The following is a 143178-nucleotide window of genomic DNA, read 5'->3' on the forward strand; positions in this document are numbered from 1 at the left end:
CCCCCCCGCCTTCCACCGGCGGCGTCACGGGCCCGGCGGCGGGAGGCGGGGCCTTGGCTCGGCAGCGGCGGCGGCCGCCGGCGCCTGACGCCCGCCGGGACCCCCCCCCCCCCTCCCTCCCTGCCTCCCTCCCTGCCTCAGCGCCCCCCCCCTCAGCCGTTATTATCCCCCCCCTCCCCTCCCCTCATCGCTCGTCGCCGCCTCCCGCCCCGCTCCTCGCCGTGCCCTCGCTCGGGCAGGCCCCGGGGCCGCTTCTCTCCCCCCCCCCCTCTCCGCCGCGGCCCCGGGGGGGGGCGGGCTCCCGTCAGGGCTCCCCTCAGGGCCGCCCTGACCTCGTTGGGGCCTCCGCCGTCACACAGGTTGGGCCCGGTCGGGGAAAGAAGAAGAAGGAGGGGGGGGGGGGTTGGGAAAGCGCTGAGGCGGCCCCGGTGGCGCTGAGGGGGGGTTGGGGGGGTTAAATGTGTGTGTGGGGGGTGTGAGGTGGATGTGGGGGTGGTTTTTTGTTTGTTTTTTTTTCCCCTTTTTGGGTTTTTTTGGGCGCGCTGAGGTCGCCTTGGGGGGGGTTCTGCTGAGGGTGTGGGGTTGGGCTCGGGGCTGTGAGGTGGCTCAGGGCCCTGTGAGGGGGTGGGGATGGGGATGGGGATGGGGAGGGGGTGGCAGCAGCAGCAGCAGCAGCACCTGCTTGGCTCCCCGCGGTAAACGGGGCTGGGTTGTGACGGGTTTGGCCTCCGTTAAACAATGCAGCGCGCTGCGGTGGGGCCAGGAGGCCCTGGAAACGTGCTGCCGGGGCTGTGGCGAGGAGAGGGCATCGCCAGGCTGGCCCGTGGCGTAGCGCTTATTAGCAGAATGCCCGAGGAAGCGTGCTTCCAGCTGGCATCCCCCCACGGGTGGCTTTAAGGGAGCGGGCAGTGGTGTTTACGTGGTGTTCTACCTTAGAAGAATCCCCTTGTGTTTATTTTTCTCTTATCTTATGGCTAAACCCTTCCTTGTCGTTTTATAATAGCAGCGATACTGCACGAGGATTCTTCCTTTCACGCCTACAGTGGCTTTCTTAATATCTCCTTTCCTCCAAAAATATTCAAAGGTGAAAACTTATTGTAATTCTGGTTCTCTTCACACTTCGTGTTCATTCGCGATTGCCACCGAGCGTGGTTATTGATTCGGATAACGAGGCTGTATGTAATTAGCTTGATGTTTTTCAAGGTTTTGCTGCATTTGATAAACGAGAATAGCAAAGTGTTATTTGTCAAACTGACTCATTGCTGGAGAAAAATCTGTGCACGGCTCATCTTGATGAGCAGGCAGGCAGCCTTGATGAACTGTCAGTGGTTTACCTGACGTTAAGGGAAGGCTATGGTGAAGAAAACAGATGTTTCCAAACTGCTTGTCTTGGCTTGCTGGGATTTGTAAGCTGTCAGAGGAAACTTTTTCTAAGGTAGCCTTGGCGTCTGGGAATCCTGAGAGCTGTCCTAGGGTGTGTGAATAGGCAGATATCTGTGACAGGTAGATTTTTTAATTATTTTTTAGCGTAGTGTAACAAGAGCGCCGTTTTGTTGTATAATGTTTAGTATCGTGGTAGGGAAGATCTTACATAATATTTATTTATTTGCTTTGTGCTGATTAAACTCTAGATACTTCATAGCAAAAACCACCTTTCAAATGTGGTCACAGATCCATCAGTGGTTCTGTGCTGTGGTTCCTGGGAAAGCTGGTCAGTGCACAGACTCGTAGAAATTACAGCTGCCTGAGGCTAGATGGGGAAGGCTTTGGGTTTATTACAACCATAAAGATACAGTTTTATTCTGGAGAAAGCAAGAAAATTAGTCATGCTCTAGATTTAATTCACAGATGTTGTTTTGACTTTGTTTTTTGTTTGTTTGTTTGTTTGTTTTCTTACAGTTTCCTAAAGTCCAGTGTTAACATTTAGCTACAAATTGGGTTTAAAAAAAAGTCACTAATAAGTATTTATGGAGCACTTAAAAAAAAAAAAAAAAAAAAGCTTTGTATATTAGCAACCTGGATTTCAGCCTTTGTCCTTCATCTGTATTATCTTTACTGCAGGCTCAATTTTTATATTAGCAAGCTAAGTCAAAAGTAGCAAATATCATGTTTATCATGTTCATGTTCAACAAATATCAATAATTTTCGCTACACGTTTTTTATTGGCTTCTGAGCAGTCTCTGGACTGACAATAATGTTTCCTTATAAACTGCTACATCGGAAGGATCACAGGGTGATTTCCCCCACTGTCTCCAAACACACACTCAAAGGTGTTCTGATCTATGAAGATACATGTGTTTGGTGTAGAGTTAAGAATGTTTTTTTGTTCTGTTTTTAATAATTTCTTTAGATTTTTGCTCTTATCATTATCCTAGGTACAGATGAGGGTTTGGAGAAAAATGAATGAAGAATAAAAATGTGACCAATGCAATTAATTACATTTTGTTACTTTTGAATAACTTTGTTTCATATATGTGATGAACCTCGGAAGGGTAGCAAGTTAATAACAATATTTTTATTATTTGACATGTAAACAATTAAGTTTGCTGTCCTGAAAGTTAAGCTTTTGAGATTCAGAAGTAGAGCTGACACAGTATTGCATTAAAAATATCTCAGTGACGTTCTGTTAACCCCACTAATTTCTCCTTGGGAAAGAAGAAAAATGCATTTTATTTTTTTTCCACAACTGCAAATAGTCCATTTGCTATTTCAACGTTCTGGTATTTTGTAGTGTTTAGGAATAGGTCAAAATAGGTCACGCATGTTATAGTTGCACTTGTGTTGCAAAATAACATTGTAAACATGTAATTGGGTTCTGGGAACAGCATTCAGCCTCCAGTGTGTGTTAGCTGTGATTCTTACTTCTGGATCTCAGCGTGAGATTTTGATGTAGTAATTCATGAATACAGACAGATGTAGCGTGTGGATGTGTGTTAGCCTCATTTCTTACTCTGGATGTATATGTTTGCATTTTTTTTTCTGGGATGTTAGAATTATATTCACCTTAACTGTATTTTCGGAGCAGCTGCAGCAGTTCTGGTACCAGTGAGGAGAGGAGAGGTGGAGTTCTGTGTTAGAATAGCGCACCGGCTTCCCATCAGTGGGAGCCACTGCTCCAGAGACACTTGACCCACAAATGCACGTACGGCATAGCTTGGAGCCCAGCTTAATGAGGTCATTTGAAGTTGGTCTTCCTTGAGCAAGGCCCAAGCAGGGTTGTCTGCAGTGTGCTTTAAGAACTGCCAGTCAAGAATTGCTAAAGGAGGCAGGCTGGTGGAGCTCTTTTTCCTGTATGTTGGCAAAGTCTCTCACTTGTATTTACATAATCATAGGAGACATGGAAGTATTCTTGAATTTATCCTGGCCATCTGTAACTTAATCTTTCATTTGAGAGCAAAATCATTTCTTTAGGCTGAAGCTTTTTCTTTGCTGTAGCTTTGTTTTCATCCCGTTTCCTCACCTCCCTCACTTCCTGGTCTTTCCTCACTCACTTCTCTTTCTGTATGTCCATTCAGTCATTTATTTGTCTGCTTATGTGGCTCACCTGCCGTAGTAAAAGATGCTGCTTCTGTGTTCCCGAAATATTTTCTGCTAAGCATAGTAACGGTTCAAAACAGCAGTGCTTGCAGTTACAGAATTCAAATGCTTCAGATGCTGAAGTTGCAGAGACTGTAATTCTGAAGCTCAGGTACAATAACGCTGATAAATGGTTTGCATTTCAATAATAACAGGACAGATGTGTAAGAAAGGAAGGGATTTCATGGGGTTGCTCCCTGCTCTGAGGCAGAAGCAAATACATTGAAGTGGTATCTGACATATGCTTGTCTAATCTGTTCTTAAAAAGCTGCAACGAGGGGAACACCACACCTTTGCTCGTCTATTTATAGCTAGTGCATAGCTGTCGTTATAGTTCGGAGGGTTTTCTTAATATTTAACTTGGGTCTCTGTCTTGACACTCGTTAAGCCAGTTAGTTCTTGTCTCACTATTATTACTCATGCCGGATAATGATTTCTGTAGTTTGTCCCAACCATTTGTAGATGTGAAGACTGTTCCTCTGTCTCTTACTTCTGACTTCTCTTTACTAAACTATGCAAAGAGGCCTTCGCTTCACAGGCCATGTTTTCTCAGGTTTTGTTGTGTTTTTCTTGTCATCAACTCCTGCTGGACTCCGTCTGATTTGTCTGCAGATTTTTCAAAGTTCCCCAGCCAAAGTCTGACCACAACAGAATAATTAACTTACTTTTGCTGTAATTTACGGAGTAACATATGACAGCCCTATTAAAATGTAATTCCTGTGTGTGTGCGCCCATATAATTTTGTTGTTTTTTCTTGTATTTTTTTTCTCAACAACATCAGGTTCTTGGCTCCAGCGTTTGTTAACACAGGAGCTTGTGTTAGTATTTGTTGAATCAGGTACCTTGAACAGGTACCTTAGTTTTCTGTTACGAACTATTACCAGACTCCCCAGAGCAGGGATCAGTTCTGCAGGAAAGTGGGCATTTTCAGCTCTTCCTCCTCTATTTCCCAGCACACACAGTCCCTGTGTTTTTTGAGTGTACGTCTTGTCTGCAGTGGGAAGCCTGACTGAGGATGTTCTTCTGGGGTTTGAAGTAGCTTCCATTGGCAAAAATGTGTCTTAACCAGTCTATTTTCATATGTTTTGAAGTGGTCCTGTTGGTGAGATGACTTGTGTCAGTGCAGCCATACCTGAGCAAGCCTCCTTCCTCTTGGAGATGTTGTTGCCCTCTCACAGTCCAGTGAGAAAGCAGAAGAAATGTAGGTGGGCTTTTCTGGAAGACTTGCAGAGGCAGCTACCAAACAGCTGTGTTCAACATGCTTCCTGGCTTTACTCCAGTTTATCCCACTTGTTATGGAAATAATTTTATCCATAACTTTTCAGGGTAGATCATAGGCGGGACAAACTGCAGGATTCTTCTAGCAGTGCTGCTTTTGAAAAAAGAATGAAATAGCCACCAATTGTCATCATTAGAGAAGGCCTTTGATTTATTGCAGGAAGGCATGTTCCAGTAGTCAGTGGTGATTGACTCTTACCTGATCTTAAAAGGATTTTAAAATAGTTCACACAAGAGAGTCCTGTACATGCCAACAACTTTGAATGCCACATTGCCAAAACTGTCACAGTGGGAACTGTAGTGTCACCTTTAAACAAAGATTTGCAAATTGAAACATCTGTGCAAGTCCCTTGTTTGGATTTTAAAAAAAAAAAAAAAAAGAGTGAGAGGTAGAAAGCTGATAAGCAGTAATTAAACCCCTAAAGAAAATCTTTAGAACAGAAGGCGTTCTATTGCAGAACGTGAGGACTGTCACCATCAATATTTTTGGCAAATACCATCTAACTGCTGAAAAATGCTCGGTAAAGCTCCGCCTGTGTTTAGCTGCTGGTTTGCCATGCTGACTACGTGCGCTTTTAGAAGTGCCATGATTATTGTAACTCCAGCCTGAAGCTTTTGATTTAAAACAACAAAACAAACAAAGCCCAAATAATTGGAACGGCAAAACCCCGAAGCACTACTCTGTTTTTTCCAGGATGGTTTAAATGGTAACAGAACAGGCATAAAGTAGTAGTTTGAAAACAGCTTCTGCTGCTGGTACAGTAAGTGCAGTACGTTGGGGCAGGTAGTGTAGTGAGTGACTTTTGAAGCTGCTGCAGTAAGTTTCTTTATTGAATATCTATTAAAGTCTCTGTGATGTTAACACTATCATGAATACCAAATGAGATTTTCAATGGAGAATTTATATGTCACTGGCATAGTGACTGACAAGTCTGTGGTAAAATCTTAATCCATAATTAAATTGGAAAAAAGATCCTTCAGCGTTCTTCCTGCAGCAGTAAGCATGAACGGATGCTTAGGGAAGAGTAAGAACATGGCAAGCATATATCAGATTTACCTTGAGGATCCGTTCAATCCCTAGTATTTTCAGTGAAGGGCTGTTCTAAATCTAGGCTTATTTGTTTTTTTCATGCAGCCAGTCCTTTCTCTTCATGCATCCAAATTTCTAGCCCCCAAATACCCATGGGTAAGAAGTTCTGTGGGTACTCCGCTACTCGTTATGTTAAAATCCACCTTCTTTTTGTTTTCAGTTTGGTTTGTGCTATTCTCCTTTGCTGCTGCATTTGTTGTGGAAGAGCATCAAGCCATCTGCTCTGAGGAACCTGCTTTGGCAGGGGGGTTGGACCTGATGATCTTTTCAGGTCCCTTCCAACCCCTACAGTTCTGTGATTCTGTGATCTCTAATATAATGATCAGTTTCTGTTTCTCGAGTGATTTTGGAGATATTTATCACTTCCTCCTCTCACCTGAGTCTCTCTGAAGCTGAAGAGTCCTAACTTGCCTCTCTGTACCCCGCTGCAGAACCCATTCTGTGCCTTTGGTTGTGCTTTTTGCTCTTCTCTGAACCTGCTCTATTTTGCTTTGTCCTTTTGAGAAGCTGAATGCCCCAGAGCTGCTAGTGTGACATTCAGGGTGGACAGACACTGATTTGCTTTTGTACTCATTTCTTTCATTTTCATTCCTAACGATTTTTATTTCTGAGTGCAGGTAGAGTTTGCTGCCGAGCCCGCTGGTTGTTTTGTTCTGTGTAAATTCAACTGGTTCTCCCCCACCACACGCGCTTACACACACACATTTCCATTCACCTGCACTGGCCATGAGCTGCTTGATGTGACAAGGACCACCTCTGGTACTTCACGGGGCACTGACAGCAGGCACAGTGCTGCTGGCAGGCTTTTCACCTTGCTCCCATTTTTCAGCTAATTCAGGATGCCTTCAGCAGCTCAGCCTCTTGGGGGACCCTGCTGGTACCCTCGTTCCACTGTGAAGCACAAATTTTGCCTGTCCTAGATTTTCTGTACTTTAACTGATTTATTCATGCTGTGGTCTTCCCTCTTTTCTTACACTGACTGCAAAATGCCTTTTGAGATTTTTTTTTTCTGCCCATTCGGGGTGCACCAACAGATTAGAAAGTGAGGAAATCCTCTTGTCACACCTGCTCATCCCCACCCTACTTCTCCATATGCCCATTCATCTGAGTTCATTGTGTGCCAGGGAGGCTGAGGTGTTAGTCATTTCCTGGAATCCCTGCATCACACGTGCCATCCTCTAAAAGATCTTTTAAAACCCAGAGCTGTGCAATGGCTGCCAAAAGGGGTGCTTCGAGCAGGAATTGTTGCTTCTGTCTTTGTGCCGGTGTTACTGCTGTTGATGTGTGAGATCAGTCAGGTGAGCTGGCAGTAAGTTAAAGAATGTGAAATAAATCTTTTCGGCTGGCATCCAGTGTAAAAGCAGTGCCTACTGCATATGGATAAAAACTTCAAAGTTTGTCTGCTTAGAGCTGCTCAGTTAGACAAGGCAGACTACAAAAATGATGCACAGTCCTATTATGCGTGTGTTTTAAAAAAAGTCTGTGAATTTTGTGTATGTATACACGTGTTAGAAATGCCTCTCTCCATTTCCATTAATGGATGTATGTTAAGTATAGACTTGTCCATCTTTCCAGTGGTATTATTGGGCCCCATGTTGGTACAGCTCCAAGCTTGAGAGGTCTGAGTCTACCTGGACCTGTGGCTCCCTTGATAACTTTACTCCTTCTGTTTGTTGTTTTTGTTGAATTTTTTAATCTCGAATACGAGGTGGGTTCATCAGTGTTCTTTCTGTGCTGTGGTGGAAATGTGTATGGCTCAGGAATGTTTCACCTCACTCAAATATTCCGTGTCAGTGTGTTAAGGGATTCTCTTGCATTTTTGTGTTCCCGTTATTAGGGATAGCAATAAGGGAAGGAAGGGCCGGCTGAGCCTGTGGTTGGTTTTCTTGGTACTGGGTTTGCAGTGATAGTGGTGTGATTTGCATCATGGTTAAATCTCACAGCTGGAATGAGTGAGTGCTGCTTGAATGGAAGGTGCTGTCAAAGCGATGATTATATTGTAGAAAACTAAAGCTTCTCCTTTTTGCCACCTAAAAATAGAAACTACAACTAGCTTTAGAAATTGAGAGCGAGTTTGTTTCCCCAGTTTATTTCCCCAGGTAGTTGTCTTTCAGCCCATCAGGGTTACAGAATTAGCAGGTGATCTGACGAGGATGGAACTGGTTACTGGAGTTTCAGGATGTGTTTTTCTGTGTGCTCTCATAAGTGAAGTCTGACTGATGAGCTGTAGGTAGCTGCTGTCATGTTAATTGACATGCTTCAGTTGTTTACAATACTGTTTCTGCTGGAAGTCAGCTTTTTATTCTTGGGTGCTTTATTTTTGCTTGAAGAATAATGTTCATAGATTCAAACTGCTGTTTGATAGGCTTACTTCTCTACTTAATGAGTACTCTTCAACTTCATTTATTTAATACTGGTTGTAGCACAGTCTTCTGATCTTAGAGATGTGGAGATTGCAGGAACAGCTAGTACCAGTAGTGCTGGTAAGTGTACCTGGCGTGCAAGCTTACAGTGTCAGTGTTACTGTGTCCTTTGGCTTATCTGGCAGTCTTGAATTCTGTCATAAGGAAGAGAGATGCCCTGTGCTCTTTTAGGGTATTTGCTGTGATTTCTCTGTGATGTTAAAAAAAAAAAAAAAAAAAAAAAAAAGTTTAGCCTGCTGTCAGATCTTGGGTAGGGGCCATGCAGTTACGATTGCAGCTGGTAACGTTTCTGATTGTAATATCCTTAGCCCTTGTTGGCAAATATTTTGACTTGCCAGTTCAGAGATTGAACTAAGCCTAACGTTGGTGCCATTGGTGCCAAGGGCACCACTGACAGTTTTCAGAGAGGGAACAGAAGTGCCTAAATCCAATTATAACACTCATTGTAATACGTACCACATGGGATTGTAAGGGTTAAAACTATTTTATTTGAGAAGCTTTTTATGGGGCAATTCCATTAATTTTACACAGTTAATTATGAAAAAGTTACATCTCAGAAGTATTTTACTCTGCAACTTTGTGGTCTTTGTGTTATCTTAATGTACTGGTTAGGACTTAAACCTTTTTATGGCATGAATAGCATTAATCAGTATGTGTGACATCCAGCTTCATTAGCGGTGAGAAATGTATTCTTCACGTTGTGATGCTCTGAGACTCTTTATCACCGCGGTGGTGATAGATTTCCAGGTGCTGGAGTGATTTGGTGGCAGTGATGCAGTTCACGGGGCTATTCCTCCTTATCATACTTCTGTGAGAAAATCTAGGCTCAGATAAAGTAGAGCCAAGCGATGAATAGGAGCGTGAGCAGAGTCAATTAATTCCAGCTGGTGTGTTCTGCTGCAAAACTGGCAACACTGAAATATTTTGCATGGTGTCACTGTGGTACCTGTCCACAAGTTTCAGCTGTTGTGACCCTTTATATTAGAAAACAAACGTATGCATTTTAATAGTTTTTTCTTGAAATTGCAAACAGCTGTTAAGAAAGCATCATGACATTCGAAGCAGGTTTGCTTGATGTATCAGCACAGTCATTCTGCAGTTAGAGCGAGAAATTAGCTGTCAAAGAGAGTGCTTGGGCTGCTACTGAGTACCTGCAGGAGCAGACACAGGAACTGGAGAAGTTCCGTAAATCTTGAATTAGGCGAAGAAAGAGATCTTGTTGAGGAAAGTAGGTGCTTTTCTGTTCGAGGCCAATTACAGCCTTATCTTTTTTGTGTACTTGAAGTGGAGTGGGTTTATGAAGGGGTATCCAATAGAGGCTCTTGATTGGAAAGAAGAGGTTCATTCAAAGCAGGGAAACTTGCATCTGAGTGCCTTGAAATTCTCTAAATATTCTTATCTCCCCCTATCAACTGTAAAGGAACTGCGGGGAGATTAGCTTTCCTAGACTACAGTTGCTCTTTGTGAATCTTGCTGTAACTGTTGAGATATTGATCTCAAAAGCATAATTTTTCTATAAACTCATCTTCAGCTAAATTATCTACTACTTTGCATTTTTATGAGAACAGTCATTAAGAACCGTGCCCTTGCATTCTCAAAGCCTTCTTGAGCTTTTAAAACTTTTTAAGTCAGTGTCATTGTTCATGAAGCTGATAAATGTTATAAGAATGTGTCAAATTGCAGCCTATAGAGCCGCAGGCACCAGGCATTTAATCGGGCGAGGAGGTGGTGGTTGTACTTCTGTCACTGGGCTTGTTGGATCTTTCAGCTCCTTCTGAAGTCCGCTTCTCCAAGCGCATTGAGAGAGGAGCTGCATTTAGGGTGCTAAAACTGACAGCACTGCAACTGGGAGGGCACCATCTGTAATTAGAAGCAGTATTTTATGCCAGTCTGGTTTTCCCTCTTTTTGAAAATTGAACTCCAGAAGAGTGGAGCTGGTAACCATTCTCTTCAGGAAATAAATACCAAATCCTGCTTATAGCTATACAGATGAACTTAGTCTGTGTTGTCATGTGTGTTAAATTTGACATAAATTAACTTTTCCTTTGGCTTGCCAAAGTCTTCTGTCAGAGAAATTGCAAGTCTGCATGCTGCAGAGATACCTGATACATCTGTAATGGCTACAAAGGTACTGATGCTTCAGCCATCCCACGCTTACTGGCTGCAGTTTTCCTGATACTCCACACTGAATGCTGAATCTGTAGGTTGCATACAGAAGCAAGATGGCTTCTGCATGCATTGCATTTTTATACAAGCAGGGATTTTTATTATCCCTCTTTAACTTCGTGTTACTCTTGTGTTAGATAATTATGCAGCATAATTTAATAATTCTTCTGAATTCTCTTGTGGACTGGCCTTTCTTGCAGCTGCAGCTTCGTTTCTGATTTCCTCAATGATTGTCTTTGTCAGAGTGTATTTGATGCAAAAACGTTATTGAATAATGTTATTTTAAACACAATAAATACTAATACTGAATTTAAAACCAGCAGATTATTTTATATATATATATATAATATATATATAAATATAACATTTAACTGTATTTAAATACATTTTGTTGGGCTGACTGTTTTTAAACATTTGATTCAGATCATTTTCCTAGGCCACAACTTGCGTATCCCAATGTTTGTGGCCACCTGAGCATTGCCAGGCTGCAGGGGGTTGCACTGGGAATCATCGCTTAATGATATCTTCTGCTACGTGGAAAAATGTATCTCAAAATATTTTATTGTAATCCATCAGCTGAGTTTCCTGCTAGTTAATTTGGACTTCTAAGCAGATAATTCAAACATCGTGCGATGTTTAGCCAAATGTTTTTGGAAAAACCTAAGTGGGCTAATTGCTGTATTTAGTTCTGTTAACTAATCTATAATCATTTCAAGAAGCTGTATTTTGGTTGGCAGTAATAACAATCCTTAAAATCAAAGCATTTACTGCATTATTACTTTTTATTCAGTGTAGATGCCGAGCTAATTATTACATTATTTTACTCTGAATTGATGTGGAGCTAAATACCTACAACTCTTTGGCCTTTTCCTTGACTATTATCAGTTATTTATATGACATTTACAATTTTCCAGATATTTCCAAATATTTGCAGGAGTGCTTCTGAATGCTGATCCAGTAATCTTGTAAAGGGTCTTGCTTAGACTCTTGTAAGTGCCTGAATCTTTAATTTAAAGTGTTTTATCTGAAATATACTACAAATAGTTCATCATGTCCCTTAGCTGCTGTAGATGGTGAAATTTCTATTCCAGTAATACTGTGCTGTGGTTTGGATACATCCTCTTGCTTTTTTTTAAAAACCAGAACAAAAATGGACGCTGCCTATTTCTTCCTATTTTGTATCACTACTTGCAATCTCACCACCTAAATTCAGTAAAACACATGTATCTTGTGTTTTTTTATTTTATTTATTTTTTTATTTTCCATCTTGTATGATTTTATTGTGAGGAAGACGTTAACTTTGCCTGAGTTAAGTATTGCTGTTTCAGGAAGCTGGTTGTGCTATACTGGTAGTTGGCTCAGGGTATTATATATGTTTAAAATTGGTCTGTTTCTGTACAATAGGTTAAAATAACTTGGGGTTCTGAATAAGCTTGTTTAACTACAAGAGAGTGGGAAATTCAGGGCAAAGTTTAGAAGTGCACTGACTAAGCTACATAGATTCAGAACAAGTCTTAAAATATTGTGAAAGACAAAATCAAGTAGATTTGCAGGAAATAAACCAGAAGTCTAATCTGTTTTCTGTTCTCTGAGTCGAGGACAGCTAAGTCAGTCCTAAATGCTGTCTTGGCCTTGGAGTTGGTTGTGGGGTTGCTGGCTTAGATTGTCAGGATGGTCTAGATTGTCTCTTAAGTCAACAGCTATGTAGCTTTTTTTTGGTCAGTCTTTTATCCGTGCATTTGCCTCTAATACCTTTTAGATTTAAAAGATCCTGTAGTAGAATATTTGTTACTGTTATTTAGGCTTGTTTCTGATGATCCAAACTCGATCTGTTGAGTTCAATGCTTTTTTTTTTTGCCTTTGTTTGTAACCTTAATTTACTAATGTGTCATTGACTTTTTTTTTTTTTTTGGGGGGGGGGTTGGGGTTCTCCCCTTTCTGCTTTCCTGGTGGACCCCTTTTCATATAGATTATCACAATATGTTAAAGGACTGAGTTTTTCTAAAGCTGAATTCCAGGATAGTGACTTTTCTTGACTGCTGATGTGCTACCTTTCCTGTTCTCACAGGATTGGGTTATGGCTCTCATAGTAGCTATAGCAAATTTCCCTCTTCAAAAATCATCCTTCTGTTCTGCAGTTGGATGCTGCACAAACCATTTCATTTCTGCACATTTTATGTCTCCATATCTCCCAGAACTCAACCGCCCTTCCTAGCTCACCGAATAGTCATCTCTTAGAGCATCTTCTTTCTTCCACCACTGTGTGAGGTTAAACTTTTTTTTTTTAAACTACAAGTTTTCGAATGTGAACAATAAATAGTGAAAGATCCTATAGTATATCTGCCACCGTTTGTGCGCTTTCATCTCTCTGTAGAGGAGAGGTGGCTTAACCTGGTTCAGTTATTGTAGGAAAAGTGTGTGCACGTGGACAGTTGGCACAGAGTATTTTGGCAGCTGGATTATCATCCACACGAGGTACTTGCCCTCAGGCTTTGTGTCATTTATCATGAGGAAGCTACAAACAATTTCTGAGAATCACCTGGCTATATTCCTCCTTCAGCAGCTTTCCCAGAGCCTGAAAGACTTCCTGGCTCTGTGGAAGGTGGCTGATGGGAAGTGAATCATGAATATGAATCGGCATCTCTCCACCCTCAGATCCAAAATGCTGTTGCTAGGATATTCTTCTTTGTTTGCCTCTCTTATCACATCATCACCTTCTTGAAATTCACTCTCTGCCATCCTTTCGTTAATTACATTCAAATTCAAGCTGCTGCTGTTTTTCTACAAGACCTTGACAAAATCTTATTCTGCCTTTGCATCTGCTCTCTTGTTTTGCTGTTTTTGCTTCTCTGGGATCTTTCTGAGTTCCAGTTTTCCCTGTTCCTGCTTCCTTTTTGTTCTGGTCTCTCATCTGCTCCACGTGTGTTTCTCTCCATCTGTCTAATGCTGCTCTGTACCCATGGATTAGGATTTGGTGTCTTTTTCCTGACTAAGATCTGGGCCACCTGTTTAATTCAGATTTTAATATTATTAGCTTATTTTTGAAGTGACAGTTGCTAACAAAAATGTTAATACATTCAGTTGGTGATTAATTATACATTATGTTGGAACAGGATGCTGGTTAAGAGCAATAAAGTGAGAATTTCATAAGTTATTATAGAAATCTGTGTTTTTCTAGTGTTTTTTTTTTTTTTTTTTCTCCTATGGGAAAAGAAGTGGATGCTCACTCACTGGCTTATGTGCATCTAAGATGAGGCCTCAGAGTAATAGCAAAGAATGAGTTCTTACAGCTGGAGGAACTCGAAGATGTTTCATAAAATCTCTTTTCATTTTCAGTTTGCTTGCTGTGTGTAAGCCCTACAACTCAAATACCTTGAGCCTCCAAGTTTGGTTATTTATATAGCTAGATTGAGGAAGAAAGTCTTAAGTATTTTTCCTTGGAGGTAGAGCCAATTCTTTTTTTTCTTAGTGTGGCAGAAGATTTAAAATGCTCAGAGAACTTCTTTGAAATGCTTGCAAGGAAATATTACAAAAATACTTCAACCGAAGTCATGAACCACAGTTTTATGCTTAAAATATTAGATGAGTAATAAAAATCAGGTGTTCATGAAAATGACACTAGTTCTTATTTTAAGATAATTGGATCAAATACAGAATTAAAAATTGTTTTATGAACGCTCTCATAACTAGTGAATAAATATTTGGCAGATCCCCAAAGATGACTATTGGTACAAAAACCATAGTGAAGGAAATCATACGTGTAGAATCCACATTCTCTTTTGCTGTTTTTACTCGTAGGGATGTAAAAGACGTGAAAATCAGACGTGGGGGAAAAGTTAGTTGTATTGTTTCAGGCTGTGTAAATACAACCCATTCACTAAGCAAAGCAGATCTCCTGGTACCTTGTGAGAGCAAGGCCCAAAGATTCTGTCCTTATACTAAGTCATCATAGCTAATAAATGCAAATCCATCCTGCTTTGCTCTCTGAAGATAAGTACAAGTCCGTTTCTTCTGCATCTTTGCAATTTTTCAGCTCTGTTGTGGAGCAACAGAAGTCTTTTGTTTGCTTTTAAATTTCTGTTTCCTGCTGGTGGTGGCATCAGGAGGCAATAGTCAATGCTATCAGTAAAAGTTGGGCTTTCTGCCTTGAGACTGAGGGCAGGCCAGGTCAGATGGACTTCTCTTTCAGGCTTTAGCGCTTTCCAAAGCATCGGGGGGAGTTCCTTTCCATAGCACTTGCAAGCTCTTTCAGCTACTGCTTTGAGGCTGGCTGTAGACCTGGGAGTACTTGAGAGCCTGGTCTCTTCTTGGTTATTACAGAGCTATTTCAACAGGCAGTAGTGCATGAGTCATCTGTTATGTAGGTAAAAGGCAGTATGCAGGGGAGAACTTTACATGGCTCCCAAGTGCAAATTTCTTTCTGAAAAATACAACCGTTGCAGGTCCTGCCATACGTACGTGAAGTTTTCTATATTTCCTGGTGAAATGAATGATGCTTTAAAAGGCTGTTTTTGTGAGATGAGTATGTAAGAGATACAATGCCAAAAACTCAAAATGAAATAACCTGTCTAGCTAACCCAAATTACCCTGAGATCCAGAAATACATTTTTTCTGTACTGTATATACACATTTAGTTTATGTATCGTCTATATGCATGTTTCATATGTAGAATATTATGAAAAAATATGGAAAGTGAAGATTTTACAGCTTTATATTGCTTTCACAACTTCAGTAATTTTTTATTTTGTGGTTTTCATTTTAGGAAAAAAAAATAATGCTAACAAGACAGCCATTTCCCTGAAGTTCAGGTTTTCAGGCTCTCTGCCATTATGGGTAAGTTTTGCATGAAGCATATATAAAAATGGACTTTTCATTTCTTTTTAAGAGCAAATACATTCACATAATGGCTTTTTTATACATTCTTAGGAAATGTGCACTTTAGCTGTGTAACCTAACGGAATGTCTGCATGAAAGGCAAAGCTCAGCTGCTTTGCTAGTGTTCAAAATACTTCTGTGGTTGTTTTCTTTTGTTTGTTTGTTTTTCCTCCCCATTGGAGTATAGCATTTTTCTCTCACTATGTGCTAACTTAAACATCCAGCAATGGGAAATTGGGATTCATGGCATTAGGGTACTGAGTGATACCTACTGTGCTCTGAATGGTAATGGCTAGGGGAGGGCATCACTTACTGGTGCTTGTTCTCAAAATAAAAGAAAAAAAAATTGGGGTCAGAAGCTTTTGTCTATCTTTTATTCTAATGCTGCTTGAGCTAACCTCATGCTTAAGAATAAAGTAGTATTTAGATTTATGATATTCTTAGACATTTTTTGTGAGGTGACTATTGAATCACACTGCATATTCAGTGAGCTTTAGATGCTTTGCCACGCTACTTTAATTTCCCTTGTATGAAATGTGCTGCCTTATGAACACTGGGAATTTTACCTCCTCCAACCCACTGCTAAAAACATACTTTCTTATCGAGGATTAGAATTGGCTATAACACAGTGAACTAATTGAATTGTGGCAAGTTATGAAATGTGTGTTAGTTTAAGAAAGGAATAACTGTCAGCTGCAAGAATGCCATCAGTTCTGCTATGAAATATTTCTAGTAAAACCTGCTTTTTTTTATAGATTTGCATATCCTAGTAGAGTTAATGAATAATGGCAGCTTGACTGGTGATCAAAGTTACTAATTTTCAGACCAGTTTTCTCATTTCTTAGGCGTCTATTAAGTTAGAACTCCAAAATCCCTCAGTTTCTTGATTTGACAAGTTTATTTACTGATTTGACAAGTAATTTGGTTGTATTTGAATGGAGTGTGAATAAATTATCTCATCACTGCTGGATACCTGGAATGCATGCTGGCTGGTTTTAGTGCTGAGTTCTTCTCAGGTCCATGTTTGAGAAAATTCCCTTCTTTAAAAATAGCAGCATCTAGCTAGTAGTTCTTCAGCAAACCTTTTTAATTGTGAAGTAGCATGAGTGCATATGGGTAGCACTTTTGCAGGTGAATTCTGGTATCGAGTATTCTAGATACATGCTGAGTGTAGTATTTGTGCCAAGGAATTAATACAAAATAATAGCATCAAATAAATTTCCCATAGTGATGCATGGACAAGCTTTTAGTTCCTAAGTGCTTTCCTGTCTTAAGAAGTCCAGTGCAAACTTTCTCTAGAATAGATCCTAATCTGTGGCCTCAGGCCATCACGGTTCTAGCAGAAGATGCTCAGGATTTAGTAATCTAAACTGCGTAGCGTTCTTGCCCCTAAATTGTCCCGTGGTTCAGTGCTTCTGTTTCTTGTTGTGACTGTCTTGCTTTAGATTGGACCCACTCTACACGCAGCCAGGAGTACATGGGACTGGAGATTTGAAAATCAGTGTAAATTAGCAGTATTAAGAGTAAGTTTACAGTTGGTAAATTAAGATATAGACCTCTTTTATTCAATGTTTTTAGGTGGAACTTAAGTTTGTTCAGCCTCAATTAATTTGTCCTTAGACCAAAATAATAGTAAACCAGGCATTCCTTAAGTATGAAATGAGGTGAAAAGCGGTGTTTTCCTTTCTCCTTTGTTTTAAGAGAACGTGTTCATATGCTTTTGATTTTTTTTAACCCTTTGTAAACTAGGTAGGTATGCAAATAGCACTCCTATTAATAAAGAGTGGCATTCTCAAATTCTAGAACTGAATTACCATTTATTAGTCTTGAAATTTCTTCAACTTTGAAGTTCTAGTAAATTGTTTTTCATAAGACACATTGTCAAGGGTAACATTGTCTTACTTGAAGCTTTACGTGCTTACATGGAACCACTGGAACCATTTAAATATGAACTTTGATAATTTGTCATGGGCCTGACATAGGACTGATAACTTGATCAATGCTGTCCATTGCAGAGGGACTCTGATACTACTGTTATTAAGCAGTTGATGTGATCATTTGGACTGAACAGCCTAAAAAGAGTCTTCCTCATGCCTTTAAAGTGTGAAATTCCAAGAGCGATGAAATTTTAACATTTACAGGTCACGTGGCTAAATTAATTTTGAAAGTGGTGAAAAAAATGCCCAGAAACATGGGGGCGTATACGTATGTGGGGAAAAGAGGGGAGAAAGCAAGACAGAAGTTGTGTACTCTAGAGCGCTTCCCTGGACTGCAGTGGTAGTCCTCTGCTACCTATGAATTCAGGTTTCTTAAGAAGGAACTGAAAAAAAAATAGAGAGAAGCTCTGGTATGTCAGTGTTCAGTCAGAGGTGAAAAGAGAAAAAAGACTGGCTTGCAAAAGAATAACTGCAGGTATTAATTTTTTTTTTTTGAAGATGTTTCTCGCCTTCTATTGTTTCTCGTATTTGCCCTTCAAAATATCACTGCAAGACTAATGAAGTGTGACTTGTGTTCAATTTTTAAACTTTGTTACCATGTTGCTAGGCAGATTTCTTCATGCATAACTGTAGGTTTTTGTGGTAAGATCTTGGTCTTTGCTGTGCTTCTGTAAGCCCCCAAAACACTATCCTTGCAGACCTGCAAAAAGTGGAAAAAAATTACCCTATGGGCCATCAGCAGATGTTCAAACAATGGAGGTGTTGAGGCATTGGTGATATGATGCTTCCTGAGTGCGTGACCCTACTTCTTAAACCTGCCACTTAAGTATAGCTAATGATTAAGCTGTTTATTTCCTTAAGCACTGCTAATAATAAGATAAAAATATTTGATTGCAGCGTGGCAGCAATGTTTTTAAATTTGGCAATTATGTGTTGCAGATGACTTTAAGGTTTTAGAATGATGCTTGCCTAACTGGGAAATAAGACAGTAACGTACTTCATGTTGAACAGTCATTTACACTTTCCTTTTCTTTTTCTTCTGAGCAGATGAGCAGCAAGCTTTGAACTCAATCATGCAGGATTTGGCTGTGCTTCACAAGGCCAGTCGTCCTGTATTGCCTCAGCAAGAAACAGGAAAACCAAAGTCATCTTCACCTAAAAAACAGGTAATTTTTAATATCCTTACTAACGTAATGAAAACTGGAGGGCCTGCTGCGACTTCTGTAATTATTCTTCTTGCCAGGCCAGTGAACATACCAGAATGAGCTATTAGTTTCTCGCATGTGCTGCCATTTCCTTTGTTCATGTTCTTAAATTAGCAGCAAAATGAAGCAGTAGGATTTCAGACCAGATCGTAGTGTATGCTTACGTGACTCTGATCCTGGTAAACTGAAGATCACAGAGATGTTTTGACACTGTATAAAGATTGACATAACATTTATTTAGAGTATTTTAAAATGTCAAGCTGTGCATCTTCTATTTAAAATGCTTCTTTAGAATGAATTTTATACCTATATTAGATTGCACGTGTGTCAACTACGCAGATATCAGCACAGCAGCACAAACCATACTTAAGCTCCTTTACTCCATCTTTGGCCTGATTTTTTTGTTAGTTTGTTCATATGCTGAAGATGTGAGTTATTCACAGCTTTAATTTTTTCTGCAGATGCCCAACACAGCTGGAGTAGAATCACTGTATGGAGAGATTAGGAGAAGAGGGGATATGGATATTTAGCCAAATTGTTGTAATAGGCCTATTGGATTAACTGTATGTGATTGGACCCTTAATTGGCAATCCAATATCACAAGGACCATTAGCTTGTACAGTCTTCTTTTAACCCGTTAAAGATCCAAGTATTTAAGTATATTTGACTCTTAAACTATCCAAAAATTTGCTATGTTATATCCTTCTCATTCTGTAAGTTTAGTATACAACGCAGTTTTTTTTGCTAGTATCGTGTGAGGCACTTCTGAATTGTGACTTTAGGCATTGAAGTAATGTACAGATATGATCCTAAATGATTCGAATATAATCTTTAAAAATAAAAAAATAGTTGAGCCATTTCTGAGTTTAAGCATTAAGTTAGTGGTAAGGCAGAAATGTATCTTTGTTCTATTTAAATCCGTGAGTCTTCTGCATATATCAATCTTCTGAAGATTGAATGTTTTGTTTTTTTTTGTTTTTTTTTTCAAAAATCTCTAGTTGAATGTCATATTTCGCTGTAATAGTTGCTAATATAATTTGACTTTTAAATTTTTTAATTTGCAAAAGAATTTTACTTCTTTGACTGCAGGTATTAGAAAACTATAGTAATCCTAACTTAATGTGATTTTAAATGGTAATGCTGATGAAACAAGGTGTCCCTTAAACAGACAAGGAAGCTTTTTTCCCTCTATGTTCACCAATTTCACAATCAAAGTTTGAAAGAACAGTTGTATTCTGTCCCAGTGCAGCAAGGTGTTTTTTATTATTCCCATGCATTGCAGGGCATAGAAGATTGTCAGTAACCAGGTCATTTTAAAAACATTAGATTTAATTATTTTTTTTATTTCTTATAGCAGTCGAGCCAGTGCCTGTTCACAATAGAGAACTGTTTGATAATCAGTTTCATACTGAACTTCAAATTACAAAAGTGTTATAATATTAAAATATATTGATTTAAAATGATGTGTTTACTTACAGAATCATTCATTGTACTTGAGGATCTTTTTTTGTATGTATGTTTCTTACACATTTTAATCTTCTACTGATACCTCAGCAGAAGTAGCTTGTTAAAAATGCTTGGTAAATCAGAAAGGACAGAAAAATAATATGGATTTTCTAAAAAAATTTACTTAAGGTCTAGGATTATTGAGTGAAATTTCACGGCCTTTGTTAGAGGCAGTAGCAACAAACTAATAGTTCTTGTATTCAAGTTTAACAGTCGTTTACACTTTCCTTCTCTTTTTCTTCTGAGCAGATGAGCAGCAAGCTTTGAACTCAATCATGCAGGATTTGGCTGTAGGATTTGGCTGCATATATTGTAATGTTTTTGTATTCCTTTTGTTACAGAATGATGTTAGAGTCAAATTTGAACATCGAGGTGAAAAAAGGTAAGCTGGGAACACAGGAAACAGTCTTTTAATTATTTGTAGATTTTGTTGCACTCCTGTCACAAAGTTTCAAATAACTGTTCAGAGCGTTTCAGATATCTGACTATGTTTGGCCTGATCTTAAATTCAATTTTTATGTAAGCACATTTTATGCAGAATTAATCTCTAAATATTAGGTTATACACAAATGCAGAAGTGTCTTACTGTAGCTAAGTCCCACGTAATATCCTTCGTGGTTTTACCCTTCAGGTAGATGTTTGTAGCCTAAAGCAATTTCTTGGCTTAGACCTTAAATATGAGTAGACCAGCAAATATTTTTAATATGATTAAAAATAATTCATAAATGCATGGTAATATTCTGAAACCCGGAGTAAGAAGCCGAGGTCTTTAATCTTAATAGTGGCTTGTGCTTTAGAGGAACCAGTCTTGAGAACTGTAATAGGAAAATTTACTAGAATTTATAATTAGATTGTCTTCACTGGTATTTTTTGAACAATCAGTTAAAATGAGTTTAATTCTTTGTATGAGAGGTAGGTGAATGATGTGCATGCTTAAAGCATAGAAACATCTCTATATAACACTGCTCTGATGGCTGCTCAAAAGATTTCACAGAAGTCTACCTCCAATTCTGTGCAGAAGTGGTTTGCAGGCAACTGTATTTTGTCTTGTCTCTTTCTGAAAGGGTTGTACCTACACAGAAATAGTTAGAAATTAATATTTTTGAAAATATGTAATGAAAAGGGAGATAAAATCCTTGTTATACTATTTGTCAATAGAATTGGTAAACTTCTTAAGCAAAGATTTCATCAGAACAAAATCTCTGCTGCTACTTGGCAGTCCTTAGTGATGTGCAACAGATGAGTGTGTATCCATGCCGATGACAATTTGTGATCTCCCTTTATACAAGTTAGGGGAAGGAATGGTAAATTTGCTAGGTGTTAACATTCTTCAATATCTTTTTCTGTTCATTTTTCCAAACATCACAGATAACAGTGGCTTGGTAATGTGCTAGAAGGAGGAAATAAGTTTTGGAGGAAATAAGTTTTTAAAAGCCTTTTAAAACTGGGGACTCTTCCACCTTGGGATTTCTTGTGAAATAAAGGGAAGTGTGTATTTAAAACAAAGAGCTGCTTACTCACTGCCAGCCTGTGTGGCCGTGCATTTTGTAGTTTATCTTAATTCATTTTGCAGTGGACCAAGTTAAACAGTTCACTATGAAAACAAGAAAGAAGTAAGTGCATGGACAGATACCTTCCCAACCTTTTATGCTGATAAGCCTAGCTCTCTTCTGGATTGTCCAAAGCAACTTGAATCTGCTTGTCCAAGGGTACTGGGTAGGCCAAGCTTATTGCTCAGCAGGAGTTCTAATACTTTTGTTGCCTGAACATGAAGATCTAAAGGAAAAAATAATGAAACGATGCAAGAAAAATAAGTTGTGCAATGGCTTTCTTGCTAGTTTTTAAAAAGGGAAGTGGGAAAGAGAAGTGATTCCGGAGTCCTTTCAGCAGTGAATGTGGTGCTCTGTACCAAGGAGCATGCGCTGTGGTAGGCAGAGTTCCAGACCTTCTAAACAAATTGTGAACTAGAGTGAGAGTTGATATGTTTATTTGATTTTATTGTTGGTGGTTGTTTTTTTATAATAATTTTAAATTGGAAGTGATCTTGCTTGTAGCCTCATTTCAGTATGTAATATTGTTCCCTACCCAGAATACTGCTTAGAACATGGATAAGAGACAGTTATCCTTTGCCAAATTTTCTGCTAAACAAAATTTGTGTGGTTTCTTTTTAAATTTTAATTGTACCTGACTAGCTTAGTCACTTCTAAAAAAATTCCTTTTGTTTAATAGAGTTCTGTCCTGTTAATGATGGACTCATCAGTTTTAATGTGTTATTTGTTATTCTGAGGATGGTTGTGTTTAGTAACCTTCCTCAGATGAGAAACTTTTGGATTTCCAAAAAATGGGACTGCAGGGCTAATTTCTTTCTGATGCTTATGCTCATCAGCCCGTGGTAGTCCATTGTTTTACTCTACTTTTTCTAAAGAAGAAAGTGAAATGGTAGATGTTTCTAAGAAATTCTCTTTGAATTGGAAGCAAAGGATTAAGTTAAGAAGGAAGCTGTATATAAGCAAGTTAAACACTCATAATGGAGTCTGGAGTCTGATTTTATGCTTGATTATCCCTTTTTTTCTTTTTTTTCTTTTTTTTCTTTTTTTTTTTTTTTTTACTGCTTCTCTTCTTTTGATGATTCCTAAACATAGGGAACAGGAAATACAGCAGAGCCTCTTTTGGTGTTTTTAGTAATAACTTTGATTCGAAGAGTATTTTTAAGTAGCGAGGTAACAGATTTTCATGAATAATTGATAAAAATTCTCTAACTTATGTTGTGTTTCAGGATCCTCCAGTTACCAAGGCCTGTCAAACTTGAAGATCTTGCAGCTAAAGCTAAAGTTGCTTTTGGACAGACTATGGATTTACATTACAGCAATAATGAGGTAATACTCTGTGTTTTCTAAATTTTCAGTGATTTGTACATAAAGTATTTTAAGGCTGAAATTTGCTTTCAATAGCAATGAGAACCACTCCTGTGACAAAACCTCAGATTTCTAATGTTTGCATTCTCAGATATATAAGGCTTGCCTAACTTAAGATAGGCAAGGGATTCATGAGGTGTTTAATGGGGAGAGCTGTAACTCAGACTTGATTGGGAATGGGCAAGTCCTCTTTCTGCTCTGCCACAGACCAGTTGCACGAATTCGGGAAAATCTTTACCTCTTTGAGCTTCGTTGCATTTGTAAACTTCTACAGTAACATCTATACTTTATCGTACAGTGCTGTATTTTTTGTTGTTATTGTTTTCTGTGATGTTTTGTTTTTTTTCTTTGTTTTGAGAATTAATCTCATTAGGTAATTACACCAATGCTGCATTTAATAATGTGTAGTTTGGAGGCCTAAGCTTAACTGTTGTTCCTCTTAAAGTGTCTGGTTGGTGGAGATTTCCTGAATAGTAGCTGGGTGCTAATGCTCTCAGGCCACAGGTGTAAGTGACACCTGATCAGGATTACTTACAGGTTTCCTATGGAAGTAGAGATGGGATTATTAATGGAAGATACGTTTATGGTTACAGGATCTGTTCTTAGGACTCATTTCTGTTTTTGGCATTGAGTCAGCAAATGCTTGGAGGATTATTTTGTGTGCTCGGTTATGCACAGCATAATTGCTGAATCTTTGCTGAAGTCAATACTTGTAGCTGCTGTTTGTTGGTTGCTAACCAGACACTTTTTTGAAAGTGATCCTCAAAATAAACAATTTCTACAAGAGAAATTCCATCTGGAGATTCAAAAGTTCAGAGAAAATAGGTGTTTGTAATGCTTTAGCTACTTTCTATGGTAGGTGTTTGGATATTTGAACAGGTTTTCATCTTTTGTGTTAGTTGGCAAACCATCACATCACCCTTCTAGAAGTGTGATGGTAATAACCTGCCATTAGCATTAAACCTGCAACTTCAAATGAGCATGCTTTTCATTTTTTATCAAGACCTTCCTTTCTCATTCCCATTTCTTTGGGTATTAAAAGACTTTATCTGTTGTATTGGAGCATCACTGACCAAAACTGTTGACAAGTAGAATAGCTTTAAAAAAAAAAAAACAAAAACAAAAACATATTTTGCTGCTCCTTTGTTACAGTCATAATTTATACTCCTGAAACATATGCCCTATTTTAGTACTACGTAACTCTCATTTGATGTGGGTTTTAATGGCATATTATTTTCTGAAGAAACATGGATGCCAGGTAGAATCTAGTGAAAACCACAGTTCTGTGTAGCCGGATACAATTCCGTCATAAATTCTGTTGTTCATTGGAGGCATTACGTAAGTGAAGCAACTTCAAACAAATACAGCTGTAATACTATGAGAGAGGAATATCTGCCTTGTAGTCTAGAAAATAAGATGTCCTCATACTTCCTACATACTTGCATTAGTTTAGGAAATGGAAAATATATTGACACTGCACGTATGTCTCTGAAACTGTAGGAAATCAAGTTGTGCATATGTGAAATAGTTGTTTCCACATTGTGAAGACTTGTTCCAGCATGCTGTAACTACTGAAGGCCTCTAAAGGAAGAGTTAAAGTTGGGCCTCAGACTTTTGCTGGTGCGTTTCGGTGGTAACTTAAGATACTGTTAGTGAATCTTATTTTCAAGTTGTTTGGAATGAAAGGAAAGATAACATCAATTTATCTGTTCTCCTGTATTCGACTAACTAATTTCTTTCCCATGTCCTGTTTAAGACAGCTATTTATTATTTTTTCCTTTTTGTAGCTTGTAATTCCATTAACCACACAAGATGACCTGGACAAAGCAGTTGAACTGCTTGACCGTAGTGTTCATATGAAGAGTCTCAAAATATTGCTTGTAATACACGGAAATACACAGGTATGAGCTGACATCCTAAATGTCTTTTTCCTCGGTTTTCAGATGGAAGTATAATTTGTGTTTTTTTCTTAATGATGACATTTTCCCAGTTGAAAATGTTAAGGACTACTTCAGTTCAAGTAAGAAGCGTGTATTAGCATTTTGTATTGAGTCAGTTTTAACTTTTTCCTAGATACTGTTCCCCTTTTTTTGGATGCCCTCCTTACACCATTTGAAAAGTGTTCTTTAGAAGGATGAGGATGTAATGCAAATTTGAAAAGTGCATAGAATTTTAAGCTACTGTAGTTACTTGAAACTATTATTTAAGTGATGTGCCAGTGATGCACTTTTGTGATACATTGAATGCTTGTTCTAGCTAACAGTAGCAGTGTTTTAGGAAACAGTTGCTGTAGGCTAAATACTGAGTTATTTTTGCTATTATCTGACAGGTCACAGCCACGGTATTGATAGGATCCTGTATACTAGTGCATATGGAAAATTATTTTAAATATTAAGACTGAGCTACTGAAATAGATTATTTTTGATATAATTTTGCAAATTTCATTTTGACTCCTTGAAAAAAGGAATACTTTGTACAAAGTCTTTAAAAGTTTGTGAAGGTTTTTGATTGTCAGGAGAATAAATTATAATTATAGTCTGTAATATATACTCTTTTTTTCAGTCACCTAGTGTAAATAATGTGGAACCATTACCGTCTCTGGAAGCTTTAGATAATACGGTGTTTGGTGTCACAGAGAGAAAAAGGCAGCTTCCTGTAGTAGGTAAGCTATGGATTTTAATAGCTTTAACTGTAAAAACTTTTTGTAATATTCTCTTCATGAAAATCTTGCTCTCAGCACAGACTGTTTATGTTTCTCTTACTTGTGGATGACTGTACTATAGAGTATGTCTTCTTTAAAACTTTGAATTTTAAGTCAAAGGTAACCACGCAGTATAGAAAATTGTCCCTCACAAGCTCCCCCTTCACCCCCCCCCGCCCCCCCCCCCCCCCCCCCCCAAAAAAAAAAAAAAGTAAAAAATCATCCACAAGCATATACACCTATGTAGAATTATTGATGCTAACTGGTGGGTATCCAGAAAAGATTTTAATATTTGCCTTAATTTTCAGCTACAGGAACAAGTTACTGAACAAATCTTTGTTCATATGGGAACATGTTTTCTTGCTCAGTTTGACTCCTATATTTTTAATCTTAATGTGTGAACATTTGTTCAAGATACTTTTTTCTTTCTTTTTGGCGTTGACAAAACCTTTTTGCCTATTCATGTTTTTATGTTGGTGTGATGTTAGCTTCCAAATTTAATTATGAAACTAGAGTTAATGCTTTTTCAGATGAGTTAATTTGTTGCGCATTTATTAAGAATACAGTTAAGAGATCCGGGCAGGCTCAGTCTCTATGAAGCATGTGAATAAAGACCCTGGATTTGGGGTTAATGAAGAGACTCTTAACTAGCCTGTTCTTTCAAAAGGTTCGAATACTCGGGATAGGAGTTCACCACCCCCAGGATACATTCCAGATGAGCTGCACCAGGTGGCCCGAAATGGGTCGTTTACCAGTATCAACAGTGAGGGTGAATTCATTCCAGAAAGCATGGATCAGGTATGTGTGTGATTGACTGAAATTAAAGACTTTGCAAGTGAGATTGATTTACAAAGTACTGCTATTTCAAGAAGGATATGGAATTTTAGAACAGAAAAAAAAAAGTCCTAGAAAACATGATCTCTAAGTGAAGGTTAAAATAATTATGGTTATTTAGTCTTGTAGAGCCTATTTTTTTCTCTGTAAGTATGTTCAATTATTTAAATCTGTTGCTACACAGAAAGATAGTGTTCTTCGTTTTCATGATAGATGAATGAAGTAGTGAAAGATGCAAATTACAGGAAAGAGATGTCCATGTTGGAAAGCACAAAAACTATTTTTCTTTTTTAGTAAGAAGGGTAAGAAAGATTACCTCTGCAAGTTGCAAAACTAATCAGAGGAGATTCTAGAGATGAGTTTGGCTTTGTCTGAATTATTTGGACTCAGCTGATAGTGTTTTGGGGTAGAAGGAGGATAATGATGGGCCTGCTATAAATAAGCTCTGAAATACTTTCTGATGTTATATTTTTGTGTGGTCATTGCAAACGTGTGATATTTTGTTCTCCTTACCTGTGTTGTTTGTGTGGGCTTACCAGCACACTTAGTATTTATAAAAGTCTTGCTCTCTGAATATCTAAATTCCTCTTAAAAACATCAGGGAAAGATGGAGGAATGTAATGGTTCACAGAACTGGCAGTGGAGAAAGTTATTTTTAAGGAGAGAAAAAATAATGCTTCATACCCAAATCATTTCAAGTTCCTGTTGACGTTGGCATGGTATTCACAAATGGCAAGAGGCAGTGGTTTATGAGCTGAGTAAATGAGAGACAGATGATGGAATAAAAATAGAGGCAAAGAGATTGTGCAATGAATTGCACAATTTTCATGGTTGAGTCGGGAGTAGAGACTGAATCTCCCAACTTCCAGCCTGGGGTACTATTCAGTTTCACAGCCGCATGGTCACATCCAGCCTGGGCCTGAGTTCATTCAGTGGAAAGATTGCTTTTGGCCTGGACAAAGTCGGTTTTGGCCACTGACTGTCCAAGCAGATGAGCTCAGAGGTCCAGGATGTCCTTTCACTCCAGAGTAGTTACGAAACATGTAACCTGCCATGTAAGAGTAGCCGTGTGAGCTGTCAACAGAACTTAAGTAAAAGCATTTTACTGTCACGGGAAGCCAGTTAGTTCAACCTGAGCAGCCTCCAGGTCCGGATTTAGGTGTTGGGACCTCACATCCTCTCTTGGTTCCCTTACCCCTAAGTCACCTTTCCAAGTGCTGACTGTGCTGCCTCAGCACTGCTATTCATGCTCAGACCCCACACTTCCCCTAGGAAAAAGACGGTGGGTTGGAGAGAAGTGGACCATGGTCTGCCAGTTGAAATACACTGTGTTAAATTATAGGGGTAATAGGTCTGGCAGCAGGTAGGGTTTTATTTCCCTTTCAGGACTCAGTGCTCAGCATGATAGAAGAGGAATATAACGTTGAGCCTATGGTGAATTGAACGTATGGTGAATTTAATCCTTCCCAATATAGAGTTCATTTTAAGTGAGTTTGTAGACTACAAACTCACTTTCTCGGCACTATTTCTTTAGTAAGTCCTTGATGGGTGCTTACAAAGTCATGTACCCAAGACCTTTAAGATGCAGCACAGACCATAAAAATCAGAGGGGCAACTGCTTAATTTACAGCAGTGGACTATCATCCAAATCGTAAGAAATAGCAGATGTGTAACATATCAAAGAAGTTGTATTTCAGGAAGGAGCTCATTTTGAGACAACAGGTGAGCCGCTCATTATTTTTGAGAGGCAGGCTAGTAAAATGGACATTAGTATTATATTCAAGATTTAGATTCTGTTTCCACATCTTTTAAAAAATAAATGTGTAAATAATTTCAGATTGCTTTACTGCAAAAGAGTAGGAAGGAATACTTGCCAGTTGTTACACTGAAGATTTAAGGGAGGTAGTGAGAGAAACAAAAACGAACATCAGCTGGTAGAAATAGCTGCCTGTCAAGAGCATACGTTTTATTTTTCTCTAGATTAGAATTTGAGCAAGTGTTGATATCCGTTTTCATTATGTGATGGATCTGGCCTAGATAGTCAGTTTTATGATTTCTTCACACTGATGCATGGAAGATATCATGTAACTTGTGAGTACTGATTACTAGGATGTCAGAAGTGCTTTAGGAAGAAATCAGTTTCTGATGTTTGGTGTTTCATTGTTTAGTGTTTTTTGTTTTTTTTTGTAAACTCCACTTTCAGATCAAAGTGTATTTTATATGAAACAGTATTTCAGTTGGGGTGAAAAGAAAGAATGTTTATAAGTTGTGTTCCTCCATCTTTCTCCTTCCATTTACTGTTCAGTTCTATTTATAATTCTGAATAACTTGCTTGGAGTCCTAACCAGAGATAGATGTTTAGAGCTTTTTACAGTATTTTATTTCTACAATTTTCTGAGAATTCTAGTTGGTGAAACTTAAATCACTTCAGAGATTGTATAAATTGCATTCATCACAATCAGTATCATTCATGATTTTTTTCCTTGATGACAACAAAATTCACTTTTTTTTTTTTTTAGTTCTCTAACCTTTTTCTCTTTGGAGACCTTATTCTGTTGAGACAATTTCATGCAGGTATTGCTATAATATTAATAGTCAATGGTGCATACAGGAAGAGTGTAGCAGTACAACTAGGTGTGTGTGGACCATTGTTGAGGATTAAATGCTTTAACTTTATTGTACTCGTGAGAGGAAAATGATGGAATCCTTTCAGGGAAAAAATATGTAATGCAGGTTCAACTACGGCAGCCAACTTTTTCTCTGGTAATTAATTTTATTTATATATATATAATATATATACACACACACACTCCTAAATTTATTTATTAGGAGTTGAAAAGCCAAAACCTTCAAGTATTTTTTAAAAAACAAAGCTTTTAAGTTGTTGCTTTGATACCTGTTTGTATTGTTAATAGATGCTGGATCCACTGTCTTTGAGCAGTCCTGAAAATTCTGGCTCAGGAAGCTGTCCATCACTTGACAGCCCTTTAGATGGGTAAGAATTACTTGCATTCATTATTTATCTTTGTTAGATTGCTTATTGTATCAGTTGTAACATATAAAAACTCTCCAGCAACAGCTACTACTGAACTTCTAGGAATTTTTCTCTATCCAAGACCTTTAAGATGCAGAACAGGCCATGAAAATTGGAGGGACAACTGCTTAATTTACAGCAATAGACTGCATTGCTTACAAAAGCTTATCAAAATACAATTGCTTACTAATGCACAGCAAAAAAAAAAAAGTAGGTTTCTTTTCCTTTTTAAATTTGCATTTGAAACCTAAATTTAGATTTTGGATCCTACAAAAATACACTAAACTACATTTAAACATTTAAACTACATCTTGCCACTCATGCATATATGAAGTGTGTTCCTTGGCATTGAGCATCCCCATCAAATTTACACTTCTTAAGTACTGCTATATGAATTTCCCTTTTTCCAAGGTTGAGGGTACCCAATACCAGAAAGGAGGTGGAACTGATTTAAGACTTAAGCAGTCAGTCCCCTCCTTTTCCTTGCAGTTACTGTCCAGTCTATCCCTTTTTCCCATTGCAGACTTCCCACTTATTTTCCTTTGTTTAAACCTGTCAGTTAGCGAGAAGCAGCATGTACGGTGGTGAGCCTGGAGCTCTCTTTTTATTGACCTGTCAGGAGATGCATGTATTTCGAGAGGCTCACTGCCCACAGTTTCTCAGCTGCCAGGAGCTCCAAACTGTACGCACTTCTACTTGGCTTCTGGTTGGTCAGATGAATAAAGTGGGGTCTTAAATTGTGCAGATTGGCTCCTCCTTTACTTGGAACTACTACATTAGGAATGCTGCTAATTAAATGCTTTCATTAATAGAGAGGTAAGAAGTTGGGTATCATTGTTTATGGCAATCAATTAGAGCTATAGTATTCCGTGGTACCTTTTCATTTGAGAATGATTTGAGGACAGAAATGCATTTGGTCTTACAAATAACTTTTTGAATTAAATAATATTTCTTCATGCCACAAACAAAACAATAGACACGAAATGTGGCTAAATACAAAGCTTAAAGTAGCTAAATAGAATAGAAATTCAACAAATTTTTATTTTTTTTTATGGGGTAGGGACAAGTGGAAGAAGGGGAAACAAGGCAATCTTAATTTGTCTGTTTCTGCTTCCAAACTTTTAAATTGCTTTTTATTTACTAGTTTTGTCATCTCTGCTTAGTCTGTTTTCCTTTTTTATTTATTTTTTCACCCCACTTTCAAATGTTTCCTGCAGAGGTGTACGTTTTGTGTCACCATTCAGCTTCTGTTGCCTATTAGAGAAATTCTTACCAGAAAAAAGGAGGAGATTGGTTTGGTATGTTTTTAGAAATATGCTGTATTTGGTTGCTCTGATCTGCAATCCCATCCATTCCTTTTAGTCACTAGGAGTTGCGTACCAACTGTAGGCAAGAAACAACGCGATTGTATAAGAACCAAAAAAAATCATTCATCATTCTGTAACTCAGTAAAATTAATATAGCAATTCTATGGCTTTTATGGAGAGAAGAGGAAATATTTTAGAGGCATTAAAAGCTTCTGCATTTCTTTGGTTAAATTTCATTAAGGATTTTTGTAAGCTGCATAAGAGACTTTGCTAGTCTATAAATCATTGTGTTTAACCTTAAAAATGTTAAAACAGCAGTGCTCCTTTGTAGCTTTATTAGTGCTAATTCAGATTTTTACTAATATCATTACTCATTGACACAGTCTGTTGTTCCCTTACTACATTAAGCTTAATAAGGAAGCTTTTCCATTGTTACTGGATTATTATTGATACCTAATCGATTTAATTTCTTTTAACTGTGTTCCACTTTTGTAAGCAGATACAGTGACTTCTGTAGCAATAAGCTTTCATCAGTCATAAAGAATTGTGACGCAGTAAGATTAAGTGCTAAACCAGTAATTTTTAACTCCTGTACGTTTTTACACTTTTAGAGACAACTATCCCAAATCACGGATGCCAAGAGCACAGAGCTATCCAGATAATCATCAAGAATTCTCAGGTAGGCAAAATTGCTGGATATTAATAGCTTTCCAAAATACTCTTGCAAGTAATAAGACTCAAAAGGGATGTTCACGTGAAGAGGTATTATATTACACAAACTTGTTATGGTAGTGGAAAACAGCAACAAAATACAATGTAAATATTCACAGGAAAAGATACAATGAAATTTAAGATCTTCTTAACATTTTATTTCAATTATTGTGTGAAACAACAGGTTTGTAACATATCTGCCTCTGAAAAGAAAAAGGATGTGGTGGGTAGGGGCACACAACAGTTGGTTAAACTATACTGTAATGTCAATCTCTATATTGGTGCATAACCTTTGTTAATTTATTTAATGTTGGAGCATTCATTTTCTACTTTGTGAAAAGAGGAGCAATCTTAAGTGTTCTTAACTGCTGTAATTGAAAGCTTTACAAAGTGCAAGATTGAAGGAGAACCATGTGCTGTGCCTATAAATTAATCAATCATCACCACTAATGTTGCTTTCATACCATGCTTTGGCTTGAATCCAAATTGTTGTGTGTGGTTCGGGATACCAAGTGCAATGGGTAACCTTGAAAGTATTTTGAGTTAACTTTTATGGACATGCCTCAACATAAAGTTTTGATATCGAACAATAACTAGCTCCCAACGAATCCAGGATGTTTTCTATATGGGCTCGGTGGTGGGTTTTTGTGTTCTGGTTGTTGTTGTTTCTGGTCTGTTATATATTTTAGCACACTTCATGTTAGTTATAAAGGTTTACTCACATAACTGTGAATAAACAGTTATTTAAAAAACAGTGTTTTTTAAAGATTCTAGAGATACGTACTAATCCTGCAACTTGTTATTTAGTATCTATTCTTATTATTTGATGTATGACAAAGAAAAAATAAGTTTTTAGAGTTAGAAAAAATGTTCACCTGGCCCAGTCCATTCTCCTACCACAAGCAGTATCAGGCTTCTATAGATGAGTGTATAGTATTCCTGCCTCAGAATATATTCCCAGTCAGGTATGTCTTAAAGATTCTGCAAATGCTCTTTTGTACTCTGGATTTTTTTCTTCTACAAATTTCTACATTCCCTCTTTCAATTTGTGTACACTTCCCCACAACGTCTTGTCTTAAAATTCTGTTGATGCAGATGTTCATTGTGTTTTATGAAGAAGCATGCCCCTTGTGATTTTTATGGACCTCTCATGGCTCCCTTTAAGCTGTTGCTTTTCTAGGCCATAGAGACATGCACTCCTTATGGAGAAACTATTTTATATCTTTGATCATTTTTGGACTTTTAAATCTTTTTTCTGTGTAGTAGGAGTAGACCAAAACTTTGTTCAGTATGTCTTAATGACTTACAGCATTTAGTCTGCTTTTCAGCCAACAGCGTTTAGCTGCTGCTTTCCTGCAAATCTCTCTCACAGTCCTTTGGTCTACACTGAATTCCATCTGTCATTTTAACACTCAACCAGTTACTCTTAAGGGCTTCCTGTGATTCTTCTGTTGGCTTTGTTTCTTCAGATAATTTTGTCACCTCACATTGTTCTGCCCAGAGAATTCATGCGTAATTAAACTGTATGAGTTGTAGCCCAGATTTTTGTGGTACTGTAGACCACTTAGCCCCATCTTATGTGTTTATCTTTAACCAATTATTTATTTGTGAAGGAACTTTGCCTTTATACTATGAATACTTCATAGATCATAAAGGATTTATTCACTGAGTCTTAGTAATTCAAGCTGTGTTGACTCATTTACAGACTTCTGTATTTATGCATTTTTAAATTGTATTATTTATAGTAGTTTCTGCTCCTTTTCCTGCTGACCTATAGTTTCCCAAAATTTCTCTTAAAAAAAAAAAAAAAAAAAAAAAATAGAATAACTAGGCATGCTGCAGTCCACCGATACTGTTTTAAGCAAGAGATTACAAACAATCTGAGTTACATTCTTGAAATCCTGTGGAATTTCAGGCTGGATGTCCTTTTAGTTCTAGTTATTTGCTAGTGGTTTGGGGATTTTTTTCTATAGTCTTTTTTTCTTTGAGGCTTCAACTTGAAACATATCCTCTGATGTGTTCCTCTAAGTTTAAAATTATAATACCAAACTGACTAATATGCCTTTGTATTTTTAATTTTGAAATTTATTTTATTTTCTAGTAGAATATGATATTCCAATATTCGAGAAGTTTGGAAAGGGGGGGACTTATCCCCGAAGATATCATATTTCATATCACCAACAGGACTACAATGATGGTAAGTGTAAATACTGCAAGCGTTCAACTTAATTAACCTATTTTTCTCTTCTTAAAAACTGAAGAAGAAAATTCAGATAGTAAAATCTTAATAAAACTAAGTATTGAAGAAATGGAGAACGTAACTTCTTTCCCCAGACTTGCTTGATAAACCTCTAATGATTTCTAGAGCTGCTGAGTAGTCTAACCTCTGGTAAAGTTATGGATTACAGAATTCATGACTCATATGAACAGACCAAAGATAGAACTTTTTTATATCTTTCACAAATCACCCAGTGTATGCCTTTGTGACCCTTTCCTATCCAAAGTTAGCTTGTCATTTCTTGTTTTGCTCAAAAAAAAAACACCCACAAACACCGCATTCTGAATGGAGTTACTGTTAATGGGTTCTCCAATTAAGAGAAAATAAAAGTGAAGAGCAAACAATTTGACAGAATTAAAAATCAACTGTTAGTCTTGCATTCCAGCAATTTATTCTATTGTTTATTGAAGTGGCCAAAACCCATGTTTGGATAGTAATGACATTCAATTAAATTCAACACATCCTGAATTTCAAAAGGGAGGAGAGAAGAGCAGCTGAAGGATTCTTTGACTTCAGAGTATCTCCCTAGTTCAGTGTGCTAAGAAGAAACTTCTCTAGAGACCTGATGCTTTCATTTGTAGTCTGAAATGACTACAGCAATAAACTGAATTCTGCTGTGGAAATCACAGAAATACCAAACTGAAACAAGGCAGTCCCTTGTTCTGAGGCAGGATTAAATTGACTGATTTCTGTCACACTGAATCTTAAGTAAACTCTAAAGTGATTCTAAGGGAAGAGATACACCATTGCTTTAGATAGCGCTCTCTATATAATCTGCTAGTCACTTACCTTTCTCTGTCTCCTAAATCATTTTTCCTGACCGTGAAACAAGAAACTAGTTAGTCCATTTTAACACAGTGGAAAAAACTATCACTTCCCATATATAAAGTTATATCACACAACCATCTGTTTTGTTTCTTCTTAGCTTTCTTCCTTCAAACCTTTCCTCAAGCATTTTTGAAAGGCCCTTAATTTTTTTTCTGGTCTCTTCTCTATAGTTGTGTGGTGGCCAAAACTGAATAGAGTACTCTAGCTGAGGCTTTTCTTGTGGCTGCTTTATGTATAACAGGGTGTAACCATGACTTTGTATGCAACAGTCCTGTTAATGCATTCCAGAATGGCACTTTATTTTTCCTTCAGAGTCACCATACTGACTACTGCTTGATCTGTGGTCTGATCCAATTCCCATGCCCTTTTCTTATGTTACTGTTAGTCAGCCAATTATTTTTCACTTTGTGTTTTTTGACATTGATTTCTCTTTAAGTATATATGTTTGCTTCCTTACTGAATTTCTTCTTGTTGATTTGTGAACCATCTCCAATTTACCAACATCACTGTAAATTTGATCTTTGAAAGTACTTCAAGCCCTTCTTGATGTCGCTTGTGGTATTTCAGTGTACTCTGTTCCATCATTATATCTCAGCAGTTAAAAATAGTGTAAGGAGGTGAACTGAAGGTAAACTGCTGTATGTGTCCACTTGAATTAGTCTCTTTTGGGTGGGACATAACTGCTAACTGTTCTGTCTGTCTTGGGCATCCACTTCACTATTGTAGTCTGTGCAACAATTCATTAATTGGCTTATGAGAATGTCCTTATGAAATGGGTGAATTGGATAAGATAAATATGAAAAATCAATTTGGGCTGTTCTCTCACCTTATTATCTTCTCAGTAGTTTATAAAACTGCTTAATAGTTTATTCCCATATTTATCTTAGAATTGAAATTGATCTGACTCGTATAAATCTGAGTCTGCTTTTTCAAAGATGTTTCATCTGCCTTCAGTCCCTTGGAAACTCCCTCTCCAGCATAAGACTTAGTTGAAGGAATGTCTGATTCATTATTTATCTGAGTTCCCTAGGAAGAAACTTCATCAAACCATGCAGAGCTAAAAATGTTGGTTACCTAAATGTATTGACATTGTATTAAGCATCTGGTTGTAATTGACCTTGTTGAATATCAGTGTCCTTTTTTTTATTTTAATGCTGTTACTATTTATGAATCATGGGATGTTTGGGATGTTTATTTTGTGGTCTTCCCTCTGATTCCAAATGTAGATCTTTCTCTACCCTTTTACGAAAACAAGAATCAAAAGTAAATATGTTAGCCTGGCCGTCATTGGAACATAAATCTCTCTCTCTCTCTTTCTCTTCTTTTTATTAGAAGTTTATTCTTTGCATCTTAACAGAGCAATACAAATGGAGGCAGGGCATTTTCCTTCCTGCCCTCACAGCCTCCCAGGTTTCTGAAGCATGCCAGTTAAACTTCAGAACAGTTCTAAAAACTGTTATTTGTAAGCTGCTCCCAGTTTCAGACACTTTAACTGTTCTGCCTAATCCCTACATACACCTTTGATGAATGTTTGTTTTCTTCTAGTCTGAAAGTTAGACCAGTAAATTCTATAATCATTGCATATATCATATGGCGTAGAAAACTTGAACTACATTATGTGGAATTCACGAAGTATTTGCACACATAAATTACACAGGAGTATGTTTTTGCAGCGTAGCATAATTTTTTTTTCTCCTGTTTAACACTGAAGGTCGTAAAACTTTTCCAAGAGCCAGAAGGACTCAGGGGAACAGCTTCCGATCACCGGTTAGTTTCAGTCCCACCGATCACTCGCTGAGCACCAGTAGCGGAAGCAGCGTCTTTACGCCAGAATATGAAGATAACAGAATGAGGAGAAGGGGAAGTGACATAGACAATCCTACCTTGTCGGTGATGGACATCAGCCCACCAAGTCGCTGTAAGTTAAGGAATTTTGTGAACTCTACTATAAGCTCTTACCTTTCAAATATACCGTGTCAAAACTAAGCATGTCATCAAAATAAACGTGATAAGTAATGTTTTTCTCTCTAATAGAAAAAAAAAAAAAAAAAAAGAATCTGTAGGCTCTGCAGTTTTTTTCATTGCTTACTGTGCCAACCTTCACGTAGATTTTTCTCATGGAACATACAACTGTGATAACAAATCACTGTAAACCTATTTTTGATGCATTAGTTTTTTGAGGACCTGAGAAGGGTCACATAAATGACAATTACTATTTATTTTTGCTGATATTGGTCAACTTTTCTGATACATCGTTGGTCTTAATTGGTACTGCTTTATATTTGTGGTGGAACAAATACACTTTGTGATGACTTCAGTAGTTGATGGATTTTAATTATGCCTCAATTAAAAAAAAGTTACTAAGTTTGTATAATATGCCTTGTCTGTTTTTCAGATTCAATGTTACTAACTGCTTTAAGTGTATATATTTCTAGAAGACTTTTTTTTTTAATAGATTTAGAGTACCTCATGTTTTCCATCTCATAGAGAGCTTTATTATCTTCATAACTTATATGGGGAAGTTCAGGACACACTGTTGTTGAAAAATACTGAAAACTTTCTTTAAAGACTATGTATTTGAGTCGTGTTTTTTGTTTTGTTTTGTTGGTTTTTTTTTTAATCAGCCGAGTAAGAAACTCACTTGAAAACCAGAACTATACTTATTCTATACTTACTTTTTTCAGCACCACGAGCTCCAACAAACTGGAGACTTGGAAAACTGCTGGGTCAAGGTGCATTTGGCAGAGTGTATCTGTGTTATGATGCTGATACTGGAAGAGAACTGGCTGTTAAGCAAGTCCAGTTTGATCCAGATAGTCCAGAAACCAGCAAGGTAAGTGATACAGAAAAGAGTTTGCTTCTACTGAAGTGCTGTGTTCTGTGCTAAACTGGTCCATTCCTTGAATGAGATGTTTTAAAACAAGATATGTTTTCATGTCTTTGTTAGGAATCCTGTTTTGTTAATACATCAAATAATTTGGCTACCCAATTTTAATGTTACATCACCCTTGAAAATTTTCAGACATATATATCCTCATGCAGTGAACACACAATTTAATTTGGTGCAGTCTTGGTCTCTAAAATTAAGCAATTCATTATAAATAATTACCTACTTCAGAGCACTGTACATGTATATTTGTACTAATATAGGAATTAAAACACATTCCACATACAAACAGAAATCCTGCACTAATTTAAGTGTTCCTGAAATAAATTCTAAGGGATTTTTTTGTTTGGCTCTGAAGATGATATGAGATTTTTCTTTCTTTTTTTTTCTTTTTAAAAATCTTTCCAGTTTTTAATTTAAATTATTAAATCTTTGGCTTGAGTTGGGGGTGGGTCTGCTAAGCTTCGCACATCGCGATTGTCTACTGCTTTTGACCGTGTTTCTCTCTGAAGAGCTAATCTTTCATTGGCAGTTTATTCTCTCTAAAATTGAACTTGTCCTCCTAAAAGTATTGGGCACTTAAGAAGAGTAACTAGTTTAAAATAACACCAGTCTTCCATTTCTTTTTTTCCAAGTCATGTTTGCTGCTTTTCGCAGGACGGAAAAATTATTGCTATTTTTCCTGCATTAAGACTGTGTTTTATACCATGGTGAGCAAGGCCGGCGAGCATAGGGTGTAAGCATTGCTGCAGGATTGAGTGGCTACCAGTGATGCTTGCTGCTATTTGTGATGTAAGATCAAGGAGAAGAGCCAAGAATCATTTGTGGTGTTACGTTTTTAATCAAGTAGCAACACCAACTACTCTAGAAATACACAGCACAACTGACTGAGCTTCAGAAGTGTTACAGATAAAATATTGTAGTCTCTCCAGTGGCAACAGTTTTGTGACCTCACTCGCCATATTATTTTGTAATGTATACCTTTCAATGTCAAAAATGTTTTCCTTCTAACTTCAGAAGTATGAGGATATCAGCAATAGTCTGTGATGGATAAGTCAGTTTTAATGAAAGGCTTCTGGGCGAAATCCGGAATAGAATAAAGTGGGTTAGTAGAGTTTTTAGCATCTTACTGTAGAGTCTTTCAAAATATCTTCTGTTGACAAAACTTTTGGTAGTTAGGTTAGTTCTGGAGAAAGCACCATATGTGTTAATGTATTTGCATATTGTTTTTCATGACTACAATATCAAGCAGTCCTCAGAGGCATTTTTAAAGTATGCTCTGTCAGTTGACATTCCGGAAAAGTTGAGAAATAAGGCTAATTATTCAAGTAGAAAGACTGAACTTAAAAAATAAATTAATTAAATGGGAGTTTTGTGATATGTTACATAAGGATTGGTGAGTTAATACACATCTTGATATTTGTGCTCTGGAACAGATATAACTTCAAAGAAATACAATGAGAAGGGCAAGCAATTTATAGAAGACATCTTTTTTTCTTCATTTTGCTCAAACTAATGGTGTTATTTTCTGATTACAAAATTTGTAAACTTTACATAACCTCCAAGAGTGTTTTGTTACTTAGTTTACATATCCTTTCAGAACAGCAGTACATACTATTCTGCTTAAGAAAAATGAAATCCAAAATCCAGAACATTATTTTAATATTACTGAACAGCCATGGTAAATCTTGTTTGCTTTTTTCCTTGTAGGAAGTAAATGCACTTGAATGTGAGATTCAGCTGCTGAAAAATCTGCTGCATGAAAGAATTGTTCAGTATTACGGCTTCTTGAGAGACCCACCAGAAAGGACACTCTCTATATTCATGGAATATATGCCTGGGGTAAGCAAGAGAACCAGTCCAGTTCAACCATCGTTTCTACATGATGTAATAAGCATGGCTTTTGCAGAAGTGCACATAGATCGTAAAGATATGTTCAAGTTAAAACAATAGCCAAAGATGGGTACCAAAAGATACTTCCGACAGTCTCACTCCGTCTTCTCTGTGTTTTCAGAATTGCTGTGGTTTGTACCATGCATTTGATTTTGGTATGAGAAGTGCCTAGCATTGTCTTTGGGGAAAAAAAACATTATTCTTAAACTCTTGGATTTCCTTGAATGTTAATATTTCTTTTTACTGTGCTTCACTTTGTGCTGTTGAGTAGTCATCATCTCAACTATTCTCAGTTATTCTGAAAAAAGGAAAGGTAGCTAAGATAGGTGTGGGAATAGGTGCAGATGGAAAAACTTGGTTCTTGTGGTTTTTTTTGTTTTTTTTTTTGCATAGCACTTGAATGCATGAACATGCTGAACTGTTCTACTTTTCACTGTTTTGGTTTAAAAAAAAAATACATTCAGGTTAGAAAACTGTAGATGCTAATTTTCTCACCAAGTGGAGACAGAGAGCTAAATAAAATGTGCTCTTATAAAAACATAGGATCTACATTTCTGAATAGTAACAGCATTGTACTTCACTGTAAGACTCCACAGAAGAAAAGTGTTGTTTTTTTCAGGTGAGTTCTGGGCTTTGTTTTGGGGGGATTCTTCAGTTCTTCTGAGATTTGAAAGGCAGTACCACAGAAGTAATCTGTGATTAACAGAGCCAGGTTATAGAAAGATAGCTTCAAAACCATGAGGTTTTAATTTAACGTTATTTTAAACCAACACTTCAAGCACTGTCTTCCAGTTTGTGATGTTTTTCTTGACAACTTTTTTTTTCCCCAAGTAGAAACTAGCCCGTATAAACACCATCTGTTTCGTCTGACTTGAGTATCATCATTTAACCATCAAAAGAACTGGGAGTAGTGTTTGACTGCAAATAGTGCTGTTCTCTTTTTCTGTACAACATGCTGGCACTATTCAGCTACTTGATAGTTGTAAAGTTAATAGCTTAATATTTCAATACATGACTTCTCTCTTCAGCCTTGTCTGAGGAAAAGTATTTTTCTCAGTGGAGACAAAACTGTTTGTGCTTTAAGATGATCTAGAAAGTCCTGAAATCTCTGCATTTCAGGCATAATCTTCATTGAAGTTTAACAGCAGTAGTATTGGGCCACTTGTGATCCTACAGATGTTACAGTGTTTCATACTTCTTTGCCATAGGGTTCCATCAAAGACCAATTGAAATCATACGGAGCACTCACAGAGAATGTGACTCGTAAATATACACGACAAATTTTGGAAGGAGTTCACTATTTGCACAGTAATATGATTGTCCATCGAGATATTAAAGGTAAGAAGGAGGATAGTTCTGTGTACAGCTCAGTGCTCTTCGCTATGAACTATGTTCTTGCCTTTTCACTAAAATTTAATTAAATTTGAGATGCCAAAATACTGACTTGATATCGGTGTGATTGCTTTCCAGTGTTATTCTTGTCACTGTTGTAAAATGAGTCTGTTCTAGCAGATCTCTGAAAATGTTTCCCTAGTCTCCATCTGCAAAGCGTTCATAATAAATTTTGTTCTGATTTTATTTTAGTGTAAGTAATTTGAATATATCAAAAGATCGTGTAATTACAAATAGATGGAGTATGCAGAGGAAAGCAACATGATTTGAAAATATTTATTTTTACAGAGTTTTTTTCTATTAATTACACAGAAATTACCCAGCACTTCACTGTTACAAGAAATGACTGGCAGAGGTGACTTGCCTGACCCAAATGACTCAAACTTCTTCCACTTTCCTGCCAGGAAACTGATATCTTTACTTTTTCAGATAGAGATAGGTAACTTATAAGCGCTGCAAAAGCACATTATGAATATGTGGGAAGATGGTGAAGTGCAAAATATGCGTGTGGAACAACACCGTTGTCTTCCCTAAAACACGATTTTTCTGTTGCTTTGTATCAATAGTATTTTCCAAAAAATATTTGAATGTCAATGACATTTTTTGCATGCTTATGCAAATATGTGTTTTGAGCTACTCTGTGACATAGTTTAAGATTTTACTTTAATGTGGTGTCAAGACATCTGTAGCAGTGTGAAAATTTCCCATTTCATTTTCTCAAGAAGGCTTTACAGAGTGACTGAAGTTTCCTGGAGAAGGAAAACAAAACAACACCAAAGTGTTTTTTTCCTTCCAGGAGCAAATATTCTGCGAGATTCAGCAGGCAATGTGAAGCTGGGTGACTTTGGTGCCAGCAAACGACTCCAGACTATCTGTCTGTCTGGTACAGGAATGAAGTCTGTCACAGGAACTCCGTACTGGATGAGTCCAGAAGTTATCAGTGGAGAAGGGTACGGCAGAAAAGCAGACATCTGGTATGTTACAAAACTTCTTTACCAAAGTGCATGATTTCAGAAGGGGCTCTTTATCATCCAGAGTTGGAGTGTTTTATTCTGGGGTTTAAGCTGAAGAAGGGGACAAGTGTGAGCACTGGCAGTCGTGTTTGGAGCACGTAATGCTGACATCTGGGAATTGTTGGTTTGGCAGTTCCCGAGCCTGTTAATTTAGGGGTCATACGAAAATCCTGTGAACTAACCTTGCATGAAGTTAGGATTAACAGACTGCTTGCAAATCCTGCAGAGTTACTGGGTGAAAGCAACATGTAAAGCTCTGGAGCATCAGTAAAATCAGTGTCCCGTAAATTAATACTTTGCTTAATTGAATTTTATCACTGAAATACCTCCAATGCAAAGCGTTAAAATGCTCCCTTAAAACATGAGCACATAGGAATGAATTAGCTAGATTTAAATGGGAGATTGGGTATGGGGGGAGAGGGGAGGTTTTTGTAAGGTATTACACTTTTAAGAATTAAAAAGGGAAAGATTTCCAGAACGAACATGAGAGAGTGTAACACATCGCATAGGGTAACTTAGCGCAGGCCCAATGGACAGATCCTTTTGGCCATTACACTCCTTACACTGTGTGTGCTCTGAACACAGCGGACTGGGTAGGCAGCAGTAGGTGTGCAGAGGCAGTAACATTTTGTTTTAAAAGAAACCAATTTCTGTCCAACCAACAGCAATATTTTCGGTGTCAGGAAAATTCACTTAGCCTGCTTCAGATCACTTCGTAATTATTCTGCTCTACTTGAATGATAGAACAATTGGCATTTGAACTGTTCATTGCTGAAGTATTTGTACCAAGGTCAATGCTTGTTTTTTTGATGGGGAAAATTATGGTTAAAACTAAGGAGAAATACTGAAGTGAGACTTCTGTCATTCAGTAAATTGTTATTGTGTAAAGAAATGAGCCTCTGTCTAACCAAGTAACTTCTTGGAAATTGAGAAATTTGTCCAACCTCTCCATTTGGCAGTATCGTTCATGTGTTACTGGAAGAGGCTGCTATTGCAGGGCTTATGGAACAGACTTTTCCTGGACATTTGCATGCCTTTCTGCCTTCATAAATCATTTAAACATCAGCTTTGTGTACAAAGATAGTTTAAGAACTTAAAACTTTGTTTCACAATCCATCTTAGTATCTTTAGCTAAAAGAGGAAGACGCTACTGAAGGATGGTTTTAAGCTTTTTTTTCTTCCATGTTAGGTTTTCATCCCACTAACTGGGGACAAGTGCGTTTCTAACGAGCTAACAAAATACACAGTGTACTCTGCCTTTCAAGCATTCCTGTTGCTTTGCATTTCCATTAAGGACTTAATGAGCAAGAAAGCTTTCAAGTGCGTTCAAATCCTGCAGGTGTCTGAAGAGCTGGAGCACCGGGCTTGCGTGGTGCTCTTGGCCTCTGTCAGCCTGCTGAGCGCTGAGACGTGAACCTGCAGGGTTCTGGTGTCTGGTCGCAGCCCAGGCAGTGTTGTCCAGAGAAAGACCTGGGTATCTCTTCTCTGAGGTAGCAGCTCTGGGCCCATGGTGTTTAGTAGCGACCTGATGTTTCTTGCATTCCCAGAGAGCACGATTCTGTTGTAACCTGCTGTCTCATTTTGCCTCTGTTTCAGGAGCGTAGGTTGTACAGTGGTAGAAATGCTCACTGAGAAGCCCCCGTGGGCAGAATTCGAAGCTATGGCTGCCATCTTTAAGATTGCCACTCAGCCAACCAATCCCCAGTTACCACCTCATGTCTCAGACCATGCTCGGGATTTCTTGAAAAGGATTTTTATCGAGGCCAAGTTGCGACCATTTGCAGATGAACTGCTAAGACACACGTTTGCACACTATCACTAACAGCCTGCCTCAAGTCAGCTTGCGTCTACTGCATTTATTTTCTATTTGACTGCACTTTTATTTTTTATCTTTTACAAAAAAAAAGGAGAAAAAAAGACAAGAGAGAGAACGCGTTCTCTTGAATCTTTGTTTCACTTAGATTGTAAACAATCTGAATTTTGTATCTAAAATGAGAATCTTCCCTTCCCTGCTCCCACCAGGACTAGAACTTCTTGTTTCTATAATGTACTGATGTGGTTCGTGTAGATAAAGCACTTTAGTACATATTTGTTCCTTATTTAAAGGGGGAAAAAAAAAGAAATGATTGGATAGTCAGGAACTGTGTGACTTTTTCTGACACTGCTGACAGACTCAGGGTGCAGGGAAAAATAGACATGCAGCTAGAGGACAAAAAGGTTACTTCTCTGTGATTGTTCTTTATATTATAGGTACTTGCAACAGAGAGTTCGAAGTTCTTATATTTTAACGTTTTAATCAGTTCTAGCATTTTGTAATTTAAGCTGGATCATGTGGTTCTGAGAGTTAATTATAAAGCTGGAAGAACTTGGAACTCTTTGTACAAAAGCATGTCTAACTGGTACTTCTATGTGACCAAAAGAAAATAATAAAAAAGAATTCAATACTGATGTACTAGAGATGTTGGTGTAGAACTATCCTGTCTTTATAGGAAAAGAATTACAGGTAAACAGATTATGGACCCAGACTCCTAGGAACTTAGCATGCTGTAAGGGGAAAATTTCTGCAATAGAAAAGAGGTAGCTGTTGGATGTAAATAATTGGGAGAATGTCTCCTGCTGTATCTGCCAAAGAGAATCCTCTGTTGCATAAGCTTGGAGGGAGACAATTACCTTAGATAAGAAATAAGTGGTGTTGAGAGAGTTCTCCTCCACAATCCCATGAACGTTTGGGGGAGAGAGGAGTGACAAATCCTTCTGCAGTATGTGTGTTACATGATTCAAAATGACCTATAGGAAATAATGTCTTCAAAGCTGTCGAGGGGCGCTAGGATGGAATGTATGTCAACATCAAGTGCCTGAATAATATAAAGTTCTTCCCATTATGCACTATAAGCATTGCTTTAGTAACACAGTTCAGTCATCTAGGATGTATTGACAATTCCTAAAATAAAATTAAACTTCTTTGAACACTAGGAGTAAGTCACTGAGAAAGATAAGACTCCAGTTATACTTCTCATGAGGCAACAATGAACAAGGAGGCACAGCACAAGAGATTGTATGAAGGATAGGCCAAAAGTGCAGAGCGCCAGCAACTGAATAACATGAGCGGGATTACTGCAGCCCAATAATCCAGTTGATCGGTGTTTTTTCAGATTTCCAACTCTCATAAAATGGATATTAATCCTCTTTCTCAAAGAGAATAATAAAAGAACAAAGGCAAAACTCTGAAATAGTCCTTCTCAATAGAGAAGTTCAGGTACTGATCAGGTACAGTTAACAACCAAATTTCACACTAGAAAAGTCAAGCTCTCGTATTTTTGTAGAATACAACATAAATAATTTAAAAAAGGAATTTGGAAATAAATTATTGGACTACAGAACTGAATTAATGTATACTGTTTGGATGATTCATTGTTTGCTTTTGTTTTATAAAAACAGCAGGCAGATGCTGTGAACCTTGTCTACTCTGACAAGACTCTACATTATTGTCCCCAGGCTCCACTCTGTTTTGTATCTTTAGAGGACTACCAGAACTATGAAATACATGGAGACAGAGTAATAAATTTACCTATTCTCATGCTAATTAACTCATGAGATTTCTGAATTTATCCTGTTAACTTCCAAATTTTTTTACAAGGGCATAAGCAGGAGTATGGATCTATCCTAATCACTTTACCTGTAGTGGAGTAAGAATGAATTTTGTGCCACCTCTCCTGACACTGAGAGTGGTGGCCTCCAGTTTGTGAGCATTGTACCCTGTTTATAATTTTCTCAGTCAGGGTGCACATCTGTGCAAGGTTTCCTGAGCATGGGAGGGGACAATCCTGACCAGGGAAAACTTAAAAGGCTGAAAGGAAAGTCTGCTTGTACTGACTTTCTGGGAGGGTTGGGGGGTGGGGGGGGCTCTCTGTCACTAGATAAAAGCTATGAAAGCAGACTTTAAGGAGAATGTGCGTGTGCTCTGCTGTAAAGGACCTTTGCTTTATAAGCAAAATGTAGTGACAGCAGGGGTGGGAGGGTTAATGTAGAGCCTAATAGTTTATGTAGCTAATTTAAAGATCATATAACCGAAATGATTGATTTCAAGCAGATTAAGAAGGTACCAAAACCAAGGTGAAAATGTATATAAAAATCAGTAGTGGACAGTGATACCTGAAAAGGAAATTTTGTATTACCAAAAAAGGACATTAAAGGGAAAATGTAACCAGGTTTATCTGTAGCATTCATAACATTTAAAGATACTATTCTAAAAAGAAACTGCACTCTCTGAAGCTTGAAAATTTTCAGAATCTAGTTTTCTAATACTGTGTCCTTTTTGTGAGACAGTGCTGGCTGATGTATATTGCAATACCACTTTCTCATTGTGAATTTAATTACTGAATAATTGAGTTTGCTGCTTTTGTGCCTTTTCTAAAAATGGCATTCAGTCATGACAAGGGTAAGCATTTTGGAACCAAAAAAAAAGAACTTGCAGAGCACATATCAGAAAGCTGCTGCAGTAAAGACAGCACTTCTTAAATACAGACAACTTTTTGTCAGCTCCAGCAATGCTAGTAAAATGTTATTAATTTGACCAGGATTAGGCCTTAGCTGTGTTTGTTTTTTTTTTGTTTTATTTTTTTACTGTGTGGAGAATTTGTCCACTGACCTAAGCAACTTACAGTAAATTTAGATGATTATCACTATAAATGCTTTGAGCTAGAAGTAATGATGAAGCTAAATCAGACCTTTTACCAGAAGATTAGTTGATACTTATCCCCTTGCATGATGCACTTCAGTGTTGTTGTGTTGGGTAAAGCAATTTGTATTAAATAATGTAATGCCTCTGTGTACAGTGCCTGTACAACACTTTGTTGACCACTGGCATGATAATGGACAAACCCTTGCTCTAAAATTCCAGAGGGTGCATGGAATTGCATGCTTGAAACTCCACTGGAGGAGGTTTGCTGAGATGAGGCCCCTTCTCAGCTCACTATTTACGGTATCTTATTAGCAAAGACACCAGCATTTTAGAATCATCAGTTGTTCTTCATTGTTGAGTCCAATTACCAGAAAATGCTCATTAAAATAGCACTGTTGCAAGGATATGATTTGTTTTTCTGTAAATGCCACGATGGAGCTATGCTCCCCAAAAGTAAGAATCAAGGTTCACCGTGATTGTGTATTTACAAAGGATTTATTTATCTACTAATTAATTTTATGTCGTCTGTTTTACATATTAGGTAACAAAAGTTAAGCTATTTCTGTAATATGCTTTTAATGGTGGGACTCTGTCCTGTTAAACTAACAATTATGTTAGAGCAAGTTTTATTTTTAATTTAGGTGATAGAAATATCCATGCAAGAACTTAAAGTATGGATCTATTAACTTCATTCAACTTACTTTGACTTCTTGACAGTTTAAATTTAGTCTAAAATTTTTAAACGAATTTGCAATTCCAATTGCAGCCTAACGGTCCTTTATAACAAAACGAAAAGTTATTCATTTGTGTTTTTTTTTTTTTTTTTTTTTTTTTCCCCTTAGGTAGTGCCTTTTTATCTGTATGCCTTAATTTTGTTCCTCTTGAACAGCATATTGAAATGCTATGGCTGTCATACAATTCCGTGTCACCAAATTGGGATTAGAGTGTATTTTGAAGTGCCCAAACCAGAATTCACATAACTGCATTAAAAAGTGTACTTTAGTTATAATCTGCTGCAGTCTTTTTACGTTGAGAATTTTAAAAAGTGATTTTTGGAGCACTTCCTGAGTGCTTCCTATGCTTGCACAGGCTTCATATTTGCATTTTGGAGACTGTATGCTGTTATGCATACCACAGAAAAGACGTGTTGCCATTCACAGAATCACAATTACAGCTGAGATTTAGCTTCCTAGCTCTGGGTACGAGACTCTGGGTTTCCTGTAGAGTACTTAGCAGATGTGAAATTCTAGTTGGTACGTTAGTAAACGCGGTACTGTAATAAAAGTTGTTTACTTTCAGTACACAGGAATATTGTCTAAGCAAATCAACAGACTTCTCAGTGAAGCTGATATTGTTTCCATTAAATTCTTTCCTGTTTTCTTTTTTGGAAAATCCTAATCCTGCCGTTGTCTTGACTGAAAGCCTTCTTGCAGCACCTGTAGGTACAGCGCAGTATAGCAAGCCATTCTTTCAATGACATAGAGCAAACTGTAACTGCAGCTTCAGAGACTTGAGCAAATTGGTCAGATCTACAGTTATTTATAGTTAATTTCTTTTTAATCTTGAAAATCTGTCACGCATATAGAAAAGCAGAATTTGTGTGCTTGAATGTAAGTCTGTATGGTGTTTCTGGAAAAGCGAAAGTATTACTGCTGGTATCATTTCTTGCTGGTAACTTGCTGTCTTGTGTTAATGACAAGCCTGCAGTGTAAAACCACATAGAATTACCAAAGCTTTTCTATTCCCATATACATATAGCCAAAAGAGATGTTTCATGGATTAGTACTGTTACTTATAGATACGCATACTTATATATCCACCAGTAAGCTTATTGCTAACTGAATAAAGCAGGTACTAGTAAATAGACACCTCCCATGTTTAAAACGTTTGGGTGTTTATATTTGCTGTTTCGATGCACAAAATTCATGACAGCATTAAAAGGAAAAGTTTTTTTTTTTTTTTTTTTAATAACTCTTTTTAACTTAATCTTATTTTTGTTCTTCTAAAAATAAGGCATAAGCTCGGTGACTAAACCTGGTGACTTTTTGTAGCCAGGCTTGAGCTTTGGGACATTTGAGGAACGCCATCAAGATAAGTAGATTTGTGACCTGAATTGCTCTGTGCACCATAGTAAGAACTTTTCAAAGCTGCTGGGAAGGAGTCTGCTTTACACCAGAGCCAGATGTCACCCACAGCTACCTGGGTGTACGCTGCCTTCAGGAGGAGCCACAAACCCACACCACAGGGGGCAGAACTGCTACCAGCCTGGTTGCTAAATCGGTACTCTATCAGAATACAAAGGAACTCTTTTCATTTCCAACCCCTCAGTTTATTTTTCTAATTGGCATAACCTAAATGCTGGTTAGGTGGCGGCCACTGAGAGCTCTCCATTAGGGCTGGAACTGATGCGGTGCAGCTTTAGCACCCGGCCCTGTGCCATGCAGTGGGGTGCAGCAGCTGGGGCGGTTCTGTGGGACCGCCTGCCCCATGTAGGGGGCACGGCCCCGTCTGCACCACACACAGCAGCTGCCTGGCTTTTCTAGCAATAGATATCTGTAGTTGTACTTGAGGGGTAGGATGGATGGAGAAAGTAAAATTTCTCATCCTTCAAAGAAACAATGCGAGTAGTCTCGCTTTGGTTAGGTCTTAGGTTTTCATAAACTTACTTTCAAGGGAGAGGAACTGGATAAAAATACATTAAATTTGTACCTCGGGGTTCAGTCCTTATTTTGAGTCCACTGATGAGGATTGGAGGGCAGGGTCTTCTGTCAAGAGATACAAGGAAAAGGACACTTTAAGTGGATATTCCCAGGAAATATTTCAGTTGTTCACGTCACTTACCCCAATAATAGCTGATCCTTTTCCCCAATGGTTATTTAATGTGGGTTTAAAAACAAAAGTTGTGTTTTCTTTTCTGAACAGGCATCGTCTTGCCAGTTCCCTAGTGTTTGTTTCTCGTTAATAGCAGTGTAAAGGTGGTGTCACCCCCAAATCTTTAACGGTTTATCAAAGCCTAACGTCTGTCATCTCAGACCTCACAGGAGTCATATAAAGGAATATCACTGTATATATGTGGAGGAGACTTAGGTAAATCGGAACGTAGACTTTTAGTTTTCATGAAGCTATGAATACAAATTTGTAAATTTTCTCTTGATCTAATGTACATTTTTATGTAGCCATTAAATTCTCTATTTAATCTATCAGTTTCTCACTGTAAATGTTTTTACTCTCAGTTGAATGCTGGGCACAGTTTGTAATGTATGTACACAAAGGTGTTTTTTTCTATCAACGTTGACTTTTTTGCACATTTTTGGAAATATTTAATTTGTACACTGATTTAATACTCTGACCAATTGTTGATGGGTGTATGAGAATCACGTGTGTGTGCAATGTACTACTGTCTGGATGTATGGTTTTTTATTACTTTTGAGATGTTGCTATCAGTAACTGCACTGCTGTTGCTGCTTTACATGGAATATCTTGTGTATAAAAAAAAGGAAAAAAAAAAAATTAAAAAACTAGCCTATGGTTATCTTGGTTGAGGAACTCAGGAGCCGAGCGTCGCTTGCCAGTTCCCTCTGTGTCTGCGGTGACTGTGTGTGTATATATCCCAGTAATCTTATTCCACAATTTCATTTCTACATTTTTATGAACTTGTTTTTTAAGGGTACTATGTTTAGTTAGAATAATTAAATATATAAAAGCTTTGAGAGATAATTTACTAGATGAATATATTTTCAGCTGGCTGATGTTCAGAATATTTTTTTAATTTTTCGTTTTTAACCATTCAAAATGTATTTGTATTTCCAGAATCAGACACGAATTGTACTTAGAAATATATTAAAACACTGTAGGGACAGCTGTGTGCCTAAGAGTTTTGTATTAATATTAAAAAAAAAAGGAAAAACAAATCAACCTTTCCTCCCCCCCCCCCCGCTCCCCCTCAGCCCCTTCCCGCCTTTTCCCCTCAGCCCGTTCCCGCCTCTCCCCTCCGGAAGTGACGCAGCCCCTGGTGGCTGTGGTGGCTGAGGCGGCTGTGGCGATGGCGGCCATGGGCAGGGAGGAGCGGGGAGGGGAGGCCGCAGGAGGCCGGTTTAGGCCGTGCCCTCGGCCGCCGGGGAGCTTGTGGAGGACGGCGGCGGCGAGCTGGACGAGCAGGGCGCCGAGGAGTGCCGGCTGCGGGTGCCGCTCTGGGTGGTAGGTGCGCGGCGGGCGGGCCGGGGCCGTTGTTTCGGGGTGAGGGGGCGCTGAGGGTGGTGGAGGCCTGGGCAGGTGGGAGAGCTGGGTGGTGACCAGGCGCGTGAAGTTAAAAGCGCCGGGTCCTGCACCTGGCTGTGCCTGCAGACTGGGTGAGGAGATGCTGGAGAGCAGCCCCGCAGAGGGGTCTGGGGGCTGTGGTTGACAGCAAGCTGAATGTGAGCCAGCAGCGTGCCCTGGCAGCCAGGAGGACTAGCCATACCCTGGGGTGCACCAAGCACGGCATTGCCAGCCAGTCGAGGGAGGTGATTGTCCCGCTCTGCTCTGTGCTGGTGCAGCCTTACCTCGAGTACGGTGTGCAGCACAAAAAGGACGTTAAACTGTTGGAGAGTGACCAGAGGAGGGCGACAAAGATGGTGAAGGACCAGGAGGGGAAGACGTACAAGGAGCATCTGAGGGCACTGGTCCTGTTCAGCCTGGAGAAGAGGAGGCTGAAGGGAGACATCATCGTGGCCTACACTTTCCTCACAAGGAGAAGTGGAGAGGAAGGCACTGATCTGTTCTCTGTAGTCACCAGTGATATGACCCACAGGAATGGGGTCAAGCTGAGGCAGGGGAGGTTCAGGCTGGACATCAGGAAGAGGTTCTTCACCGAGAGGGTGGTTGCACACTGGAACAGGCTCCCCAGGTAAGTACTCACTGCACTATGTCTGTTGGAGTTTAAGAAGCGTTTGGACTTTACACTTAATGACACGGTCTGAATTTCTGGGTAGACCTGTGTGGTGCCAGGAGTTGGACTTGATGATCCTTGTGGGTCCCTTCTAACCCAGGATACATTCTATGATTCTGTGCTGGTGGAATGGGGCTGGAAGCTTGTCTTGGCTCAGAGCAGGAAGCCAAATCTTTACTAGTTACTATGAGGGAAAAACACCCACATTGTTAATCTGGGAAAGCTTTGCTAATCTGGATGGTTTGTTTTCCATGCTATAGAAGGGTAAATTCTTAGGGTAAATAGATTTTTGGGAAACATAAATACATTACCACCTGAATAGTGGAGTCTCTCTGTATCATAATGTCTACTCTATAGGAAAGACCTTATTTCCCTCAGGTACTGCTGGCGCACCCTCAGAATGTCCTTGTGTTTCCATAGGCTCCCGATGGCCATATTTTTCTGGAAGCCTTCTCTCCGGTTTACAAATACACGTAGGATTTCTTGGTTGCCATTGTCAAGCCCGTGTGCAGACCAACCCATGTTCAGGAGTGCAAGCTGACTGCTTCCTCCCTCTATGCTGCTGTCAGCGTCGGTTTGCAGACCAGTGATGGCACCGAGTACTTACAGAAGCTGAGCAAGACTGGTGTCCCGGATGGAATAATTCAGTTTATCAAGGTAAGGCTGTTGTACTGGTAGAAGGAATACATCTGTTGCTACCAGCGACATCCTTTCCTTGCTGCCTCTCTTCCCCCGATATTTTTTGACGTGTTTGTTCTGCCCGAAGATACCCTACTTCCTCACAACGAACTAAACTGCTCTGCAGCATTTGGTCCCAAACCTAGAGTTGCTGTTTGGCGTGTTCCTAATGACTGCTCTTGTCTGTTTGCAGCTGTGCGCTGTCAGCTCTGGGAAGGTGAAGCTGGTGCTGAAACACAACAGGTAAGCAGCTCTTTGCATTGGTAGTGTGGAAGAAGTCTTTGAGTTGCATGGCTGTGCATAAATGGCTGTGGTCTTAGTGTGCGTGGATTTTTACAGCTCCCAGCTGTGTGTGTACGTGTGTTAATACAGGGTTGTATTTTTAGTTGTTGAAAGTTTAATACATTCGTTAATGATTTCAGTTGGTCCTGAGCTACTAGTGGCTGTCATTACATTTTTAAATGGGGGGGGTCTTCCACATGAGATAGCATTTCTTAAAAAAATAAAATCCACACATGGATTGGATTTCCAGTCTCTTGCCTACTAAAGTACAAAGATTATTACGAAGATTACTAGCTGTGATAAATGTACTGGAGCTACAGTACATTACGGATAATTTATGAAAGCAATTGGTTGTATTTTTTCATATTTATTACATATCATATCCGAGGTTATTAATATGATCAGTCAATTAAAGTAAAGGAAAAATAAACCAAACTGACTTGTAGCAGCAGTATCTGCTGCTTTTTCATGTGAGTCCATTGTTTTCCTTTTGGACTTTGTGCAAACCAGGGGTAGCGGAGCTTACGTACTTTTTAAAAGTAATAGAATGCAAACAAAGAGTACCTAGAAAGTATCTACGTGGAACGGAGAATAATTGGTCTGCAAATTCAGTCCTGACAGTGTTAAGGTACTTTGGTTAATTCCACCAGCAACACAATTTCTCTCAGTCCCTGAAATTTAAATTTAATTTAAAATTAATAAATCGATATTTCTATCATTTAATTGATTATTTTAATTAGTGTTTTTATTAATTAACCATTAATTAGTAAATGTTATTATTAATTAATAATTTTGATTTTAAGTTAAATTAGTAAGGTTCAAAGTTTAGGTATTGTTCAGTATAACTAATATTGAGACATTGAGACCATTGAGACATTCTGAGCTGCCTTTCTCCTGAATGACATGTACATTGATATTCTTAAGGCTAATGTTTTGAAATAGTACTCTGAGATATTGCTAAAGCAAAGAATCAAAACAAAAAAAATTGATGGCTGGGAAATACTAATACACGCACAGCTGCTTTGCTTATTTGTGTGGATCTCCTTGGCATGCTATTGAGAAGTAGCATCTTAGTGTTAGGTCAGAGGTTGGACTCGATGATCTTGAGGTCTCTTCCAACCTAGAAATTCTTTGATTCTGTGATCTCTTACCAACTATTCTCCATAGCCATAAAAGATGTCTAGTTCACTCTTTAAGTGCAGTTCTTGCTAGGTGGCAGCAGAGGGCAGTGCTGCTGGCTGATTAGGCAGGGCATGGCCACTACAGGTATTACTCCTTCACGGTGCCAGAAGAGAGCGCAGCAGTTCCATGAACAGCTGCAGTCTGTTAAAGTAATTGTTAACTTGTTCATACAGTTTTGTTCTGTAACGAAGACTAAATGTGTCTTTAGGTTTTCAGAATATGGATGAAAATGAATTTGTAGGGAAAAGGCTTTGACTGCAGCGGCAGGGAGATTATACAAAGTTTCTTCCCTTAATACTTGCTTTCTAATATGTGGTAGTATTCAGGGAGACTACCAGGTGTGAAACAACTTTTTCCCAGTCCTGTTCCAGTCAGCCACCTGCCTGTTCCTGTTGTGGTCACAGTGTCACAGCCTGTACCTTTCACCCTTTTAGTACAGAAGTTACTGTATTAAGATTTGTGATCTGCACTGTACAGAAAACTTTCATGTATTATCACCCCCCAATATCTTTTAAATTCCCTCTGGGATACAAAAAATAACTGGGGGTTACTCTGGATGTGTTTTCTAATTCTAGGTTTGGTGCCCAATGTCACCTGAATTTTATTGAGAATATGTAGCCATCAAAACAAAGAAACGGATACTGCTCTACACCATCAACCCAAATAAGTTCTGAGCCTGCCAATTCCTGATTAAGTTTCATGAGCGACGGAATGACAAATTCAACGTTTTTGCTGACAATGTGTTTGCACTGAAGGAGTATGCAATTATGCTTGGGAAGTAAGTGTTCACAACAAATGACGGCACTGTTGTTTTTCTTCTTCCTAGAAAGTTATCTTAATCTCACAGATTTCAGTCACCTCTAGACATTTATTGTAATTCAGCGCACCACAGAAAAAGAGCCTTTAACAAGGACACAGGAGGGGGTGCTTGCTAAATAGCACAACAGTTTTTAAATGGGGTAGATGCTGTAGAAGTATAGCAGCAGAATTAGTTGAAGAAATACTAGGTGCTTGCTTTTCATGTTCTTGACTCAGTTCTCCTTTCCACGCATCATGTATGGAGTTCCAGTTTACAGAGACATGTTAAAAGGAAAGGACAGTTGCAGTGCTAGATGAGATTGAGAGTGTTTTCGTGATGGCTCTGTGCCAGCTTCTCCTCGACCCCCACGTGTTCCTTTGGTACTGGCAGGGAAAGGCCATGCACATGACAGGAATTAGTTCGTCTATAACTTCTGGGGCCACGGAATTCAAATCTGCTTGGCCAGCTTTTACTGTCATGAGTCTTTCATCGAAAGTTGTATAACTTGGTCTGTTTATTTTTTACTGGTGCTGTTAATATACTTAAATGGCTGTTTTTGAAGGACTGTCCCTGTGTAGTTATGACAGTATGTCAAAATACTGGAGAGGCATCTTTATAGATCCCTCAAACACCTTTTTGTAGGAAATGAAAGGCTTCATTTAAAAAAAAAAAAATCAACCTAACGCTGCATGTTCTATGTTCTGGGAAGTACTTAGATGCATCTTAATTATGGTGAAGTAGGGTGCAGGGACAGTGGGGCTGCATGGAGGACTGATAGCCTGGCGCTCTAGGTTTTTCTGTGCTTAATTTAAATTTTCTTCCTAGTAGCTTGTATGGTGCTATGTTTGTGTTTCTGATAACGATAGCGTTGATAACCCAGTGATGATGTTCTACTTGTAGCTCCACCAAGCGAGGAGGCTGGGGGGGCGGCAGCTGGCCCAGGCTGGCCACAGGGGTGCTCTGGACCACAGGATGGGTGTCCTGCTCAGCACTAAACCTGGAGGGGAAATGTGCCAGGGCTGCAGTTGCTTGGGGGCTGGCTGGGTATCGGTTGGCTGGTGGTGAACCATTGAGTTTTACTTCACTTGTTCTTCTTGGTTTTGTTTCTCTTTGTGTGTTCATTTGTTTTGTTCTCCTCGAAACCTGTATGAAACCTACGAGTTTTCTCACTTCTGCCCACTGATTCTCTCCCCCATCCCACTGTGGGGAGAGTGAGTGGGTGGTGGTGTGGTGTTAAACCACAACACTCATTTTTAGCACCCGGTTTGGGGCACGGATGAGATAACAGGTTCAACCAGAGTGCATTGGAGGAAATTTAAAATTACAATACCAGTTTTACAGTTTCTGGTTGCAATATTTGCTTATCCGTTGTCAACATTGTTTTATTTAGTCCATGCCATGCTTCCTTTTTTGCTGAGTACCAAATATGAGAGCTCGTTAAAGGCTGTTCTTGGCTTTTTCAGTTTGCTGTGATGTGTAGCACTTTAGTTTTGTTTTGCTTGGGAGACGTATGACAAAAGCATTGGCCTTGGACCTAACCTGGTATTTGGGCCCTGAATTGCTGGCGTCCCTGCACTTTAGGATCCATCTCCTAGAGACAATTAAGAATTAATGCTTTTTTCCTTTTTTTCCTCTCATAGCCAATTTGTGGATAAAACAAAAGAATGACACCTTCCCCTTTTTTTCCTGTGTGCTAGATATTTTGTGCCTTGTTACAATAACTCCTCAGTATCTTAAACATCCTTTGGTAACCAAAATATTCCTATAGGTGTGTCTCAAGAATGTGTTTTTGACTTTTCCTAAGGTTAAACAACTGTTTAAGATCATTGCTTGGGGATATGCCCTGAGGAGTACAGTTACAGGTGGATAGGTGGGTGCATGGGCAGGTACCTCCGATGCTCTGGGACCTCATCCTTGAACAGCTGTGGGATCCCAGTGAAGCGATAAAATGTTTGAAGGAAGTGAATTGTTAAGAAAAGCCTGGATTTTCAAGTGTTTGAACAGGAAGCAAAGGTTGCAGCTGTTAACGTGCTAACTCAGTAGATTTGAGGAAAACGTCTTTTATTTTAACAGCTGCCTCTAGTCTTTCATGTAGGCCTACTCAATGTATTCGGTCTCATCTACAGCTTCACTGGTGCACATAATTGCAAAACATTTGTAACTGCCAGAATTTATTTCTGTCAGGCTGGGTTGTTGTCAAGGGTTCCACAAGCTGGATAGCTGCCATAAACGTCCCAACAAGCTAAAAGCAAACTGTAAGCTGTATCAAAACGTGGTCCATTCTTTTATCAGTTCAAATGTGTTCTGTGCTTCCTGATGTGGTATCTTTGTGAAGAAATGACTGAGAAACCTTGATTTGGTTTAATTTGCATTTGTTCTGTGGTTTGTTTTTTTTTTTCAGACCCTATGTATATGATCCTACTGCACAAGGAGAAAGAATGCAAATTCTACAAAACTTCCAGCACAATCCAAAAATCAACGCTATTTTCATTTCCAAGGTAATTGAGGACTTAGTGTGTTATTGTATCCATTTTTAGAGAGAACTTTATTTAAGAGCAAGTTGTATATGCACGTTGTGCATTGGCCATCTTCGTATTTAACAAAGGTGTACTTTGTACTCAGTCTTTGTTTATGAAACATGCATATAAATATAAGATGCTGCTCAGAGATTGCTTCTGTGTTGTAGGTAGGGGATACGTCCTTTGATCTACCAGAAGCCAATGTTCTGATTCAGATTTCATCCCATGGTAGGTCTTGAAGACAGGAGGCTCAAAGACTGGGGCAAGTGCTGAGAGCCAAAAAAGGTAAATGAGATAGTTCTTAGGCTCTGTTTAGCATTTCAGTAATTATTAAGTTTAAATTGAATACTGAAATGTAAACAAAATATACTGTGTCTTCTTAAATAAGCTGTTAGGTTGAGATCACATGGGAGAGGTTTTTCTAACAATAATATAGATGCCACCCTGTCTTTCACTTGCATCATATTTTCTTTCCTTTTCCACTTTTTCAGCCAGAAATGTATTTTCTTAAATATTTTCTCACATCTTTTTTGCCCTTCCATTATAATGTTGTTTTGCTGTTGCCAGAATAACTCCGAGGTTTTTTTTCCCCACTTTTTGTTTCACTTTTAACAACTTAAAATTAGCTTTGTGAAATATGCATAATATCAGTAGAAGCATTCAATGTTTCTGGAGCCAGAACTCACAGTGATTTTAAATTTTTTTCCAAAATGTGTGGATTTGAATATATTGTATGACCATAAAGCAAGGATTGTTTCTATTCTTTGATTCTGTCCTTTCATGATTAGGGGATTCTAGGGGATAAGTAAATTGCAAACTGCAAAGCTATTTGTCTGGGATATCTGTGGAGTTGTTTCTCTGTAGCTGCAGTGCCAGTGAGCTCTGCTGACATGGCAGACAGGAGGATTTCTGGCTGGCGTTAGCTCCAATGCTTGCAGGGGGTGGCTTAAGCAGCCTGACTGACAGTGATATGATCGATTAAAAGATGTAGTCGGCAGCTTTTTCAGTAGAAGTGAGGGCGGGCTTCCTGTCCAGCATTTTAGCCCAGTTGTTAGTCACTAGCAGGTTTGTATAAACCAGCTGTAACCAGCCTGCTGGTTTGGTGTGGTTTAGGGTAAGTGCAACTTGTCAAGCAATTGCTCTAATTGAGAACAAATTAACAGAAAGCCACCACAATGGAAAAACCTTGTCTGAAAAAGGGACAGATATCATCCGCTTCTGTTGAACTGTGGTTTTTGTTGTAATGAGTCTGTGAAATTAATTCTTTATGGTGGCTTCTAGAGTCAGTGAGTAGAGATCACCTAGAAAACTGTCTGATTGTATTGACATTTTCATTTTTGTGATGGATAAGCAGAAGGTCAGTAGGATTTAAACTTTTGTGTGGGCAGGGTTTTAGGAATCGCATCTTTGGTTACTGGAAATCTGACTGATGACTCCCATTAATTTTTAGTTTGAGGAATATTATTGGGAAGGTGGTAGTGGGGTGCTTCTGTCACTTTTTTTTTTCTGTTTCAGTTTGTCTGGAACTAAGGAGAACCGTTTCTTAGACATGAATTTCTGGTTGACTTGATGAACTGAATGTTTCCTAACAGACACCGACTTAAGGCTGTTCCATTATCTGTTAAACAATAAATGCTTAATCTACTGTATTTCAGTTTATATCTTCCCAAGACAAGTCAAAAAGTAGCTCCAGGCAAAAGTGGTTCTGCTTCAAGAGTTCTCTTGTACAGGGTGGTAATAAGCTTGAAAGTTGGTTTATGTCACAGCCTGTTGGCATGTATTTTAGAAAGAGTGAGTATTCACTAGGGAAGCAGTCATAATTTAGTGGAGGCTGTAACTGTCAGGTGGAGAGTGAAATTATTCATAGTGCTTCAGTTCTGTGTTTGTCTATCTGGAAAATGACTCCTGTAAGCAGGGTAGGGGTTTTGTTTTTTACCTCTGGTTTTGTGTCATTTAGGAAACCTGACTTTCTTGCCCTTTTTCTGGATTACAGAGACAAAGTGCACTTTGTCTTTAAAATAAACTTTGCAAATTGATTTTGTGGAGAGATGGCTTATTTAAACACCTGGTTTTACTGTTTAGTCCTTTTTTGTTCTTGGTTACAGTGTTCCAGATGGAATTAATCATTTGATGTCTTTGTCTCCTAGGCATGGTTGCAGAGGAATACAATGCCTTTTTTTATTCTTTTGTGTCCCAAGACACTCAGGAAACGGCATATTCAACCAAGCGACAACGGTTTCTTGTAGATCAAGGCTACAGCTTCAAGGTAACTCATCCCTTCTGTTTGTTACACACATATAACATTCACAAATCACAGAATTGTAGGGGTTGAAAGGGACCTCGAGATCATCGGATCCAGCCCGATTTCTCTATGCCATGGGGGCACTTTTTAAAGTCTGTAAACTTAGAGTGAACGGTGGGCAGTGTCTTTGCTTCTTAAATAGAGCCTTGTCATCACAATTTGCTACTTGGAGTCTTGATTATTTAAAAGATTTTCGTTAGCTAACCAAAGTTTAGTTTTTTACTGTGTTGTGGTTTTGAGGTTGAATGTGGGATATATTTGAATTTTAAACCAATATCAGAAGCATTTACTATATCAAAGAGCTGGGGATCACTTAAAACTTGGCATCTGATGAACTGCTTAAAAAAATTATGATGCAGTGGGAATTCTTTGCATTCTATGAATCATGTTAGCACTGTTTTGCAACAACTGGAAACAGGCTATTGCAATTTAAAAGTGCTTCTCGTGACTCCATTTTAGATTTCAGATGGTTATAGCACATGTGCTTCTTAAACAACAAGAGAGACAACAGTGTTAATTTGTCCATGTAAGAGACAGATTGCTTCCCTGATTGGATTCTTAAAGCTAGACTTTTTCAGACATCCATTTCTGATTTAAAAATTGCCATTGACAGCAGCCCACAACATGGATTGATCGTACGAGTATTTTCACTCTGTTTTTCAAAAACATTGCTTTGTGTCTAATGTGGATTTGTTTTTCCTTAAGCTGTATTTCTATTGTTTTATCAGTCTTTGAGATCAGATGCAGCCCAGATTACTGATGTAATTAGTTTCTAATTCTGCTGACTCTAGATGAACTGGAAAAGGAAAATGAGGAGGAAAACCACTAGATAATTGAGGGAAATGGCTGAATTTGAATGTCTCAAAATGTCTTCAGGATGGAAACAGGTGGGAAAAGTGGGATTCTCATGTATAAATCTATGCTTACCAGAACACATTTAACTGCGGGGAAAATTCTTGTGAAGTGTTCAAAATAACTTGTTTAAGAAAGCAAGCTGCCTATTCTCATGCTTCATAACAGAAACTTGAGAGCTTTACAAGAGCTCTTCAGAAAATGAGAATTTTCAATTAATGAAATATATGGCACTATATTGCCAGTAGATGGCGTGTGCCCTGCATCCATGGTTATCAGATGAGTTACTGGGAATTTCGAAAAGAACTAACATAACACCCACATTATTTTTGTGTGCTTAGACACAAAATTGAAAGAGTCCTTTTGCTATGCTGCTGCTGTTTCGTTGCAGAACCCCACTGAATATTATCCAGGAGCATTTTTACATTTATCAAATGATGTAACACCATAGTTATATCACTGATCTGGGGATGAATAGTCTTTTTTGCATAGCAAGATACGCCTCTCGTAGAGAGAATGCTAGAGAGAAGCTGCACAGCCGCCTCCACCTCTGTGGTTACGTCAGACAGGCTGCAGGGTCATGATCTCCGCCCCTCTGCTCTGTGCCAAATCGCCACACAGTGCAGGTCGTCTGCCCTTGTCCACAGACGCCTCTGCTCTCCCGTAGCAACTCGATCCTGGATGTCCTGTGTCTCACCGCGATTTCTGCGTCCGAGTCGGTGCTTGGAGTTTCTCAGCGTCTCTCAGGTGTTTTGGCTATATGTTGCAGGAAGAACAGCCGAAAACAACGACAGACACCAGTATGGTCAGATCATGCTCCGTTTATTACCCGAAAAGCCTGACTTTTATAGTGAACTTAACAGGGGCGGATAGCATCTCACACAAGATTATTGGTCAAAAGCACTCAAACAACTGCAAGAAAACAACCCGCTTGTGATAAGCAGTCATGTAGATCCCGTCCTTGAAGTCAGCTGCTCGCAACAATATTTTTCTAAATTCCTCAATTGGGCGATGTGGGAACACTGTCATGGGATCTTCTCATAGTCGTCCTGGTAGCTTGGTTTGCTCAGCTGCAGCAAGCCGTGCGATCTTTGCTGTTTCAAAAATCCCTCAACACAGAGTTCTCCATCATTTGAAGACTAATGAGGAGGTGTATTTCTCAATAATAATTAAGGTTGTTTCAATAGGGTGCCAAGGAAAATAGCCAGTGTGGGAAGATAATTTTTTGTTGAAGTTTGTTTTTGTTGTTGACGTGTTTGAGCTTCACTGTCTATTATCATTTGCATGTTTTGCCTCCTGAAATATTTTTATTTTTCTTACAGCAAAAAAAAGCAAGCAGCATCAAAGCGCTCCTCCGCAACAGAAGCCTCTAACCTTACCTTATGATGGAGACATTGACATGTAACGTAAAAAAGAAATCCAAATGTAGACATTGACTGCCGTAACTGCTTTCTTTTTTGTAACTCTCAGACTTCTCAGTTTTTTGAGGAATCTCCTTATGTGTAATATACCGGGCAGAACAGAAATGCCGCAAGCTTGAAATTTTGCCACCTCGTTATTAAAAAAAAAAAAAAAAAAAAAAAAAAAAAAAGGAATCAAAGTCTTGGATCTTGTGCAACTTTTTTGAAGAGATTGGAAAATGCATCTCTTCCTGACATCAAAAGGAATTAGTATTAAAAAAAAAAAAAAAAAAGCACCAACAAAAAGGCATGACAATCCAGAGGAAAATGTGACATTTACTGTAAATGACAAGTTTGACACAGCATCATTATGCACTATATTAGTGCAGGGTTCTTTATTCTTCATATATTTCAACAATGAGTTTTATAGTGTTTACATTTTGTGCAAAGACTTTAAAACTGGATCATGTATTTTGAGAAACACAAAGAATAATGAGTTGGAGTATCTGAAGTTATCTGTTTTTTTAAAGTTTCTTCTTTCTTATCCTGTTTTCTAGTCTGGAATATGATTTCACTTCATTTCCACCTACAGGACAGAATAAGGATTGCTAAGAAAAAGCCTAGGTGGTTTCTTAACTGAAAATATTTTTTAAAAGGTTGAGTAGATAGGTGTTTTGATGAATGGCTAGAGGATTTGATTGTTTAAAAAGTATTTTAAATTAAATAAAACCATGTAGATACATTATGGCCAGTTTAAATTGTTATTCAGTTTAATTAATACAAACTCTGCTTTTGTATTTAAATTTTCTTATCTGAAATATTTATAAATTCTTTTTTTGAATTTAATTACCTGACCTCATTTAATATACATCAAACACAAATACAGTTTGAGAAGGTCTTGCTTTTTTAAATTTTTCAAAACCACTGAAAAGTTAAATGTTGTAAACATCTGGGAACATTTGGAGAGGGTATGTGTTTATAATAGTATGTGTTGCAAGTAAGAAAGTGCCATCTTGTGGTATTGACTTGTATTTATAAGCAAATAAAATGCTAAAGGGAGTGAGAATATTGCTTCTGGTATGTTGAATTAAATGTGTGTAAACAACATTCATTATTAGTCTTTTACTGTGTCTGGGATTGAATTCTGATTTCAAACAATTCTGGCATGTTTTGCGCTGTAGTGATTAGCTGAAGAAATACTGTAGACAAGTACAAGTTGAGAGAGTAATTGCAGATCTGGAGAACGCTTGGTCTTATTTTTAGCTTAATGCTACTTCTTATTTGAATAATTAGAAGGGGAAAAAAGAATTATTGCCAGCCTGGCATCTACATGACCCTTGTCAATGTGCAGCTACTTCACAGTGGTTCATCACAAGAGAAGAGCTTAACTAGGGCAGAAGGCAGTGCCTGTGGCGCCTTCTGAAAAGAAAGCGCCCCATTACAAAATAATGGGGAGAGAAAGCGCCCCATTACAATTCTGTCAATGCCCAGAGATGCTGCTCTGTGCAGTCAAGCACGTCCTGTGTTTTGTATTTTGTTAATATTAGACACTTTGTCTGGCCTCTTCTGCTGTTTGCTTTGTTTCTATCAATTATCTTTGATTTTCTTTTGCTTCTTTATCAGCTTTGATTACTTTGTCTGTGAAACTTCAGATCGGCTTTCGAAAGCGAAGCAAAATGTAAAGTGGAGCTTTTTTCTCAAATGCTGACACCAAGACAATGAATATGGATCAGAATTTTCATTTCCTTTTTTTACCACATCCATTTGCTTGATAGAACAAGCTTGCCAGGCTAGCTTTTCCTTGATAAACCTAATAAGGAAAAAGTGCTTTCCAACTCCATATTATTTTATGCCTTGTTTGTGACTTCAGCATCCTTTAAATTACTTCATCAGATGGCCAATTTCACAAATGGACCTAGATGGGAAACCTTTAGGGGGAGCACATCCTGCCCACGTGGGGAGCGCACTTTGCTTCCCGGCTGAAAGCCAGCTCTGGCTCACAGCACCTGGAGCGGGGCTGGCCCGGGGCCTCCCCAAATCTGGGAAACCTCGTGGTGGTTCTGCTCTGTGGTGGAGCACTGCTGCTCTCCTGTCCCCATGCTGAGCTTCGACCCCAGCAGAGCACAGGCACAGGCCCAGCGACAACACAAGTCCCAAAATGACCGACCATGGCGCGTGTGGGGGTGGCCTGCCTGGGCTGCTGTCAGTAATGGTGGCAGTGGTGTTGTGGGTTGGGTTTGTTGGGTTTGTTCTCGTGCAGGTGTTTCTCTGACCAGTGAGCTTCGTGGGTCTGTATTGCATTTGTTTCTGTTGCATTTTGTCACTGATGGAAAAGTGGCTGTGCTAACAGTGCAGTGCGGGTGCCCTGATGGAGTCAGACGCTCTCTCTTTATGGTAACTGCTTTTCCACATGGGAGGTATTTATTTTCAGAGGATAGAAAAATGACTGCATCTGCACTATGCTTATAAATACACAGGGGACAATCAGATTAATTATCATTTGCTTTGGTAAAAATGGCTGTGTAAAGGTTCAGATCAAATACCATAAATCTACCCAAGATTATGTTAACTAACTTATTCTCCCTCCTGAAATAAAAACAAAACAAAAACCACACTCTCCCATACTTGCATTAGGTAGGGAAGATCTACAAACTTCTTAAGCAATGGTAGATTTGATAAGCAAACATGAGTATTAAGACAACATGAGTGTAAGACTATTCACCCAAATAGGATATTTTTAATATTTAAAAAGTGTTTTAGTATTAAAAAAGTACAAATTAAGTAAAGCTGTGTTCCCCCTCCAGGCCCTGACTTTGGGGTGCCCACGAAGGCACAGCACAGCCCCAAACACAGCATTCATTGCGTTCAAGTCATGGCTATAGGAAAAGAGCTCGCATATCTCATCACAAAACTAAAGGACTGCGGTGAAACAGCTCCAGCCTCTTATTTTTTCCCACTGGTATGTGCTTGTAGAGGTGTTTTGCAACCTTGCCGTGATGGCAATAAGCCTTTATCTGAACAAATTGATCCTGAGACACTGGAGTTTGTCTCCAAAGCTGCCGCCTTGCCTGCTGTTTCTATCCTGGCTCCGAGCAGGTACAAATAATGAATTAACTGCTGGATAAGCCCCGTGGTCCCCTGAGCAATTATTCTGGCTTCTACCATAGCAGACTCAATTTGTCCTGCAGTAAGTACAATTTTCTGAGAAGTTAGTTCTGGTTCAGGCACTAATGATCCACATCTGTGCAGCACAGTTGTTTTTTTGGGGGAACCAGTTGTGAGCCAAGCTGTCAGGAAGAGCCATACATCGGCATGCAAAAAACCACACTGCTCAGTGCTGTGGTCCTTCAGAGGATGCAAATATTAGGTCAATTAGCAGAGAGAAGAGCGGTGTAAAGCATGCAGTGGTCTCCAGCACACGGGCAGTGTGTTAGCAAGCCTTGCTTCACAGTCTCAGGAAGATTGGCACCGGCAATTACACAAGGATTTCGATCTCAAACATGTAAAATTTGTTTGCAGAAAGTACTGCGGGATGGAAATGCAGGTGCTGGTTAGCAATGTTATTTCATACAGCTGCTCGTTAATTCTGGGCAAGAAGTGTCATTGTATGGTAAGAAGGAGCACCACCAAATTACGTGTTTGAGTAGCAGCAGAGGGGACGGTCACCACCTCCAGCGGGACAAGCAAGCTGGGTGGTGATGGGGAGCCATCAGGCAAGAGATGCTGAATGCTTGAGGATTTTTGCAATTTGGTTTATCTTAAAGGTGCTCAAATATGGTGTAAAACAGGACATGATTTCCTTATTTTGCAGTTCTAGCAAGGTTTGTAAGAGTTTCCATACCAGCTTCATCATTGTAATCAAAGTTTCATTCTTTGCATCATATTCTGCTGAGTCAAAATTGCCTGGCCTGGTAAAAGTTACAACATCTGTAAACAATGATAACTATACAGAAATGGTGTTAATCAGGTGTGAAACCTCTGCTGCATCTCCAGAGTGCTCCAGGTGCTTTGAGCACACACATCCTGCACACAGATAACCTCCCCACGTCATGCCTGTGTCCGAAATGCAAAGTCACTGCTGAGACAGTTTGGCAGTGAGGCTTTATGGTATTGTGCCCAATCTCTAAGTAGATGTAAAATCACGGACAGCATTATATCCTGTTTACTCATTTTGAATATATTATTAAGTGTTTATTGGTACCAAAAGCGCGTAATTAAATAGCATGCCAGCTGCAGATGAACACTGTATTGATGATAGCTCATGGCACAGGAGATGAGTGAATTTTATTAACTTCATCATTTCCAATCCTCAGCATTATAAAGAACTCAGACGTTTCCTATTACAGCTGCAGATCTACCTTAACATCACTAAAGCAATCATAGGTATAAACTGAAAAATAATTAAAGGCCTGGTGACAACTTGATAACACTGGGTAATTAAAGTGTTGGTAACAAAACCTGAATTTTAATTTTTCTCACTATACCTGATACTAGAAATTGAGATGGAAAACATCCTCACTATAGGAAAGCTCACCCACGAATGTATTATTTAAGGAGGAGCAGGTGCCAGAGCTGAGCACTGATTTTCCTGAGACATTTGGTGCTGGTCCTGCCATGATCTGTCACACCTGCCTGGGCTCCACCCCACCTCCCAGTTCAGTGGTCATGCCCTTGCTGGGCAAATTAGCTCAAAAACTGCTTGGGGAAAAGGAAATGAGATTTTGCGGCTGGGTGGGAGAGCAAGGACATGTGGAGGGGGCCAGGACATCGTGGCCTGTTGTTGTGTAGGTGCCCACAAAGGCAAATTTGCCTCTAATAAGTATATATGATATTAATAGTTTGACATTGCTTCAAAGACATGTTTAAACAATATTGCTGAAGTCTCTAAGCTGTACCAGGAGTACAAAGAGCACCAGAGAGTGAGCACCGAAGACCATTTTGGCTCTGGTTGCATGCTTAGTGTTAGGACTGGCAGTGAGTGCCTCTTCAACGCTGTTATCTCTTCCACTTCTGATCCTTTCTAGGTTATCTTATTATCCTCTGTATCCTTGCCACCTCATTTGGAAGCTCTTTAAACCAGTCTATTCAGTCTTCACTTGGGATTCCAGTGAAAATCAAATTGTAAGTAGAAAACAAGCAAGACTTTTGGTAGGACTGGGACGTAGGTGACGTCTGGGGAATGGGTATCTGTCTGCCTTCCCAAAGAGCAGTAGATCTTGAGATGAAACAAAGCACAAATACCCCAGAAAACACAGACTCTGCTCCCAGAAACCAATAATCCCAGGTAGCAAAAGGGGAGCCGTCAGGAGGCAGGGAGGAAAAGAAAAAGTATTTTGCCGGGGGCTTGCAGCTCCTGTGCTGCAGGGATATCCTCCATGAAGCCTACTCCCACAATTACAAGTTTCTCAGACATTTCTGTAATTCACACAGTCTCTCCCTGCTGGAGCTGCAGGTAGCTCTCGACAGGACTCACCTGCGGCACCCAAGGGATGGGCTGGGGGCAGCGTGGGGCAGTTGGGAGCCCCCAAAAAGCAGCAGCACTTCTTTTTCTTTTTAATGGAACCCAGCAATCAATTTTTAGCAGCTCATGGAGAAGCGATTTGAAACACAAAGCAGTTTCCTCTCCTTCTGCCCCCCAGTTCTGAAATCGTGGCTTGCTCTGAACTGATGGCTTTATCTGCGTGCTTTAGGCAAGAAGGATAAGGTAAGAAGGCAAGAAGGTAAGAAGGACAGTTCGTCACTTAAATATGTGAATGCTTCTCCCGGTCTTCTAGATTTATCATTCTGATACAAGATTATTTTGCTTTTAGGGTACTTACCAAAGCCTTGTCTCTCAGACTCCCTGTCGGAGCTGATTTTTCAGCCCGAGGCACTCTGACTCCCCTTCCCCTTCCCCTACTCACCAGCTGCTGAAAGCTTTCACGAAATTGCCTTTAAATGAACCTGTGCCTGGACTTCTTTCAAAGCATCCGGGTGGTTCCTGAGGTCCCTTCCAACACGAGCTTTTCTATGGTCCCAGGATACTACGAGTCATCTTTAGGGTGCCCCATCATATCCCAGTGGCTGGAAATTTACCATTAAAAACATGCTAGGAGAGCTTTTTGCCATTCACCTGACTCTGGGAGCTGGGGATTAACGAGAGCTCCAACATCCCAATGCCAGGTGCTCGGTGCAGCAGCCCAAGGCCAGGGCTGGTGCATGTAGGGGCCCTCGTGCACTGCGTGTCCCCGTATCCCAAATGTGCCCTACAGACCAGGGCTGACCCTGCCTGTGCCGCTGCCAAACCAGTCTTCCTGACCGTGTTTCTTTTCTTATTCATAGGGCAAACGCCAGTCTCACAGGAGGAGGAAAAAATTGCCTGGAGATTTGACTGCTGAGCCTGAGGAAAATCTCCTGACTTTTTTTTTCCATGGTAAATGTTCCGAACTATGGCCATTTTCAGAGATTTCCTCTTTCCTGACAACCCCTTTTTTCCCCCACTGTGGTCAATATAAAGCACTTTTCCTTTCCACAGCCTATAAAAGAAGGCTAATCCGCAAACTGAAAGCCAAGTCCTCTGCCCTTCCCGGTGCTGAGCCGTGACGCAGAGAAAAAAACTCTGCCAGCAGTAATCACGTCGTAACTGCTGCCTGAGGCCTGCTTTACACAGGATGGGAAGTCAGCAAGTGATATGTTTCCAAATGACCTCTGTCAGTGCCTAAGAAGAAAAAAGCAAAGCCCACAGCAGCCCGTGTTACTGGGAAAGGCCGCCTCAAGCACTACCAAAAAGAGCTGAGGGGAAAAAGAAGAGCAGAAAAGTGTCCTTGCACCACCATCTAGTGGCTGCAGGTCGCTCTTGTTCGGCAAAATAAATCCATAAGACCCTTCGTGAGGACATTTTCTCCCCTGCTTCTTAATGCCTTGCAGCCTGCCAAACGATGCAGCACATTGCTGTACCTGTATCAGAAATGCTGGGCTGAGACAAGGCTCCGAGATGCGTTGTATTTCTGTGATACAGCAATAAAAGCTCCAACTTCCCATAAATGTACTGTATTTTCAGGCTCTCTTGAACCAGAAACCCTGCTCAAGGAGCGTTTCTCAAGGCTCAGTCTCCACAGCCTTACCTTTTGCACAGCTGACTTTGAAGCAGGGCCAAGAGCTCTTCCATGGGCAAGTCTTTACACATCCGTACACTGGTGTTTCAAAACGCCCTGCTTTGGGGCACCGTGTGTCAAATATGTTGAATCCTGCCGATGAAGTGTTGTGGGCAGCCCCTTCCCCAGTCTCCAGCTGCTCCAGGCTGGCAGCAGCACAAGTACAGCCGTGGAAAATTGAAATTATGAGCATATTTTCCCCGTTGAAGACCTGTGAGCTACTGAGGGTAAAAGGCACACTTCACCATGACCGTCTCTGCTCTCAGAGATATATTTTTTAAACGTTTTATGGTCTGTAGAGCAAAAGCTGGTCTTCACCTTGAATCAAATATCCTTTTTGGAGGTGGTCACATTAGACACCCCCTCTGCCCTTGCCTTAGCTCTATAATTACATTTACATGAGATATGACCTCTAGTCAAATAGTCTGAAAAAAGGTTTTTTAAAAGCTCTGGAAGAACTGCACCAGCAGCCAGACTTTAATGAAAAGACAGGACGGGCTCTGTTAGAAAAAAATTGATCTCCAGACCTAGAAGCTTCAGTTTTTTGGGGAGATAGATTGAAATGAAACGCCACTGGGGCAGGCGCTTCTCCGAAGTAAGCCCCAGGGGCTGCCTGCAGAACGGATGGGTTTGTTTTCCTCCAGAAAAGAGGAAAAGTGGGAAGAGTGGCCTGAGGCTCGCTCTGCAAAAGCCAGGGCAGGCACAAGGGTGTCTCCTCTTCCCGTCCAGCATGGGCACATGCTGCTGGTCTCCCAGTATGATGATCCCTGCCTCTTCTGTAAGCATCACACGGGTGGTTACCACTGCGGTGCAGGGACCAGGACATGCTGCTGCCATGCATTAAAATATGTAATGGGGATTTACCCCATACAGGTGTTTTTCCATGCAAATGAAAGAAGCATTGTAAACTGAGAAAATGTTTTTAATATCCAGATCAACCAACAGAGGCGCTGAGATGTGTTTGTGTTTCCTTGAACGAAGAAAATACTGAAACTAAAATCTAACTGTGGTCCTAATCGAGGTTTAAATCCAGTTTGGGTAGCTCCCAAAAATACAGGTTTTAACTCAGACAGAACCTGATGGGTTCTTGCTCAAGCTCAGGGCTCTGTACTGCCCCAAGGGCCCAGGTGGATTATGATAACTGCCTCTTACAACCGGTACTTATTTTGCTTTTTTCAGTGCTTATCAGAAGTCATACTCTTTTCCCCATAGGAAAAAAAACTGCACATGCATATACTGAATTTTAAACTCCAAGATTTGATTCTACCTGGAATCTGCTAAATATTTAATAGGATTAGTGCAAAATAAAACTTATTCCATAACGAGAAATCTTGTTATTAGCTACAGAATTGCTAGGTATCTTACTCTGCACCAGATCTTGCGTAATGTAGAATAATGTGTGCACCTTCACTTAGGTACAAAAACTGATGGGTTTACCTTAGAAATTTTGTCTAGAAAACAGAAAGTATCTACCTGATGAAAACACTTCCATTAAAAACAAAACAAAACAAAACAAAAAAACTGCTAAGGAAGAAAAGAGCTCTGCTTATAATAAAATAAAAGCTGCATTTACATGGACCTTAATCAATTGTTCCAAACTGAGTTAAGAGATTTTTAAAAATAGGCTAAAAATACCACGAGGAGCTCTGTAAAAATGCTGAGAGCCTTCCTGACATTCATCATCCTAAAAGCTGATCGCTGCCAAATGTTAGAAGATAAATTCATTGAAATTCCAGGTACTCACCAAAGTGAAATTGGCCAGGTTATGATTTATTCTTTTTTAAATCCTCACAGTTCTAAACAATAACAGCAACAGCAGAATATCAAAAAATCCCTGGTGGAAATGTTTGGGAAGCAAGAGGGCATAGAAAACTGGGATTTAAAAAAGGATTTTTATTTTATTTTATTTTATTTTATTTTATTTTATTTTATTTTATTTTATTTTATTTTATTTTATTTTATTTTATTTTATTTATTTTTATTTTTATTTTTTCTGGGTAGAGCTGTTGCCCAGCACATTTTCTATGGAGCGGTGCAATCCAGGTGTATGTGCTTGACCTGGGTTGGGACAAAGCACAGATTACCTAAACCCTATTTTCTATCATCAGTCAGTCCCAAACTGAATCCACAAGCTGCAAGGGCATCGGGAGCAGGCACATGAGGCAGATGTGCCCAAACCATGCTCCCTGCATCCCCAGCTGCCTGTCCCATCGCATCCCAGTTGAATCTGAAGCTGCAGCTTGGAGGTGGGGTGAGTCCCCAGTGCATCCCACCTCAGGCCAGTGGCTCAACAAGCCATACCGTGAGCCCAAACTCAGCCTGGGTGACATGCCATGGCAAACCGATCAGGGATTTCCAAGTAACCAGACGCGCTTATTTGGAGGCACAGGTCTGAGGCTTGTCTCTCCACAGGCTGATGGAGAAGGGGACACTGAGGGGGCATGGCACACTGTGGGTGATATCAAATCCTAAGGAACAGTGGCTGAACTATTCCTGCAGGGCCAGCAGCTCCCACACTGGCTGCAGCCTGTAGGGAAACAGTGCCCCTTTTTTTTTTTGCCAGCAGGCTGCCCTTAGCTTTAGTCATTATCCCCCTGCAACCCTCAGAGCCCAAACCCCAACCTTTCTACTTGCACGAAACACACAGTTCAGCACGGATTTAGCCAGGAGCTTGCCAAAACACCCAAAAGCACAGCGTGCCAAGGGTCCAGCCCCCAAAGCTGTGGCTCCTCTGAGGGCTGGCGGTGCAGCAGGGCTGTGCACAAGGCGCCCTTGTCCCCTGTGCCGTGGAACAAAGGCCGCTGCTGTGCGCTAATGCCGGCGGCTTGGCGGCGGGCAGGGGGGTGATGGGGCGGGCACGGGGTGGATTAGCCTCCAGTGATCCCACACGGAGCTTTCTGAGCACCCTGCAGCTCCCAGACGCTGGAGGTTTCTCCACAGTTCCCTGTTGCTCCGGGAAGGTAAGGCTGCGGGGTGCCCGGCCTGCTGAGTGCAGCACCTCGGGGCGGGGCAGGCAGGGCTTTTGGGGTGAACGCTGACAAAGCGAGCAGGATTTATGTGCCTTCTGCCACTAGCTCAGGGAAAGGGTCTTGTGGTTTAGCAAGACCCCCTGGCCACCCAGCATCCCCTCCCCATGCCCCCATGATCCTGTTCCTGCCCTGTGTCCCCTCTCTGGGGATGTTGGTTGGAGGCACGGTAGGGCTGGGGCAGCCAGCACGAAGGAGAGGCAGAGTTCAAAGCAAATTAAAAAGTGCATAAAATAGCCCCTGGGTCTGCTTGGTAGAGGCTGATGTCCCCTCAGCCACTTCCGCCGGAGTTGTAAAGGCCTCAATCTGTCCCTTTTTTCCCCCCTTAAAAACAGCACTGCTCCTTGCCAAAGCGTTTCCCCTGTCATCCCCTGTGAGGGAGGATGGCACTGGGGACGTCACCGCTCGCACGGGGCTCGGGTTTCCCGTTTTCACTCGAGTGACACTGTCTGTCCTGACAGGTGCCGGCAAGAGGCCACCGCCAGCGTCCCCGCAGGCTGAGTGAGCGGCTGGTGCAGAGCAGGACGCCGGTGGCAATGCTCACCTAGGGTACCCGAATCCAGGCACCCACACACGGTGCTGCCACCACACACACGCAGCCAGGTGGAGGAGAGACCCCAACTCCAGCCCCAGCCATGGAGCCGGCCCCCGAGATGAAGAGGTATGTGGGTTTGGGAAGGGCGTCCCCGTGCAACATGGGGACGTGTGTGATTTGGGAATGAAAGCACGTGTGCTCATGTCCTGGGAGGGATGGGGGCTTTGTGGAGAGATTCTCTGTGTTTAGTGGTGATGGAATTAGAGAGATGCTGGGCTTGTGGTTTGGGGTTTCAGTCAGCCTCCAGGGAGGCAGGAGCAGGAGGCTCCTTGTGCCTCTGCCCACGCTGCTGCCAGAGGGAGCCTTTGGCTGCCGTGCTCAGTGCTCCTGGTAGGTTTCGGAGTCCTGGACTAGCTGTGGGATGGGCAGCTCCAGCCCAAATTGTTACAGTCAAGTCTATTTTTAATCTGTATGTCCAGAGAATGGAGAATGTCCATTTATCCCCAGTGATAAGTAAGGCTTTTCCACCTTACCAGCAACAAGAATTAAGCAGTTTTAGAAACCCTGCCCGGGGAGAAACACCGAAAACCTCAGTGGAAGAATTAACTTGGCATCATCCTTGGTGAATACTTGTGCTGCACAGTCTGTCCAGGCCACCTGGCAGGTCTCCTGGGATGGCTGGAAACATTTGACCGGTCAGAAATGGAGTACGTGTCCCCGGACCATCTCTGTGCAGGGGGTACCATGCCACCTCTCAGCATTTTAGTGGGAGATTTATTCTGAAAACCATCTTGCTCGGTTCAGCCAGCAGAGAGGGCAAAAGAGTCCTCTCTTTTGACAGGCAGAGACGGATGAGGTCAGAGGGTTGAGTGGAAATTTGAGGGACTGGCCTGCAGCCAAGCTGGAGCTCATGGAGGGAGGCTGAGTTCAGGCTCATTACTGCTGAACTTTTGCAAGGCCTTTTCTGGGAGATTTGAGATCAAGATGGTAGAACCGAGACCCTTGATCTGCCTCTCGGGAGTCAAGGGAGCTCTTTCTACAGGATTTTGGCCATGATCTCCTGTAACGGACTGTTCTTGAAGGACTCTGGCACTGTCCCAGCATCTCCGAGTATTCTGGGACACCTTAGTCTCTTCTTCATTCACCAAAGCAGTGCATTATTTGCACACGTGCCCATTTCCATGCTACTTGCTATCACAGTCATTGTATATTTGTGGTTCAAAGCCTCCACTATAAGACTCCCATTTTTCTTTTCCACCTCCTGGCTTGTTTCCTATTCATGTGAGAGCTTTTCCCTGGCAGAGGGTAGTTGAGGGCTGCTTACCGCTTTTGCAGACTGTTTGTCATGAAGCATTTTGTAACGACAAAGCTTTGGGAGCAGCAATATGGCTAAACTGAGGTTATACAGGAATATCACTCCTAAGTAGAAGATGACTTTGCATAGGTAGCTTCATGCTAAAACTTTCTTTGTAGAAACGAGGTCTTCAATTTCGTTTCATACCTTCCTGAAATGGTGTCTCATCCCTATTTCATAGATGTGGCACATTATCATAGGAAAATGAAGATGTGACTTCATTGCTGGAAATCTTCACACGCACAAAAAATAAACAAAAACCTATATTAAGAATGAAAACAATACCTGAATGAAAATAGTAATGGTACAATGACTTCTTTGCCTTTTTCTCTTTGAATCCTATGTCTTCTAATATTCACCCAAGTAACATTTGCATCCAGGGAAAACTGAGGTTAAAAAACAAAAGCAAAACAAACACTGAAACATTGGGCCAATCAATGCACTTCAGATGCTGAAGCTCACTATAGCCTTTTCCTAATTTCACTGTTATTTCTTCTACTCCATTCATGATTAAAGGCTTCACAGAGTGTGTAATATCAGTTAATCTAATGCCTTCCACCGTATTGACTGGTTAATGATTCTTCAGAGGGAGAAAAAGCTTCCACGGCACATCTCAGACAAGCAGTGGTGCAGGTGGCCACTCCATCGGTGACACTTCTGGGTGATCAGCTAACCAAGAAGTTCTGACTTTATTGTAGTAAAAGAACACAGACACTATTGATTATTGAGCAAGGACAATTTGTCCTGGAGTATCTTCCTTTTGTTCTGCATTTTCAATGCAGCTTCATAAAAGCGTACAGGTTCTTCAAATAACTGAAGTGCTATACTTTCCTTACAGGAATAGGTTCCCCAGCATGAACTTTGAAGCAGAGATTCTGGCAGCTCCACACGATAATTCAGGTATTTGGGAGAAAAATCAAAAACCGAAAAGGAGATGAAAGTAACCTACCCACTCCACTTGCTATCACTACAAATATATCTTGTTTTGGAAACAGAGTTGGAAGTTGTTAAAAAAACAAACAAGCAAACAAAAAAACAGGATACTGCACTGAATACAGTTCAGGGGATGTCCGATATACACTAGGGTATAGTTCAAAGTGCTGAGGTTAGATATTGATACCTTTTCCTCCAATAGGGCTAGACATTGGATCACCATTCATACCTTGCAGAAAAACAGCAGTCAGGGACACTGGTTTTGGAAAAAGCATTGGCGTCCAGTTAAGATTGCACAGTCCTGCATGACAGATACAAAGTCTTTTTATCAGTAGCAACTAAAAGCATAATTTCAACAAGCAACTCCTCAAAAGGCAAAAATAAGGATGAAGATGCTCTGCTGAATCCCGTCCTGGCCTTCATTCTCATTTTGTTTAGGAGGAAAAGCTGGTGTTTTTTTTTTTTTTTTTTTTTTTTTTTTTGTCTTTCTTTCTGAACACTACATTTTTAATGCCAATCTCAGATGTTGAGGCTGGCACTAGCACTGCATCCCTACTGCAGTCTTCTGTCTGCAATAGTCCCCACAGACAGTAGTCAGCTGAATGGCGAATTCTGGTGAGCCTCAAGTCGTAGTCTTAGCATTGCTCCTCAGACCCAAGCAGCTGGCCCTGGCAGGAGCACTGTTGTTAGGATGAGACTGCAAGAAATTGTGTTTTTGCAATAATTGCCTCCATCTTCTTGAGTTGCCCTGGGCCTTTGTTCAGAGCTGCAAATCTTAGTCTTGGTGGCCTGCACTTGAGCATGAACCCATTCAGCTGAAATGCTGCCATCTGCCCTCATGGCCACGAGCTGAAACTTCCAGCAGGGAATTCACTTACCCGGCAGAGCACGGCTGTCCCACGCCAACGAGAGTTGGAAATGAGGCGCACGGCATTAACTATTTTTGCTTCAGCTGCAGGTGTGCGTTTTTTGTGTTGCATCACCCCAATAGCAAGTGTGCCAGCAGCTGGCGGTTTCATTTACGCTGTCCAGCATGTGCAAGAGCCACAGCCCTTCCAGGTCTGGACTTGCTGAGCAATTGCCTTCTCATTCTTTGCCTTTAGTACTTCAGCCACTTCCCTTTCTGCAAATCGAGTCGTATCCAGCTAAGCATCTTCAGGAAATAATGGGGCCATTTTCCTCAGGGCAACCTGCGGTACTGATGGTGACTTAACAAATATACTGGTGTCAAGGGGCATCAAAGAATATTTATCACACCTTTAGTGTCAACAGACAGAAAGTTTTCACGTGAGCCCACTTGCGTGGATGGCTCCTGGGCTCTGTGTCCTCCCGAATCTCTGGCTTCTGTTGGGTTGGGCTGGGTTTGGTTTGGTTTCTTCCACGAGGTAAGTGTTTCGATCCTTTATTTGCCTTGAAGTCACTTACATATAATTCATATTTGTTTCTCAAGAGCTATATGTGGTCCCCTCCATGAGAAGTCTCACGGCTGAGGAGTATGTGGAGGCCTTTAAGTCATTTTTGGATCATTCGACGGAGCACCAGTGCATGGATGAGTTCAACAAGGAAGAAATGCCTCGCATCATGGCAGGGTAAGGAGCACATCCACCGAAGTGTGAAAGCCATCTGTTATCTGGGGAGGGCAACCTGTGCATAAGGGTCAGCAAACATGTTCAAGGGTTTTCTGGGGCGTGAATGAACTTTCAACGCTTTTCAGTTTTAAGTCCCTTAATAGTGGTCTTTAGGATATTCAGTTTAATGTCTCAAGTATACACGTAATTTCAATTAATACATTGTGTTGCTTCTCAGCTTATGTTAGGGAAAGAATCAAGACCCTATTTTCATGTCCATCTGCTTTCATTAGCTGATTTTCAAAGGATTAACGATTTTTGGATTTTTTTTTCTCCCCCTCCTTTTTTTTTTTTTTCTTCAAAAGAAAGCTCCCTCTTGTGCTCTATGCCTGCTTTTGGGACTTCATCACACATCAGTCCAAACAGAAACACATCTCTAATTCTATTCTAGTGACTAATTCTTGCTTTTCTCAATCCCCTAAGACCTCCTTATTTCTATCCTAAGTCGATTTGCATTGCTTAAGTACCAAATGATAATCAGTTTTGTGAAGTACTGATGTAACATATTAAGCCTGTGTGACTGCAGATAGTTTCAGAACAGGCTAGATCCAAACCACAAGAAAAGTCTTTCAAGTCTGGATAATTTTTGGATGTTGTAGAAACTGTATTCTCCTTTGAGAAAATCACTTAGGCAGGTGACTTTAGATGCTTATATCTATATCTGTGTGTCTCTCTATCTATCTATCTAAAGTAATAGAAGCAATAATAGAGAAAGAAATTGTTAGGGGAAAATTTAAATGCAGCATTTCTTTATGTGAATTTTAACCAATACTGTTTGCTGGACCGATACAAAACATTGTAGTTTAGTAGCATTCTAATTTGGGGTTGGTCTGAGCTTCCATCTTCCACCTGTGACATCTTTAATCCTGGAACAATACACCTCAAGCCCTCACTAGAGCCAAGGCTCCCTGACTTGCTCACAGCCCCCAGGATTTCCTACTCTGTCCCCTCTTTTGAATCATTGCTGTGGTGTCTCTTGAGATTTCATACAGGAAACTCTGTCCCTCTGCACAGGCCTGAGGCAGAACAAGGCCACAAAGTACTTCCATGTAGAGCAGCAAGCAGCCTTGATCCCAGGAAGCTCATCCTCGAGCCAGGCTGTTATGAAATACACTGCCAACAACCTCATGATTTTTTATTTTTTATTTATTTTTTTATTTTTTATTTTTGGATCTGAAGTAGTTTTTCTAAGGTAAAAATTATTGAAGTTTCTGACCTTTGCTCCCAATTTCAAGCCACGGTGAATATTGAAAAGAGAATATTTACTGTCACACGGATAGCCCAACTTTTGATTTTTTTTTCTGAGCATTTATAGCCAAAGTCAGAAAACCTGACTTGTCTCCTGAGGACGAAGAGGTTTACCCCAGCTCACCTTGTCCCTACAGCCCTGGCCAAGCACAGCCTCACTCCCTGCAAAGGGAACCCCACACCCCAGGTTTTCTTGAGGTTGTTTTGCATGGTGCCAGCCACAGCTTGAAGAAAACTCTGGCAAGGGAACAGAAACACTATATCCTGCTGCCTACTGTACTTTTAAAATATGAGCCTGCTTACACAGGGCCAGATCCTGCCAAAAATAAGTTATAGTTGGGCTCCACAGGGATGCTCGAATTTTCATCTCAATTCATGTGGCACATGTCAGTAAAATTCCTGGGCCACCGTGGCATCCGGGATATTAGAATTAAAACACAGAGTTGTGTGACATAGTGTGGTTGAGTAACGTGTACTTATAATTTCAGCCTCGGCAATGGAAAATCCACGATAAATGTTCTGGGCGTGGGGAGCGGCACAGGTAAGGAGCTGAACAGCACAGCTGATGCTGGGGGGTGGGGGTCCCAAGGGGCAAGGGAAAGCTCTACCCAGGTTCTGGGCAATGGGGAGAATTACTCGAGCATTAATAACAGTATTTGTCATGGAAATACCTTCCTCTTGATGACTTTCTCCTGACTATATATATCTAAAAGCAAGGAGTCCTCCAGGTTAGGTAGGAGAGCACCTTCACACCTCATCGGAAGGAATTACAGACACTTGGGATTTGTTCCACCCAAAAGGTCATGCCTTAGAGTCTCCCCCCCAAAGGCACCTTCCCACATTGTGCATTGCCTTCAGGGTCTGCAGAGGTGAAAGCTGGGCTTTGTTTGGCTGCAGGTGGTGCTCAACCAGCAGAGATGAACGTGAGCTGGCCACAGCTGTTAGCAGGGGGCTTTGTCAGCTCCTTCAAGATGTGCTTTTGAGAAGTTATTATTGTTTTTATTTGGTAACAAGTGGCGTTTTACTGCAAATGGTATTTCCTCCACCTCCCCCAGAGAAGAAAAATCTTTTGGCAGAAATAACCTTAAAGCTGTTGTAAATGCATTTTTGGAGGGGAAAAAAAAAAAAAAGAAGAAGAAAAAAGCATGCAGCTTTGCTCCTAGGGAAACTGGGAGGAAATACAAAATAGAGAAAAGAAATAGCAGTTTAATTTGTCAGACTTTGAATTTGTTTTAAAGTATTTTCAACTGAATTATAAGTGTTAATACTTTCTATTGAAAGATTTTTTTCTCACTTGTTTTGATTGTTTTGCTGAGTAAGAGGAAAATAGCAGTGATTGTTTTCTCCAGCTGGGAATATGCTGGAACATATAAGAGAGTGAGGAGGAAGGAATCGTTCAGTTCTCAATTACACTCCGTTCTCATTAAGTAATGTAAAACCGACACTCTGTTTGACTCCAAGAAAGCACAAGGGAAACGGGAACCCTTTACACTGCCCTCATTTTTCCTTATTTCCTCTTCAGAAGAAGTTTCAATGGAAAGAAAAGCCCTAAGGCAGGCTGGCAGGGGCACAGGCTCGCACCCTGCAGCGTGCCGAGGCTGCCTGAGCTGAACTCGTGCGTGCTGCATGGGAGTGAGCCAGCGTGGCACCGAGCGAAAGGTCATGTGTGATCCCTGACCTTCTCGGGCTTGGACTCTGGTTTCACACGGCCAAAATCAGTTTAGTTGACTGAACTATTAATGGGGATAGTGACCCTCTCTGCATCCTAAAAGGCTGCTGCTTGATCCTGGCCACGCTTGCTCATTCAGCCCTTCTTCCCTCGGCTGTCAGCTCCCGGTGAGTGACTGGGTGGGACGTGGCTGCTGTGGGGCTGCACCCCCATTTCAGCAGTGCCCCGATGTGGTTTGTGCTGAAGGGTTGTTGCTCTCAGCTTCCCTGGTTTTCTGCAGGAGGCACGTGAGCCTGGGGATGGGGAAACCTGAGCAGCATCAAATGGTGAAGCCCCAGGGAACATCTTTGCATTTTATTGCACCTTCTGAGCCCTGTCTTTTCTTTTTTTTTTTTTTTTGTGGGGAGATCTTGGGAATGTCCTGTTTGACCTCACAGAGCATGTGAAATTGTTGTCTTACCCACAGACTTTCAAGGTGTCAGCATCTTTGCTTCAAATTCAAGCCAGCAGCTCCCACCTGCCTCCACCAACAAAAACATCCAACCTGTAGGAAGGTGGTGACCATGCAAAGAAAGAAAAGAAAAAAAAAAAGATTTTTATGTAACCATTCATTCAAGGAAGATCCTTGCAGCAAGTGGTTGAATCAATTTACAGTCCTAAAGGCCAGCTGGTAGTGCCTTGGGCTGGGGAGCATCAGCAATTAGCAGTTCCCAAATGTGAGCTCCCCACACAGAGCATTGCTGCCCTATGCCCTGGAGCCTCTGATGGTGGCAGAAGTGCATTTCAGCAGCAAAGGGGTATTTTAAAAGTGATTTTTTAAAAATGTTTTTGTTTTGTTTTGATTTTAACTCTGTAAAGTTCTGTAATCCAGTCTTTGAATTAGCAGGTGATAATGCCCTTGGCAGTATCATCAGCAAAAACACACAGTAAAACAGAGTTTCAGAGTAGGAACTCCTCTGTCCCAGCTCACCCGTAACACCAGTGCCAGCAACGAAACTGCCTTCAATGGATGCAGCCTCAGCCTCTTTCCTTGTGCCTCTGGCCAGCCCTGCACTGCCCCTGCCACGTGTCTCAGGGGTGCTGGGCACCTTTCTCCAATTTCAAAAGACACGTCCTTCCTTGGATGTCAGCGCAGTGCCAGCATGACTGGTATTTCCCTCCTTGAGTTCTGTTTAATGTAACACCTGTCAAAGATGACAGCTTTTCTCATAACATGTCCATCCACTAAAAGGCTAGAGAAGATGCAGTATCTCGTGTCAAGCCCTCTGTGTGTGACATTTTCGTGGGCAGGACTATTTTTAGGCTCCACCATCAGCTACAGGCAGGATCCTCGCAGAGATCCACTGAAGGCTGTCACCTCTGTTGTTTATTTCCATAGTCCCACACAAACCAGATGGACTTTGTACACTTGGTGCATCACAGCCTTTCTGATAGAGAGCAAGGGTGACCTGCATCACCTTGAAAGGGGCTGGGTATTTTCTAGGACAGAAAGACAGACTGAAGCTTGCTCCTCCTGAGCTCAGACTGTGACAGAGGAGCACCAACAGCTAAATATGCAGTGCCAAATCTCTCCCTGTCCCCATGCTAACTTTGTGTTTTTCTTGAAAACTAATGATTCCTGTTATTTTTTTAAACATTGATCTTTGATTATTTCAACCTGTTTCTCCCATGACCCAGAGTATTGCCATTAGTAGATTTCTGCTCAGTTGCTTATCTCTTCCTTGTTCTTAGTCTTATCTCTAAGTGTATGTTAACTCGAGCAGTTAGACATCGTGATAAGGCTGTTACTGTCTGAGATGCCACCATGCAAGGTAGAAAGTGTCTCACTTCTGCTTTGGGGATTTCCGAGCAGTAGGTGCACTGGCATCCTTTCATCACCATTCAGGTGTTGTTTTTAAATAATGAATTTGTGTTTATTGAATAGGTGAACAGGATTTGAAAATGCTCAGGATCCTGCAGGCTGCACATCCAGGGGTCCTTATTAACAACGAAATCGTAGAGCCCAACCCACAGCATGTGGCTGCTTACAAAGGTGAGGCTCTTTGGGTCACCTCCACAGCCTGGGGTACAGCCAGAACCGTTGATTTGTATGATGATTTGTTCTGCTGTTCTGTGATATTTTTTTTTCTTCTACTTTTTTAACAGAGCTAGTTAATCAAGCTCCAGATCTGCAGGGTGTCTCCTTTATTTGGCACCAGCTCACTTCCTCAGAGTATGAACAACAGGTGAAAGAGAAATGCATAAACAAGAAATTTGACTTCATACATATGATTCAGGTAAGGAAGTATTTTTTAATATAAAAGTATTACATTTCAGCACTACCTTCTGCTGGATGTTGGGGGGACTGGGGATGAACACAGCTCTCCAGCAAACAACAGCTTCTGCAGCAGCTGTACAAATATTAAACCTCATTCCTGATCCACCCAGGTTTTGGTCTCTGGTTTTCACTGGTTTAACTGTATGGTGGGTAGTAAAACAGGACTGTTGGACAGACACGTAAAACATCACACAGAGACCAACAATTATGCTTTGCCACTTCAAAAAGCTGGAGAGTTTTTTGACCTAATCAGAATAATTTGGATGGCATTGAATGGAAATATTAGTGAACATCTCTATCTGTATCTGCACTCTCACACAGGGGCCTCGGCCGTGGGAAGTCAGCAAAGATAGTGAAGAACTTGCCTAAAAAGTGATTAAAGGGATGCACACATCTTGCAGCCACAACACTGCTGGGCCTGAAGGGCGGCGCTGGGCGGGAAGCGACGGGGAAGTCGTGTAAAGCACCAGCTCTATAGAGAGGGCCTAAACCCTTGCAGGGCTCTTGCACCACACAGGAGGAGTAATGGCTGCATGCAACTCTCCCTTCCAGATGCTGTACCGTGTGGAAGATATTCCTAATACCATCAAGTTTTTCCACAGCTGCCTCGACCACCAGGGTAAACTCCTGATCATAATTTTGTCAGGTAAGAGGGGTGTCTCATTTTTTGGCATCATTGCTGGTATTTTGAAGGGCTGTGAAGTATGAGAGCTACTAGTAATTGCCTCAGGATTTCAGTAGCAGTAATTCCATCACAATTAAATGAAACAAACGTATCACATAGGGAGCATGCAACCATGGGCTTAGTCTCTTGGACCCCAATGTCTGATGAGACTACAGACATAACCTGCGTGCTCTTGCTTCCCTGCATGAAAAGTAGATGAATGACTACGTACCTTGTGGAAGCCTCCTGCTGTGAAATTACTGGCTAGAGAGAAGTGTGGCTACTCCTGGAGGAAAGCCAGTTCTTGTTTATGGTGAAATGAAATCCATGCAAAGACAGCCTGAGCTCTGGGGCACTTTGCACAGCAATGGCTAAAAACCCAGCAGGCTGAGCAAGGGGAGCTGCCCAGAGCTGTAGGGTTTGAAAAAGAGGCATTTATAAATTCATCATACTTATTTTTTTTTTTTAAAAAGTGTTTTTTCCACTGTGCCATTCATGAGTTCCCAGCTCATGGAATAGTGGACAAAACACACTTCCCCATGTTCAACATTAAACCTCCCTCCAGCACCGCTGGGACGCTGGTTTCTCTTGCTAGCTGGGACAGACTTTTTCAGGTATATGCTTTTGGATGTGCACTTAAAAATGAGGTTCAGTGCATAAAAATGCCTGTGCTATCAAAGGGGCACTTAGGGAGTAACGTGCATGTGCAGGCTCTGTGCCCTGATATAGTTGTGTGCACTCCTTGGTCCTTACAAACCCAATGCTGGTGATGGTCTCTTGGGAGTTTCTCCGAAACAGGAGAGTTTTGCAGGGGGTCATGTTTTTACCCATCTTTATGAGTGGACTCAAGTGAAGGGAAAGCCCTTCCACTGCTCCTGGCAAGGTCCATGCCAGCAGCGAGCATTTCAGCCCCATTCAGTCTCTGCACTGGCTGGTGCTGAGCTGCCTTGGTGTTGTAGGACTGACCTCTCCTCCTGCTCTGCAGACAGCAGCGGGTGGGCCAGCTTGTGGAAGAAGTACAGGCACTGCTTGCCTTCAACTGACAGTGGCCACTACATCACCTCTGACAGCATCACGGCTGTTTTGAGGAGGCTCGGCATCCAGTACCGTGTCCATGAGTTCCCATCGGGCTGGGATATCACCGAGTGCTTTGTCGAGGGGGACCCAGCCGGAGGCCAAATGATGGATTTCCTGACGGGGACGAAAAACTTCCTGGGCACGGCCCCGCCAGCTCTGCGGAGGCGTCTGCAAGAGGCTCTCTGCCAGCCCGAATGCAGCAGCAAGAAGGACGGGAGGGTCATTTTCTGCAACAACCTGAGTATGATCGTAGTTGAATCCTAGAGTCTGGACCAACTGCAGAGGCCAAGTCAGGGTGGTGTTTGGGTGAGGTGGTTGTAGGGGGGTGTGCAGGAAAGCGGGGCTCAGCCTCCTGCTCCCAGTCTGGAGCAGCCTGCGACATCAAGGATGAGCTCTTTGTCCCATTGAGGTCAACAGAGCCAAGATTTCCCCCTGGAAATCTAGTCCAACCTTAGGAGAACATGTTCCAGAAAGCAAAGAGCTGCATCTCACTAAAAGCCTGCATGGAAGGTGTTTTCTTTAATGGTATGCATCTTCTCTCAACTGGATCTCCAGTTTTCCATACAGACAGCATGTTTACATACCTAAAGGCATGTCCATGTGACTAGGTGCCAGGAGAAGGCTGCAGCCCCCATGCCAGCTGCATATGCACCCGTTTCTTCCAACTGCACCTGGACAAAACCACCAAGATGTCCCTGCTGCTTTGCCCCAAACATGTGCCTCAGTGCACCCTGACTGGAGCTGCTCGCTGCACTGCACTAGGCTATTACAAAATTGTTATTTTTTAAATCAGCATAGCTATTTACTACCCTGAACATCTCAGCATCTCGCCATATAGACACGTCTTAAAAAGTTTTCCACCTTTTTGTTTGGAGAATTTCTGGATTACAGGATAATACTTGCCCTGTGCCCTTTCAGGCAGGTATTAATTTTGTTACTTTCTTACTACTGTTTTTCTCCATGTAAAATAAAAGCCTCTTTAAACCAAAGAATGTCACATCTTGCTCTGTATATGTGGGCTTAGAGAAAATGAAGAGCAAAGAGGCTGTTTAGTTAAAATGGTACTTTGCTTTTTTTTTTTTTTATGGAAACACTAAGTGCTTCCGTAAGTGAGAAAGGTGACCCTGAGGATGTGGAAGAGCCGAGCTGAGCTGCAGCCACCTGGCTCTTGCCCTGCACTTACCCATATAGGTGACTGCAGCACAGCACCTACATTACTTAAATACAACGCATGGGCTTAAGATGGTCACACAGGTAAGTTGAGACTACTTCTGAACGGTTCTGAGCCTTTCAGAGGGCTGAAGGAGGTGCTGCCAGGGCAGCTGGATGGAAAGGGAGACCTCACCCTGCATTTTGGGCCATGGTGCTGGGCAGACTATGGGCTGAGCACATGTGCAGAAGGGGCTCACGGTCCTGCCGGCCCCATTGCAAATAGGTGTCAAGGCAGGAAGCACCACCTCAGATGGGAAATAGCTGTAGGTGCAGAGCTCATATCCATAAGCTGATTTTTCATGTTTAAGCCGGAAAGTGTGGGCCCATGATTTTCAGAGACATTTCCTCTGAAACTACTGTATGGAGGGAAAAAGGAAAAAAGGATCAAAGTGGAAAGCAGTATGAAAATGGTAGCATAACATAATCTCTGGAAGGACCATGGCATCCTCATCTGTAAGTACTACTGATTTGGCTCTTTCTTTGTTGTCAGCTTAAGAAATACCAACCCCAACTGGACAGCCTCCTCTGGAGTACCCTGTACCTATGCACAAACTTTCCATTTTGATCCATAACATTCTTATTCTACAGTTGCCTCCTTTGCTTGCTTACAGCACGGGGCAGGGAGTAGATGGGTGGCCTGGTGGACAGGCTCTCAGCAATGCTCCTATGTCCTCCTTCCACTGTTAATTCCCATGCTTTATTTCCAGGTGTTAGTAATGTCTCTGTTTCTCTCTAGTAAATTAAAAGAAATATATATATACCAAATATCAGGCTGGCTTTTCAAGCTCCAAAGAATCACCGACTTGCTAAGTTCCCCCAGATTTTCCCCAGCCCAACAGCACTTAGGCTTTCACTCCTCCACGCAGTTTCCCGAGCAGATAGGTGCATTTCCAGTAAGCAGATGCTCAGAAAAAATCAGTGAGATGAAAATTTACTCGTGTCTTTGTAAATCAATGCACAAATGCTCAAAGAAAATGAGCACTTCAAAGCAGGCTGTTCAGTGTCAGCCCAGGGAGATGAAACAGGGCACCCCATTAAAACACTGCTGTCTAATGCTTTAGCTGTAATTTTTCTTTTGATTCTTGAACAGCAAGTCATTTAACAGCATCCCTGCATGTACACCTGGAGGAAATACTATCCTAAGTGCCTATTCCATTTATTTATATATTTATTCTCGCTTTAATACGTTATTTATTAACTATTTTTTGTGCTGTATAAGACATGCTGTTTTCCCAGGCAGAAGGTCGGTCTTGGAGGTGACCACGAGAGGGCTGCAGCAGCTGGCGGATCGGATCTGGCTCTGAAAACGTTTGAGATGCTGAGCTGGAGGAACAGAGCCAAGCAGGCAGGCAGGATAACACTGCTCTGCCTTAGCTCCCCTCGCCTTGCTGGATCAGTGCATCCTCAGGTCAGTGCCTGCTCCCTCAGCTGCACAGCTTGGCCCAGCTGTGGATGGAGCAAGCTTGTGGATAACCACGTAGTAAGCTGCCGTGAGTGCTCTGGGGTGGAAGGAATGCCTACAAAGCCCAGACTGCGTTATTTCTAAATAGAACAGTTTCAGATTTTATCCTTATTTCAAGTTAGTGGAATATCTATTTCAATAGCATAGCATTACTCGCCTTGCATGGTACAGGAATAAGAGAGAAAGCAGTTATTTTATACTACCAATGAAGGTTAATTGGATTTTTACTTGGCCTGTATTCAGTCTTGGGGGCTAAACTTTTGCCTTTGTAAGGCACATTAAGGCTTCTCTACTCATGAACTTTACTGGGGATGAAAATAGTGTAGGAACTGCAAAATGTAATAGCAGCTCACCAATGAACTGACAAGCTCAGTAAAATACTGGAGCATGTATTGAAAAGATTAAAGCTAGCTTCAACCAGGAAGCAAAATATAAAAGTACAGATGCTGAAATTCTTTTTTCTTCAATATTTGCCTAGAAAAATTCGCTGAGGTTTGTATCAGGAAAGAAGAAAATATTTGGGCACCCCATACATTCTTCATGAATAAATACATCACAAAAATGAATGGCTGTAAGGTAGGATGTCCAATTGCCACAAACCACACAGTGTCTGTGTTAGCAGTGCTTAGTGAGACACCAGGCTTAGCCCTGCAGATTTCAGGCTCAGGTAGCTAGATCTGGAGCCCCCTGGGAGAAGATAGCTGAGGCAGGATCTAGATGTGGTAGAGCAGATTCCACCAGGTTGTACATGGGAAATCCCAGGGACACTAAGGGGTGCTTATGCCCAGTAATTAGCCCATCAGCAGTCCTGAAATCAAGAAGGATTTATTATTGCTTCCTCAGAAATACTAAGCTGGGAGAGCTCTTGGTAGGAGGAGAGGAGAGGAGAGGAGAGGAGAGGAGAGGAGAGGAGAGGAGAGGAGAGGAGAGGAGAGGAGAGGAGAGGAGAGGAGAGGAGAGGAGAGGAGAGGAGAGGAGAGGAGAGGAGAGGAGAGGAGAGGAGAGGAGAGGAGAGGAGAGGAGAGGGAAAAGAAAAAAAAAGAAAGAAGAGTGCAAGAAAGCACAAGCTACAACTGGGAAGATCTTGGGTCTGTAGAACATGTGAGATGGCTGGACCCTACTGGGGCTCCCATCCCTGAGAAGGAGCCAGGAAGAGCAGAAGAGGAGCTTCATTTCCACCAGTCAATTCCCAATACTCTGATGACACTTTTGGTTAGACCTGCCAGCAAGTTTGGAGAGAAAACGTGTTTTGTCATACATTTTAAGAACGGTAAGTCTGGTCATTTAGAAATATGATAAGGAAATTTTCAGAGCTATGTCTAACTCCCCACTGCTTTGTCAACATTTTCTAGCATTGTATTAATCACTCCATATGTGTCTGTAAACAGCTGATACTATGGACTAAAGATTAGAGCTCATTACTCCCATGGCTGTTTTCTTTAGGCTTTAACTCGATGGGCACTATGCCACGGACTTCACTTGGACAAGACCAAGCCCTTTGCTTTAATGAACACTTTGCGATGCTTTCCTAGCTCAGAGTGGTTTTACTTTATAAGGTACCTAAATCATCCAGAGGGTAAATGTTTTGATTTCATTATTTCTGGGAAAAGGGCTAATACACTTTTAGTGCTGAACAAACAATCTGAGAGAACTTGATTTGTAGATGTTTTCATACAGATAAATGTTGACTTTGGTTTGTTGTGCTTGTGCAAATCATGTCACTTGTTACTTGGGAAAAGGGGAAGGCATTTGAGGAAACTCAGAAAACTTCTACAGATTTAATACATTTAACTGATAAACCTTCTTCATTATTCAGTACCAACTACAGGTTGTTCTCTGATTTTAGATACTGGTTATGAATTTTGGGAGGGAAAGAAATCCCTCTGATTCGAGGCAGAAATAGTTAACACAGCAGAATCTAACAACTCAACTGCCAATAACCTTCAGTCTAAAACTTATTCACCCAAACTTTCCCCTATGTGATGGGACTTGTTTTTGTACATGATTAAAAAACAACAATGACACGAATATAGATTTCAGCCTAGATGTCCTTCCTGAACTTTCTCAGTTCTTAAGGTTTCCCTCCAAGGTCTCATCCTTCCAAAATCCCTTCTTCAGCAGAGCATCCTCCCCTCCACAGCTTTGTCTCAAGGCATCCAAATGAAGGCAACCATCCCTCCTGCGCTCAGGGGACGCGGGGTCGTGGCCAGCCTCCCAGCACGACTCACTACCCGCTCCTGCCAAAAGTTAATGCAGATTTTTTGCTTCGGAGCATAAGGTGACACAAAACAAATGACCTGCGCTTGTCTGGGTACTTTACGAGGAACGTGTCACCCCATTACAAATGCCTTAAAACAACAAGCACTGCCAGAGCGTGACTTCACTGCACTTTGTATAAATTATTCCTGAGCCAGTGCTTAATGTTTATTAATATCACTGATGCTTCTGAAATGTTAAGTAAGGACATTAATATAACCTATAATACAAAGCTGTGTCAGGGTATTAATAGGAGAGCAAACCTCTTGCTTCCTCCTCTGTATGGGTGAGCAGTATTTCAGGTCCCAGCATATGTAGAGGAGCAGCTACCCCTCAGCAAATACATTCCCCACACTTGTGGGAATTTAAATAAACCTGCCACCTCCATCACCCAGCAATTAGTTGTTTTTGAACATCGTTAGCATTCATACCAGTACTGAAGTCATGTTCACATGTATATATCACCATGGTCCCTGAAAGTTTAAGAATATATGGAATTCACTAAGGCTCAGAGAAAAATCCCACCTTGACCAGCATCCCGTCTGGGACAGGGATAGAAAGAAATAAATAGGGAATATAGAAAATAGTCTTTTCTTTATGACATCTTTCTCCTTCTGCCCCCTTTCTCCCCTGCCTATATGCAATGCACTGCCTGGGGACCTCCTGCACAAGAGGTTGCCTCCAGGCAATCATACTTCTGTACTGCCTTTCCCCATTAATTTGCCTAATTTGTCTTCACACATTTTGCAAAGATGGGCAAGAAGGAGATAAGCCCATTTCAAGTGCCTCTCCATGGTCATGGCCTTCCTCATCCAGGGTAAAAACAAAACAAAACAAAACAAAGATGAATTTTGCATTTGCTTCATCTGCAATGATTTCTACAACCTTGTTACTCAACTTCAGCTTCTTGCAGAACAAGGAAAAGTCCTTTCCCTCAGTGAGAACCATTGCTTCTTGTGATTTTTTTTTTTTTTTTTTCCATCAGAGTAAAATTTTTCCAAGTATTTGTGTTTTCTTTGCAGGTAAAAGAATAAGCGTAAAGCCATCCCGTTTATGCCCTTTATTTTCAAGCATTCCAGAGAAATATACAGTCATGATGAAAGAAAGGTTGAGAAATTTCAGCTCGAGCAATGAAAATTTGGGGCAAGTTCTTAAACATAGAAAAAGGAGATTTAGAATCCAAACAGTTTAAAAACCTTAATGATGGACATTTCTCCTGTTATAATCATATATATTAAAAAAAGCCTTATAAAGTGCAGCCTGCTAAGGAGCAATAGAAAATCCTGAGTTCTTTAAATTTTTATTTTATTCCTGCAACATTTCTCATGTCAGTTAAATATTACCTGAAACAGAAGGAAATTGCAATATCTACAGAGTCTTAGGTGATGCTGTGATCACAGTACAGAACTGTCCTGCTTAAAGTGCTTGGACAAATATAAAATTAGCACTTGGCAATGTCATTTAAAAAGGAGTAAAACCCCAGAAAAGTCTGAGTTTCATAAGACCAGGCTCAGAAACACAGCACCAGCATCAAAGTCATCCTTTTCTAAAGAGTTGCAAAGTTTCTTTTCTTTTTCCTTTAACAAGAAATGCAAAAGCTCTAAATCTTCTCAGCCCTAAGTGCAGATGGTGTCAGATGAAGTCAACAGGAGACAATGCTTTTAGATGCTTATAAAAAACGTGATTTCGTGCATCTCTCTTACAGGCTATTATTCGGTGATGAATGTGCTGAGGGCCTTTGTGATGCCCAAAAAGTGACTGAGGCTCTTTGTTAATGGCAGAAGGTGGCCTCAGAAGCCCAGCCTGTGCATCTGAGTTGAGATGCTCGTAGATAAGTTCCCTGAGCAGGTCAAGTCAGTAGATATAATGTGTCCTTTGAACCTCTGGCACCTCATTCTCTGTCCTCTGCTGCGGCATGTCTCTTTCTTTGAGTAAGGGATGGTTATTTCTTTACAATGGAAATAAAAATAGTTGACACAGAAGTGTGGTATTTTACCTATTCAGAATGACAGTGGAAAGTTGCACTCCAGAGTCAGCTTGAATAGAGTGAACACTATTAAGTGCCAACACGAAAGAGACCTCTCAGAGGAGATAATGCCTTCACCCAATTAATCTTTCCTAATGAACTTACTCTTTAGAGGTGGGTAGAGCACTTTCAGCGTGAAGTTTGCTTCCTGTGATCATTTGTGCCAATAAAAGTCCTGTGAGAATGCTGATGAAAACGGATGTGAATGTGCCTGAAGTGGATTTATTTTGATATTTTACTTGTCAAAAAAAAAAAAAAAAAAAAAAAAAGGTTTGTACTTTTCAACCAGACATGCTATTGTGCCATCTCTTGATGATTTCTGTTCTCTAATAACTCCTCAAATGATAATAAGGCTCCTAGACATGTGTTTCCTTTTGAATTTACAGCTGAGAAAATTCCATGTTTGAAGCACTTGGAAATAGACTTTCATTTGATAACCTGTACTTTTGTGGTGGATAGCTGCTTTCTGAACACCTTGATGGTTATTTCAGTAATAGTGGCCTGCAAGTGCTCTTCTGGCTCTGAGAGATTTTGACAGGAAAGAAGCCCTTTTCCAGCCAAGATGTATTCTAATGATACTTTGCACTTAGGCAGATTCTTTTATTGAAGCATGTTTTATTCATTAGTTACCAGACTCTCAATTGGTTTGTTTAATTGTCTGTCTTGCTATCACATAAACTTGGAAGTCCAACAGCAAAGTTTTTTTTACTATTTTTTTGCTGTGCTTTGGTGATCCTAAGAAAGAAAGTGCCAGAGAGACAGAAGAAAAGTGTGAAAATTCAAATGCAGCAGTGTCAGGCTAAAACAAATCCAGAGGGAGGAAGAAAGCCAGAAGGATTGATGAGAAGATTTTTAAAATTATATCTTTATGATGCATCAATTTCTTTATAAAACTGCAAGCTACTGGTCACTGCCATTCGAACTGGTAGCTAAAACTGGGAGAACATCTCCAGACGAGGGCTCTCAAATGAGCTACCTAATTCCTACTGCTATTTTAAGGACTTGTACTAGTGATCAGATTTTCACAGATGTTGGTATTTTGCAGTCTTGGAAAAGAAAATGTGCCCAAAAATTAAGACTGAAGTTTATACATGTAAGCTAAAATACTCAAATTTTAAATGTTGGCCACTGCAACTTGTCTTCTGCTAAAAACAATTCAGTAATATAATCACGAAAGGCAACTATCAGTCTTCTCCATCTCCAATCTAACCAGAAAAAGAAAAAATAATTAATGAGGACAATAGAGTTAATGGCTGGGGAGAAATTACTTTCCAGCTACTACTCATTTCTGGAGTCATGATAAAATTAGTCACTTTGTGTCTGTGCAGCCTGGTTTCATACCTCAAACTGTGAATTGGGATCATTTTTGAGCACTGCAAGCAGATAATACTTCTCAGCCCCTGTGGCAGGAAAGAATAGTTTCTAAATTGCACTTCGTTAAATATGGTTGCAGAAGAGCCGGTGTGTCCAGGTGATAGGCACTGAACTCCTATTTCTTACCGTATTCTGGAAGAACCTCTCAATCAAAGTGAGACTTTATGGCCTGTTTTTAATTTCACAGTTATAAAGACGAACATGCAGCTTTTTCAAGGAAATAATTGGATACTGTAGAATAAAGCACCTTCCTACCAAATAATAATGGCATATTTAATTAAGTAAAAAGCTATACTAGCTATAACAGATTTTAGTGTCTGTAACTTATTTCTATATTAAAGGGTATTTTATAGCCCACCCCACTTATGTATAATAATTTTATTTTTTCTTTTTCTGCTTCTGTTCCATGTAGGTTAGCATCTATTCTTTTCAACAAATATCTTAACACAGCTTTGTTTCTAATAGAAGTATATTCTCCTTGCTCATTTTTGCCAGACCTTGTATGTCTGCATCTGTTGTGGATGCTGGGGCACAGCAGTGTACCCCATCTTTCTGTCCCTGGTGGTCGCATCAACAAGCTTGGTTTGGAGCAGAGTCTCCATCAGGGGGCCATTGCTGCAGCTGCAATGAATTGGCAATGCAATCTGCTACCAAAATCCTCAAAATCAGCTGATTTCTTTCTCAGTGGGGTCCCTATCCCTTGTTGCTATACCTCTTCATTTAGGGTTTCCAAGGCTAGCCTGTTGGATCCTGGTTCAACTTTTTCAGTCTGCAGTCCCAAAGCCATACTCCTGACTTAGACTTGTTACGGATCTTTCCTCATAGATCCAAAGCATCATATTTTTGCATCTGAAAACAGATATAGTCACACATAATTTCTAGAAAACTGGCAACAGGTTGACTAGGGCAAACTGTTGTCCTGAGCTGGCCATGCAGGTTGTGTGGCAACTCTGAAACCTGAACCTAAGCAACTGTGAAGTTTGAAAGTGCAAATGGCATTTCTGTTTGCCCTAGCCCCTCAGCTTCTGCATTTCTTGTCAATATGATCTCCCCTCGGGGAGTGCTTTGGGCTTCTGTCTTGGAACAGGAGGGAAACGCTGCTGTTGCTTCCAGAGCACGAGTAAGATGGAGAAGATGAGCTTGGTTTTAAAAGCTTAAACATGCTTCTTGGCTTGTGGCAGGGCTAATGCCTGAGTGAGTCCTCAGATCATAAAAGACACTGATGCATCAGCATCAGAGCCATCTATTTATCCAGGGAAGTGCTGCAATAGATCAATGTTAAATGCTTATTTGCGCTTCACTGCTCCAAGGCACAGAAACTAATTACCAAAGATAAATTAGCACTTGTGACAATGACTAAGAAATACACATCCCAGGATAGACCACCTTGACCACAAACAGACATATTTCTCCCTCTCATTAGGAGTGGCAGAGGGTTACACGGCGTATCCTTCAGGCAGAATTTACTCAGGCTGGAGGGCTTTGTGCGTTTGTGTGTGCTGAGGAGTCAGCAGCCACTTGTGTCTCTGACTGTCCCCTTTCACTGATAGGTGTCGGTCACGTCACTCCTCTGTGTCTCTGCTTGCCCAGCTGTAGGTTAGCAGCAGGACTAATACACCTTATGGAGACACCAAAAGGCAGAACTGATGGCCCAAACCTCCCAAGCACGATCCAGTGGCACGAGCTTTCTACTTGCTGCCTGGCTTGGGAACGACAAGCACCTTGCTCCTCTTTGGTATTGCTTGTACACCAGCTGGTAGCAGGTAGAAGGTTTCCTGTGTTGTATATGAATGTAAGGAGTTTTTCTAGCAAAATATCCTCATTGCAGCTGTAATTGGCATGTGGTAGATGCAGAAAAGAGCTTAAAAGGACTTCAGTCCGTAAAGCAGTTGCTCCAGATTTACCTCCACTGAACCATTTGCTTCTCTCTTTCTCCTCCAAAAGTGGTGGCTCTGAATTTGGACAGAAGCAGGAGGAGCTTCTACCCCATCTCGCTCCCTTACTTTCTAACTGTTGAAAGTGTCCACAGAGAAGGGCTGTGGGATGGATTTTTGGGTCTCTGAGGAAGATGAGTGTCTGGGAGGCTGAAGAGCTGCTCCTGGCTGCAGTAGAAATAATTTGTATGAGAAACCTTATGGAGAGGTTCTGGGAATGGTTTCTGGGGGTGATTTGGCCCTGGACACCCACACGGTGCTTGGGGCAGCAAACCTGACCCTAACTGGAGCAGCACATCAGTGTCTAAGCATCTGCAGGAAAATAATGTAACTCAGTTAAACGCAGACCCCCAGTGGCATCAAACTGACTGCATTGCTTCCCTGTCTCTGTGGACATACACCTACTAACTGATGCCACTTAGGATTGCGTTTGCCTTTTCTACCTGCCTATCTTTCTTTGGCACGACAGACCCAGCTCTTGCCTGCAGGCGAGCAATCCCTTGCTTGTCACCTTGCACTGTCTCAAATTGTCTTCAGCTCTCAAAAAATGACCAATTCTTTCATATCCCAATCTGCTTCTATACTGGAGGTGTCCCCAGGGTTGGTGTGATCAGCACGGTTTTATCACCACACACTTCGTTTCCTGCCGAGATCACTAATGGAAGCATTAAACAACGTGACCAGCCCTTGAAGAAGCACCTCGGAAATGACTCCAGGCCTGGTGGCCCTTTCAGACACCAAGCTGGTGACTTGCTGTGCCCCTGTAAGGCCCACACAGGCACCAGCTGCTGTGGGGCTCGCTGGGGCCAGCTATGGAGGTGCCAGGCCCTGCCATCACCAGAGGGACAGGGTTTGGCACAGACCTGCAACCCTGTGGGATTTTCTAGTGTCTCCCAAAGGGCTGGCTTGTAGCTCTGAGGTTAGGGACACAGCCTGTGCTCACACAGGACAGCAGACAGGGAATTTGTCCTGCACCTGAGCTCATACAGAGCCACCTGGCCAAGCTGGTGTTTTTGCAGGTGGTTTTTCGTCATTTTACTTGCAGGCAGCAGAGGTCAGCATTGCCCTGCTAATGGGAAACCGCACTCCCCACCTGCAAGCGTGGACAAAATATTGCAAAGATCATTTTTTGATCAGTCCCCGTTTTATTGAAGTGAAGTGAGCTTCAGCTGTGACTTTTCACTACAGCATCTCCTCCGGGGACACGTCACATCCTCTGTGCCTACCAGGGAGATGGCAAGGAAGGCTGTGAGGTGGCCTCACCCCTGTCATGGCCTGTTTAAGGTGCCTAAGGACAGCTGAGTGTCCTCAGGGTGCTGTCATGAGCCCTATGGGATGCCTGTGTCCCTCTAGAAGGGCAGCAGCAGAGGTTGGTACCCTCAGCACCACACATGATGGCAGGCATGGGCTGGGGATGAAGCCCTCTGGGCTGTGCTGGTGACTTCCCCTGTCCTGTTCATGTCAGACCACATTTAAATGAGGATCCCCTCTGGGTATCCCGTGGGGAATGCCCTTGTGGTGGGCTGAGCATGGGGGAGAGGTAGCAGCAAAACTGCATGGCCCCAGGGATGTGACAGGACTGCCTGGGCCTCTCCTGATGCTGCTGGTGTTGGGGACAAAGTGGCCAGATGTGTTCATGCCTCTGGTCCTAAAAATATGCTTTGTGCATCAAGCCACCATAAGGCAGGTAAGTGATGCAATCAGTGATGGAGATACCTGGTTTTAAATGTGTGATTTCTAAACAAGCTTTGAAACACAAGTCATTTTGGTCTTTGAACATAGAAAATCAGTGTTCATGCTTGGTGGTCATTAAAAGTATCTGTTCAAGAAAACACAAAGATTCATACCATTTACAAGACACCCATACAGGCTGTAAATTGCAACTGCTTACTTAAATTATATATTTTTTTTCCAGATTCAAAAATTCTGACACATTTTCTTCAGTAACCCGTGCCTTTAGCACAGGGCTTCTCTGGCAGATGAGGGCTAATGTTCTGCCTGTATAAACTCCAGGCTGCCTAGCTGGCCCTTTCTGCTGCCTGCCTCTGCCTGCTCTGCAGCTCCAGCCTGTAGGGGATTTCTCCCTTGCTCTCAGGAACCCAATGTAGCGTTGCAGAAGTACTTGAACACAAAACACATCTTCCAGAGCCACCAGCTTGGCACCAGGCAGCCAGTTCAGTTTGCTACTTAAAGTGCCTAATCTTCCTTCCTTCCTTCCTTCCTTCCTTCCTTCCTTCCTTCCTTCCTTCCTTCCTTCCTTCCTTCCTTCCTTCCTTCCTTCCTTCCTTCCTTCCTTCCTTCCTTCCTTCCTTCCTTCCTTCTATAAAATTAATCTTTCTTTCACAGGGTCTTTATTTTGAAGCTTCTGGGTTTTTTTGCACCTATGCTTTGAGCTGGGCAGCTTTAAATCCAGGTATTCTGCACCATGCTAATGCTACATCATTCTCAGTGCATAATCAAAAGGTCACACATCACCAAGTCAGTGGCTATATACAAGTCAAGTTGGTTGCCTCAGCACTGTTGCCTTCATCAACCCAAACCCTAATTTCACAATAAACCCAAGAGGCTCTTGACAGGAGCTGTGTTCCTAGCACATGTTGGCTGGCACTCACTGAATGTATCCTCTTGAAACAGGGAGATGGAAGAGCACAAAGCTCCTCCTGGGAGCCTGAATGGCCCATGGGGACAGCATTGTCAACTCTGTGAAGCAGCAAAGCTTTTATGGCTCTTGGTGGCTGCACACAGCTGGCCAAGGCACTGGCCTGTCTTTGGCCTGGGTTGAGGGAGACAGAACTTCAGAGCTTCACGCCTTTCCCATCGCCCTCCAGGAGGTACAGAAGAAGCTGAATTCTGCCTGAATATTTTTCTTTGCCATATTTCTGATTCATGTTATTTATTGTAATGGCAGGGTAAAAATGCCTAAGGAAAGCAAGCAGTTTGAAGGCTGGACTTGGTGTATCCCAGTAATGACCCAAAAAAAAAAAAAAAAAGGTATCACAGTAAGTCCAATCAGCTTGGCCTTCTGCATTAACTATCCACTTGCAGCTGAATGTGAAATTACCCCGAAACACCTGCATCAGACCACTTTAAGCCAGCAGCCAGAGGCTGAGCAGAGCAGCTTTGCTCTCAAGGCGTTTGGATGGGGAGCACCCTGGGGCCTGTGCTCACTGCCCCCCCATGCCCTCTCCCTGCACTTTGTGAAACATTTTCCATCGAGGTCATAAAAGAACAAACAAGGCAGGATCCCCTGGCTGTGGTAATAGCTTTGATCGGTCTCAGTCCATTAGTTTAAATAATCAATACCCCTAAGTGTCGCGCCGCAGTCTCCTACTTCATCACGAAAGCTGGAAAGTCGCAGAAGGCCATGTGCACTTATGGCACTCTCCATTAACTTTAGCAAAATTAAGCAGTCACTATTCGAGCATCTGACAAGCTACCTCCCTCAGTAAACCTGGAGCATCCAGCTTAAATACAGGCAGTCGAAGGGAGGATAAAGGCGTGCTTTTATCAAGGGGTTTCATGGCATTATCATGCTCCTGCTATGGCCAGCAGCTCCGCATGCGCTCAGAGAGCACAGCTGCATCTCTCTGCATGCCAGAGGGCTGCTCTGGCCTCATGGCACCGACCTCAGCTGCAGGGCCCTGAAACGGAGGTGAGCCCCTGGATTTGAAGGATTGCCAAAGATCGCTCTCCCTAGCTCTGGAGCAAGAAAATCCTTGAGGCAACCCACAATAAATGACATCGAGTTAAAAAAAAAAAAGAAAAAAATTATTATCTTCTGGACATTTTTTTTTCCCTGCTCCTGTGTTGCAAAACCTCCATCTGGAAAAAGGTGGCTCCAAAGTTTTATATTCAGCTGTTTTTAAAGCCTCTGTGTACTGTGGATACAGCTTTTAAAGAACTTTTGGGGAAGGGCTTGGTGTTTGTATTTTGGGGGGGGCCAAACTAACACCAGGTAGGCTCTTCATCCTGTTGAGGATTAGCTGGCAGCCAGGAGGTTCAGTGGGTGAGCCCTGCTGGTGCTGCGGCCCATGAGAAGGGGCTGCAGGTTTCTCCAAATCTGCTCCGTCTCTGCCTACAGGTAGCTGTGATGACTCACCAGACCGTCTAGGACTATATCAAGCAAGAAAAATTTGCATTGCATTTCTGAATTCTGCAAATGTTCCAAGGTTTTTGAGTGACTTATTTTTCAACATTAATTACAGCATCATTTATTTCTTTTCAGCGGGTACAAGCATCCTCCAAATTAACAGCACATTCCTATTAACGTTCCATTTCTGACATGACAAAGAGGTACATTCATCCCAAAATATGAGTAGGCCAATGAACCAAAAAATAGATGATTAACAGAAGCCCAGTTCCTGGAATAAATCAAATATTTGATGCCAAGGTTCTCGCCTCCCCAGTGAGCGTCTCAGTCCCTGGTTTATACACTTATCTGCAGCGTATTTCTTTCTGCTGAGCGCTTTCATTTTTGCACAAAAGCAAAACAAAAGGCAATTAAATCCCAGAGGAACAAACCCGAATGTTTCACAAAATGAAATTCTTGTTTTCTGGCTAGCCTAAAGGTCACTGATGTTGGAGGAGGCTGTTGTGTTGCGGCCTGCAGTGAGCCTGCACCCCAGGGCTTCAGCACCGTGGCGTTCACGGGGCTGCTTTCAGCGGCAACGTGAACAGAGGGGATTGTGGATATATTTCGTTGGCTCTGTTATGAGGTGTTCTTCCTTCAATGCATGTTCAGGCCCTTCTGTTTGATTTGTTTCTGCTGAAGAGGAGGAGAACAAGTTTTCCAACTCAGGGCAAGGGAGAAGCACCTGCACATCTGTCACTTCTGGCTCTGCCCTGCACACTTCGAGTCTATTAACCAGAGCAAGGTGCTGCATTTCTTCCACTGTCTCTGGTATAACTACTACACTTCCACAGGTTTCCATTCTCTCCACATTTTCATGTCTCATACCCATCCTCGTGTATCCTATTCTGAAATATGTCCCCCAGAGCCTGGACATGGCTACAGGGGAGAAGCAAGCAGCTGTAGCCTGACATGGAGGTGAGCTCCTGACACTAAAACTGGCACCAAATCCCAAAGTCCTTTACGTACTCCTCCTTTACTCACCATTAACCTCACCATGTGTTTGTCAGAGCAGAGACAAAATCAAAACCCAAGTAAAACATTGAATATGACCTGCCGAGCAGTATCATTTCTTAGCAGAGATCACAAAAAGGATTCCAGCCCAATAAAAGAGTGAATACACACATATATAAAGAAACTCAGGGGCCTTTGTCTGTGGGAAGATGAGAAGTGAATGGGGATCAAAATAACAAGGTGGCAATGTAGCTTTCTAATAAAGCCCTGATACCTTTAAAGTAACAGGTCCCGGTTTTATTTAATCAGGAAAATAGCTGGGAGTTTAAATAACTTGCAATATAAAGCCTGCACAAAGGGGAGAGTGTCCAGGCTGAGACGGATGTTTCGCTATCTTGCGTGAGAATATGATGCTTGAAAGAAGCAGTGACACATGGAAACTGCCTACAATGGCACCAGCTGGATGGAGGCGAGAGATAGAAACGGTATATAAAAAAAAATTATTACAAGAAACAGTTGCAAGCCTCCAGGGTAGAAAGGGAGCAGAGAGCAGAAACATTGTGGTAGATAAGGAGGGCAAGTGAAAAGGTGAGGGCACTGCTGCAGGAATGGCAATTACTTGGGATGTGGCAGGGAGGAGCTCAGAGGATGTGATGGGGGATCACGGGTGGCTGTGGGCAGCAGGGAGCTGCTCCTTGCAGGAGCACCCCGATGGCCACGCTACCTGCAGACACCCCTCCAGACCCATCCAAAAGTTCCTTTTCCAAAGAAATGGAAAAATGACAGCGCTATCCGTGAAAAACTCCTTTATGTTTTCACTTGAACAATGTTGTACTACTACTTCCAGGGCTTTCGTATGATCCATGTGCCTAGCACTGGTAAGTGCTACCCAGGGAGCACTGTTTGTGTGTTGATATTTCACTGTGAAATCCCGCATCTGCAACTCTTTTGGCAGTGAGTGGTAAGCTTGGCTCTGAAACTAATACGCTATTTCAAACCGTAGTATAAGTGTAGTAGTCAAGCCAGAGCATGGAAACCCCAGAACTGGCAGGTCACAAACCAGCTCACTTTCCACCCTGAGTAGCAGCATTCAGGGGTCTAATTGCATGTGCCAGTAGCTGGCCATAACAACTGCTGCTGTTGGTGCTGTTGTTTCAAGTTAGATCCTTGTTAATCTCTCCATTGTGGAAAAAATTCATCCTGTTTATGTGCTCCTAAATGCATCTAGCTTTGTGGTTTTGAGTTACACAGTGCCTTTAAAACTTTTTTTGTTGAGATGTGCTGGAAATAAGGCACTACAGAGGTGATGGTCTCATGGTGAGCAGCCCTCAGTGTCCGTCCTGTGGTGTTCTTGATCTTATTTTCCTTACTTCTCCACCTTTGACCCATCATCAGGCCTGGGAGAAGAACAATTGAAATAGCATCGGGGCGGCTGAGCCTCTGCTCCCCTCTGTGCCTGGAGCTGGGGGAATGTCTGGGGCCCTGCAAAAGAAAAGAAAAGAAAGTCAGGGTTTGCTGAGCCACCTTCCCACACCTGCGGTTCACATGCTCACCAGCCCCCTGGTACCAAATGTGTTTCCACCAGCAACCTGTGAGAACTTAATATCATTGTAATGAGGTTGGAAGAAGGAAGAAAGTCTTGGTTGGAACCAAAATATAGGCTAAGGAGAGTGTCTGGTATGGAGTGTATGGATGCAGGGCTGTGTTAGATCGCATTTACAGGTTGCTACAGTGGTGTAAAGTCCGAAGGGGTGAGCGGACGCTGGGCTGCACAGATGCCTGGTGCAAATACCGCCTCTCTGGTACTGACCAATGCCATCCATGCTCAGAAGCCTGTGAGCTTAAAGGTAATAAAACAGATTTCGCCAAGACTGCAAAACCTCCAAATGGTTGAGGTCGCAGGGTCCAACTCCAGGCAGTTTTTGAAGATCTCCACAGAGGGAGATATCTCCAAGGAGGGAGATAACTCTTTACCAGGTCAGGGTAATTTAAGTGCTGGGGTTCGGCACAAGCTAAGGATTACAAATGTCGAAAGTGTTCCTAATACATGGTTTTATTGTGATCTTAATGCTAAGATTTTGACTATGAGAGTTGCATGAGGCTAGTGCAATCTGAGAGGAGTGTGTGTGTCTAAGCTGTTTCAAAAGCTTATCGCGAGCTCCCACAGGAAGAGATATGAATGGCACAAAAATATTACACTTTGAGCAGAGAGATTTAGGAGGAATGTGAAACACGCTGATGAGATGCGAGAGGAATATTCAGTTGTCAAAATAATTCTCTGAAGGCGGCGGCCCCGTTAAAGCAACACAGCTGGGCTCCCTGCATCGAAATGTCCGCACCGGAGCCGTGCGCTCATGGGGGGCAAGGGCGTCCAAAACTCAGGCCAGAAGAAAGCTCTTCTAATTTCTGCTGGTTGCCTTTCTGGTGTGGCTCCTTCAAATCTCAAAAGATGTGGTGCTGTTATCAGCAGGTTGCAGCCTTGCAAAGTGGGCACGGAGCTGTGCTGGGTGAGCATGGCATTGGTGTTCTCACCTGGCCACCTCTGAAAAGAAGTGTCCAACAAGGGGGCTCTCATTTGTAGGTAGCTGGCTGTTTCTATCAGTTCTTGCCTCATATTGCTGCATCCTGAGTAAGAGAATGTAATTGTTCTCAAACACCAGCAAAATGCCCTAAAAATTTCCTTTTTATAATGAATGATTGTTGCTTTCGAAAATCCAAAACCATGTAGAAAATCTAAATCAGCAGTACAAGTGGCAATGAGGAAAACACGTCTCCTCTTCTCTGGCACAATTCTGCTTTCCAACGACATCCATAATGTCAGCCTGGTCTTTGCTGAGTCCTTCACGCTTCCCCAGTGCAGAAACGAGCTTCTTGGCAGAGACTGAAGTCCCAGAAAAAAGTGAGCTGCAAGCTGCTCAGGTACAGTGCGAGGCAGGGGTCTGGTCCATGACCGCCTTACAGCTCTGCAGGACAAGAACTGCACCTGATTTCTAATGCCATCGCTTCCAAACGGCTCTTTCTGATAATGACCATTGGCCTGTGAAGGTGTGCGGCACCCTGCGTCACCTCCAAACACGGACACAATAACAGACTCCCTGCCCAACCTTTAAGGAACTTGAATTTCTTTCCAACTTTAATTAAGAATTGCAGTTTCAAATTTCTAATTGAAATACCCCATAAAACTTACATTTTTTTTCAGTCTGGGAACAGAGCACTAATTTGTTTCATTGCTTATGAGCCAGAAGTTGGGAGTGCTTCGTTATGAGATATTTCACAAACAATCTTTGATTCAATTAAGTTTAGGGAGGGGAAGAAAAGCAAAATTATTATAACCAAGGCACACATTTATAAAAATTCCAATCCATTCCTCAGAAGTACCTGGGAAGATAAAGTGACCGGCTTGTTGAATTCATTGCTCTTGGCAGCCAAACTCAACTGCAGCGGTGGCTCAGCACCATGGCAATTTGCAGCTGGGTGATGGGGATGCCCTGACCTGAGTGCCCGTGGCACAAATGCTGTGCTGCTTTGTGCTGTCCCTGCCGACGTGCTCCTCCAAGTGTGCTGCATCAGTGCTGGTGTGGTTGTGGGGAGAGCTGCTGAGCTGCAGCTCGATTTAAGCCCAGATATGGCTTCGTCCCAGCCACATTTGCTCTGACTGATAGCTATGGAGAGATGAAAATATGGCCAGATGCTAATTTTGGCCACGTTAGGGGTCAGGAGCAGGGGTTCTGAGGCAGGCAGTGCTGGAGGTGAGGTGATGGCACGCGTGTCCCTCCCCAGCACTCAGCAACCTGAAAATCAGCGTGCCCAAACCCTGATGGTGTGAGAGGCAAAATATAAAAGGTCCAATTTAAGGTGATGATGTCAACGTGGGGCTTGGGGAGGGAGAGAAAATCCTTAAGAAGACTTGTGACCAGCCCTGCTCCCTCCAGGAGGGCTTTCAGCACCCGCGGTTGTGCGTGTGTGCATGCAAAGCTTTGGAAATTTCCATTTTAATAAAAGCAACCTTGGAGGAGTGTGAGCAATAACCTGTCTGCTCTTTGGCACTGACAGTTCAGTTGTCCTGTAAAATGAGATTTTGCTACCCTAGCGCAGCAATCATGTTATCAACTCCAGCCTACATCGACGTGCTTTATTAGAAGACAGCAGAAATAATTCTTTGGACATTAAGCAACGTCTAGCTCCTGCTGTTATCGGGCTGGCTGAGCATGATTAAATCAGATCCAGAGGTGAGCCCAATAAATGCGTGCAGTCTCTGGGCGCGGATATTTGGTCCGTCTATAGTAACTGTGGTGAAAGGCCAGAACTTTGGTCTCTCTCACCCAGCCTTCCCCTTCCTGCTGCCTCTGGAAAATCAGGTTTCCTGACCCAGGGCATGCTCAGGATTCATTAATGTTGGTGCATGGATCTGTCCTCTGCCAGTTCCCAGACCTTGGCTGGGCTCTGCTCTGACTCCAGGCTCTGGTCCCACACCAGAGGGACAAATCTGTGCCCAGCCAGGGTTGCTGCTGCCCATGGGCTGCTCCAGCACTCCTGGCCCTGCTGAGACATCGTGCCTATGGCCACCTGGTGTACCCTGAGGAACCCCAAGCCTGATTTTCAGCCCAAACCCCCGCAGATATACTTCAGAGGAGGAAATAGGCTGCAGATGTTGACTGTTCCCAGCCCTCATCTCGCCTACGGGGACAGGGACAATGACCCAGGTCCTTGCCTGGTTTCTGGCTGGTCTCCTCTCACTTCCAATTTTGTGTTTTAACATTGTCCCATGCTACTGTTGGCCAAGTGTCTACAGACTTGTGAATTGCCCCAGAATGACTGAGAGTTATTTAATGCACAACAGCTACAATTTTCCAAATATTGATACCTTTGAGGCTTTTGTGATCCCCTCTAAATAACTCCTTTCAGCCTCATTCATTTTAGGGCAGTGCTGGATGCATGCTCAGGGTAAAAAGGCACAGGTAGGTGAATTTTTTATTTTTTTTTCTGAATATCGATGTTAAATGGAGTAAAGCCACAACAATGAACAAAACAGGCATTCTGCCTGGGGGTGGTGTGACCAGCTTCCCCAGGGGATTTCTTTCTGCAGAGTGATGCCAGCCCCCTGTCCTGTGTCCTGTTCGAGCCCGTGTCAAACTGAAGTGCCTGGGACCGGGCTTAAATCTCGCAGAATGTGGCTCTGTGGGGAGTTCAGTAGCAAATTGACAGCAACATCTTTCATAAAGCATACACAGGCACCAGATAGTTTTTATTTTTGGCTCTCTGAACTTAGGCTTTTGTATTAAATGGCAACTGGTACGTGGAAAACTTCCATTTGTTTTGTGGGTTACAGAGTGGGGAAAGTACAGGCCAGATGCATGGGTTTTATTTTATTTTATTTTATTTTTTATTTTTTATTTTTTTTTGACTGGCTTGCACAGCTCTGGCGATTCCAGTTAATTCGTGTTTCCAGAACTGCTCAGGAAGCTGGGAAAACGCCACTGCCCTGGGTGTTCAGGTCTGTCTGAACAGCAGAGCTTATCAGCAGGAGCCGGGGCAGCGCTGCCGGGGCGTTGCAGCAGGGCCGGCACCCACAGCCTGGCAGGGAGCCGTTCCTGCAGCATTAGCATTCGCTGGGGCACCTCCTGTGCAGGGAAGCTGGCCCAGATTGTGGCTGTCTGAAAAAACAGCTTGGCCTTCGTTCTCCTTAAAATGAAAGGCCAGCCCTACTGAGCGGGGTGCAGGAGCCTGTGGGCACCTCCTCCCCTTCAGCCCAGGTCAAGGCTATTCAGCTCCAAGAAAAAAGAGAGAAAAAGGTGCTGCTTGCCTTTCCAAGTGGAGTTTTGCATAAAGCAGGAGCTAAAAGGCAAGGGAATGCAATGAATGTACCTTGAAACTAAGCATTTTCTCCCCAAATCCATGGGAAGCAGAGCTGCTTCAATGGCACTACCCAACAGGGCGCAGGTGGTGGGCGTTTGCAGGGCCAGCCCCTCTGATTCCTGCTGCAGATAAACTTGGGGCTGTCTGTCTGAAACCATGACATTGCTGAGGTCTTGCTGGCTGCTGCATGATGGGCACTGACTCCTTTGCTGTGAGTTTTTTGGGGACAGGGCCACGCATGGACAGAGGGAAAGTACAGCAAGTGCTGCCTGTCCCCAGCCAGAGCTGCTCTCTCAGTGATTGCAGCTGCTGATAGGAAATCTTTATTTTGGTAAACTTTGGGCTAAATGTCAACCCACGAGATGGTTTTTTTTTTTTTTTTTTTTTTTTTTTTTTTTTTTTTCTGTGACTGTGTCTTTGAATGTAGGATTATTGCTATTACTGGTGTGATTTGATAAGCCTTTCACAATGTGAACAGTTCATTTCTCCATGAACTGTTCATTTCTCCCTGCAAGTCCGAAAGGAAAACTTGAAAAGTGAAGGAGCAATGAATAATTTGGGGCACACAGATGGCAAATATTTTATTAATGCTATGAGCACCAAAATGCAGTGTGAAAACAGACATGGGCTGATGTTTTTTCTCTGCCCTTGCATTTCCTGAGTTAAAACTGCTTATAGCAAAGCTTGAGCCCTTGAAAGTAAGGGATAAGCAAAATCTCTGCTGCTTGCAGAGGAGCCACCTAAAAAGCAAAGTAACCCGTCCCAAAAGGTTTCTATAGGTGAACTATCAATATTGTACCTTATACACTGAGATAACCATTTCTAGTTTGTCAGGAGTCAAATTTCCTTTATACCCGTAGCAGAGTTTATTTGTCATCCGGACCCTAATCAAGGCGCTGATAGACCTTGAGGTCTGAATGCTGCCGGTGCCCTCACGGCTGTGCCAGGCTCCTCTGGTGCCAGCCACGCCGGGAGGCCAGGCAGGGTGTCTGCCACTGCAGCGGGTGGCTGTCACCCTCTCGTGGGTGCAGGAATGGATCCTGGAGCCTTCAGAGACAGCTTGGAGAGACTGCACACTTAGGTACAGCAGTGGCACCGCAGCTGTGGTGTGAGCAGAGGACCTTCCTCATTTCCCCTTTCTACCCTTTCCCCCAACATTTTTCCAGCTGGTGACCTGGGACAAACCACACAGCCGGATCCCTCCACTCCCCGCTGCCTCAGCAGCCACATCCCGGAGATCAGATCCCAAAGGGGACCTCCTCCCGGCTGGGGGTGGGACTGGAGGCACTGCAGCGGTGTCAGCACGGCAGGTCCCCAACACCCAGGGCACCGTGCCGAGGGAGCTGCTGAACCGGGCACCACCACACACGTAAGTACCGGGACGGGCTGCGTGGGCATCGGCTTCACTGGCATCCAGCAGCATGAGGGCAAACTCGCTTTCTTGCCAGAGGTCATGCTGATGGTGTAAAAGAGTTCGTCAGTGGGTTTAATCAGTGTTAATTCTGCCACTGCTGGTGCAAACCTGGTCCAAACCACTGCAGCATAAGCACAGAAACAGCTTTTGAAGCTGCAGTCCTTTTAGGAAGCTACATAAAAATCTGGGTCATCACTGAAGGGAACATGTCCAAATGAACATTATTACCCCAAAGTTTCTATATCGTCCCGATTTAAAAAAAAAAAAATAAAAAATCATTTTTTTCTCTCTTTTTTTTTGATTATTATTATTTTCTTCATTTTTAAAGTTAACTAGCCGCAGTTTAAACAGCAAAACACATAATGAAATAAATGGGGCAAATTCGAGCAGCCAAAAGCAGAATGAAATAAATGAGACAAATTCCTCGAACTGCACCTAACATGAAAATGAATCTCGGCTGTTTGTTAGAGACTGCCGAGCCGGGGGTGGGCAAATTAAATCACAGGAAGCACGGGGAGTTGGACAAGAAAGGCTGATTATCTAAATCTCCTCTCATTAACTGCAAAATATTTTTTCGAGATGGAAGGCAGTAAAATATTTCAGCAGCAAGTGCCAAAGCCTCTTTGTACATATAAAGTGAAAAGCACGGAGCTGAGCTGAGGAATGGGTAAACAAGGATGCTACTGCTTGCTTCTTGGGCTGGCAGAGTGTATTCTCACCCCGTGTACAGCCAGGTGTAGGCATCCTTACTCTCTGAGGCAATGTCTGTGCTTGGTTTCCCCAGGTTAATGCTGGGGATTCTGGTGCTAGGCACCTGGAAAAGAGGTGGTGGCTGCTGGTGGGTGGTTGAGAGGGCTCGGGAAGGTCTGCCTGGCCAGACAACGTCACAGTCTCTCTGTGCATGTCCCCTGAGTGATGGCCCTTCAGGTAATGGAGTCGATTTAGCTGCAGTTTGTTGGTCTGTCTTTCTAATATGCAGGCTGGATTGCCTCTCTTATCTAAGGAAGCCAGACTCGTTAAATCAGCCCCAGGCAGGCTGTGGGGGGGGGGGGCTCAGCTCCATGGCCAGGGGGCCCCATTGCTTTCCCCTGCCTCATTGCGCCAGCCAGCCCTCATGGGCATCTGGGAGCGAGCAGTTTTTAATGCTCTTCTGCCATCTTTTTCACCTTCTCTGATTAATGCACACAAGTTTGCTGTGTGAGAGGGGGTGGGACGCAGGAAGGGTGCTGTGTCTGCCCTGGTGGTGGTCCTTACGAGGAGATGCTGCTGATGGATGGCATGACACGGTGGCAGCCTGTGCCCGAGCTCTGGAGCAGCACCTGCTGTGTCCTCAGATAAAGAGGTGCTGTAGGAGTGCCTCCTGCTGGAGTCCTTAGCACTTGGGGAGCTGCAGCTCACGGGATGCAAAAATAAAGCCTTGTCACGAGCTGGACGTTATTTTTGGCACCGGTAGAAAAGAAAGCCGAGCAAAGCCAGGCAGCTGTTGTTATCATTGAAAAGAGACAGAAGTCCAACGAGAGCAATAAAAATAACCAGGGGGGCTGGAAGGGGGCTGGCCAGGGGAAGGGAGGAGAGGGGGAAGTCACAGGCTGGCCCTTGTGTGTGGCATCTACAGAGGGTTCCTTTTCCTCCTTGTGGGTGAGGACAAGACCTGATGGACACCAGTTGTGGTTTTGGTCATTCCCAGCACATGCCTGGTGGTCCTGGGGAGTACCCACTGCCTCCCCGGCTGTGGGTGTCTCCCTGTGCCACGTTTCTCACGGCATCCATTCCAGTAAGCCACGTGGCTTTTGGGAAGTAACTGCTTTGCTTGTGGGAATTGCACCATTATCTTCAGAGGAATTGAAAATTACCGAGTGCGTTTTAAAGGGTTTTATTGTTTCTACCCCACTGCCAGCATCGTCTTTAATCACATCAAAAGATTCTCTCTATATATAAGAAAAAAAAAAAAAAAAAGGAAAGGAAAACATGATAAAGACATCTGCTAGCATCTCTGGAGAAGTGTGCTGCTCTTTCTTCTAATCCAGGCCAAGCTTTCCAAGCCTCACCATGCCTTCAAGGAATAGGGGAATTTTTCTTTTCCTTGGGAGGTGTCTCAGGACCCTTTCACTGGGTAGTAAGAGTGCCCTGTGTCAGCACAGTTAAAAAATGCTGGCATTTCCTTTGCAGAGATTAACCATGATACATTACCATTTGCTGCTCAGACCTGATTTATGGTTTCTATCGCAACATTGCGTAATATTTCTTTAAGCACTCCGTCCCTAATGTAAATTAGCTGGCGGAGGATGGGAGCAAAGTCCTGTGCTTGACCGTCACCTCCCTGTTCAGCCACACGAGATGCCCTGGCTTTATCCCAGTGTGTACTAAGCATTGTTTGCTGTTCCTCCCCTGGGTGCAGGGGATTGCTGCGGAGAACAAACCATCCCCTCACCATGAACAGCCTCCCGAAACTCGGCATGGCTTCCTCCATGCGGAGCCTGTTGTCCGACCCCAGCAGGTACCTCCAGTCCTTCCGTGTCTTTCTGGCGAAGTCGACCGAGCACCAGTGCATGCAGGAGTTTGTGGAGCGGCAGCTGCCCGGCGTGCTGGCAAGGTAATGGGGAGAAAACCCTGCCCAGTGCTTGGCAGGTCCCGTGGTGGTGGCAGGTGGCAGCTGGTGGCCTCGGCCACCCCCAGGAGGGGAGGTTTCGTCTGCAGCACAGAGCCTGCCTAGCAGGGAGGAGATAAGGCTGGGTGGTTTCTTTGCGTGCAAACTCACCCCGGATAAACCTTGACACATGAATAATGCAATAATACACGTGGAGACCTCTGCAAATTGCCCAAATCACCAGAAATTGGTGTGTCTTAAGAGCAGAGGTCTGAATCTGAGCCTGCCTGCCTGCTCATGGGTGTGCATGTACCTGCACACGCTGCTTTTGGGTCTGTCCTGCAGGTTTTAATTCCTAGCATCCCTGGCACTTCGCGTAATGCATGCAACCCTATCTGCTGGGCAGTTCTGCTAACATTTATAAATAATGTTTTGCAGTATTGGACATGGGAAGCCTGCAATCAATATTCTAAGTGTTGGTGGCGGAGCAGGTATGCCGTGAGCTTCACTGTTGATAAGCTTTAACCTTTTATTATTATTTTTTTTTGGCTAGAGGATTGCAAGTTGCAGAGAAGAGTGGGGAGGGAAGGAAAGGCTTTTCTCAAGAAGTCCTCTGCAGGGGGCAGAAGGAAGTGGCCATAGAGTAAAATCAGCTTGTGCCCCACACCCTGACTCTTGCGTGTCCTCCAGGAGAAACCTTCTTCTCCACATTGCCCCTCGAGCTCAGAGAGGCTCCAGCTGCCCCTTGGGTTTCTGTGCCACCCGCTGACGGCACAGGGGGGGGACACCGCCAACCCTGCCTGTACCTAATTGTCTCCATCCCACCCTAGCAGCACCTCGCAGTGTGTTTCCATCCCTATGAAGGGCTGAGTGTCTTCTGGCCAGGTCTCACTGGGATCTGGGGGATCAGGAGAAGTACGTCTCTTTTCTGAAGTCAGCTGGGTGGAAAAACAATACCAACAGCAGAGAGTGTTTCTCCTCATTAAATTCTGGCTTAAGTTCCCTCTTAATTAAAGCCTGTGTTTCCTAATTCTGCTCTGCCCGTTAAGCCATTAAACTAAATTTTTTTACAAACAGTTAATTTATTTTAAGTGCTTTAGTCATAACAACTCCAAATACTAATCTCAGCTTTGTTAATCTCTCCTAATAAGTAAAAAAATAAATGTAAGGAAATGGTGGGTGTTAGTTATAAAACAGACAGTGTGACAGAGCAGGAGCATTTCTCTCAGAGCAAGGAAAACCATTCCTCTGACACAAAAAATACTGCTTTTAAGAGGAACACTTTGCTTGGTTAGTGAGGTGCTTCACTCCCTAACCAGGGGCACTCCAGCCTGGCATGGTGGATGTGCAGTAAGGAACCAGCAAAGCCCATTTCCCGGCTTTCTCGTCCCTGCTGCAGGTCCATGGGGACCTGGGCAGGAGCAAACCTAGGGGATCCAGTTCCCCTACCAGATGCCAGCCCCCGTGGCCCCATCCTTGCACTGCACAGGGAGGCAGCACGGAAGGCAAGGATGCTTTTCTTCCACTTTTCCACCTCCTGTGCACTTTTTCCACTGTGAGAAAGAAGCAAACCATTTAACGTAGCAAAATATCCCATTACCCCCGCCCATCTCAAGCTCCTGCCTTTGCCTACAGCCTCTGCCTTATTAAGTTCACACTCCAGCGCGCAGCACTCTGTACCTTTAAAAACCATAAAAGTCATCAGCGCCGCTATAAAGCAGCAACTGTGCTATAAACTATCCCGTTACGTAAAATGTTTAATTAGAAACTTAATGGCGAACATAGTGGTAGCCTTTAAAAGGTAATTGTGTTGGAGAGTTTAAATAATTCGGATAGCCTAATTGCCAAATTGTTGATAATGCAAGCTGCCGCAGATTTGACTGTAAAATGCCTCAGGACACTTGTTTGCATATAAAAGAGCTAACCAAAGTCAATTAAGGCTGTGGATTAAATTATGAATCAAAGTTATTTTTTTTGGTTAAAAACAATACAAGGGTGGTTTGGCCGCAGAGGAGTGGAAGGAAATATATTAACTTACCTGCATATGGAAATGGGAAATTCAATTATTATTTTTTTTAATCAGGACCTGTGAAGCCCTTTCAAAGGGCTAATCCATTTTATAGAAAGCTGGTAAAGAAACCAAAAATAAAAAAAAATGTTGTAGTAGTAACTTCCAAATTCTGTGTTTCCAGAGTTTACCACAGCAGCCTGCAAATGACAGACTTTCCTCTGAATTTCCAAAAAAATACGGGGTTTGCAGTGATAGCGAAGCCACAGCTATTTATGCTAGTTCAGAAATTCGATTTCCCTTCCCTCAAAGAATGTGCTTGCCCAGATGTCACATAAATTTTGGTGTTATTAGTTGCTTTATGAAAGACATAAGTCTGAAAAGATTGAACTTTTCCTCACTTTTTATGTGAAATTCTCGGGGCGTAAATGAGCAGGTGAGACCCTCGAGGCGCAGTGTCTCGTGGTGGGGCCAGGAGCAGGCAGAGAGCTCCTCATGGTGCGAAGGACCCTCCAAGGGAAGGACCATGTGCTGGATTGAGCTCCAGGGTACACATTACAGCTGGCATGGCTCTGCTTCTTCTATTTATTATTTTATTTATTCTTCCATTGTCTTTTTCACCTAAATTTATTCCGGCAGAATAAGCAGAAGCAAGCCCTGCAAGAGGCAACCAAGCCAGCCCCATGCTGTCCCCAGACCGATGCCTCAGTCAGGAGCATCATCTCCCTGAGCTTCCTACATGGCAGATGGGGAGAGGTGGCCAGGAGCGATGGCAGCTCTGTTTAAATTTAAAACCTTACATGTATGGGTGCTTCCACTGGGAGAATAATTGCAGCTGTCCTGAATTGTGCCAGGGGAGAACTGTTTTGTACAAAAAAAATACAGTCAGGTCTGGGGTATTATGTAAATATAGATGGTATGTGCATTGATCATCCTACAGAAAAAGTCACAGTATGCTAAACCTGGACAAGAGCATGTTTTTAATGCTTCCAGTGTGTTTACATATTCTCCTCTTCCTCACCCCCATGACACGTTAACCACTGAGGCTGAAATTTTATTATTGACTCCCTGGTGAGTTGTGACCATCCAAACCAGTACCGTTGTTATAAATGGCCACCATGGTCATTTAGCATTTTCCCCAAGAGGTTTGGCCGTGTCTAGAAAGCACAGGGTCACACCACCCACATGACTGTGTCTGGTTTCCCTTGGCACTGCTGGTGGTGGTGAGAGAGGAGGAATAAAGATAGTTGGGACTGTTATTTATTTTATTAGATCCTACAGCTCTGCCCTCAGTGGTAATCTGCTGAGAATTCAAAGAACCTACATGTACCTATGGAGTGTATTTTCAGTATCCAAAGGGCAGGAATCAAACTTCAAAACTGGCCTTCTGGTGGTACTGGAGATGATGTTTGCCTGAGATTTGCTTTCATCTCTTGTGCGATGTTGCCTCTTTCCCTAGGAGAGATTGACCTGCAGATCCTCTCAGCTGTACAAGCCAGATATCCAGGGGTCACCATCAACAACGAGGTGGTAGAGCCAAGTGCTGAACAAATCCTCAAGTACAAAGGTATTTTTACATTAAATAAATTAAATTTACATTAAGTACTCTAAATGCATTAAAAGAGTTGAATGCTGGACGACCCCACGTTCAAAGGCTTTCTTGCCAGAATTGGCTCTTAAAACTTAAGAAAGTTATTATTTTATGCTTTTCTGACATCATTGCTTTTCTACATTTGCTTTCTCACTATAATCTTTGTCTCTTACACTGCAAAGAACTCAAAGAACATGGCAAAAGCTTGCAGGTAGGCAGACTTCAAAAGCTAAGCAACATGGAAAGTGGTGTGTGACTGTATGGGAACAGAGCAAAGACCTTGTATTTCAGAAAGAATTCTCCTTCAGCTTGCACCGAGCTGGGATCCTGCAGCAACACTGATTTTAGTGTCTCATGGTAATTCTCACATATCTTAAAACAGTTTCCAAGTAGCTAATCCCCACAGTGTGAACTGCGTTATTTTGATTTAGAAAACATTGTAAGGAAAGCGAGCTTGATAGGGAAGGTTTTTTGCTGTGTGTCTGCTCTCAGTGGCTTAGAGTTCATTTCCTTCCACCAGCCTGACAATCTGAGCTATGCTCATGGGAGAAACCAAAGCATTTTCCAAGGACAAAGGATAAGGAGGGGTGCTTTGGTTAGATTGTCCTACAAAATGAATGTTAAATATCAGTCCACAATTTGATTACGTTGCTGGTTTATCACTGTATTAACACCTACCAGGCTTTACCTAGCGTGTAATTATGGTCTTGTATGGAGGTTACACCCATCACATCATATAGGCCATGAGAAGCCCTGGGCAGAGCCCAGCTCGCCAGAAAACAGCGGCTGAATGGATGTGGCAGTAATGAATGAACCTCATCAGCAGTCTGCATTATTGGAAATGCTCCAGACCATAGTAAATACCCGATTATAAAACCACATTGTAAATCTTACTCTTACTCTTTCTAAGGTCCTTGAAAACAAAACATTCCCAGTATGAAACCACCTGAGGAAGATAAAGGGGAAAAAAAAAAAAAAAGCAGCAATCAGAGGAAATGCATCATTTCTTGATACCTGTCTCTGTGTTACATGGACCTGAAAAGGTAGCTTCCCAGCAGCTTTTATGTTGTTCCAGACTGAGATGGTAAAGACTGGACAGAAGAACATTTTCGCTGTATATTGGAGGATTTGGGCACTAGATTCACTGGCTGCAACCAATTAATTGGCAGTCCTGTCCTATTTCAGGGAGTTTTGTTCCAGTAGGAAGTTAAAGAAAGTATAAGATGTTGTCCTTATTTTAAGTTTTATGCTAAACTAGAAATGAAATATTCATCTGAATTTCTTTCTTTAAACTTTCTTATTTGGTAATTAATCACGTCCCCAGTAGGTATCATTAATTAGGTTTCTGAGCCCCTTTTCCGAGGAGAATTGGAAGCATTATCTGTGCCTCTGAAGATTCAGTAGCTATGTTTTCTGCCTAACCAGCTGCTGTCTCCTTGGGAAGGAGACGCCAGGCTCACAGGAGAAACTTTCTTCCTGGGACTGACAGTGATGGCAAAATGAGCTTTCTCCTAGGCCGTGCCATATGCTGGAGGCTCTCCTCATAGTCCTATGTCCAGTCTCTGGCTTTCCTTCTGTGCCAAGGTGAAGCCCCTTGGTGACCATGGCCGTGGCTTTGGTGGCACCACGACAAGCCGTGCTGCTGATGCCCAAGCATTACAGTGCGGCTGCGCTCAGTCCAGCACCAAGTCAAGGGCGTGCAGATGGCTTCTGGCCAGGATAGCAATCTGGGTTGTAATGAGGATAAAATTTAAGGAAAACTTTTCAAAACTGTTAGGGTGATATGTTTTGGGTTCGGATGAATCTTCAGGCAGCAACTTCCCATAATCAGAATGAGTTTGTCCTTTCTGAAATGTTGGCTTTAAAAGCCCACTTTGGCATGCAATTCACTTCCCTTCCTAGCGTCTCCTTGCAGACTGCCTAGCAATTGAGCTGGAGCAGATTGCACCAGATTATGTGTGATGGTGATATGAACTGCTGCTGAAGCAAGCCCGAGTTTATAACAGCAAATTAAACCTGAACTGCAAGTGCTGGGGCCAGTGACAGATAAATGGAAGCAAGCAGAGCAGCGGCAGCAGCAGCAGAAAGGGGTGGCCCATTTCCGTCCACAAAAGAGAGGAGATAAGCACTGATGGAGCATTTCTCATCTCTCTGACAGGGATATATCCTAACAGAGCCCAAAAGGAGGAACATTATGATTAACGGAGTAAAGGCACTGGTGTTAGCAAATCGTGTTGTTCTGAGCATGTGTTCTGTAGCTAAGGCTCAGTCTGCCTTTGGGCCATTTAAGTTTTAAATTTATGTTAACTCCAGTGAAGCACGGGAATCGCATCAGGGATAGCTTTGTCCTGGAGCAATCCTGAGCCCCAAGCAGGCGCACAGCAAGATGAGCTCCATATGCCAGCAGATGGACATTTGTATTCCAGCATCTCCTAAAATGCAAAATCATCCCTCAGTGTTGCTGCTATAAAAGCAACAAAATGCAGTGGTGAGCCAAGCCTCTTGGTATAACTTATGCTTTGAATCCACTCCTCCAGCTCTCGGCTTTCATCTGCCATTGGATGTGCATTTGCATCAAGGTCTGAAAACACACCACGTGTCACTCTTTCTAAAGTCTTGCTCTAAATCACTGTTATCCCTTTCACTTGAAGTGGTTGACCAAAACTCTGGACTTTTGAAAATCTCATTTATTTGAACACAGAAGCAGAAGCCCAAGGTCAGCAGATGGGGCTTTGCTCATGAAGCAAAACTCTTTTCCCTTCATCCCCATGATGCTCTCCCTGCCTGAGCCACTTGTTTCCTCTGCTCTTTTCAAGCTTTTAATTGTGCTTGTCTCCTACACAGCCCCTTTAATCAATCCTCAAGCTCCTGTATTTATTTAGTCAGTGGCTGGAAGACCCTTTGCCATGGCAAATGGAGCTTGAACCAACCACGAGAAAGATTTTAATTTATTTTTTTAATCAGGTAAAGACTGGAGGAGACCAAATGAGGGTGCAAAAGGGAAAGAATCAGACCCTCTTAAGGTTTCACCTAACAAAGACCTGGACAGCCTTCTTCTCACACACAGCCTCAAGGTTTTAAATATTCCACTGCTGTGTTAAATTGGTAACAAAACACTTTGCCTAAATATGACTTTTGGATGTTATTAAAGCTCTGAATGGAAATCGATCCCATATTTGCAATTGAGATAACTCTGTCCTGTCTTCTCCCATATTTCAGAGCGTGTGGCGGCGACATCAAACCTCGAGAATGTAAAGTTTACCTGGCATAAGGAGACAGCTTATGAATATGAAAGTCGAATGAATGCAGAAAAGAAGTCTAAAAAATGGGACTTCATTCACATGATTCAGGTAAAAGTCTGCAGAGTAGCTGTTGTCAGAGATTTGGTTGTTTAAAGTGTGCATAAGGTATGTGACCTCATTATCCACTCTAAGGGGGAGACAGGTGAGTTTATTTCTCTGTAATTTAAAGTATTTAAGCAGAAGTGAACTGCAAAAAAATGAAAGATGAGTTACAGCAAAGCAGCTTTGAGCACGGTAGTCCTATTAACCAGGATGTGGGCGACAGTCAACTAAAAATACATTTTAACTAGTGTTTTCAAAGCTCCTTGTCCTCTCTGTGAAACTGCCTTTGTATTCCCCAGTATACCGAAGCCATTACAAGCCATCCTCACTGCTAAGGGAGGCAAACCTTTTTATCCCAGGTTAATGAGTGAACACAAGCTCGGTGCTGGGGATGGGGAGAGCAGACCCGAGCCCATGGGGCTGTCCTTGCCAGCAGGCTGGCACCCTGTGGATGGACCTTGGCACCCCGCTGCTCTCCTGTCAGGGTTGCTCTGTGGTACAAGTTATAATGTTCTCTAGGATCCCAGCATGTCTCTGTAAGCATTTCTGCTCTTCCCAGATGCTGTATTATGTGAAAGATGTCCCAGCAACTATCCAGTATTTCCACAGCCTCCTGGAAGCACAGGCAAAGCTCCTCATCATCGTGGTGTCAGGTGAGAGCTGCTCCACAACACACTCAGTGAGGCGAGAGCCGTGGGCACTTCTGGGGTCTTTGCGAGTTCAGCACAGGCTGGCAAGAAAACAATATGTATTTTTGATTTAAATACCCCTTTATTGAGTAAATGGTGCCCATTCATCTACAGCTATGGAAACCTGCATCTCGTCTATATCTGCCCAGCTCTGTGCTGCAGGTTGAAAAGCTGAAGGCTCTGTGAGGCAGTAAACCCATGCCATGGGCACTAAACACCTTTCTCTCACCTTCTACCTTCTCCCCTTCCCCTTCCTACAGCCGGGCCAGTGACAGAGCAAGAGCTCCTTTAGCCTCTGCTACAGCTGTTCCCTGTAAAAGGCTCTTCAGTCTGGGCACAGCATTGTCTCACTCCTGGAGATGTGCAGCATTAAGCAAACAGCTACAGCAGGGCTCGGCTGTGCTGTACAGCAGGTGTTAGAGGACATATGGCTCATTTTCTTCTCAAACTGCCCATCTCCTTAATATAGTCCTTTTGGGTGGAAAACAGCATTTTCAGGCTGTTTGAGAACTGAAAGAAATGCTCTGTGGTCAATCCAGGAGGAAATGGTATGCTAGAAATATGGAAGTAGTGGGGTCTGTTTTGACTCTAGAAAGCCTTTAATTTTCCTCATGTAAACTATAGACATTTTAGTTGTGTAAACAGTCACATTCAACAATTTTTTTCAGGGCTGTTAAGTACCATTTGTTCAGAAGTGTAAGCTATTTTTTTTATTGAATTTGGACATATCTGCAAACTGCCATGTATTTGATGAAGTTCCCCTCCCCCCCCCCCCCCCCCACTTTTTTTTGTCTTCATAAAGTGTCCACAGAAAAAGGGCACTTCTCCAACCTGAATTTATTCAAACAATTTTTCTCCAAAATGATTTTGCTTTAAAGCAGTACACTACAAGAATTTTGTATTTTAAATGATCTGAGTTATTGTTCTTGTTGTTTGAGTAATGAGAATAGATCACAGTATCAGTTTATTGCTGATTACTTGCCTGTAGTTAATTGAAACACTTTTCCAGTTGCTTAACCTGTCCCTCTGGATATTCATGAAATGTGAATACAGGGAGGAACACATGTCTATTCAAAATTAATTTGATTAAAAAATTGAATTTATGAAAACTATTTGAAATCCTCCCCAGGCCAGGCGGTTCTTTGTTTTCTCATTCCTCCTGTTTCTTCTCTTTGCACCTTCAACTCATGATGCCCCACGGTTGCATGAATAATTTTAGCTCTTTTGCATTCAGACAGAGCAGGTTAGACATACAAGTGGCTGGTAATGGCTGTTTCTTCTGCAGATACAGTTAATGGATAGGGTGGTGTCCCTGTGAAAATCAGAATTAATCTCAATAAGGTGGGACATGATAACACGTCTGGGTAGATGTGTCAGTTATAGAGAAAGAGGGCAGCAAGGGGAATTGCTAGGTCCGACAAGAAAATGGGAGAGAGGAGAGGAGCTCAGAATAGCAGAGGGGAAAGGAGGGGAGAAAACCTTGAGGGAAATAAGTGTGTAGAGAAGGGAAGGAAGAAGCTGCTACCAAAATGAGCACTGAAGCAAAAAGAGGTAATGGAAGATAAGCACAACAAAGCTCATTTCAAAAAATGAAGGTAATGTCGTCTCCAACACAAACACATTAGGATATGTTAATTAAAAACCATTCTGGGAATAGGATTGATAGGAGAGGGTTTGGTCAGTCAGTGAAGGTTGCAATGCCTCCTGTTCCATCCCTGCCAGGAGAGCAGGCGAGTTGCAAGAGCTATATGGTGTTATTTTTAACACATTTAAAAAATGTGTTTACATCGCCTTGAAAACAAAAGTAGCGCCATATGCTGAGCCTATCGAGAGCTATTATAATAATGCTTCGTTCAGGTAGTGTATAATTGCTCAGCTCAGAGATGGCACTGAGTCACACAACACTGACACCAGCAAATTTTCTGCAATTAGCGCTCTGCATTCAATTTCCACCAGGTGAAAGAAAATATTGTAGCCCTTCTAAACACCAAACTGTTTATTTGACTATAAATAACTGTTTGCAGATAAAGCATTTGCAAAACCGCCGAGCAACTTGTTTTAGCAGTTATGGAGATTTATAGTCATAACTCTCAAGAGCTGCTCATTAGGCTCAAAGTTATTTTCATCCTGTCCAGTCATTCTGGGTGATCCTTTTATAAATGGCTTGTAGCAGAAGTGCTGAAACACAGATCCAGGGTGAAGGAAAACAACGAAGTGAAGATGTATCTGGGGAGGTTTTAGCTTACCCAGCTGGTTTTCTTTGTAAAATGTCCCTTGAGAAGAGGAGTGAGCATGTGTGTGGGCTTAGCATGGGCTCTCTTCTGGAGGTGCTTGCAGTGCTACAGGAGCCTTTTCCTTCCTGTCTCTGCATTTCTGAGCAGCCCAAATAAAACACAGCCCAGACATCCTTCTGGCACCACTGGGGAGGCCTGCTTGGGATGAGGGGAGCCCTGCTCACTGCCCGTGCCTGACAGCCTCTGACCATGGTGGGAATGAAGGCTGAAGGCCAGGACAATGGATTTTTCCACCACATGTCCAGCTGCATGGTTAATGTGACCAGGGTTTTGCACACCATACATTTCATGTTGCAGGTAGATAGTTTACTGGCAATAGGTATTTTAATGAAGCTCTCAGGTAGCTCAACCAAAAAGTACTTGGGTGAAGGAATGGGAAAGTATTTGGTCTGCCAAAATGGTGGATGATTTAAACTTAATACCTTAAATCAATATGTTAGTAAATAGCTAGCGCTTAGTATGTGTACTATAGAAGCATACCTCTCAGAGACATCAGCCACTCCAATGCCACACGTGCATGGAATAGAGTTGGAGCACATTGGGAGAGGAAGGGGGGAAGATTGCATGCACTGAGCTGGGGGTTCAGAAGTAGCTGTGGGTTGGTGACATGTCCCTCATCTCCCACAGCCCCAGAACAGAGGCATGGGGCATCGAGGCAGCCACCTCCCCTCTGCCCCAGGACATATGCCCCATCTCTGCGGACAGCTGCAAGATAAAACAAACGATCAAAAATTTGTTCAAATAGTGTCTGAGTGCTTTTTGTTATGGTTTGTCTCTCAGAAAACAGTGGCTGGGAAACGCTGTGGAAGAAGTATGGATCTTCCTTGCCTTTAGATGATCTCTGCACTTACGTGTCCTCTGCTGATATCAAAAGGATGCTGGATTCAGCTGGACTGAAGTACCAGCTCCACGAACTCCCATCCAACATGGACATAACCTGCTGCTTTACTGAAGGGGACAAGGATGGGGAGTTGTTGCTGGATTTCTTGACAGAAACATTGGACTTTTCTAAAACTGCTCCTCCTGAGCTAAAGCATCAGATAACGGAAGAATTAAAAAAGCCTGGATGCAGTGAAAAAAGAAATGGGAAGGTGCTGTTTAATAACAACCTGAGTGCAATAGTGATTGAGCCCTGAATTAACACATTTTGTTTCTAAAACATTGTTTATAAATGGATTAGTTTACTTCTACTTAGTTTACTTCTTGTAGCCTGTTAAGAAATCATTACTAACATCTGTTGTTATACATGAACTTTAATAGTGAGATTAATTCTGTACTAATCTACGAACCTGTAACTCAGCAGTAAATTGTGCTTTATCATATGGATGTTGTGTAATCAGATGTAACTTGGACCATCAACTCAAACACTGCAGAAACCAGACCACTTCCTCTGGCTGATGGATAATAGCCATCAATACATGATTAGGTCATATTCATTTAAAAACCCTCTACAGACCAAATACACAATGTTCAGCTTCTTGGTGACTCTTGCAAGATGCCATAAAAGTGATTTGGGTACCAGGTACATACTGGTACTGCAAGAGGGAAGGGTCTGAAGGTGGTTGTGGCACAGGAGTGGTAACAGTCAACCTCAAGAGGTGGATTTTGCTGACAAGTCCTGATGCAAAGCCTTGGTTAGGAATCAGCTGCTGCTGTTACACGGGGCCTTTTCTAATTTTTAATTAAACGCACAAACCATCTGGTTGTAGCCTCTAACTAGCCTGGCAGCAATGGCCGTGCATGCCTTGTGAGATTTCTAGCTTGGAAGATGTAAAAATAAACCCTGAAGCCAAATGACAATTTTCAGTGGGATTTGTTTCCTTGCCAGTGGAACCACATCAGGTCGGTCTGCCCGGCACATGGTGCAAGGGGTCCAGCAAGAAGGTGTTTCTCCTCCTCAGCCCCTTCTCTTTGCAGGGCTGTCGCTGCTCCCAGAGCTGATGCATTTCTTTTGTTGAGTGATTTCATGGGTGTAAGAAGTTTTGTGCTCTCTGCGGGGCACAATGCATAACAGAATACAATACAGTTGTTGAATGACTTTAATAGCGTGAATACTCGGTGTATCCAGTGAGACAGGTGTGATTTCTGCCATTGAAAGAATTCGGTCCAGGGTAGAAATGGTTTATTTAGGCAATGCATTAGCAGCATGAAGTCATGTTTTAGTTTTGCATATACATTTCTGAAACAATATAGATTATTGAAGATTTGAAGTGATTTACAAGAGAATGCATCAGGCACTAATAGCCATTTATACTCATTTCAGAGTGAATTATTTGAAACACACAATTCTCCTACTGATCAAATATTAATTCCAGTGTGTTTTAGAACATTTCCACAATATTTCTCAGCTGTTGAGCTGAAGAAAATCTATTGCCACTTTTACTCAGCCCTATGCACAGATTCTTGCATTAGGAGACCTCGGCATATCTGTAAGCTGCTACAGTGATGTGCCAGTGAGGGAGAGAAAGAAAATCTCTCATTAGGACAGATTCCTGCACGCATTTCTAATGGAAAGCACATTAAAGTTTACAGTTATTTCCATAGCTCTTTTGTGTTGTCAACGACCTCTTGTTAATGGTGCTTGTGGAGGCAGTGACCTCTGAATATTGCCACACAACCCTGTCAGAAGTGACGTATCTTGGGGAGGCACAGAAATGCCATAACAAAAGGAAAAGCTGAACTACAGCCAGCAACAGGATGCACATGCATGGCCTGCTGTTTTATGGTTAACAGAGGTCAAAAACACCAGAAACAAATGCTTTAGAGTTTTCTGGGGAGTTTTGTTCCAAAGATTTGGCAACGGTCCCACCTCTTGCCTGAGCAGGAGAGAGCAAGGACAACAAAGAGGATCTGGGGAGAAAAGAGGATGGTATGGCCAATAAAAAAAAAAAAAAAAAAAAGAGATTCAAAGGATAACAAAGGGAGTGTTTGCTGAGTTACATGGGGGCTTTTTTAAAAGCAGATTTCACTAGGGAAAAGGCACTTTCACCCCAAGCTGGAGAAGAAAACTCCTTATCTACTTTGGGAGGGCATCCTCTGCCATGACTTTGAATTGTAAGGATAACTTCATTAATAAGATGAGGGTGGCGGTGGGAAATGCAGTGAAGTCCATTCTGCGTGTGCAGCTGCTCCTGTTGAGGGGCTGGGGAAAAACTGAATTAGAATAGCACCCTTAAGGGATACATTATTTTTAATTTTAAATTTGCAACACACACACTTCCAAGAAGTAAGTGCTGCAAGTATTATTTAGCGGGAAATGAGTGTGCGGAAGGACAATTTTATGCTCATTTGACCATAAAAAAGAAGGAGTTTTTGTAAATCTCTCAAACGACTTCATAATAGCCTGAAGAGCCACATTTTCATGCGAGAATCACCCTTAATTGTACAGCAAGATGCTGCTGCTCCAGAGCATGTCTGGGGAGTCCGGACCCACTACAGACTTCGATTTATACGGCAATTTTGAGCTTACCTGTGTGCTTTCCACACTGAATTAGTTGTTTTCCTCCCCAAAAGCCTGTCTTATCTCATCCTGCAGAACTTTCTTACAAAGGCAAGTGTCCAGATCTTGCTCTTTGCAAACCTGTGGAGGCCAATGGGCCAGGTCTGCCTCACTCACACCCCTATAAGGTGAATGTATACCTCCTAGAGGGATTTTTTATGTGCTCTGTGCAGAGGTTTACTGAGAGCAATGGCCTTAAACTGGCATAAATCAGTTTATTTACTTGTTTACTGAAACAAGAAGGGTATAAGGCTACTTGTGTTAAAGACACACTAGTAAGGCTCCTCCTGCATATTCTTTGTGCATGGATATCCCTTTCTGGCTGAGTAAGTTTTAGATATGAAATGCAAACATTTTACAGAAATACGGCTCAGCGAATATAACCCTTAACATCGTATCTATATGTGCCTTTTGTCAGAGTTGGTTCTGAAAAATTAAATAAATAACAAAACAAAACAAAACAAAAAAAAGGAGAGACATCCTTGGACTGAAAAGATTATATTATGGGTTCAGGGATAAAAGCTAGAGGGAGAGAAAAGGAGGAGGAAGAGGATGAGGATGAGGAGAAGGATGAGGATGAGGAGAAGGATGAGGAGGAGAAGGAGGAGGACAAAGAGGAAGAAGCAGAAGAGAGGGGAGGAAGAGGAGAAGGAAAAGGAGGAGGAGAAACAACTCTTCATGCAAACAGCAAACCCAGCAGAAGTGGGGGTCCTGATGCTGTGCCAGGACCTTTCCATGGGGGGTTTGCAGGGCAGAAAGGGGTCAGCCCCATGTTGGTGGAGGAGGCATCGCTCCAAGTGATTGTTCCATATAGAAGGGCTGGGGGAAAGAAAAGTGGGCAAGGAAAAGACTGAGGTCCTCCGACAGAGCCTGGTCTTCACATGTACATCCCTCCCACATTGCATACATCTGTGGAAGCAGCATCAGTACTGTGCCTTTAAATCATACCTAGAAAAATACTCTTGCCGCTCCGTTAATTACAACAGCAAACTAAACAAATGCACTTACAGCTCAGTTGCTGTCGCCATTTCTGCATCGGCGTAATTCATGCTTGCAACCCATGATAGGATTTTTAATGTCATTACACAGTAGGGCAAAGTCTTCATTTTTAATAAAAATACAAATGCTAAAATGAAATGGATTAATATCTAATTTTACATCTTCATTTACATGATGTGCGAAATTATCTTAAATATTTGTTATGGATGGAGTGGCTTTCCACCAATTTAGGCTTTTTTCGAACTGGAGAATGTTAACATAAATTGTAGCATAAATCATTGCCTTGTAGAGTACCAGAAGGCGCATATAAAAACCCATATCTTTACTGCACATATTTCCCATTAACCATAATCTATTAGTAATTGAAGTTCATTACAAATTCTTGTAGACTTTATTGCTATCATGCTGCATGACATAGTGAACCTGGCTTGCATAACAAGAAGTCCTTGCTGGGAAATATCCTATTAACAATGACAGTGCATTTGTCATTGCGATAATAAATCCAAGAGCTGCCTGTAGATTATAAATTATTGCGGCGCCATTTCCACTGTTGTAGTTTAAAAGTTTTGTCAGCACTTCCATTTTAAACCCCTGCTTTTCAGGGAGTTATAAGTTGACCATAAAAATCTGCAGTGAGCTGAAACTCAGCTTACAAGGTCTCAGCCCAAGAGCACGTTTCGTCCCTCAGCACCATTCCTATTTCATCCACGTGAAAATCTTAAAAGCCGGAGCCGTGTTTCTGGAAGATTTTGTCTACTGCATTTGCTCAGCTTCTAATTGGAAAAACAGGCAATCTGACAAGCAATTTGTCCATAATCTTCCTTAAGATTTTGGTGTAATTTAAAAATATAGCAAGACAAAAAGATGGGAGCTCACTGAGTTTAGCGGCTGAAAAAGCCTCAGACTTTCTCTGCAGGACTTTGGGGGGACACTGGGCAAGCCTTGCTTCTCTTCAAGGGAGAAACTGAAGAGCAATGATGTTACCCATATGCCTTGCAAAGGGGTTTTAAGGATTAATTACTAAAGTTGAAGTTCTGGCATCCACTCAAGCCATCCTTCATCATGTCTATGCAATTCTTTGAGCTCTATATAGGTTTTAAGTGTTATTAAAAGGAAATTGCCATAGAGTTGAACTTCAAGTGTTAATTATGACTCAAGATATAAATGACATCAGGTCAAACCTTTCCCAATTTAACTCCGTAATTGACTTCAGCTCGCTACACCAGGGGAGATCTAGCTAGCTGAATGCATCTGTCTATCATATTTCTCTAGTGCCTATAGCAATACATCTAATTAGCTGGACGTAACCATTATGCCTCAATGGCTCCAAAATATAGTAGGATTAAGCCTTTGCCTCCCTGAAAACACCAGGAAAACCTTCCCTCCCACCAACAGGGCCAGGTTTTCACATCATCCTTCAATTCATGCTCTATCTTGCAGTACTGCTTGTGTTTTCATGGGGTTGATAACAGATTTTGCAGAAAATACAGTGATCACCTTTCCACATCCATAGCATCTTTCACCTCAAAATGCCCCAAATTGCTTTAAAATCTTGATATGCAAACCCAATTCACTTACTACTGAGGTGAAGCAGCCTCCTGGGTGAGATTCAGCAGCTGTTGACTGGATCATGGCCCCATTTCACAGCAGTTTACAGCAGGATGAGGAAGAGGCAGCTGTCAGCAGGGGAAGCAGCAGATCCGAGGAGCAGAAAGCAACTGCTGGGGCTGGCACCCCACCAGGGTGTGGGCATTAACACATCTCCTCTAGACAACATTGCTGTCAGCTTGATGCTTTCCCTCTTCCTTGGAGGTGGAGCAGAGGGATGTGGGGCTGGTCCACAGGGACGTCTCAGGATGACCCAGCAGGTTTGACAGATCACACCAGGTATTAGAACAAGGCCTTGAAACCAGCTTTAGTGGTGCAGTCCTACCTGTTTCCTAGTGCCCCATCATGCTGGGTAGTGCCCCATCATGATGGGTAGTTCTGCAACCCATAAAGTCAGCCTTCATTGGTTTGTATCTCCCAAGACCTCATGTTCAAGTCTTCAGAATGTCTTTGCACATCGAAAGACACTTCACCACAGGCCTTCACTACCCACCAGTCTGTATGACAGGCAGAGCTGGATCTGATGGGTGAAAGGGAAAAGAAGGTATCTTCCTTCTTTGCTTTCATGCCTCTTTCCACTCCCAGGTGAATGAGGATGGTGGCTAACAGAAATGCACAGATCTGTTGCTCCAGGGTGGTCCTGATGTGACTCAGGATGGTGCTGTTGTTCAAGAGTGGAGGACTGCTGTAAATGAGCATGGTGAGTCATGGATTTCTTAGTTTGGTGTATTCTGCCTGAATTATCAAGCCTCTAGCCAAAAACAAACAAACATCAAACAAATGCAAAAGTAATCAAATAACGACTTGTTGAATTTCCTAAACCATATCATCCTTTGGTGATGTTATTCCTGTGTTGAAATCCCTAAACCTCAATTGTATCATGCTTTCCCACTCTAATAGAATAAGACCTAACATTTGAGACTCTTAATGCCATAAATACTTTTTGATGTTTTATACCAGGGTGATTTTGCAAAAGTGTCAGCGAGATATTTCCTTTGGTGAAGATAAATAGAATATTTTCCAACAGATATAATTTCTTTGTTTTCTTAAAGAAAATTAAATGACGTTTTTTGGAGGCTGTTCTAAGGATCTGGTATGTTACTGCGGATCCTGGCAGAGATGAATTAGTGGCTGGAGTATAGGTGATCTTGCCAAAAATGAATAGCAATGCAATTTATCATATGCTTCTGTAATTTATCTCATGACTATATATTAGATTAGATAAAGACAGAAAGACACATGAACTGGATGGACTGGACTAACATTGAAAGCTTACAACTGCTTTTATTAAGGGTGACAGGAAGATTTCTGTTGCCCACATTGCAATCAGCATTTGGCCTCACATTTTTAATTTGCTTTGATGTCTGATCTTGTCCAGCAACAGGAAAAAGCTAACTCATCATTAAAGAGTTTGCTAACCACGTCTGCTAGTTCATATCCAATACAAATATGTTCAACATTTATTTTGTATTTGTTTAAAAATTGTAAATATATATTAAAAATTGTAGAAGCTTAAAAAATAACTGCAATAAGCAGCTGTGAAACAGCTACACTCATCACATGCTACACCATTTTCAACGTAACAAAACAACGGTTTATTTTGTCCCTTTCCAACAAAATCCGTGCTTCAAAATCCACTTTTCATACCCAATCAGTCTGTCTGTAAGACAAACAGTCTGCAGCCCAGAGTATTTACCTACACACAGCAAAAAGATGTGCTACACTGCCTACAAATTCTGTAATACCACCAGCTACCTTCTTTGGGCTCGTTGCAAACCAGTGATTGATATCTGTTCTTTTGCATTGCTTCCCTCTCATATCTCTTTGTCCTGCTGCTATAATCGATCACAGATTTTTCCATCAGGCTTCATGTCAGATTAGGACAGTGAACATGACTTGCTTAGAACAAACTGCTTCAAAGCACACCAAGCCAAGCTCAAGAGCCGAACTGCTTTAAAAGTTTTTGGGGCATGTCCATGAGTGCCATGCACTGTCAGGAAGTCAGTAGCACCCTTTGATGGTAGGGGTTTGGGATCGCTCCTCTATGAGCCTGCTGCAGTCAACTCTGCCACCTCAGAATTGGTATTTTAAATAATGAGCCTTGCCCAGGTCGTCATTTTCCTGATTCAGAAAGAAATGACTGCTCGGGAGTCAATGTCTGGATGTGGCAGGATTTGCACGCATATTCTGTCTGGGATAAAGTTACACAGTCATGCCCAGCTTTTGTGTTTGGCACTTTGTGCTTGCTATCAGGAACAAAGAGGAATGAAAGCAGGAACAACTTTCTCTGCTCTGCATAGAAAATCTGTATTTGAAAGATTCACTGTGCCTAGTCTTCATAGGATATCAATTTCTGACTTTAAAAACTCTTTGGGGATTGCTGCTTGTTTTCATATTACCTAGAACAATTGAGTCCTCAGCTTGGTTGGTTGTTTTTGGGTGCACTTGTAGTAAAAATAACAAATAATAATAACAACAACAAAAATAATAAAGCCTCCCAACATTAACAATATTAAGAAACCCACAATGCTAAAAGCCTGTACTCTGGCAAAGGCAAGGCAGTGCAGCAGAAATTTGACAGTATTTCTGGTTCCTACAAGTCTGGGCCTGGCAACTCCTCCTGCCACCCCACAGAGGCTTTGAGGCTGTGTCTGGAGACAGCACTTGCTCTAAGGCAGAAGCTGGAGTCTGCTGGGAGGTGAAGATCCATGGCCAAAGAAATCTGAGGTTTCTTGTCTTGCAGGTGGGCCTCACCTCCCCTAGCTGAACAGTTGTTTTAAAGCTTGGTGAGCTGGCCCAAATGGTAGAAGAGGGTAACCCAAATTACTCAGGGAAACCTCATTCTGGCTTGATTTATTGGAGAGGGTACAACTGCCCTGTAGCAAGACAAGGGGCACAGATGTCCTGGTGTACCATTCAAACGGCTTATTGATGTGTAGGGTCATCCATCACACGTTGCTGTAGGTCCCAGGCCAACACGTATAAAAGGCTGCCTCACAGCAAGTGCAGCCTCCTCAGCTCCCATCTGCCCAATCCAGCCCTTTTAACATTGCTAATTACATCCCTGCTCATTACCAGCTTGGCTACAGCTCACCTTAGAGCTGTGCCCATATGATGTGCCCAGGGGTGGCTTGTGCTAACGAACAAAAGAGACACGGGGTCTCAGTCTCAGAGCCTGTTTTAAAGCCCGGGAATTATTGCTGGCTAAGCTCAACCTCTGGATGATTGCACTTCCATTTGGAAGGCAGACATGCTCTATGACTGTGTTACTTGTTTCTATTTTTATGTATTTTTTAGTTAAAATGAGAGGTGCTGCAGTTCAGTTTCTCGTGTCTATATGGCTACAGGTGAGCGTTGTTCTGGTTATCCCCCTGCAACACACAGCTCTGCATCCCTCAGAGGAGCTCCAGGGCTGCAGCTCAGGGCAGGAAGGTGGCCTGGGCCATGCCAGGAGGCTGAGGACAGCAGGATGAACTGCTCACACCTGTGTGTGGCTAACGTTGAGCAGGTGAGTTGATCCCTGATGGTTTTAGGACCTAGGTGTGTGTTTGATCCTTAAGCATCTTCACGCTCAGGGGACTTACAAGACTTCTGCTGGAAGTGGGTGAGCAGGACAGGGCAGTGTGATCTGATATTCACTCAGAGAGTGCAGAAGAGGATGGACTGGAGGGAGCATTCGCCTTCCCTGGGGGAAACACAGTCCTCAGAGGAGGCTTGGGAGGCCAAACCTCCCACAGCAATGTCCCCACTGCCAACATGGGTGGTTTGTACAAAACACAGCTGTGCTTAGGAAACACGTAGCAAGAGACACACAGTGCCAGTCTCACCAGTATCTCCATGCCAAGCAGCCTGATTTTAAATTACTTTTTGGGAAGAAATGGGCAATTCCAGTTTTAGATATAAGAGCTCAATGGTGTAATGCCTTTCAGTTGTGAACCTCACACTGAGAGCAGCACTGTGGGAGCTCTGGCAATGCACGCTCACTTGCAAAGCAGAGAAAATAGATGTGGTGTCATCATGTGGCTTTTGGAGAGAGTTGGCACTGGTCACCATTGTGGTTTTAATGGAAATAGCAGGTAAGTCAGAGGGCAAGGAGTGTGCATAGGAGGGAAGGGGGAGAAGTCTCAATGTTTTGGTCTGTTGGGCCATGACACCTGGCCAGTGCCGTGTAGTGACACTCATCCAAACCCTCCAAAAAGATAGGCAAAACCCCCAAAGGCAATCCTAACCTCAGAGCAGCTGGTAGATATAAAGCGATGGCTGTGATTTGTATAAGAAATATCAGCTTTTGCCTACCAACTGCCACGCCAATGCTGAAGGCTTTGGAGGCTCACAGCCATGGTGAATATTGGGGATGGGGATGAAGGACAGGAAGGTGACAAATGTTCAAAACTCAGTTTAGGACACCTGATAAAAAGCCTTTGTGAGTGCTCTTTTAAAAATAACAGTGTGTTTCTGGTTGTATCAACATAAATGGAGTAACAGTGTAACAGAGTTTTAATTGTGATTCCTCTTTTACTTTCCTAGAAACCATTAAAAATTCATGATGTGATCAAATGACTCAAGCTTACAAAATACTTTCAATTTTATTTTTATACTCATTGTGTCTCTTTCTTAATTTATAGCTACTGAGATAATAGACAAAGCCAATCTTATCATTTACCTCCATCTGATATTATGAAAGTGCTAATTTAAAAAAGGTTACCTAGAATCAGTGGGAAACTTTGATTTCTGTCATTAGCATATTGAAGTCGAGCTTAGAAAAGGTTTCTTCCCTGAAACGCGCATTTTCTTAAAAGCTGCTCAGTGCCCATAACCATTCTGCTGATCTCGAAATATGGTCCCCTCACAGGCCAGAGCTAACCTGTGCATATGAAATGAGCTCAGCTTAATGTTGTGTTAAAAGAGTTTGGTCTCTGGAGCAGTCGCTCTTCTTAATAACATGTAATCATATGCCATCTATTTAGTTTTCATTTAACTTGCCCCATGCAAGCAATGAATCCAGTTTAATTAAATGTTCTTTTAAACAGTGAAATGACACTGGTTTGTAGTTTAAAAAATCTATACGCCACAGGGCACCCTCAAGACACAAAATCCTAATAAAGAGGATGTAAGACGTACAGCTAATAATACAGAGCAAGTTTGACATTTGCAGGGTAATTTAGTGAAACAAGTGCTTCCTTACAGGCTTTGTGCAGGATCGTGGTGACTGCAGGACCATTTAATAGAAGATGAAGAGCCATGTTTGTAATAACGCTAATAAACTAGTCTGAAAATTAGCCTACCATGCAGTAAAGGGATGCTGTGAGTGTATGAAAATACTGTTTGGTAACAGCATGAAAGGTTGTCAAGAAGTGCAAGAAGTGGAGAAATGCACATGAAAATTAAGGGATCGCAAATGGGGTGCAGGAAATGGGCACCGTGGGCACCTCAAGAGAGCTTAAAGTAGCCCTGAGCTCCTGACAACCAGGGGAATGTTTTTTAGCTCAGTGAGTGCTTAGCTGGGTATCCCAGCAAGGGGAGAGGACAGGCAATGAGCCCCTTGCCTGCAGCTCCCCAAGCAGCCCATTGCAGAGTTGCCTTTCTCAGTTAAGCTGAATCTGGTCTAACCCTGGCCAGGAATTCAGCTCTTCTTCTTTGAAGGGCAGCATAAGGTGGAAGAAAAAAAATGAGGCAGAAATGAGTGAGAAGCGTTCGTTTTTCTCCTTTAGAAGAATTAGGACCTTCAATGAAGTAAGTATTAGGGCAATGAAGAAATAAACACTAAAAGCATCTCACTCGGTAAAACAAAAGTGCTTGCTAATATATGCAGTGCACCTGGAAATGCCCATTTGAATAATTACAAAAGGGAAAAACACCGGGGAAACAAGCAAGCATGAAGACAATAGCCATTAGAAACAATATTAAATTAAGCACGCCTTTTGAGATCCACAAATTCACTGATTAAATTGTGCATTACAAACCCTGCCTTGACTTCACTTAGTTGGAGTCCTGGAGCGAACCTGCAAAAACGTGAAAGCAGCCGCTTGATTTGTGTTGAGCAGCAGGAAGGGCTGCTCCCAACTTTGCTCAGTTATAGGCTTTTTCAAGATGTAAAAACAAACAAACAACAACAAAAAACACACTTGTTTATTTATTTATTTATTTATTTATTCATCGGATTACAGCTGGCAGAAGGTACCACGCTCCAAACAAGGGCAGAATAAGGGCACTTCATGCCACACAGCATTAAGCTTGGCACGTGGCACGCAGCCTCCCAAAATCAGCAGGCTTTTTCTCATTGACCGAGCAGCCTGGGAGCATGGCCTGGCACCAGCTTCTTACCCTTCATTTATCAAAAAGCAAAGAATTTTTTGCTATAGGATTTTTTTTCTTTTCTTTAGTCTATAGGAAAGGGAATTACCTACTGTGATTTCTGCCTCTCGGATGTTCCCACCCCACGGACAGCAGCCAGGAGCTGTGCTCCAGGGCTGGCTCTATGAAAGCAATCCAAAGCACATACACATCTGTGTGTCTGTTCAAAGGAAGGGCGGAACAGAGATCGAGAGATACCCTTTCTGTGACAAAACAGCATCCTCTCAGAGACATGAGAAATGAGTGACAACAGGGTTATTGTTATTAAGTGTTTATTGGATTGCAGGGCTGTTTATAACCATTTTCCTATCTTTGATGAGGTTTCCAGGGATTATGGAAACTCTCCCAGTTTCTCCCATTCTCTCAGAGATCTTCTTAGTTTGACCGTGGGAGCCAGCAGGCTCTTCCAACTGCTTTTGTGTCATTACAAACTGAAAGCAGCACGCAGCCTCCACACACTTCTCCATCCTAAGAAGGGGGCTCTCATTCACCAGAGAGCCCAGGTAGATGCTGAGGGGTGAAAGTGTCGGAGAGCTCTTTTCTAGCTAAGACCCTCTTGTAGCAGCCCACCCTGCTCACAGCCTGTGCTCCTTGCTCTCCCCAAACCTGGGAGATGCTGCATGCGCTGCCCAAGGTCACTGCCATTTGAGGCAGCTTTATTTCAGTTTTTATCTTTATTTAGTGGGAAAAAAAGACCTGAATCATGATCGCTCATTGCTGCTTCTATCCTCTCAGCCCCTCTCTGCTTCCCTGTAGGTAGAGTGAGGAAATTCCTGTGCTGTGCTTGCTGCTAGGGAACTGCCTGACATCCTTCCTCCCCAGAGAACTGGCAGGCTGCGTGGTTCAGTGACAAACAAGGACCAAACACCTCAAAAAGAGAAGAGCATCAGCTGCTTTGCTCAGATGTCCTGGACGCCAGTGGAAACATGCTCTGAGTGAGGGACACAGCCTCCTGCTCCTGCAGGGAGCGCATTCAATAGGACAGCTTCTGTGCTCCACGTCAGGCTTTGTAATTAAGACTGGCATAGCCCATAAAGTGACACATAACATATTAAACACCTTCTGCGCCTTCAGAAGAGCAGGCTGGGTTTATGGATGGAGACTCGTGTGGCCCAGCTGCCCCAGGCCATATGGTCACTGCGCTCCTCGCTGTGCTGCCGTGGGTTGGGTAGCGCAGCAGGGTGGTGGCTGGGACATTGGTGTGGGCAGGGAGCAGAAGCACATGGGAGGGAGAAAATGATGCTGGCCGGACAGAGCGACGTGCTTTCCCTGGCAGCGGTGATGGACTTGGTTCAGCTCCTCAATTTGTGACAGGCAGAGCAGCCAAAATAACTCTATGCAAAATAAACAGCTGAGAGCAGATGAAAATAGAGCTAATAATATAGTCATTAGGAAGAGAGCCAAAGCACAAATAGCAGTGCCTAGTGTGAAAGGAGAAGTCAGAGAAGGGAAATGACTGCATTCACCCTGTGCTGCAGGAGGGACACCAACACTGCCCTGTACAGCATCGCCCTGCCTACAGAGGCTATGGCCCTGCAAGCACAACTTAACCTTGGTGCAACAAAGGAGGGGGTTAACAACAGCAGAGAGGTCGGGGATGTTTTCTTGCTTGGTAGCCAATGTTTCTGCTCCATCTGAGGTCAGGCAGCATATTGCTTTTTACCCTCAGGTGAGAGCTAACAGTAATGCAGCTTCTCAGCTTGCCATTCCCAGCACCTATTTGAGCTGTGCTCGTGCACACCCTTAGAGAGAAACCTCCACGTGCCTTTTTGTGCGGAGTGCTCCTGTGTCTGCACCAACTGGAAATGGGAGGAAAGGCCATCCAGAGAGCCAGTGCTGTACACTTGTTTATATAATAGCCTCCCATCCAAAACAGTGAAAGCTGTTCTTATTTACAGGAGCATTTCTGCTGGGGTAAAAAAGCTGTAGAGCAAACAATGCACACCCATGCTACAGAGGTATCAATGGGGATGGTTTCTCCCCAATCCTCTGGCCTTTGGGTGGTCACATCCAGTCCGCTGCATCCTTAAAATGAACCAAAGTATATATCTTGATTCCTTAATCACATGTTATGGAATGATTGTGATTTCCCTCAATATCCCCCTGTGCCTCTAGGGAAATATAGTCTAGGCCGATTTCTGGCATCTGTCTTTCCTAATCTCTTGTGCACAGCAAGGCAGAGGGTTTATTTAATGGTGTGGGAATGTCCACCTCTTCGGTGTTTTTTCACCAGCTTTTTTCTCTCTTTGCTGGAGGAAAAATGTTGGAGGATTTTTCTTTTTTTCTTTTTTAAGTAACACCATGAACCTTAAAATCAAGCTTTGTGATGAACAATTTTTATTTACAATAAGAGCTAAAATTAAAGGACAGGAAGGAATATGAAATATGCTCACTGCTTTTATTTGTCCCCTTAAAGTTATCAGAATTTCAATGTATATAATTAATTTTCTTATTTAGATGAGGCACTTTTATGGTCTGTGTCAGAAGTTTGTTAGCTCCTCAGAAAAGGTCACAACAAAGAAATAATTTGCTCTCCATGATATAAGTGGGGAACCAAGATGCAGAGGCTCAAACAAGATTTTACAAATTGTTATGGTGTCTGAAGCTGAGTGTAAAAACTAAATGGCAATTTCAGGAGCTCTCACTGTGTGAAACCAAGAGGAGTTAGCAGCTATTTTTTTCATCTTTCAATCCCTGAATGTCTTCAAGCTCTGTCCCTCACCAATGTGCCTGGGTTCACCCATACAGCTTGTGCAAGTTGAGCCTGCACTTCCAGCTCCAGCCCAAAGTGCCAACGGAGCCCTCATCAATGGCAGACTTGGTTAAACAGAGAGAAATATTGCCAGAAAAGCACAAAGCAGTGATGAGTGTAATTAAATCAATTTTGCAAAGATGGTGTCATGGTGCTAGCTGGTGCCTGCCCATCCTGATGTGAGTAGCTCACCTCTGTCAAGGCGGTGAGAGTGGCTCCTCTAGACAATTCTCTGAGAGAGCTGAATCAAGGAGAAAGATTTCCCCCTTTCCTCTTCACTCTTTGTGTGGTGCAAAGCAGAAGATACCCATGCCAAACCGTTTCATTTCTTCCTGCTTTATTGCCAGCCTTCGGGCTGTCTCATTCTGGACCTGCTGCAATCCAATCTGCTCTTGCTAATACTTCTAATATAATATTTATAACTGCCCAGGTTGAACCAAAGGCTACTCACACTGACAGATGCCACAAGCTATATCTTTCCTTCCCATTTTATTGGCTGGTAGCTTCTGGCAAAGAGGCAGAGGATCTGGTAATGAAATGCTCCTCTGCTTTATACACACAGGAACATTTTGCCCATTATTTATGGGGGAGTTATCAAGGGACTGTTGGTTGGATGACAGTGCCTCATGGAAGAGCAGAATATGTACTGTGATAAGATATGTTTCTGGTTTAATTATCAAGCTGCAAAGACATACCAGCTTTCAAACTTGGGGCTGCAGGGTCGCATTGCTTGACAAACTTGGCTGCAGCACTGTGGATGGAGAGACCTTATTCTGTAACATGGCTGTGAAGTCATTTCCCCATAACTAAATGTCCACAATGAATTCTGCAGGACTATAAATAGGTATGGAGCTGTACTGCAGATAAAGCATCTCTTTACTACTTTGTGCCAGCAGAGCACTGGGGAAAATCCTACAGGGAACAATCTTCTCCTGGCAGATGGTTGGACCAGGAGACCAGCTTGACATTTTCCATGTCTACTTTTCATGATTTATACAGCATCACCCCTTGGAAAAGCAATTCTGAGAGGACATTATGATTCTATAATAATCCAGTGTACTTGGAAGAGACAAAAAAAAAAAAAAAAGGCACATATAAATATGTGTAGCTGTGTGGTTGGAGCTGACCAACTTCTTCAGCTCCAGCCCTTTCTCAGCTTTTTGACTTACTTGGATAGGATTTTTTTTTTTTAATTATAATTTTTATTTATTTATTTATTTATAGATGGAGGATTAAGCAAAATAACAAACTTCCACAGGTACACTGTGATCTGGGGGGTGAGGTGAGAATAGTCTAAAGGAAAGAAGAAGGGAGATGGAGGCAAACAGGCACCCTGGTTTCACACTGCAGGGCTGTTCTGTCCTCTGCAAGAGATGGAGTATTTTGTATCTGGTCACTGGGCTATCTATTACCTCTCCCTAGGGCAGCAGGAAATCTCCTGTTTCCCACCAAATCTTGTTTTCATCCAATCCTAGAGCAAGAAAAATGATGAAATATCAAAAACAATTACTGGAAGTAAAACTGCTTCCCCCCAAGTTCTTTTCAAAGGCTCTAGGGGAAATTCCCCCTTTTGGTCTTCATTAGCAAGAGAAAGGTGAATCAAGGGGATTATAAGACTTAAGGAGAGTAAAAGGCTCCAGAAAAATCTTATTTTTGCCCCATAGTACCCAATGTAATGTCACTGACAACTGGACACTATTACAGACCTTTGCTCCCCATGGCAAAGCTGTTGGCACCACTGCTGCCATAGAGCAGAGTTCTCCAGGAGTAAAGACTGAGATTTCTGAATTCATAAGGATGACAAAGACCAGAAACAATAATATTTCAAACCAGGAGAATATCAACTGGCCAAACTGGGTGGATAAAAAAATTGTACAGACCAAAGACAGCACAATGGGAAGTGGTTGGAGACTGGTGGTTTTGACATTAGTAACTAGTTTTAAATTAAACTAGCAGTCCATTTAAAGCCAGTCTAAACAGAGGAAGACAAGTCCGTAAATACAGAAAAGCCGTGGGGAAAAAAAAAATTGTGTTTACAGCAGTACACTGTCCCCCATCCTTGATATCTCTATATAAATACAGCATGGAAAAAGGGCTCAGAGCTCTTCAAGTGCTGTGTAAAAACAGAGTGCAGAAATTTGGCTATTTGTTGTTTTTAGCCTCTCTTGATTTATGTGCGTGGCTATGGTACAGCATCCATTGATAGCTCCTACTTTGTGCTATTGCTCTTTCTTGTAAATGAGCTATGCTCTTCTGAACACAGAGTTTCCCTTAAGACAAACACCACCCAGAGAACTGGATGCCTCCACTGTGTGCAGATTTAATCTAGAACCAGAGAAAAATATGTATATTTTGAATGTAAAGCAAATAGTGATTGTGCTGACATTTCTTTACTTCAGAAGTGAGCTGCAACTGTATTTGCTCTTGGGCAGGGGAACTGTTTCCCCTTAAACTATGGGGAGCAGAGGCAATGAAGTTCAGAATCTCACTGCCTGGAGGAATCCCCACCTTTGGGTGTGAATTGCTCGAGTCCTCTACAGGGAAAGAACCCTCACCTTACTCTTGCTGCTCTTGGACACAGACACCCGGGACATTTCACATTGCCTGGAAAATGGGAAACCAAGCTTGCATCCAACTGATTTTGCTCAATTATTATTTTTGAAAAGACCCAGTCTCAGCAGTCCCAGTGAGGTCTCTCACGCCTTTCATTTCTTAATATGTGTAAAACCAAAAGGAAGAAAAACAGGACAGAAGGTTCATGCAGTTAAGCTCTAGATTGACTTCATCCAACTTAATGCTTTTTAATCACTCTTTGAACAAAAGATTTAGTCTTCATAATCCTCCTTTTGCTCAATTTGCTGTTCCTTACTTTACAAAATCTACCATTTGTTTAGTTTCACTGATTCCCACCCCCGAGCAAGTTTGCAGGAGGAAAAATGGCTAATATCAAAAGGAAAATGACTTTTGGGAGTAAAATAAATTCCAAATTACAGTGCCAGCTTTCCTTTTATTAGCTCTTCCTTGAAAAGGCACACCCAAAACCAAATAATGTCCTTTTCACTGGTAATGGGCTGAGCTACTAACAAAAACTCCTTGTGTATCTCCAGGAACAAGAATGCCATTAAACCTGCTGATTTCAAGGCTGGTGCAGCACTGTTTTTGGAAGACTAAGATTTGTTTTTAGTATTAGATATGTTTTCAAAGAAATTCCTGATTCAGTCTCTGCATCTTGTTACCAAACCCAGCCAGGATGGTGGGCTGGGCATTGCCACACTCTGTGTCAGCTGCTGTGAGGCTCTGGGCTCTGTACCCCCACAGGTATCAGGAGAGCCAGACCCAAAGATCACTGTTTCCCATTGCCCAAATCCTGCTCTACCCTTGATTTCAATTAGTGTGTTGTGAATATAATCCTCTAGCCCTGTTTGCAATTCACAAACCTATCCAGGCTCACACCTCTCCTCACTTTCACAGTATATGTCTCATATGCTCTGGAGACCTTGTTATATGAGAACATTTGCAAAATAAAATAAAATAAAAAGCACTTTATCCTTCTTAATGGTCTGTAAAGCTAAAAATATATCTCATCTTCCATTAGCTCCTCACTTAAAATAAATCAAATCAATTAAATTTCACTTTTAAGATATTAAAAACTATTATATACTTGAAAGCATATTTATTCTCCAAGTTGGTCATAAATAAATATAAGTATATATTCATCTGAAGTATTCTGAAATTTTATCCTGCAATTAAACAATTTCACTGAAGGTCCTTAAGAAAACTTATTACTATGTTTCCTCCTGTTCCATAAGGTCAGACAGATGTGATCAAACATATGTAACGTGTCAGAAAAATGCAAAATCCTTTAGCAATCATTTTTCTTTATGAAAAGCAAAGAATATGCCCTTAAACCATGTGAAGGAGAAAAGCCCATACACCTAGATTCAAACCACATCCAGATTCATTTGGAAAACTGGAACATGGTTTTCTCTGAATAACAGACACAAAGCCCCAGGCACTTTGTATGTTCAAAAATTAAACTTACAACTGGCATACATCTGGCAGTGATCCTGTACACTAAATCCATTTGGTTGGCCAGATGGCCTGAGACTTGCAGCTTTTTAATCTCACACACAAAGCACTTTAGGCTGGAAAAATAATAAATACAACATAATACAGCATCATGACGAAATGCCTCTTTTATTGGTTTTGGAGCTATAGGTAGAGGAAAATATGGTCCAAGCAAGTATTGTTTTCACAGCTTACTTCCCAAAATGTGTCAGTTTTGCAACTCCATCTTCTTTTCCTCTGTTTCTCTTACCTTTTTCATCCTCAGCAAAGGATGAGTAATTCCTTAGGCACAGGTGTGAATGTTGGAGGCAGAGTATGGCATGATCAGCCTCAACTCCTCTCTGGTCAGGAAGAGCAGGAATGTGAGATTTAAGACCTCTTATTTATTCTCCCTTCATGACAACCATCCCACAGTGCCTTTCTGTATTCAAAACAGAGGCAACTTTAAAATGTGAATTTTTCTACTGTCAATATTGTTATAGCCAAGGGCTATAAAAAAACCCGAACACTTCATTAGCTTTGCTCTGAATGTGTTTCTTTTTCTGAAATTCTTTTCTGTATGTTATTAGTGAAGTCTCTTCCACTGACATGAGCAGGAGCTGCAGTGTTTTTCCTATGTGCTACTGAGCAGCTCCTGTGCCTATACCTGTTTTTGCTTTGTTTGTTTGTGACGGAGGCAGAAATTCAACCTCCCAGCTTTATGCCCCTCTTCTGCTACTAAAAAAGGCTCCATGCTACCTCCAGCTCACTGCTTGCCACATATATCCCTTTCCTACTCTCTTTTTGGAAAGGTTAATGGAGCATCTCTTTGGCTTAGGCTTCTGTTATACACCATGCAAATAATTCAGCCAGAACTGTGGGGTTTAGGGCAAGCAGATGACTTTACTCATTGGCTTGTTTCATCTTTCCAGTGATGCCTTTTTTGCTGGCAGCTTCAAAGGCATCTTAGTGGATAAACTGTCTGACCTACAAAAAGAAGTACAAAGAGAATCCCCTTCTCAATTAATTCTTGTGCTCCAAATTCATACTCAGATTTGTTTCTGAGCAGCTTTCATTTCTGTTAATCAGCTAAGACAGTTTTAGTTCCCCTGAGTTGCTGCTTGGCTGCAGATCTCCTCCCAAACTGTGCTTCTTCCTGTCATTTTAGGAAGCGTTGCTGCCGAAAAGGCAGAGGCCTGGACTTCAGCTGAACTGAATCAATATACCTCCACCAAAGGAAATTATTTCAAATTCCAGTTAAGGCAGATTTGTGCCACCCAAAACTCTTGTTCCTAAATGTTGCAGAGACAGGAAGCATGTACATTACTGCCTAAAGACCTGGTCCAAATGTTGTTTCACTCTCTTAAATTCCTCAGCATTTTACAATTACGACTACACCAAGGAAGAAAACTTCTCTATGCCTTCATACCAAAGATCCTATGGTAAGTTTGTGCTTCGGGGAAAGTAGCTGAATGTAATCAGCAATGTTCACAGCATGTGTGGAAGATAAGCATCGCTGCTGCTGTCTTACAGATGAGAAAGCAGAGGCTGAGAGAAGTTTCACCCAAGGCCATGAGGGGAGTTGAAAGCAGAGCTGGGAGAAGATCTGTATCTGCTCAGAGCACTGGGCTGTGTCTGTATTTCTGATGGGTGAAAAGGAAGGCGTGGGGTTCACAGACAAGATCTGTGTATGTGTTAGAAAAAACACCAATGCTCAAAACTACAGTCATTGGACCACAACCTGCAGTGCTTACCCAGAGCATCTGAAACCAGTAGATAGAGATTTGAACCGAGAAGAAAAGCCATGAAACAAACTCTTCCCTTTGTGCTGGGATCCCCAGGACCCCCATGCCTTTGGGTCACTCCCTGGGGCTTCTTCAGCTGCAACAGCAGCTGCAGCACATCTGGAGGCAGAAGACTTCAATTTGGAGGCCCAATTTATGAGTCTAACTTTAGCCAAGCAGTCTTGACAGTCCTGGCCTCTGCCTTTAATGTTATTAGTATTCTGGAGGGTCTATTGACGATTTCATGCCAAATCAATTTTGGCACATTACAGTGATTTGTCTGAAATCCAGCAAAAGAGCTCTCCTAATAATTCAGCTCTCAGACTATGCGATGCTGCTGGGAAGGTAATGTGTGTCTGCATAGGTGCCCTCAATCTGCTCTAAAACATTTCAGAAAGATTTTACTGGAATTTAAAGCATTTTAACACTTACACTTTCTTTTAAGGCTTTGACATTCATTTTAACTCTGAGTACTTTGTAGTTTGCTTCAAGCTAATTTTTAAAATAAATAAATTAATTAAAAAAAAGAAAAAAGGAAAATTACCTATAAGAAAAAGGTGTTTCATCTTGAACTTAAAATTTTCAAGCTATATCCTTTAGATGTAGCTCTAGTTGTGTGTACAACACAACAAATGCACATTACACTGTCAAAAAGTACATTAGCAAAGTAGACTTGAACCGTTTGATGTTAGCAAGGCAAAACATTTATCTTTCCACCAGAGCAATGATGGTGCACAAATAAGATAGGGATGATGTAGCTTATCTGCATAGTTATATGTAACTCTTTTGTGGAGTATGTATCATCTCCTTCCAAAATATTCTAACCTTTCACCCTAAATCTGGATTTATATGTGAAAACCCAAACCTCTTTCATTAGTAAATTATACATTTCTGAGATGAAGGATAGTATTAGCTGACTATAGAAAAAGTTACTTACACCTTTTTCAAGGCTGTGAAAAGAAGAAATATAGTTTCTCCCACCTTTGTGCTTTGGGTGAGGTTCACAGGTCTAGTAAAAACTGACAATTGGGAATACTAAAAAGCATAAAGTTTAGCTGCTGTCTGTGTTTGATGCATATATTCTTAGCAGTCACTGATTTTATTTGTTGAAGGATATCAGATACTTCAGTTAGCAAAGAAACAGCCAGTGATGCTAAATAGCTCGAAACAGGAACCAACCATCACCCAAACTGCCAGCTCATTTAAATGAGCATAAATTGCAGCGTGGGGACAGAGCTGTCCAGGGTCCATCCAAAACAGTGCCACCCAAAGCTAGCCATAAAGCAAAAAGGGAAATAAGCATTTCTGCCTCTTTGCATGATTCATCCCCACCATGGGGTTTACCATCCATCCCTCTTTACAGGTGTGAGGGCCCCAAATCCAGCTGATGGCCTTGGGTCTGTCAAACCCCAGCCAGCTGCACAAAATGGCCACTGGGTGCAGGGGAAGCCACCCACCTCCTTCACCTCACTGGGTGCTGGGCATGCACCAGGCAGCAGAAACACCTCACCAAGGAACATAGAATTTAACCCCCAGAGCCTCCAGCATGGTGTGAGACTCTTCTGGTAACAGATCCTGAATGTAAATATGTGTTACAGAAATAAATGCTGTATAGGGGTAAAAATAAATATCTTTCACCCAGCTTTACGTTATGCAGGATGGTCAAGGAGACCTTTGCAAGAGGACTAAAGATAATGTCCCAGAAATGAAAAACACATTTTTCTTGCCCTAGGTAAGTACTACTGATATGCATGGGTGGCTTTTACAGTTCTGGCACATTGCTTTGATCTTTTCTTTCCCACCATGTGAACAAATGTTTGTTTGCTTCAAGTTCAGGACAGGCTTTCCAGGGCAAAATCCATCCAGATGGTCACCAGACAAAAGGAGGACTTGCAGATTTCTCCAAACACTTTTTTTAAACCAAATAAATTGTTTTCTACAGTGCTCTTCACTGATGATGCCTTCTCTGCTTTTGCTCACGACGTTGATGGAATAAGCTGCTTTTGTTGATTAAAGCTCTTGAATCCTATAGGCAGTTTAAATCCTATCAAAAGGTTCATCTTTTCAGATGTTCTTTTTAAGTTCTTTAACTATATTTTCTGAATTCTCCTTACTATTTCAATCCCCATAGCTAAGCCTTTCACACTATCTTTATTAGTTCCTGGAAATGACACAAGCGCCATACGCAGTACATATTCAAATTAATATCTGTTATTGTTATACATGTATCGCAAATGGTTACCCAAAATCACACTCTTTATGTACTGCACTTGTAGTAGATGTGTAGATAGATGTTTGATGAATGTTACATAAATTATTCCCAGTTTTATTTCTTAAAAAAAAAAAAAAAAATCACCCAAGCCTTTAACCCCAAAATTTCAGCTTCCATGCTGAAATTGTTTAAAATACTGCATTTTTGTCAGGCCTGATGTTCTTTCCTCTTGTTACACAAAGAATCACTTCCATGGATACTGGTGGTGCTCAATTTGCTGCAGGCTTACTTCTCTTGGAAACTACACACTGCTTTTATTCAGAAGCAAAACATACAGGTGAGATCTACCACGTAGTGCACAAGCAAAGTATTGATCCCTCTAAAAAAGGAAAATTCTCAGCTGTTGTTAGCCCAGATTTACTGTTTAAAACAGGAGGGTCTTCATCACAACCTGCCTCTGTGTTCTCAATTGTTATGCACAACTCCCTGTTGTAGGGAGCTTTGTAACCCACACCAGGGTGTTGCAGAGCAGGGGATGGGCTGAGGGATGGTGGAGGAGTTTTGCCTTCTGTAGCATCCCCATAGTATCCTCCATAGCTGTTTGTACAAGGATGGAGTGTGAAAATGCCCATGAGGGCAAACAGCAAGCACAGCATCCCACAAATGGCAGAGCATCATGGATGGGACCAGCGTGAGAGTGGAGGTGGGCTGTCAGTGTACAAGAGTTGATGTATGCTGAAATGTGCAGGAAGAGAAACTCCATCCCTGGGGAGATCCTTGGAGAAAGCAAGAGCAAGCCAGCACAGCAATGTGGTAGGTGGATCAAAGAAGATGAAGCTGATGGAGTGGTGTGCTTGTGGCAGTGAAACAGGGGCAGGAAATATCAGATAGATGTTCTTAAAGTTCTGCTGCTAATTATTGCGTGACTTGAAGAAAGAGGCTTTAATCTATCCTGGTTTGTTTACTAAAAAAGGAGCACAAAAGAGACACGTGTCCTTGCCTCTGAAGAGGAGGTGAAGGAAGAACCAGTGCAAGGAACACAAAAATCAGTTGTGCCAGACTAATATGTGGTTGTATCTGAGCTTGGAGACTGCAACCCTCTTCAGACTTCCAGATCTAGAGGAACACTTTGGCTGCAGCCTAAAAGCCATGTGTATGTAAGCTCTCCCAAGCCAGCCAATCTTCTTCCCATGACCTGCCAGGAAACAGCAATGTGGGCATGTAACCAAATCAAAGCCCAGACCTACAGCCCAGTCCTTGACCTGAATCGTGAGTGAGGATCTGGATCCTGGCATTTATACGTGATAACTTATATGCAGTGGAAGTAAATAGTGTAGTCAGAGGTCACGGGGCTAGATTTTGAAAAGTTATACACAAGGAAGACATCTCAGAAAAGCAGATTTAAATAACATTAATGCCAAGAAAAGTAATTCTGATTGCTATATTCTTTATCTGTCGTGACTAGACAGATGAAAATCTATGATAGCAATTTTGCCTTTAAGGTCATTTTCTTTTATTTCTTTTATTTCATTTATTTATCTATCTATTTATTTATTTATTTTAACAGGCTCTGTACTAACTTTCCTTACAGAGTGACTAACAGAAATATGACCCTTGTGCACCCTTTGTAGTTAATTCATTAGGTCAACTCTAACCACTAAGCCCCTTGTCAGGTTATTGCTATTAGTGATAAGGAGCAATTGACCTTAAAATACTGAAGCCAGGTAGAGGAGCCTAT

General features: G+C 41.8%; 3 protein-coding genes and 1 long non-coding RNA gene across 8 annotated transcripts; all 4 read left to right on the forward strand.

The window, feature by feature from the left end:
* Window positions 1–237: 237 nt before the first annotated feature.
* MAP3K2 (mitogen-activated protein kinase kinase kinase 2) lies at window positions 238–47331 on the forward strand. 4 transcript variants are annotated; one of them, XM_032190180.1, is made up of 18 exons: window positions 238–359; window positions 15296–15366; window positions 16854–16931; window positions 18393–18511; window positions 20398–20438; window positions 22833–22932; window positions 24759–24872; window positions 25534–25633; window positions 26340–26470; window positions 29422–29501; window positions 31459–31526; window positions 33660–33755; window positions 36376–36582; window positions 37349–37497; window positions 39262–39393; window positions 40653–40782; window positions 41633–41810; window positions 43446–47331. In XM_032190180.1, the coding sequence occupies exons 4-18, from the start codon at window positions 18419–18421 to the stop codon at window positions 43669–43671; spliced, it is 1845 nt and encodes a 614-aa protein (XP_032046071.1). In that variant the 5' UTR covers window positions 238–359; window positions 15296–15366; window positions 16854–16931; window positions 18393–18418; the 3' UTR covers window positions 43672–47331. The 4 variants fall into 4 exon arrangements, with proteins under 4 accessions (XP_032046071.1, XP_032046068.1, XP_032046070.1 ...); XM_032190177.1 differs by lacking the exon at window positions 16854–16931; XM_032190179.1 differs by lacking the exon at window positions 16854–16931 and having other exon boundaries at window positions 33663–33755.
* A 3282-nt stretch (window positions 47332–50613) lies between these two features.
* On the forward strand, window positions 50614–62578 carry LOC116490950. Of its 2 annotated transcripts, XR_004253432.1 has the most exons (9): window positions 50614–50727; window positions 51878–52114; window positions 52329–52378; window positions 54175–54377; window positions 56800–56896; window positions 57085–57202; window positions 59065–59183; window positions 60011–60106; window positions 61394–62578. It is a non-coding gene; the product is annotated as an uncharacterized LOC116490950 (long non-coding RNA). The 2 variants fall into 2 exon arrangements; XR_004253431.1 differs by lacking the exons at window positions 50614–50727; window positions 61394–62578 and having other exon boundaries at window positions 51573–52114.
* An 8923-nt stretch (window positions 62579–71501) lies between these two features.
* Window positions 71502–84052, forward strand: LOC116490923 (carnosine N-methyltransferase 2). The gene is made up of 9 exons (XM_032190554.1): window positions 71502–71564; window positions 72092–72291; window positions 74358–74419; window positions 75903–76041; window positions 77817–77869; window positions 80922–81029; window positions 81143–81273; window positions 81867–81960; window positions 82964–84052. The coding sequence occupies exons 2-9, from the start codon at window positions 72266–72268 to the stop codon at window positions 83317–83319; spliced, it is 969 nt and encodes a 322-aa protein (XP_032046445.1). The 5' UTR covers window positions 71502–71564; window positions 72092–72265; the 3' UTR covers window positions 83320–84052.
* Window positions 84053–105574: 21522 nt separating this feature from the next.
* Window positions 105575–119633, forward strand: LOC116490827 (histamine N-methyltransferase-like). Its single transcript, XM_032190349.1, has 7 exons — window positions 105575–105627; window positions 108071–108265; window positions 108698–108750; window positions 111727–111834; window positions 115078–115208; window positions 115762–115855; window positions 118966–119633. Exons 2-7 carry the CDS (start codon window positions 108105–108107, stop codon window positions 119319–119321), a joined length of 903 nt encoding a protein of 300 aa, XP_032046240.1. The 5' UTR covers window positions 105575–105627; window positions 108071–108104; the 3' UTR covers window positions 119322–119633.
* Window positions 119634–143178: the final 23545 nt, after the last annotated feature.

This window comes from Aythya fuligula, chromosome 6, assembly GCF_009819795.1.
Source record: "Aythya fuligula isolate bAytFul2 chromosome 6, bAytFul2.pri, whole genome shotgun sequence".
Taxonomy (NCBI): domain Eukaryota; kingdom Metazoa; phylum Chordata; class Aves; order Anseriformes; family Anatidae; genus Aythya; species Aythya fuligula.

Coding starts and splice junctions, on each gene's coding strand:
- MAP3K2 (XM_032190177.1), top strand. Junction 26,471..29,421: donor TTCCAGAAAGCATGGATCAG/GTATGTGTGTGA, acceptor TATTGTTAATAG/ATGCTGGATCCACTGTCTTT. Junction 36,583..37,348: donor CATCAGCCCACCAAGTCGCT/GTAAGTTAAGGA, acceptor TACTTTTTTCAG/CACCACGAGCTCCAACAAAC.
- LOC116490923 (XM_032190554.1), top strand. CDS start 72,266: ATGGAGCCGGCCCCCGAGATGAAGAG. Junction 72,292..74,357: donor CCGGCCCCCGAGATGAAGAG/GTATGTGGGTTT, acceptor CTTTCCTTACAG/GAATAGGTTCCCCAGCATGA. Junction 76,042..77,816: donor ATGCCTCGCATCATGGCAGG/GTAAGGAGCACA, acceptor TTATAATTTCAG/CCTCGGCAATGGAAAATCCA.
- LOC116490827 (XM_032190349.1), top strand. CDS start 108,105: ATGAACAGCCTCCCGAAACTCGGCATGGCTTCCTCCATGCGGAGCCTG. Junction 111,835..115,077: donor ACAAATCCTCAAGTACAAAG/GTATTTTTACAT, acceptor CCCATATTTCAG/AGCGTGTGGCGGCGACATCA. Junction 115,209..115,761: donor ACTTCATTCACATGATTCAG/GTAAAAGTCTGC, acceptor TGCTCTTCCCAG/ATGCTGTATTATGTGAAAGA.